This window comes from Lethenteron reissneri, chromosome 67, assembly GCF_015708825.2.
Source record: "Lethenteron reissneri isolate LAM-NWPU_2019-01 chromosome 67, ASM1570882v1, whole genome shotgun sequence".
In the NCBI taxonomy this organism is placed as follows: Eukaryota; Metazoa; Chordata; class Hyperoartia; order Petromyzontiformes; family Petromyzontidae; genus Lethenteron; species Lethenteron reissneri.
The window spans coordinates 949,113-1,053,756 of record NC_083845.1 but is presented as its reverse complement, the minus strand read 5'-3'; the positions used below and the strand labels follow the sequence as shown (position 1 = coordinate 1,053,756).

Genomic DNA, 104,644 nt, shown 5'->3' with positions numbered 1-104,644 from the left:
CAAACACGTCCTTGACCTCGACCACGATTACCCCGTCCCTCTGTTAGCCCCCCCCCCTTCCGATACTTTCCATTCATTGGCTACCACATTCTGATAAGCCCCTCCCCCCCTCCTCCCTGAACTGGTACTTAAGAGCCTACATCTTGAATCCCTCCCTCACTTGATGCAGCTAATCTGGCTGTGACGGTCCCACCTGATGACGGAGACTTGTGTTGCCTCCGAAACGTCGTTATTTTCATTTTTATTTCATTTTTTACCTACGTGACTTTACCGAAAGAACTAAGAGTATGAAGATGTTACTTTACCGGCATCTGCACAGTTGCTCAGGAACCACGGACGGAGGAGCCGGAAATGCAGAGGCAGCCACGCGGTGAGGAACCGGCACGACCAATATTTGTCCACGCTCTGCGGTCCGCGAAATATAATCTAAAAACTAAACTATTTTTTATTTTACCAGGTAAGGCCCACTCAGCTGTGTAGCTCTTTTTCAGAAGCGACCTGGCAATCATAAACGATAGCTCAATGAAGTGGCTTATCAGCATCACGTGGAAATATATTAGCAGCCAAAGACTCTAAACGCGTGACGTTGATTCTAAATGTGGAGGGAAAAACCGGAGGACCCGGAGAAACAGACATGCAAACACCAAATATAGAGCAGGCGTCAGGGTTGGAATCGAACCCACAGCATCCTGTATACCAGAGGAGGTAGTCAACATTTGCCAACACGTTGCCATATATGAAGGTGTTATCGACCAGTTAATGAGTGTTTACACGTGTGGGAGGAAAGCGGAGCACCCGGAGAAACCCCACGCGTGCGAGGGGGAAACACTCTATCCCCGTATAGACGGAACCTCCAATTAGCACGGTTAGCTACGTACTGTGCGAAAGAAGTTCAACATCTGGTACAGGTGACGTCCACATTTTTGCTCTACTGCCTTCTCCTGACAGAGCCAGGGGCACGGGCTCCTTCTCGACGCCCACCCAAGGGTAGAAGGGAGTTTTGCAACCCCATCTGTGGTGGTGATCCACCAGCCTCTCGCTGCTGTTGCTGCCTCCTCAGCACCGCTGGATCAGACAGCCACGCGCAGTGGCATAGCCACCACCACGCAGCTACTACGTCATTTCAGTGTTCTTCATTGGCCACCAGGGGCCACTGGCGGCCTTTCGTGCGGTCCCCCTTAACAATACACAATATATTATTGGTTCTTTCGGTAAAGTTACGTAGAAGGGAAATAATACAAATAAAATAAAGTTCTCACGACGTTTCGATTGCAACACAAGCAATCATCATCAGGTGTGAAAACCACAGCAAGCAAAAAACACAGCAAGGTTTTCACACCTGATGATGATTGCTTGTGTTGCAATCGAAGCGTCGTGATAATTTTGTTTTATTTTCATTATTTCCCTTCTACGTGACTTTACCGAAAAAAACAAGATTATGAATCCCTGCAGTCACGAAAGCTTTAAATCGAAATTTAATAAACAAGATGTAAAAACACCCCCCCCCCCCATCATCGTGCTGCTATCAAACCCCCAATGGTTTCAAATGGTGTGGTGGCCCTCACACTTCTTCTTTCGTATGGATTAATAACGGCAGATAAAAGATGCCATTAGAGTTGTAATCCACTTAATTGTCTGGTTCAGAAGCAGAGTGGATCTCTGTCCATTCCTCCTTTCAAGGAGTGTTTACGCTGGGATTGATGGTTTGTGATTCATGGCCGCACTCTCACAGGCCACCAAATCTTCGATGGCGTCATTTGAGCGTCCGGTAGCCGCATTGGCCACACGCCCCCCCCCCCCCCCCATGGCCTGGGTCGGTCGATGGTCGACTGCTGGCGGCGTGGGGAGGTTGAGACCGGAGGCGGGCTTGATGGGCAGGGTCCTGTATGAGAAACGTAGATTTTTTTTAACGTCGGCCGCAGTCCAGACTCTCGCTTCTATCTCTCGCGTTCACACTAATTGTGGCTTATCGGGCAAAAGTGGGTCCCCACCCTGAGAATGCTGCTGCTGCGTTGCCAGTGGTGCGAAAGAACAAATAAAAATCTCAGCGCATTCCTTAACATTTGCATGGCCTTAAAATTGTATGTGCAATAGGCGACGTTTCAGGCATTTGCCCGTCTTCATGGATTTGACACTCCTCTCCTCAACGACACTGGTGGTGGAACCATCGACCGCATGAGAACATCAGCAGCACGCCAATGCTGCAACTCGTCTCCTTCATGAACGCAAACGTAAAGGCAGTCACGGAAGTGCAATTGTAGCCACGCAGCCCACACTATGGACTGTAGAGTAAGACTCAACAATATACTCGTAGATATAGAGATATATAGACTTAGAGACACACAAACTCATAGAAACATTAAATACACAAGCCACAGACGTGCGATTGTAGCCATACAACCCACACTATGGACCACATAGCAAACCCAGAGACACATAAATATACACTCACATTCAAAAAGTACACAAGCCACAGTAATGCGATAGTGGCCATGCAAGCCACACTATGGAACGTAAAGTAACCCCATAGAGATAGACTTGTAGAGAATCAGAGATACATACACACCATCGGTAGTTAGAATCAATATCAGCTCCGCCATCATCACCGCCAGTCAACTCAGCTTATAAAGATTTAAAGTGCCTTATTCCAAGGCGCTTTACAATTTTTTTTATTGTACATAAGACGTTAGTGGTTGAGATAGAGTGGGGTTATTAGTGGTGTAGTTATGACAAAAGTGGTTGGGGTAGTGATAGGGGTGGGGGTAGTATTAGGGGCTGGGGTAGTGATAGGAGTTGGGGTAGTGATGGGGGCTGAGGTAGTGAGATAGGCGCAGTGATAGGGGTTGTGGTAGTGAAATTGGTGTAGTAATAGAGGTTGGGGTAGTGAGATAGGGGTTGGGTAGTGAGATAGGGGTTGGGTAGCGAGATAGGGGTTGGGTAGTGAGATGGAGTAGTGATAGGGGTTGGGGTAGTGAGATGGAAGTGATAGGGGTTGGGGTAGTGATCGGGTTTGGGGTAGTGATAGGGGTTGGGTAGTGATAGGGGTAGTGAGATGGAGTAGTGATCGGGTTTGGGGTAGTGATCGGGTTTGGGGTAGTGATAGGGGTTGGGGTAGTGATAGGGGTTGGGGTAGTAAGATAAGGGTAGTGATAGGGGTTGGGGTAGTGATAGGGGTTGGGGTAGTGAGATGTAGTGATAGGGGTTGGGGTAGTGAGATGGAAGTGATAGGGGTTGGGGTAGTGATCGGGTTTGGGGTAGTGATAGGGGTTGGGGTAGTGATAGGGGTTGGGGTAGTGATAGGGGTTGGGGTAGTGATAGGGGTTGGGGTAGTAAGATAAGGGTAGTGATAGGGGTTGGGTAGCGAGATAGGGGTTGGGTAGTGAGATGGAGTAGTGATAGGGGTTGGGGTAGTGAGATGGAAGTGATAGGGGTTGGGGTAGTGATCGGGTTTGGGGTAGTGATAGGGGTTGGGGTAGTGATAGGGGTTGGGGTAGTAAGATAAGGGTAGTGATAGGCGTTGGGGTAGTGATAGGGGTTGGGGTAGTGAGATGTAGTGATAGGGGTTGGGGTAGTGAGATGTAGTGATAGGGGTTGGGGTAGTGATAGGGGTTGGGTAGTAAGATAAGGGTAGTGATAGGGGTTGGGGTAGTGATAGGGGTTGGGGTAGTGATAGGGGTTGGGGTAGTAAGATAAGGGTAGTGATAGGGGTTGGGGTAGTGATAGGGGTTGGGGTAGTGAGATGTAGTGATAGGGGTTGGGGTAGTGAGATGGAAGTGATAGGGGTTGGGGTAGTGATCGGGTTTGGGGTAGTGATAGGGGTTGGGGTAGTGATAGGGGTTGGGGTAGTAAGATAAGGGTAGTGATAGGGGTTGGGGTAGTGATAGGGGCTGGGGTAGTGATAGGGGCTGGGGTAGTGATAGGGGCTGGGGTAGTGATAGGGGCTGGGCGAGACCTGGTCGTAGCTGGGGGACTATCAGTAGTCGCTGGATCGTGGGCTAGGGGAGAAGAGATGGAGGTTGTTTTAGGGGAGGAAGTGGAGATGATTGTTTGACGTGCTGTGGGAGTTTGCTTCACCTTTATTAATGATCACCGCTGATGATTCTGAAACAACTAAAACCACCGATGTAAATGCCCCAAACATCCCTCATGTAGCCGCGCCCTCCTGAAAACGCGTTTTGAGACTCGGGCGAGGCCTTCCCACGTAAGCCGATGATGCCACGGGTGAGGGATGCGTCCTCGCTAAATACGATACCACACGGGGACGGCGGGCAGCAGCAGTGCTGTACACGTTTATTTATAAAAAAACAAAACAAATGACACCCGCACCAAACGAAACAAAAACCGACTCGGTACGAACATTCACTTACAATTCACGGGGAGGAGACACGGGGAGGGAGACACAGAGGCACAGGAACGAGACACGGGGAGGCACAGGGAGGCACAGGGAGACACAGGGAGGAGACACAGCGAGACATGGGGAGGAGACACAGGGAGGCCAATTTTACTCGCCTCTCCCTTCTGTGTCGAGACTACGGTTCCAGTCACTCACTACCTACTCACTCTGTGTCGTGTCGGTGTTGTTGTCACTGTTGTCAGTCTGTATCTTCCCATCACTTGGCAAAGGCCTCCACCCCATCCTAAAGCCACCACCTGAGTACGGCCATTATCCGTGCATGGCCCAACCCCGGCCCACAAACTGTGCCGAGGAACCGAGTCTGAAGACACTGGCCTTGAAGGTGGTCTCCTGCAGCTCGGTCTCAATCGAGACTCTGATCTTCTGAACCCTCACGACCCATCTCAACAACTGGATGCCTCAGGGGGCTCCACCCCCTGCCCACAAATCCGTCGCGCGCAACCTGGCACCGTGCTCCCTGCACTGTGCCCAGATGTCTCCGCGTATCCATCTCCTGGGGTCTCCCCGCTTACCCCTATCTCTTTGTTTCTATGTCCCCATATTTCTGCATTTCCCTGCCCCCACATGCCTGTGTCCCCATGTCTCATCATCCCTGTGTCCCATAATTCCCTGTGTCCCCACATCTTTGTTTTGGCCATGTCTCATCTTCTCCGTGTCCCTGCATCTCCACATCTCTTTGTCCTCGCATGCCATTGTCCCCGTGTCTCATCGTCCCCACGTCCTCATCTCTCTTCGTTGCCACGTCCCTGTATCTCCGTGTCCCCTGCATCTCATCGCCCCCATGTCCCCATGTCTCTGTGTCCCCATGTCTCTGTGTCTCCGTGTCTCCACGTCCCCGTGTCTACTGCTTCTGCTGTGTGGCCTCCTTGCGCGCGGCATCCTGCAGGAGCTGCGTGTCCACCTCGTCTGCCGGGAGCTGCACGTAGCGGACGACCGAACCTCGGATAAAGCAGTTCTTCACCGAGAGCTACAGGGACAAGGGGGGGGGGGAGAGAGAGAGAACGATAGAGAGGGAGGGAAAGAGACAGAGGTGGGGAGAGAGGAAGGAAAAGAGAGACAGAGGAGGCAAGAGGGTGGGATTGAAATATGGTGATGAATTTTCCAGCAATAATAACTCGCTACATTTGAGAACCCAGTTTAATCTGTGCGAGTGTATGGGCCTCCATGCTAAACTATTTACATTTTTTTATTTTACCAGGTAAGGCCCACTGGAGCTATATAGCTATTAACTCTCTTGCCTGGTATAGAGGTCATGGGTTTGATCCCAACCCTGATGCCTGTTGTAAATTTGGAGTTTGCGTATCTCTCCGTGGTCGCGTGTATTTTTATCCGGGTCCTCAGGTTTTTCTCTCCACATTTAGAATCAACATCACAGGTAAGAGTATTTGGCTGCGATAAAGCCACTTCATAGAGCTGTCGTTTGTGGCCAGGTCGCTTATGAATAAAATAAAAAGCTAAACAGCAGAATAAATAAAAAGTAATGGGAGAGTGAAGGGTCACCACTCACCATGTGTGGGTACTTCTCGGGGTCAGTGACACTGATGTCGGTCAGCTTGATGTTCAGGTACTGCAGAGGGCGAGACCCACACAGGTCAGGTCAATGGTCACAGCACACACACAAGTTACGTCCAGCTAAATGTTCCTCATCGGGAATAAGTCCACAGAGTAGAACACTCCAGTGTGAACGGCCAACTCCTACCTCTCCCCTCACTCTACTCCCCTCTACGCACTCTCCTACTTCTCCCCTCTCATCTCACTCTACTCCCTTCCACACACTCTCCTACCTCTCCCCTCTCATATCACTCACCTAATCTCCTCCACTCACTCTACTGTCTCTCCCGTCTCATCTAACTCTACTAATCCCCTCCTAGTGCACAACACCTGGCAAGCCCTGGCGGTCACCCACCAATGTACTCGGCGGGTTCAATCCTGATTAGCGTCTGAGACCGAACGAGATTGGGCACATTGAGGGCGATTTGGTTGCACACAAACTCACCTGATCTACGGAGTGTAGCGTCCCACAGATACTGTGGGTGAACAGAGGACAGTGTTACACCACACACAGCATCACCACACACTACATACGCCCATCACCAACACACTACTTACATCACAACACATACTCATTGTGTTCTGTGGGCCTGTGTGTAAGCTATAGGTGATTAAGTCTGTGTGTGAATATATGGGTATCTATATGACCTTATGGATGTCTATAAAAGTCTACAGTTTTTTTACAAGAATATTAGTTTCTGTGTGGGTCATTAGTGACCGGACCGAGACTCAATTTGCTACACTTATGAACCGAGTTTAATCACAACTCACTCTGTGTATAAGCGCGCACATTTCTGTGTGTCTAATGGGTCTCTGTCTCTATGTGAGTCACTGGTGACCCAGCTGAGACCTTCAACTCGCTGCGCTTGAGAACCCAGTTTCACCAGTGGTTGGGTGGCTGATATCCGAATTCGAACCCAGGTCCTGGATGTTACCTGAGGTCATTCTTGAGCTCCACCACCACGTCTTTGCCCACCAGGGACTTGAAGAATGAGTAGAACAACTGTGAGACACACACACACATCATCATCAGCCGTGACCTATCTACTGCTGGATGAAAGCCTCCCCAAGCCATCTCTGTCTCTCACACACCACCTCGGGATGCCTAAATCGCTGAAGCACTCGAGCCAATTCCATCGCTCCATCTCCACAGTGGCCATCCCCTCGGTGCATTCCCTCCTTTGGCTGTGGCTCTATCGTTCGCGTGCCGGGGTGGCGAGATGTTAACTACCTCGCCTGGTATACAGGACGTTGCGGGTTCGATCATAACCCTGATGCCTGCTGCATATTTGGAGTTTGCGGTGTCTCTCTCCCCATGGTCGCGTTGACTTTTCTGCGGGTCCTCCATCTGTTTTTTCCCTCCACATTTGAAATCAACATGCGTTTAGTGTATTTGGCTGCTGCTATAAATTTCCACAGGCCACCTCGTTGGGTGATCATTTGTGGCCAGGTCTCTTCTGAAAAAGAGATACATAGCTCAGTGGGCCTTACCTGGTAACATAAAATAGTTTAGCTTTGGTCAAGTTTTACACATTGCACCAAGTACTCATTTTAGGCCGAGTCGACCGATTGAGGCGCAGGACTGGTGCAGATATTCTTCACTTGTGTTGGTGGCCGTGAGTGGGAATCGAACTGTTATCCAACAGGTTTAGAGTGCAGTGCGCTAACCGCTGTACAACTCCCCACAACCAGCAGCAAATAGCGCACACACACACGGCAGACAAGCCGAGGGAGCGTTTTTTCCGTAAAAACTTAACATTTGATAATTCCGGGTTTGATACAAAACACACTCGGCCGGTAGCAGAGGGCGCACAGACTATGGCGGAGCCAGAATTTTCAGGTATGGGGAGCAACCCCTCCAGCAATGAAAAATGATAGAGGAGTTGTTAGTAAGGACTTGTCCCTTGCTTTTTAATCGAGCCATCGATCGAGGGTCGAATTCAAACCGTGTGTGATCGGCATCACGCTCGCTGAAGGTGAATGAATGCCTTCAGGGAAGTCGTGTACTGTATACGCAACTGCGCACAATTCTGAGTCGCTTATAACTGCTTTGCCATTACTTATTGCCAATTATGGACTCAAGACTATTGTCCTATCATCTCATAGTCCCTGGGACGTAATAATATGATACACAGTGGCAGTGGGGGTCTCAAAATGCCGATTTATTACTAATAAACCCCAATGATCCGATCGAAATTAGGGATTTCTATCGGATCATTGGGGGGGGGGGGGCACGTGCCACCCCACCCCCACTGGCTCCGCCAGTGCACACAGATAATTAGTGTGGCAGTAGAGGGAAACAAAGGTGGCAGGGCAGGGGAGAATCCAAAGCGGTTGCACAGAGTATAAATAACTCCCTCCATCGTTGCGTCTGGCCGGGACGCATCCTGTTCAAGCCTCACTCACTTCTCAAGGGGGTAAGGTCTCTACGCTGCGCGTGTTCTCAAATCCGTGATTTTTTTTGTCAGTGTCGATATCGACACAGGAAGACTTAATACTGCACACAAACTTTCATTTAAATTTTACCAAGCAAGGCCCACTGAGATATACAGCTCTTTTTCAGAAGCGACCTGGCTACCACAAATAATACCTCGACGAAGCTAATTATCACATACACATTTATAGCAGCGAAATACGCGACCACAGGGAGAACACGCAAACTCCAAATATACAGCAGCAGCAGCAGGCGTCAGGGTCGGGATCGATCCCACGACCTCCTGCATACCAGGCGAGGGAGTTAACATCTCCTGGCCACCGTGATGATGATGAGAGAGAGACACGCAAACTCCAAATATACAGCAGCAGCAGCAGGCGTCAGGGTCGGGATCGATCCCACGACCTCCTGTAGACCAGGCGAGGTAGTTAACATCTCCTAGCCACCACGGTGCCACAAAAACTATCGGCATTCGCCACTAAGTGGCGGTGACGTCACCTCAGCACTTGTGCCAGGCTAGGTGCACGTGAGGCGTGGAAGCCCCTTGCTGCCGACAGGCGACGGGACAGGTGTTATGGGTTAACTGCAATAAAAAAATGATTCCTCGTGTAGCCTGAGCAGGCTGTCGGGGCAAGTGCTGTTAGCGAGCACCTATAAAGGCCGGCACGGCACACGAGGGGGTGGGTGGCGAGCACCACACCCGGCCGCCTTTGTCTCCCCAGTGGCGATGTTTACGCATCGCACAAGGTACTCATTTGAGGCCGAGTCGACCTAGGGGAGACCCATTTACTGGTTCATAAAACTGTCCCTGGCGTTGGCCGTGAGCGGGAATCGAACTCGGGTCGCCGGGTTCGTGGCCCAACGCGCCACAGCTCCCCACGTAACAGTCATTGGCTACTAAGCGGCGGTGAAGTCACCGCGGCGCTTGTGCCAGGCTAGGTGCACCTTACATACACACGTACAGTACGCACTGTAACACGGCTCGGTTCACTTGTGCGTACAGTGCGCGCAGCCTGGGCCTGTCCGCGTCTCTGTCGCAATTCAGCGAACCGCGTCCCACCACCGCACGCCTCCCCGCCTGTCTCTCTGCTCTGTCCCAGTGTCTCTCTGCTCTGTCCCAGTGTCTCTCTGCTCTGTCCCGGTGTCTCTCTGCTCTGTCCCGGTGTCTCTCTGCTCTGTCCCAGTGTCTCTCTGCTCTGTCCCAGTGTCTCTCTGCTCTGTCCCGGTGTCTCTCTGCTCTGTCCCGGTGTCTCTCTGCTCTGTCCCAGTGTCTCTCTGCTCTGTCCCAGTGTCTCTCTGCTCTGTCCCGGTGTCTCTCTGCTCTGTCCCGGTGTCTCTCACCATTGCTCCGTCGCCTCCTCGCTGGCCCGCTCTCTCCGCGCTCTCAAGTCTCGTTCGGGTTCTCGTGAGAACTGCCGCGAGACTTGGGCCCGCGGGATTTGCCAGATCGCCCCCCACCGCCACCTCCCCCCCACCCGACCCCCACCGCCACCTCCCCCCCACCCTACCCCCACCGCCGCCTCCCCCCCCCCCACCGCCAACCGCGCGCTGATTGGTCCGCTCCAGCCTCCAGGGCGGTTACGCTAAATTTGAATAATTTTGGCGGGAAAGTTGATTTAATATACTGTATAGACCAATATCATCCATAATTGAGTTTTTTTGGGTTAGATCGCGTAAAATATAAATGTGTCGTTGAAATCCGCCACCACCCGACACAACCAACTAGTAAGGTTTGTCACGTAAAGAGAACATGCCAAACCATAACATTCACAATCTGAATGTAAATCTAATTGTAAATACTCTTGGTTCTTTCGGTAAAGTCACGTAGGTAAAGAAAATAATAAATAAAATTTAATCACAACGTTTCGATTGCAACAAAAGCAATCATCATCAGGTGTGAACACCACAGCAAGAAAATGTTATTGCCACGTGACTTTACCGAAAGAACCAAGAGTATGGATCCTTGCAGTCACGAAAACTTCAAATCTAGTTGTAAATATTGTGGCTTTGCTCTCCAACACATCGGCGTGCTGCACGAGTAACGAATTGGCTTGACGAGACGTCGCTGGACTCACTGGTACAGGCAGTCCCCGACTTACGACGGAGATGCGTTACGACGACCCCATCGTAAGTCAAAAATGTCGTAAGTCGAAGATGGCCTAGCCTACCCAGGAGTCTTAAAGAATGGGGATAATTTAGCAAAACAGAGCAATTTACAGTACCGTACTGTATAAACTGTATATTGTACGTATTTATTAATTACAATACTGTATTGCACAGTAAAATGTGAAGTAAAAAAAAGGTTAATTCTTAGCCTACCTATATGAACTGCAATTTAATAGAAAGTTTTTTCAGGAAACAATCCTATCTGCTATAAAAACTTTTAACATGCATTGAACGTATCGTATCGTGGTAACCCTAAAATTAAATCGCTAAAGCTACGTATTATACATGCATTGCACGTAACGTATATTGTCTGTACTCACCAAGATTCTGTCCGCTAACACCGAGACAACTTAACTCTGTCGACCGCTGGTGAGAGTGAGAGGCATCATCACACAAGGCGGGAGATGCCTACAGTACATCCCGGCAGCGTCCCAATGTGCAGCATCGTACCTCGTACGCTGCTTCGTTTGCCTGCCGCGCGAAATTTTAAATATTTTACAATTTTGTCATATCGCTATCGTAAGATCGAAATATCGTAAGTCAGAACATCGTAACTCGGGGACTACCTGTATTTTAATTTTTTTTTACGTTGGTCTAGGAGATGGCGGTGTGCTTCCCATAGTGGAAGAGGAGGCTCAAAGTTATTTGTGGGTGACTCGATGCCTGCGGGCCCACGAGGGGATGAGCCAGCGGACTCGGGTGGTGGCTCGGATGGAGGGGAGCCCCGACTCCGTCGGCTGCGCCTCCTGCCCGGTTGACGGACAAGGAGCGCCGTCGCTGATGCCCCCCTCATCGCGGCAGCAGCAGATATCACCGGTGCCCCCGGGAGGTGGTGGCGGCGGTCCGTGGATGGGCCGGGCCCAGGAGAGAGATGGCGATTCCGCGACGGGGGTCGTTGCGGCCGACCCGGCCACATCGCGCAGAGTTGCAAGAGCGACCCGCTGCAAGCGACAAAGACGGCGTCCAACTCTCCATCAACTACCGCGGCACTTCAACACCAGGCGAATCGTGACACCTCAGACAGACGGCTAAAAAAATCACCTCATTCATCGAGGGACTCATCGTCACTCACCGCGTCCATCACCATGTCGCATGTACCATCTAAATCGACGAGCGTCGGGGGTAACGAGGTCGCGAAATCTCCTAAAGAAGGTCGGGACTCGCTTTTCAACCGGTGGCCCGAGTCGGGCAACCAGTGGAAGAAGCTGTCTTGGAGGGTTCTAGCGGCAGCCACGGGAACCTCTGTGGTCTTGGGTTCAGTGGGCGGAGTGGCGGTACGCTTATAATTTATTGATACTGGAGCGTCGGCTACTATTATTTCCAATTATATATTTGACTTGTTGCCGCCCAACACTCGCTGTTTAACGTCGATACGAACAGGTATGTGGCGGCAAACGGCGCTAAGGGGCCGTCCATAAATGACGTCACGCGATTTTGGACGATTTTTTAACCCCCCCCCACCCCTTTGTCACACGACGTCACAAAAAGTCAGACCCCCCCTCAAATATGACGTCACAAATCGCTTTAAACTATTGTCATTGTAGTGCGTATTTAATGTGGCGCTGCACTCTGATGTTGTAGGAGAAAACATTGATTAAAAAGTCTATTTCAATAAGTAGAACGTGTTGTCTATATTTATTTAAAGTTGCGCATTTTGATGTGACGTCACATTTCTCAACCCCCCCCCCCCTCGTCACACATCGTCACAAATGTCTGACCCCCCCCCGAGGTGCGTGACGTCATTTATGGACGGCCCCTAACATGGGAATTATGGGAAAAGTCGTTGCACAAGTGCAAATTGGGGAACTCGCCTTGACGGGACTCACTTTAGTTTCAACTATGCTAGCGGCCCCATGCGTGCTGGGAACCGACTTTTAAAACAATTGCCGTTGCGTATACTCACTGATTGATGCTGCATTGAAACGCCGTCCGCAACTCGCATTTTTTTTCTAAAACCAACAGAAAAATATTCCGAGACGGGCATGACAGTGCAGGCATTGGTGAGTGAATCTGTGAATATACCTCCAAGCGCGCAAATGTTAATACCATTGAGATACCGCAAATAAATAACTAATACGCGCACCGAGTGGTCGCTTTTGATTGCTCCATTGCATGCGACGACTCGCAGATTGATGTTAGCAGCAGCACAGACAGTCATAAGAGCGGACCAAAAGCCGTTCTTACAGATGTAGTGTAATAACGCTGGCTGCTGACGGAAAAGTGGTACTGACAGCAGAGGGCAGTATACACACGTCAGCAGAGGGAGTATATATGTACAGGGGTGAGGAGAACTAAAGAGAAGCTCAGGAAGGGGTCCATCTGGAAGCCCGGGAACCTGCTAGTAGGTTCCAGAAAGGGGGTGTGGCGAGGGCGGAGCGAGGCCACGCCAGGAGGATAAAAGGGGGCCTGGGGCGAGAGCTCGGGGCTGTTGCTGGAAGTGGATCCCCCTCGCTGCGTCGCTGTTCGTCACCTTCGTCGCTGCCGTCTTGACCACCCTTAGACGTCGCTGGCTAGACAGCCTGCCAACTGTACTAGCTAGATACTGCCGTCAAAAGACACGGATGTGTGACTAGTGTGTAAGCACGTAGGGTGTCTGTACTTCCCTGACGTGTGGAATAAAGAAGGTGCCTTAACGAACCCTGTCTCCGAAGTGAGTCACTCCACGTATTGAATGTCGGGGAGCAACCGATTGCGGTGCAAGCAGGGACCGTATTATTGCACGCAGGACTTGTAATTATGGAGACGGTGGACCCAACATAAACTGTAATAGCAGGAGTCGCTGTCGATGTTTCGTCAGCCGAGGAGAGTTGGATAAATACATTGTGGAGTGAGAATGCTGAACTGTCCGAAGAGCAAAGCGGCCAAGATAACTGCTCCTGCAATTCTCCAATTTATTCAGCAGGGGGCAGTATGACACAGGGCGATATAAGCCTTGCTGAATATCACATCGACACACGAGATTCTCCCCCTATTCGGAAAAATTAATATCGTATGAGCCCCGTCGGAAAATCACACGTACAGTTGATTGGTAGATGAGATGTTAGCGGCGAACATGATTTCTCCATTTACCTTCCCTTGTGGAGCTACTGTGGTCCTTGTGAAAAAGCCAGATGGCAGTTTGAGATTTTGTGTTGATTTCCGCCGCCTAAATAAGGTCACGTTGGCTGATGCATATCCGCTCCCGCACATTGACGACTCATTAGACGCATTGTCAGGGGCAAAACATTTTTGTACGACGGACTTTGGCAACTCCCCTTGGACAGCGCCTCGAGGGCCTAAACGGCATTTCGTACACCTCAGGGGTTGTATGAGTTTAATTGCCTTCCGATGGGCTTACAATTTGCCCCGGCCACATTCCAAAGGCTTATGGAACTGGGGCTACAGTGGGAGTCATGGCTCATATACTTGGATGGAGTCATCGTGTTCGGTTGCTCGTCTGATGAACAGCCGCAACGGTTGCGCATGGTGCTGCCTAGGGTACGCTCAGCCAACTTAAAATTAAAACCGTCCAAATGTCATTTGATGCAAACGTCGGTGCAATATTTGAGGCATGTGGTAAGCGTGTCGGGTGTTGCTACTGATCCCGAGAAAACTGCGTGTGTGCAAAATTGTCCAACCCCTAATTCAGTGAGTAATGTACACAGTTTTGTCGGGTTCACGTCATGTTATCGGCGATTTTTTTCCGAATTTCGCCACAATCACGAAGCCCCTGCATATGTTAAATAAGAGCCAAACATTTCATTGGGGGATGGAGGAAGAAACAGCCTTTGTCAGGCTGCGCGATCGGCTCACGGATACTCCGCCCTTAGCATACCCAGACTTCCCCCTGCCCTTCATCTTCGACGCCAGTGATCTCGGCATAGGAGCTGTTCTGTCAGCTGAAGGACAGGGTTGAAGTCGTACTCGCTTACGGTAGTCGCGTTCTATCACTGGCGGACTCGCAGAGAATTGCTGGCGGTTGTGTACTTTGTCCAACTATACAGACCCCATAACAATAGGGTTTACTCTTTCTGGCAAAAAAGCAGGTGTCAAGATGTTAAAACACCAAACGAATCCTTATTCAAGGGATCATGTCTTCATTAATCACACGTACTTGTGGTGAACATGCAAACAAAAAACATGCTCTTTTTATTTACCATAAAGGGTAAAACCTATTGCTATATTTTAATACTGACAATAAATGTCGCGTATTGTAGCTGCTCACCCCGAGCTACAAATGCCCTGATAGTGGCACTATCTTTGTGCTGTTCGCCTTTTGGCGTTCTCTGGTCTAACACTTTGAGACTAGGCCCTAAATAAAGTTGTCCCTGGTGTGGACCAATCAGTTTCAACGACAATGCATCATATTACAAGTACGTGTGGTTAATGCAGACAGGATTCCTTGAATACGATTTCTGTTTGGTGTTTTAACATATTGACACCTGTTTTTTTGCTAGAAAGGGTAAAACCTATTGTTATAATTTAATACTGTCAAGAAAGGTTCATATCACTGCCCATAGACTCAACACTGCAGATAGATTCAACACCACCACGACTGAAAACCGCCCATAGGCTCAAAACTGCCCATAGACAATACTGCCGATCAACACTGACAACAGTCAACACTGCCCATAGTCTCAATGCTGCCCATAGACTCAAAATCGCCCATAGTCAACAGCGCCCATAGATTAAATACCATGGATAGACGCAACGCTGCCCTTAGAATCAACACTGCACATTTACTCTACACCGACCATAGAGTCAACACCGCACATTGACTCAAAACACTACCCATAGACGAGCACTGCCATGAAAATCAACACTGGGGTGCCATGGTGGAGAGATGTTAACTACCTCGCCTGGTATACAGGACGTGGTTTCGATCCCGACCCTGACGCCTGGATATTTGGAGTTTGCATCTTCTCCCTGTGATGGCGTGGATTTCCTCCAAGTCCTCTGATTTTTATCTCTAAGTTTAGAATCAACATCACACGTTTTGATTATTTGGCCGCCATAAATTTACACATGATGATAAGCCACTTAGTTGAGTTATCATTTGTGGTTACGTCGCTTCGGAAAAGGAGCTGCATAGCTCAATGGGCCTAACCTGGTAAAAAACAATTATATGGAGTTTAGCTGACAGTTTACTGCATATAGACTAAACGCTGCCCATTGACTCAACGCTGCCCTTAGACTCAACACTGCACATAGACTAAGCACTGCCCATAGACTCAGCACTACCCATAGACTCAGCACTGCCCATAGACTCAACACTGCCTATAGACTCAGCACTGCCCATGGACTCAACACTGCCCATAGACTCAGCACTGCCCATAGACTCAACACTGCACCATAAACTCCGCACTGCCCATAAACTAAAAACTGCCCATAGACTCAGCACTGCCCATAGACTCAACACTGCCCATAGACTCAGCTCTGCCCATAGACTCAACAAAACCCATTGACTCAACACTGTCCATAGACTCAACACTGCCCATTAACTGACACTGCCCATAGACTCAACACTACCCATAGACTCAGCACTGCCCATAGACTCAGCACTGCCCATAAACTCAACACTGCCCATATACTCAACACTACCCATAGACTCAACGCTGCCCATAGACTCAACACTACCCATAGACTCAGCACTGCCCATAGACTCAACACTGCCCATAGACTCAACACTATCCATAGACTCAGCACTGCCCATAGACTCAACACTGCCCATAGACTCAACACTACCCATAGACTCAACGCTGCCCATAGACTCAACACTACCCATAGACTCAACACTACCCATAGACTCAACACTGCCCATAGACTCAACACTACCCATAGACTCAACACTGCCCATAGACTCAACACTACCCATAGACTCAACACTGCCCATAGACTCAACACTGCCCATAGACTCAACACTGCCCATAGACTCAACACTGCCCATAGACTCAGCACTGTCCCCGTGCATTGAACAGTTCCTCTCGTACCGTCCCATTCTTAGAGCCTCACTTCTTCTCGATCGCCCGTTCCCTCTTCCCTCCCCTCGCACCATCAACTCATTCCAGGCCCTCATCCCACACCTCTTCGTAACCCCCTAAGTGCCCCTCTGTCACGGTCATTCGCACCTAACCTTCTGTACGCTCCATCTAAATCATTCTGTCGCACTGTCACCACTTCATTGTTTAAACGATGTCAAGCGTCTTGAGTCAAGGCGCTCCACATCGCATAAGGGGCCGTCCATAAATGACGTCACGCGATTTTGGATGATTTTTGACCCCCCTTCCTCCATTGTCACACGGCGTCACAAACAGTCAGACCCCCCCTCAAATATGACGTCACAAAGCTCTGCCCCCCCCCCCCCAAATAAAACATGCTTCAAATCGCTTTAAACTATTGCCATTTTAGTGCGTATTTAATGTGGCGCTGTACTCTGATGTTGTAGGATAAAACATTTATTAAAGTCTATTTAATTAAGTAGACCGTGTTGTCTATATTTATTTAAAGTTGCGCATTTTTACGTGACGTTACATTTCTGAAATCTCCCCCCCTCGTCACACATCGTCACAAATGTCTGACCCCCCCCCCTAGGTGCGTGACGTCATTTATGGATGGCCCCTAAGATTGTCTCAGCAGCCAAAGTCGCGCTTGCTTGCCACACCCGTGTTGATTCTCGTTTCTGACATATTTGTGCAAATGTTGAAATGCCTTTATCCATGTTTCTGCCTGTTTGTTTTTTCACTCTCTTCCTCTTTTTTTGCGTTTGCTTTTGTCGCCCAGGTCTTCATTGAAGGGAACTGTTTACTCTCTTCAACTCTGAGTTACCTTTGCCACTCGTGCAATATAACAAGTACAAAAAATAACGCCTTCTGCGCTGAAATAGCCAAAGTGAACGGTTGGTGATATATCAGCCAAGGGAAGGAAGAAAAAATACAGCGAGCCACCCCGCCCCAGGGCGCCACGGTGCCGAGGAGATGTTGACTACCTCGCATGGTATACAGGAGGTCGTGGGTTCGATCCCGACCCTGACGCCACACGACTCAGTGGGACCCTACCTGGTCAAATAAAAAAAAACACTTTTGTTTAAGCAAAACTAATCGGGCCCTCTAAACACGTGCGTGCGTGCGTGTGAGTGTGTGGTTGGAGGCCAACACCAGTGACGATTATCTGAACCGGTCCTGCCCCCCCCCCTAAGTCGATTCAGTCTTGATTGAGTACCTGGTGCCGTGTGTAATTATATGCCACTAGGGAGACAAAATCTGTAGTTCTGGCCACACACCCCCTTCACGAGCCCTGCCGGCCTTCATAGGCGCTCGCTAACATCACTTGCCTCAAGTGTCTGTTAATGCTATACAGGGAATCTCTGTCTTTGTAACAGCAATTGCTCCTACTGTCTGTCACTGATATATGCGGGATGTTTGTTGTGTTAGTGTTGTATAGAGCGGGGAGCACAGGTGGTGCATCTGCTGACCATCTCGGGCAGTCAACCCACGGCACCTGATGAGTACATCATCATGCACCGTTCCAGCCTTCATAGGTGCTCGCAAACAGAACATGCCCCAGGAGTCTGTTGAAGGCTATATGGGGGATCTCTGTCTTATGTTTGGTGGAGTGCGAGGCTATGGAGACTCCCGCACACAAACACCTTCGAATAGTCAGTGGCAGAGGTGATGGCACGGTTCAGAGATCAAGAGACAACGCCCTCTTCTTCTTTCGTACGACTGAACCCAAGGTCACTGAGCGCTTGGGTTCAATTTCGAGCTTTTCCAAGGGCACGTGTTTCTGTTTCAGAGCCGTCAAAGCCTACACGGAGCTATTTCTCTGCGGTTGTTGTTGTTGTCGTTTGTGTGTTCGTCAATGAAAACCTCCAAAGATTTCGTAAACATAAAAATTCCATTGTCCGTCCTGCCTATTGCTCCACCACGGGCAATGTGGGGGACCACCTTAGCCCTGTACACACCTTTTAACTAAACACAGGTATAATACCTCTCTAGGAGTGAATAATGACTACACATGCTCACCCCCGCCGCACCTCACCACTCGATATGTAATGAGGAAGCAATCACGTTAGATGTACAATGTCACATTCCGGGGAAACAAAGAGTGTTTGATTTTGGTGACAAGGTTAAAATTCTTGCATTATTCAACCTCCCTGACCCCGACCGCCCGTGCCTCGGCCACCTTTAGGAAAGTCAAGAAAAGCTGAATGCAGTGTTGATGATGGTGGTGAGGATGGTGAGTCTGTTGGTATAAATATTGGGGCAGAGGACTGAGTTTAGCAGCGAGGCAGGCGAAGGGTCTCTGTCTGTCCGAAGGAAAAGAGATCTACTCCACACGCCGCGTGTGACAACACAAGGTCGGTATTGCACGCATCACAACACACATACACACGTGACCATCTATGATCCTCATGGCAGTACCCCGGGATACCAAATAATAAAAAATGGCAGAGGCAATTAAATGTTTTATTTCTGGGACACTATTGTTTTCAGGGGTGTTACTTATCTCCGCGACTGGGGTACCAATCAATCCGACATCACTGCTACACTCCGCGATGTTGAAACGCAGCGAGGACGATGATTGCGCCGAAACCCTGAACGATCGTACGCACCGTAGCGGTGCATCGTGTACAGCTCGTCGAGATGAGTCGATTGCCGCATCGGCGACCATCAGCAGACTAAACATCACTGCATCACGGACTATGGTTCCCCGGAGTACTGCCGTAAGGTTCATATATAGTTATATATGAACTAGGACAAAGATCCCCTGTATAGCTTGAACAGAATGTTGGGGCAAGTGCTGTTAGCGAGTAGCACCTATGAAGGCAAACACACCACACGAGGGGGTGGGTGGTCAGCACCATGCCCGGCCGCCTTTATCTCTCCACTTCTGATGTTGTTTCCGCACTGCACCAGGTACTTATTTTAAGTCGACCTAGGGGAGGCCCCAGGACCGGTTCAGATAATTATCACCGGTGTTGGCCGTGAGTGGGAATCAAACTCGGGTCTCAGATGCAGAAAAGCTGGTCTCATACCTTCATCTCATCTCCTTCACATCATATTACACCCGTGTTGGCCTCCCTCCACTGGCTTCCAGTTTCACGTAGAATACAGTTTAAAATCCTATTGTTAACTTTCAAAGCAGTGAACCATCTTGCCCCAGCCTACATCACTGACATGCTGCACCCATATGTCCCCTCAAGGTCCCCATGATCTGGGGATGCAGATCTTCTCTGCATTCCCAGGTCGAGGTTTCGGTGTATATGGGTGGCTGAGCTTTTTCCCGTGTAGCCCCCAGGCTATGGAACGCTCTTCCACAAAATATCAGGATCTCTGAATCTGGATATTTAAAAAATGCACCTTAAAACCTATTCATGCGCTTCCGCTTATTAAATGTGTAGTTCTTTAAGTAAATCATTTTAAAAATGTATTCATAATATTATTTTTATGCTGAGTGTCTGCTGCTGCTGTGGCCTGTATAGCGCTTTGAGATCTTTGATGAAAGCGCGATATAAATGTAAGTTTAACACGTGTGAGGCTTTCGCGACCAATAGTATTCATAATCAACGTTTTTGAGTTTAGATCGCGTTATTTATAAATGTGTCGTAACCTTCCACCACCCGACACGGCCAATCAGTAAAAAAGTGTCACGTTCACAAAAGACAAAGAGTTCACTGCTTTAGCCCACTGGTGTGTTGAAGCCACAACATTTACAATTTGAGTAGCACGACGTTTCGCTGGTAATTGCATCCAGCATCATCGGGCAATTCGCCAGAATGGTGAGGCTCTGCTGTGTCTCCCGTTCTTATATAAATGTAATTGTTGGCGTTATTGGGAGAGGCACAACGATTTCCGGACATGGGATTTTATCTTTGATTTTGGGGGGAAATTGTTCATTTCTGACATACGGAAAATTGGGGTTACGGATCGTTATGGGGAACCTAACCCTTCCGTAACCCGGGGACTGTCTGTATATACATACCCATGTATACATACGGCAGTCCTCGACTTAAGAACAGGTTCCGTTCCCGATAGCCGTTCGTAAGTCGAGCGGTTGGTAAGTTGGAACACAATAATGTACGACTGCATTTAAATGCACATAGGTCAGTGTTATGAGCTGTGTTACGGTTCACAGGGGGTGGACATAGCATGAAATCACTTGGGGAACTCAGATGTGCCGAGCGTAGTGAGGTAAAAATATTTTTTTATTTTATAAATATTGACACCAGGGGTCGAGTGACCCCAAACATATATTTATAGGACAGCGAGAGGAGCCATGTTCTCGAAGGGATTCCTTTGTTATTGCCTTAAAAAAAACACACGCGCACGCATTCATAATAACACTCGGGATGTACACTGTTGGGGCGCCATGGTGGAGAGATGTTAACTACCTCGCCTGGTATGCAGGAGCTCGTGGGTTCGACCCTGACGCCTGCTGCTGTATATGTAGAGTTTGCAAGTCTCTCTCCCTGTTGCCGCGTGGATTTTCTCCGGGTCCTCTGTTTCCCCCCCCTCACATTTAGAAACACGAGTTTATAGTATTTGGCTGTTCGAAATGTCCAAGTGACAATCCACTTCGTTGAGCTATTATTTGTGATAGCCAGGTCGCATCTGAAAAATAACTATTTATAGCTCAGTGAGCCTTAATAAATCGGGTCCTGTATTTTTTTGTCACTACCTAAGTCTTATTTGTAGACTAATCTATGACGAGGCAGCGAGGAAAACCCCACTCTTAATCTCATATACACGTAACTTTTATAGTAAAAAGTTTAAATACAGAACATCGGAACTGAGCTGGTAGCTACACTTTAGGCTGGTCTTGCATCTCAAAATTTCCGAAGGGAAAAAAACTTTGTTAAATACATATATATGTTACATATATTTTAAAGTAAAATATGCTAGATAATTAAACGGCACAAAATACCAAAAATGCTTTTTTTAATCGTTAAAGCGTTAATACGGCCTATAAAGAAAGAAAGTTCCTATCACTATTAAGTCATTGATTTCGACAGCAATTGAATCAAACACATTTTTTGTAACACACAGCATCAAAACGGGGAGTTCACTGTGTCCGGCTTCCGTTCTTGAGACCCGTTCGTAAGTCGCACGGTCCATAAGTTGGAACGCTGCAATGGACTGCTGCATTTAAATGCACGTGCAGTCAAGGGTTATATAATGTGTTACAGTTCAACGAAAAAGGGAAGCACTGCCAAACTCATAAATAATAATAAATATTGTACATTGGCATGTAATCATGAAATAAATGTTGTAGAGTAAATAAAAAAGTAACATGAATAGAAAAAAATAAATCAGTTTTAATTTCACTTACCTTGAGTCCCGATGCTGGCTTGCTTGTCGGAAGGGGCACGCAATGAGTCAACACACACGGGGCACGCGCGGACGCACACAAGACAAAGATGCACACAAAGACACGCACACAAAGGCACACATGCACACACACTCAAAGATCCCCCATGTAGCTACCATAGACTGTAGGGGCAAGTGCTGTTAGCGAGCAGCGCCTATGAAGGCCGGCACGGCACAAACGGGGGTGGGTGGCCAGCACCACGCCCGACCGCCTTTGTCTCCCCAGTGGCGATGTTTACACACCGCAACAGGTCCTCATTTGAGGCTGATTCGACCTAGGGGAGGCACAGGTACTGGTTCAGATAATCGTCACTGGGTGTTGGCCGTGAGCGAGAATCAAACTCGGGTAGCCAAGTTCGTAGTGCAGTGTGCTGACCGCTACACTGCCGCTCACTCCCCCGCAGCCATATTTGAATCTAGATTTGAAGTTTTCGTGACTGCAGGAATCCTACTCTTTGGTTCTTTCGGTAAAGTCACGTAGGTATAAGAAATAAATAAATTAAATCACGACGTTTCGGGCGCAACACAACCACAGAAAGAAACAATTTATTTATACCTACGTGACTTTACCGAAAGAACCAAAGAGTAGGATTCCTGCAGTCACGAAAACTTCAAATCTAGATTCATATATGCACACGCACATACATATACACACGCACATACACACACGCACATACACACTCACATACACACGCACATACACATACACACACGTACATACACACTCACATACACACACGCACATACACACTCACATACACACTCGCACATACACACTCACATACACACACGCACATACACACTCACATACACACTCACATACACACGCACATACACACTCACATACACATTCACATACACACTTGCACATACACACTCGCACCTACACACGCACATACACACTCACACACTCGCACATACACTCACATACACAACAACCGCCATTTGCCACTAAGTGGCTGTGACGTCACCACGACGCTTGTGCCAGGCCAAGTGCACCTTGAGGCCACGTGAAGTGTCGAACGCCCGCTGGCAGGAGGTCACGGGGCAGACCCAGGTGCCACGGGTCGACTGACCGAGATGACCGAGATGACTGGCTGATGCACCACCTGTGCCCCCTACTGAACCAACTTGCTGTGCTTTAGCCACCCGGTGCTCCGCTCGTTGTTGTGAGCGTCGCTCCTCCGCCCTCCGTTATTGTTGGAGGGCGACTGCCTCCAACTGCCCAGTAGCGTCCTTCACGAGCCTCCTCCACAGAGGCCGATCTTGACACTGCTGGTACCAGTCATCGGCATGTCCACTCAGCTCCATGTCCTCCTGTACCACATCACTCCATCTCCTCTCTACCCCCTGCCGCGCCCGTTTAGCCCCCTCGATCCGGCCGAACAAAAGCTGTTTAGGCATGCGGTGGCTGGGCATGCGGGCTACATGACCCAGTCAACGCAGCCTTGCCTGCCGGAGGAGCTCACCGATGGGACTTTGCCCAGATCTTTCAAGGATTTGTGAGCTCCTCACACAATCCAGCCTGGTTAAACCCAGGATGGATCGTAGGCAGGCCAGCCTAAATGTTTTCAACCGGCGAAGATGCTCCATTAGGGGGGTCCACGTTTCGCAAGCGTAGAGAAGGGAAGGAATGACCGTGGCCGAGAAGACCTGAAGCTTCGTGCGGAGTGACAGACCAAGTAGCTTCCACACAGCGTTACGCAACCGATGAAAAGATATTGCCGCTCGACTGATTCGGAGTGAGACCTCTGCTGTTAAACTGGAGCCGGTCATAAGCACACTGCCCAGGTATGGGAAACTCTCCACTCTCTCCACAACTGCCCCATCACCGATTGGGAGTTGTGGGGGTGGAGTGTCCGATGGTACAAAATACCCAGGCAGGTGCTTAGTTTTGGTGGGGCTGATGGTAAGGCCCCACCTCTTAGTGGCACGCTCCAGTCTCAGCAGCAGCGTCTCCAACTCCTCTTCTGAATGAGCAGCTATTACCAAATCATCGGCATACATAACGTGGTTGACCAATAGGGAGCCATCCCTTTATCGCACCCGGGCGTCGATCAGCCTACCATTATATCTGTACCAAACGGAAATTCCCCCGGTACAGCTATTGAAGGCTTCACGAACTACACGGTCAAAATAGATGTTAAACTAGCTGTACTACCCGGCTTCGCCCGGGACTTGTATCCACCACGACCGGCCGCCTTTGTCTCCCCAGTGGCGATGTTAATACGCCACACCAGTGACTCGTTTTGAGGCAGAGTCCCTCCCTCACCACTCTCCCTCCCTCACCACTCTCCCTCCCTCACCACTCTCCATCCCTCACCACTCACGCCCGGCCGCCTTTGTCTCCCCAGTGGCGATGTTAATACGCCACACCAGTTAATCGTTTGAGGCTGAGTCGACCTAGGGGAGGTTCAAATAATCGTCACCGGTGGTGGCCGTGAGCGGGAATGGAACTTGGTTTGCCGGGTTGGTAGCGCAGCGTAGCGTTAAGCACTACACCCACCGCTCCTCACACACCACACACGCACAGACACACACACAGACACACATACAGACACACGCAGACACACACAGACAGACACACACACACAGACACACAGACAGCACGCTAACCACTACACTACCGCTCCCCACACACCACACACGCACACACACAGACACACACACAGACACACACACACAGACACACACAGACACAGACAGCACGCTAACCACTACACTACCGTTCCCCCTACACAACACACGCGCGCGCGTCCATAGGTACACATACACGCGCTTGCTGCAGACACACACGACTGTCAGGGTGCGTACGCCAGTAAACGACTTAAATAATAAAGCGGAAATGCTGCGCGAGGAACGCCTTAGAGCTGCAACACATTTGTGTAATGCGAGCGTAAACACACAAACACATACACACACATACACACACATACATAAACAGAGACATACACATACACACAAACACACACATACATACACACAAACACATACACAATACACACACACATACATGCAGACACACAGACAGACACATAACACACATACATACACACACATACATACACAGAAAAACATACACACACATAGATACAAACACACATACATACACACAAACACATACACACACGTACATACACACATACATACAGACACGCAGACATACACATAAACACATAAAAAAACCGACATACATACACACACATAAACACACAAACACATACACACACATACATACACACATACATAGAGACACACAGACATACACATAAACACATACACACATAGACATGACCCGGCTTCGCCCGGGACTTGGATCCACCACGCCCGGCCGCCTTTGTCTCCCCAGTGGCGATGTGAAAACGCCACACCAGTTACTCGTTTTGAGGCTGAGTCCCTCCCTCGCCACTCTCCCTCCCTCGCCACTCTCCCTCCCTCACGACTCTGTAGAGGACGTGAAACTTTTATGAATTTACCTTAGATTCGCGTGGTGGGTGTCGAGGCCTAGCACCGTGCAGAGCCTCCCGCCTCGCCTGATTTTCCCACCCGGCTGACGCTGGGTACGGGTGCCGGTCCCCCCCCCCCCCCCTCCCTAGCGCTCGAACAATACCGAGTAATGGCTATTATTTAATTAATTACGGAGCCTATGAAAGTGGCGAAGGCGTGGCTAGCCGTTGGCAGGGGCAACCGCCGTCCAATGAAACTGCAGCCCTTGGCGAAGGCGTCGCTAGCCGTTGCCAGGTCCAATGAAAGCGGCGAAGGCGTCGCTAGCCGTTGGCAGGGGCAACCGGCGTCCAATGAAAGAGCGTATGGTCCGGAGACACACAGACACACAGACAGACAGATAGACAGACAGATTCGCGATTTTATATATATAGATAATGTGGGAGCCAGAGGACATCCCTGCCGCACCCCATACACACGCACATACACACACATACACACTCATATACACACTCACATACACACACTGGCACATACACACGCACATACACACTGGCACATACACACGCACATACACACTGGCACATACACACGCACATACACACGCGCATACACACTGGCACATACACACGCACATACACTCACATACACACACACATACACACTCACATACACACTCGCAAATACATTCACACGCACATACATACATACACACTCGCATACACTCGCACGCACACACGCACATACACACACGCACATACACACGTACATACACACACGCACATACACACTCACATACACACACGAACATACACACTCACATACACACACACATACACACTCACATACACACACGCATACACACGCACATACACACACACATACACACTCACATACACACACGCATACACACGCACATTTTACTTCGCGTGGGTCGTGCACGTCGCTGGAAGGGGTTGATGGTCGACGGTCCAGGATAATGATGCAGTGGCAGCCGAGGATCGGAACGCATCCTGGAGGACATCCTCCTTGGGGACCGTGGAGATGGAGCGTTGACAGCAGTTCCCTGTGCCGGTGGCGAGGGGCGCCACGGTGGCTAGGAGATGTTGACTACCTCGCCTGGTGTGCAGGAGGTCGTGGGTTCGATCGCGACCCTGACGCCTGCTTCTGCTGCTGTATATTTTGAGTTTGCTTGTCTCTTGGTTGTCCACCCCTCGTTTGTTGTCCACCCCGCGCCCCTGCAGGAGTCCACCATGAGGCTGTGTCTGGCTCTGGCCGCACTTTTCCTGGCCCTGGGCACGACGAGTGGCTCCCACTTCCGCGGGGGAACCATCTCCTGGATTCATGGAGACGGCAATCAGGTGCGTGAGTGTGTGAGTGTCTGTGCGTGAGTGTGTGTGAGTGTGCGTAAGTGTGTGAGTGTCTGTGCGTGAGTGTGTGAGTGTGTGTGTGTGAGTGTGTGGGTGAGTGTGTGAGTGTGTGAGTGTCTGTGCGTGAGTGTGTGCGAGTGCAGTGTGAGTGTGTGTAAGTTAGTGTGTGTGAGTGTGTGTGCGTGAGTGTAGCCTCTCCCCTCATGGCGTCTGTGACCACCACAGTGGCTAAACGGGGGCTCTGGACGGGTGCCAGGGGCTGGTAACCCCTCCACCTTCAATTAATTACCACGAAACTACGAATTAAACATAAATATGTAACTGATAAGCTTGTGCCGGAGGCCCCGGGGGGACAGGCGTCTATGACGTCTCCTGGCCAAACCCCAATTGGCGGAACCAGGTGACTGAATCCTTACCCTCGGGGCTCCTCCAGAAACAACAAAAAACCACTACATGTGGCCACGTGGAATGTTCGAACGCTCACTGTGGAGGAGAGGCTGCCACTCCTTTGTCAGGAGCTGGACCAGTACCGCCTGGATCTTTGTGGCATTCAGGAGGTCCGGTAGGGGGCACAGGTGGTGCATCAGCCAGTCATCTTGGCCATCTCAGTCAGTCGACCCGTGGCACCTGGGTCTGCCCCGTGACCTCCTGCCAGCGGGCGTTCGACACTTTACGTGGCCTCAAAGTGCACATGGCCTGGCACAAGCGTCGTGGTGATGTCACCGCCACTTAGTGGCGAATGGCGGTTGTTGTTGTGTGTTCGTGAGTGTGTGTGAGAGTGAGTGTATTGGGGAGCGGTGGTGCAACGGTTAGCGCTACGCTGCACTACAAACCCGGCGACCCAAGTTCGATTCCAGCTCATGGCCACCAACGCCAGTGAAAATTATTTGAACCGGTCCTGGGCATCCCCTAGGTAGACTCAGCCTCAAATTAGTACCTGCTGCGTTGTGTAAACATCGCCACTCGGGAGACAAAGGCAGCCAGGCGTGGTGGTGGCCACCCACCCCCGCGTGTGTCGTGCCGCCTTCATAGGTGCTGCTCGCTAACAGCACTCGCCCCAACAGTCTTTTAAAGCGATAGGGGGGATCTTTGTTTGTCACTGAGGGGAGCGGTAGTGCAGCGGTTAGCGCGCTGCGGTACGAACCCGGCGACCCGAGTTTGATTCTCCTTCCCGGCCGCCTACACCGGTGACGATTATCTGAACCGTTCCCGGGCCTCCCCTAGGTCGACTCAGCCTTAACTGAGTACCTGGTGTGGAGTCCGGGAAACGTCGCCACTGGAGGAGACAAAGGCGGCTGGGCGTGGTGCTGGCCACCCACCCCCTCCTGTGCCGTTCTAGCCTTCATAGGTGCTCGCTAACAGCACTTGTCCCCTACAGTCTGTTAAAGCTTTGCTGGGGCATCTTTGTATTTGTCTGTGGTGAGACAAAGGAGGCCACTCCACCCCCTTTTGCACCGGCCCTTTCCCCAACAACCTAAAGGTGCTACAACAGGGGATATCTTATCTTCTTGGTTCTTTCGGTAAAGTCACGTAGAAGGGAAGTAATAAAATAATAAAAATAAAACATAATAAAACAATTCTCACGACGTTTCGGCCACAACGCAAGCAGCCGTCCTCAGGTGAAAACCAGGTCCGTCGAGGCGACAGAGTCTGAATGAAACAGCACACGAGCTTGGAGCATATATATAAGCTGGGCGCATTGACAAAGGAATTTGCATATCAAAAGGAATTTAGCATATTTATGGGAAATGCAGGAATGTGATTAGTACTGCATATGCATGTGCATTATGCAGGAATAACAGCATCAAAGGGAGCTGTAGTTACTGCTGCTGCAGCAGTTGCTGCTGCTGCTGCAGTTTCTGCTGCTGCTGCAGTTGCTGCTGCTGCTGCACTTGCTGCTGCTGCTGCACTTGCTGCTGCTGCTGCAGTTGCTGCCTTATCCATTTTAATATAACACTATGTATTATTCTACCCACCCTAATGTGTATCATACTGCTATATGTTTACTGTACAATTACGACACCATACATTACTCTGCACACTGCACCATGCCAGTGAGTGGAACGTGGTCTGAAAGTCACCGTAAACGTGAACACAATCAGTTAAGATCCGAAATGGTTTATTACGTCCTTCCAATGATTGCTAAGCCAGAATCCATCTTCTCGGTTGAAATTGTCTCTGTGTTTGTATATGTGGATCGCCTCATGAACGAAATTTAGGGGATATCTTAGTCTGTGTTTGGTGCAGTGTATGGCTACGGAGACTCACACAAACTTCTGCAATAGAGGTCGACCGAAATTCGGTTTCGGTTTCGGCGCCGAAAGTTGGCAAATGGCAACTTTCGGCATACTTTCGGTTTCGGCCGAAAGTCGATTTTTAACTTTCGGTCTGGTTTCGGTTTCGGGCGAAACTGATATTGACTTTCGGTCGTCAACCGAAGATCTATTTTTGGAGTATAACGCTAGTGCTACGTCTCTAACTGCCTATCGGGCTAGGCAATCCTATGAGATAGGCTACAAACACACACACGTCAGAAGCAGCTTGGGAGCGAGGTTACAGCCGCAACGATGGTCTGCTAATGTCAACAGACGGCAGCCTGCATCTGGATCCGTGGGTGGAGTCTCTTTGACGGGACGACAACAAAGTGCTTCTGTTGTCTGTGTAATGTTCTTGAAGGAGACGGAGACTTCTTAGAGGCCACACGCTTTTATTCACCAATACTTACTACACTTAACACAAGGGGTATACGGTCCCCTTACCCGTTATCCTGAGGAGGTACAGCCTCCGACCCTGCACAGCTCACACTCACACTTCGCTCCTATTCTAAGGAGCTACAGACTCCGGACTTGCCGGCTATCTAATCTCCCCCGCTAGCCTAGCATCCTCCGGCTGGGACCTAGGGGAGGCACACTGACCCGCCGCTGGCCCGGCGGGTCCCCGACCTCTGGTCGCTCGAGACCTTCGCCGTCACAAGGGCGGGAAGGCTGGTAGCCAGGGCCCTATCCAGGACCTATGTCCCCTGACCACTGGTGACTCTGAGCCCCAGCCCTGACAAGGGCTGGAAGGCTTGGTCCAGGGTCCTAGCTGTCTTCGGCCGACTTGGGTCTTCGTGTAGCAGAACTGGCCAAGAGCTCTCAGCCCTCCGATTGGTCCTTCCCAATCTGGCGTTTGGATCCTACCTCACCCCATTTGTCCCTAACTGTTTGATTGAGCGGGAAAACCTTGTTTACTAATTGCTCTCTCACAGCTTACGAACAGCGAGTAGTTATCACTACTACATCTGTTCCCAGCCGCCTGCTCGCCTTGGCTTTATGTGTTGCGTTCGCTTCAGTCTACACGCGTGTTGATACCGAGATTCGAAGTCTGACAATATTGATATTCAGTTAGTTAATAGTTCCGTAGCGAATTAGTGATAACGAAATTACGGATCTGAGTGAAGTAGAAAATTAAAGTTAATAAACGGAGTAGTTAATCACCGTGAAGAATGTTGAAACACGTGGTGTGGGATTACTTCACTAAAGTCGATTCTGATCAAAGCAAGACGCAGCAGCAACCTGCTGGGCGAGAATGCGGACAAACTGTTGTTTCTTAACTACAACATTCGTTTGTTTGGATATAATTACTAAGTAAGTAACACCTAAACATTTTATATTTAGCGACTCTTACTGCAGGTTCTGAATGATTAGTTCTAGATACATTTTTAATTAAAGTAGCATTGCATCATGACATATTTCATACATTTTGTGTTCGGTAACTTCGTTTATATATCTTTCTGTTTCGGTTTCGGTCGAAAGTGTAGTTAAACTTTCGGGTTCGGCTTCGGTTTCGGCCGAAAGTCAATATTTTACTTTCGATCTGGTTTCAATTTCAGCCGAAACCAGAAATTCTGTTTCGATCGGGCCTCTAATCTGCAAGCCATAAACGGTAGAGGTGACCGCATGGTTATGAGATCAAAGACTCTGAGCCAGAACCATTCATGTTAAGGCCCCATAAAATATCCAAGCACCTTCCTGGGTATTTAATACGAGCAATGGGGCACTTGTAGAGACCTGGATTTCGCATATCTGGGCAGTGTACTCATGGTAAGCTCGGGTTTGGCAGCAGAGGTTTAACTTCGAATCAATGAAGTGGCATTATATCTGGGGCGCCATGGTGACTAGGAGATGTTAACTACCTCACCTGATATACAGGAGGTCGTGTGTTCGATGCCGACCCTGACGCCTGCTGGGTCCTCGGGTTTTTTCCCTCCACATTTAGAAACACGCGTTTAAAGTATTTGGCTACTATATATTTCCACGTGATGATGATAAGCCACTTCGTTGAGCTAGAATTTGTGGACAGGTCGCTTCTGAAAAAGAGCTACATAGCTCAGTGGGCCTTACCTGGTAAAATAATAATAGTTTAGTTGATTTTTTTCGTGAGTAACGCTGTATGGAAGCTTCCTGGCTTTGTCGCTCCGTGCGATTCCTGCATTTCTGCACCACGAGCCTACCCATGACCCAATCCGATTAATTGAGACTAACAACCCCAACTGGAACCCGCACATTGTATTTCAATGATATCCCTGTTTGTTTGGATTCTATGCAATTCTAGCAGTGTTGTAGCACTTATTGACCCAACCACCTTGATGTAAATTTATAGATGTCGCTCTACATTTGCATCGGCCATGCGAAGTAGCAAGTACATCTCTAATTGAATGTAAAGACCTCTGGTCCAAAATATGAATTCTGCTCAACATTGAACCACACATGGAAAACATTACTTACTCTGCTAAAAGCAGATACTTCGTACGTCGCTACTATTTAACCGGTGAATGTGTAGTGGGTTCCCACGGAGACGTAGTTTATTGAAATATCGTAACAAGGCTCTTTATCCCCGCTACCTGGGGAGGTATGACCTCTGGGCTGTCGTGCCCTATCACTGGGGCTACGGGCTCCGAGTCCTCCGACTAAGAGTGGCCTAGGGGAGGCTATGCTGACCCGACCCAGCCAAGGTGCGGGTCTCGACCACTGGTCCGTGCTCGGCCCCGGCCCTTACAAGGACGTCGGTTCCCGGGGGTGCCAGGGTCCGAGCCTAGCTGGTCTTCATTCTTCGTCTTCAGAGCACTCCTCGAGCCGTCCTGAGGTCCGTCTTTTATACACCCCTCGAGGACTCTACGCCCCTGGCACCGCCCCCTTTCTGGAACCTTCCAGGGGGCTCTGGAATAACCCCCCAACCCCTCACCTGGGGTCGAGGGGGGAACTCGGCCTCTCAACGGTCCGGCTCTCTCTCTATATCAGGGTGGTACCCCCTATAGACCCGTGCCCGCAACTACATGTTTGTATACAGAGGGCGGCGTATGCCATGTTGTTCCGACGCTACAATGCATCTGTTTTAATTTTTTTTTACCTTTTACACCCCTCTCCTCAAGATGATATAAACGTACTTTACAAATAAATAATTATCTGTAAAACCGTTCGGAACATATTCTCCATTGGCCATTTTCTTCCTCTTCCCTCCCCTAGCCCCTCCACTCCCTCCCGTCCCTTTCCTGTAGCTCTTTCCTGACCCCCCCGCCCCCCACGTGCCTCTCTGGTTATGGAGACTCATTATTCATCGGCCCTCGCACTGCCCCTTGGCAACAAAATCACTCGGTTCTTGTAATCGTCTTTAAACTGTGTACAGCGCCTTGAACGAAGGCGCTCTAGAAACACGTGAAGCTGGACTCGGCCTTCTCGATCATACTTGGGACTGTAAATCGCTTCGATTGACGTCGTTTCGATATTCGTCGTCGCACCTTTCAGGAACGCACCCCCAGCGTAAACCGGGGTATCACTCCATATGTAGTTATTTCAGAATAGAGGTTGCCACTCAGCAACCCCTACATCTACACAAAGCAATAGATGTACACGTCACACGCTGACTCTCCGCAGGTGAAGTTCAGCTACATGCTGGCTTGGCGCCGCTCGTTCATGACCCCCTGCACGGACGACGACATCGTGGCTGGGACGTACTTCTCCACGGGCGACCCGTGGCAATGCACCCAGGGCTGCAGCGAAAGCCGCACCATGAACATCGCGTGCATCGAGCAGAATACCAACTCGGACTGGATGGTGGGCAAGGGGAGCTTCAACTTCACAGTCCCAGCCACGCAGCAGAGCATCATCAGGTGAGAGACACGTTGCTGATGATGATGATGATAACGATGTCCATGGTGACGATGATAACAATGGTCATGACGTTGAGAGACACGTGGCTGATGATGATGACGATGTCCATGGCGACGATGATAACAATGGTTGTGACGTGGAGAGACACGTGGCTGATGATGATGACGATGTCCATGGTGACGATGATAACAATGGTTGTGACGTGGAGAGACGTGGGGGTGCCCTGATGTGTGAGGGTTGGGTCCCACGGGGGTTCTTTGCAAACCCCTCGTAAAGTAGTCCAGCCCACCTGAGCTCCCAGCACACAGCCATTCCACATCACAGTCAACCCTTACGAAATACACTTGAATAATCAACACAACTAAACACAACGCAAAAACAATCACATGATCCAAACCACTGGCGTCGCCTGAAAGTCCTCCAACCGCACAATGGAGTTGTGACTCGGGAAATTCTCCTTGGCCTCAGACCCCTGGGCTCTGATGCAGTGAAGACACAAGCCTGTCACCGGTTGCCCCAGGGTGAATGTCTGTACTCTGAGGCACTGTAGACGTTGAACGTCCATGGAAACCCTGTTACTAATACACATCATGTATCAAACAATCTGCCTGTAACTCTAGAACCTTGTTACTAATACACTTGCTGTATCAAACAATCTGCCTGTAACTCTAGAACCCTGTTACTAATACACATCATGTATCAAACAATCTGCCTGTAACTCTATAACCTGTTATTAATACACATCATGTATCAAACAATGTGCCTGTAACTCTAGAACCTTGTTACTAATACACATCATGTATCAAACAATCTTCCTGTAACTCTAGAACCCTGTTACTAATACACATCATGTATCAAACAATCTGCCTGTAACTCTAGAACCTTGTTACTAATACACTTGCTGTATCAAACAATCTGCCTGTAACTCTAGAACCCTGTTACTAATATACTTGCTGTATCAAACAATCTGCCTGTAACTCTAGAACCCTGTTACTAATACACATCATGTATCAAACAATCTGCCTGCAACTCTAGAACCTTGTTACTAATACACATCATGTATCAAACAATCTGCCTGTAACTCTATAACCTGTTACTAATACACATCATGTATCAAACAATCTGCCTTTAGCTCTATAACCTGTTACTAATACACATCATGTATCAAATAATCTGCCTGTAACTCTAGAACCTTGTTACTAATACACATCATGTATCAAACAATCTGCCTGTAACTCTGGAACCCTCTTGCTAATACACTTTCTGTATCAAACAATCCCCCTGCAAAATCCGAGCTGTGAAGTCACACCCTGGCTGCATCAAACATTGCATGGGAACCATGTGACACCCCCATCTGTGAGACCTTTTAGCCAGTTTCCAAAATGATGAAAAATAATAATAGGTTTTACTATTTCTGGCAACAAAGCAGGTGTCAAGATGTTCAAATACCAAATAGATGCCTTTTACAAGGCATTAATACATCACAAGGACATGCAATTAATGCAAACTTGATGCCTTGTAAAAGGTATCTTTTTTTTATTGGCAGAAAGAGTTAAAGCTATTGTTTTGTTGTTGTCACCGGTTACAAAGTTTGTAGGCAAATTGTTTTAAATAGTAAGTGTATTCGTAACAGGGTTCCCTGTTAATAACGTTTCTCCTGGACTCGCTCTGCCTGAAAGACTCCAGAATAACCCGTGGATAACGTTATCCTGGATTCTCTCACTCTGCCTGAAAACTGTTCTCCTATAACGCGGTAGTAGTTGCGTTCCTTAAGAACGCCACGTTATGGTGAAATCGCGTTATAATATATAATCTAGGGGTAAATCACAGTCCGCGACAACGCGTGACATGTGTACGCAGGCTGAACAAAGACTGAGGCGTGTGGGTAGCATCTAGAAGCATCCAGCAGCATCCCGCCTTGTGTGACGATGCTACGCCGAGGCAGTCGTACAACCGCTTATTCCTACTCGCGCGACGTAGTTCTATTCACTCGATCGCGTTATATACAATTCCCATCTGCGTTATAAAACGTTTCCTAATACATTCATCGCTTTATATCTAATTCGCGTTATGAAAACACGCAGAGTTACAAGAGAGCAAACTGGGAAAAAATAGAATCACACACGTGAATCAGTGCTCTACCTTTAGAATATTCATGGGAATCACTTTCCACAATGCACAGCGCCGAACCGCGGGGAGGGGGGGCAGAATTCAGAGGTGGGTGCGGAGATGAGCGGCTCGCAAAAGGGCCTCTAGAGGCTGCCCCAATGAAGGCCGCCTTCCTGAGTTGGCAGCTCGCGGCTTCAAATGAAGGATGGCACGATGCCCCAAGTGACAATTAACGATGCCAGTGAGGATGATTGTGATGTTGATGACAATAGTGTTACCATATTGATGGCAATGACTTTGATGATGATTATGACAACTCATGATGGTAATAACTGCAATGATGACTATCATGTGGATGCCATTGATGGTGATGATGACGATGGGTTTGCTAACATCAGCGATTATGACAATGATAATGGCCCCTGAGTCGTATGCGAAACTGGTAGAGTTGAATCTAGATTTGAAGTTTTCGTGACTGCAGGGATCCATACTCTTTGGTTCTTTAGGTAAAGTCACGTAGGTATAAAATACAATAAATTAAATCACGACGTTTCGGGCGCAACACAAGCGTCCGTCATCAGGTGCGACAACCACAGCAAGAAACAATTGCTGAAGTGGGCAAAAGCGGCTGCTACAACAAGCGGCCATATAGGCAAGAGACGGTGGGGGGAGGAGGCAGGGAGGGTGGGGGTGTGGGGTAGGGGGAGTGGAGGCTACAAGTAAGATTCAAGCACCCCTCCCCACCCCGGCATTTTCTGTCGTGCTTGAGTCTTACTTGTAGCCTCCACTCCCCATACCCCACACCCCCACCCTCCCTGTCTCTCCTCCCTGGCTCCTCCCTCCTTCTCTTGCCGAAATGGCTTCTTGTTGCAGCAGCCCCCTTTGCCCACTTCAGCAATTGTTTCTTGCTGTGGTTGTCCCACCTGATGACGGACGCTTGTGTTGCGACCGAAACGTCGTGATTTAATTTATTTGATACCTACGTGACTTTACTGAAAGAACCAAAGAGTATGGTGAAGTTGAAGTCACGCCGCAAGCCCTTTTGGACCCATGAACTGAACCTTAAACGATGCGAATTCAACCCCCGATGAAGCTTAGAGAGCAGAATGGAGCTCAAAAGAACTCGCAAACAAACACCGAGTTGTGAAAGACCCAACGTAGAAGATCCCTGGGGTTTGATCTTCCACGAAGCTCATGGTACACCCTAAATCGCATACACTGCACACACCCCGGCAGATGCGGATACCTGATGCGCACATCGAAAATGAAAAACACTCCAGTAGGAGCGTGCGACTGTGGTCATCCAGAACAGACCCTACAACGTATGACAAAGCAATGCTTCGATCCATAAATACAAAGGATACATTACAGCGATACACAACTCCGCTGCTCCTGATGTGGTTATCTGGGCTTGACCCATCTGAATGTGAAAGTGCGGTTGTTGCTCTGCATCTGCATCAGCAACCGTACGACAAGAAGAAGGTGGCAATGATAACAAACACCACAATGCTGATGATATTGGTTGTTGTGGCACACGTGTCTGACCATAGCTTCGCAAGTTGTTGCTGGGTGCCCGTGACCATCGCCACTTCTCAGGGCACCTACGACCCTGCAAGCAACCCGGTGTGGTCCATGATCACCGTACTCAACCCGGGCACCCGGAGCGACACCGGCAGCCCCAACATCTCCCCCATGACCACCTCCAAGCCGCTCATCAAGTACGCAGCAGGGCCAAGCGATTAGAAGACTTGTGGCAAGTTTATGTAGTGACAGGTTTCTACAGGATGGCCCAAAAGTCAGGATACATAGGGTTATTATATAGGGTGGCCCAAAAGTTACATTAGGTTATTTGATTTATTTTAACAAATGTTAAAGTTGGCTTCCATTAACAGTAATGCACGATGCGTGATGTCTCTTTTGAAATGAATTTAGGACTTTAAAAACAACGACTACAGGGCATAATCTTTGAGCATTCAACTTCAATTATGTTTTGTTGTCTCGATTTCATTTGGGGTTCTCGGTCAAGTTTTTTAAACAAAGGATTGGAAGTGATCCCACAGAATGAAGAAAAACAGATATTAGCAATTATAGTAGATTAATATATTAACTTAAAGGATAAACACAAAAAAAATAATGTCAGTGTTGAAAAAAACAAACCATGTGTCCTTAAAGAGGTTTGTGGTTCAAGTGTGGTGGCCACCGCTGATTAATGCTGCACATGTATTGATCATGAAGGACGCCACAGTGGCTAGGAGATGTTAACTACCTCGCCTGGTATACAGGAGGTCGTGGGTTCGATCCCAAACCTGACGCCTGCTCTATGTTTGGCCTTTGCATGTTCTCCCTGGAGACGCATGGATTTTTCTCCAGGTCCTCCAGTTTTCCCCTCCACATTTAGAATCACGCGTTTAGACTATTTGGCTGCTATAAATTTCCGCATAAGCCACTTCGTTGAGCTTTCATTTGTGATAGCCAGGTCGCTTCTGCAAAAATAACTACATCGCGCTCAGTGGGCCTTCCCTGGTAAAATAAAAAAGTAAATATGCACTATTTGCTTCACAGTAGACGTTATGTATCTCGTGACTTCATTTTAAAAATAGTAGACCGTGTGTGATGTCACGGTCCAAATCTATCAGGTGGAGAAAAAATAAATACTCAAGATTGCTTAATTTGGGATAATACATTAAATCAATACCCTCACCCCGCCCCCGGGAGGTCTTTTGTGACTATCATAGAACAGGAAAATTTTTCAAACTATATTTGAAACTTTCGTGACTGCAGGAATCCATACGTAGGTGACCGAAAGAACCATAGAACAGGAACATATTTCCCCCAACTTCTAGCAAACTGCCCACTTGCAGGCCCATTCTGCGTACACCTTGTGCCCCACAGAGACAGCCGCCAGTGTGCCGATTCCCTTGACGCGAGATGTTGATATGAGGCGACGTGAGCTGCCGAAGCGTGCGAGCGCCCCGCAAAATTCAACATCGGCGGGTGTGACGGACGTCCCGCAGGCTCAAAGTGGGCTGCACCACGGTGTGGAGCATCCCTGTGCTGGACTCAGACAAGGATGTGGTGAAGTGTCGCTACGCCAACAAGGACAGCCTCGACGAGTGCGGGAGCATCTGTGGAGTCGCGCCCTTCGGAACTCTGGACGGGGTGCGTCCTGTCGCATCCATTACCCCTTTTCCCACTGGCACAATCCGAGCCGTGCCGGCCCGGGTACTCTCACGGTACAGGTGATATTTCCACTTATTACTACTGAGCCAGGCTGTGACCCAAATGCTATTTAATGGTTTCACAAGACATCGATCTGAATGCAGCCTGGGGCAGGGCTGCAGACGCATTTGTTACAGGTGACGTCATGTCAATACACCGACACACAGAATCACCTCGCAATCTTCTGTACGTGCTTCTCGTCTCATTCATGTGGAAAACCGGTACATGTGGCAGGTAACCGGATGGATGAGACTTCAGAGCACTGAACTCAGATCCCCGGATTCAAATTCCGGTTTCAGTCATGCATGATTGAAATGGGTTCTCAAGTATAGCAAGCTGATGGTCTCTGCACGGTCACCGGTAACCTACGGGTTTCATAGACTGCATAGAGACCCATTGACACACAGTGGCCTATAGACGCATATAGGCGGAGTTGAGTTTAATCCAGGTTCACAAGTGTAGCAAGTTGATGGTTCCAGACAAGTCACCAAAGATTGCAAAACATAACCCCGTAATATTGACTACACAGTCTTGATGTATAGCAGCAGAATGCACAATCACCCAGCGTTCGCGTTATAACGCAGAACGTGCACCGTCATGAGCGGTAGACGACGAACTACTTTGAGCTGCACGGCTGAGCGGTACAGCGATACAGTACGAGGAGTGAAACAGTAACGCAGTGGTGACATACCATCTCACTGCTGTGTGTGTGTGTGCTACATCACATCTCACTGCTGTGTGTGTGTACATCACATCTCACTGCTGTGTGTGTGTACATCACATCACACTGTGTGTGTGTGTGCTACATCACATCTCGCCAAACTTTATCAGGACATTATTTATGGGTGGGAAATTGTTTTCGCGGAACGCGTTTTTCGCTCAACGCAGAACCTTTCAACAATGCATTTACAGTGAGGGAAAAAAGTATTTGATCCCCTGCTGATTTTGTACGTTTGCCCACTGACAAAGAAATGATCAGTCTATAATTTTAATGGTAGGTTTATTTGAACAGTGAGAGACAGAATAACAAAAAAAAATCCAGAAAAACGCATTTCAAAAATGTTATAAATTGATTTGCATTTTTATGAGGGAAATAAGTATTTGACCCCTCTGCAAAACATGACTTAATACTTGGTGGCAAAACCCTTGTTGGCAATCACAGAGGTCAGACGTTTCTTGTAGTTGGCCACCAGGTTTGCACACATCTCAGGAGGGATTTTGTCCCACTCCTCCTTGCAGATCTTCTCCAAGTCATTAAGGTTTCGAGGCTGACGTTTGGCAACTCGAAACTTCAGCTCCCTCCACAGATTTTCTATGGGATTAAGGTCTGGAGACTGGCTAGGCCACTTCAGGACCTTAATGTGCTTCTTCTAGAGCCACTCCTTTGTTGCGTTGGCCGTGTGTTTTGGGTCATTGTCATGCTGGAATACCCATCCACGACCCATTTTCAATTCCCTGGCTGAGGGAAGGAGGTTCTCACCCAAGATTTGACGGTACATGGCCCCGTCCATCGTCCCTTTGATGCGGTGAAGTTGCCCTGTCCCCTTAGCAGAAAAACACCCCAAAGCATAATGTTTCCATCTCCATGTTTGACGGTGGGGATGGTGTTCTTGGGGTCATAGGCAGCATTCCTCCTCCTCCAAACACGGCGAGTTGAGTTGATGCCAAAGAGCTCCATTTTGGTCTCATCTGACCACAACACTTTCACCCAGTTGTCCTCTGAATCATTCAGATGTTAATTGGCAAACTTCAGATGGGCATGCATATGTGCTTTCTTGAGCAGGGGGACCTTGCGGGCGCTGCAGGATTTCAGTCCTTCACGGCGTAGTGTGTTACCAACTGTTTTCTTGGTGACTATGGTCCCAGCTGCCTTGAGATCATTGACAAGATCCTCCCGTGTAGTTCTGGGCTGATTCCTCACCGTTCTCATGATCATTGCATCTCCACGAGGTGAGATCTTGCATGGAGCCCAGGCCGAGGGAGATTGACAGTTCTTTTGTGTTTGTTCCATTTGCGAATAATCGCACCAACTGTTGTCACCTTCTGACGCAGCTGCTTGGCGATGGTCTTGTAGCCCATTCCAGCCTTGTGTAGGTCTACAATCTTGTCCCTGACATGCTTGGAGAGCTCTTTGGTCTTGGCCAAGGTGGCGAGTTTGGAATCTGATTGATTTCTTCTGTGAACAGGTGTCTTTTATACAGGTAACAGGCTGAGATTAGGAGCACTCCCTTTAAGAGTGTGCTCTTAATCTCAGTTCGTTACCTGTATAAAAGACACCTGGGAGCCAGAAATCTTTCTGATTGAGAGGGGGTGAAATACTTATTTCCCTCATTAAAATGCAAATCAATTTATAACATTTTTGACATGCGTTTTTCTGGATTTTGTTGTTGTTATTCTGTCTCTCACTGTTCAAATAAACCTACCATTAAAATTATAGACTGATCATTTCTTTGTCAGTGGGCAAACGTACAAAATCAGCAGGGGATCAAATACTTTTTTCCCTTACTGTACTACTACTACTACCGCGTTAAACGAGGACTTGCTATACCCATGTCTACACTACAGAGTATCCCAGAGTCCAGGGAACATACATTTAGAAGTGTAGCATGAGAGCAGTTGACTTGAGCTAGACAGTCGCAAGCTCATTTAGTGCCTTGTAGGTTAATATCAGAATGTTAAATTTGAACAAAGAAGGGCATAGGGGGGGGGGGGGGGGGGACGGTCGATGGTGTGTTGGAGGAGTTGCAACGACGTAAGTAAAGCTGCCTGGAATAGGGAACAGCTGTCACTGGACTGGAAAAAGATAATCATCAATCCACCAAATAAGCGTGATTCGGAGATGTGGGAACACGACGGGCACGAGGGGAAGGTAGCCAGAACTGGCGCCAATATTTGTCCAATTTTGAGAAGTCTGACCGACCGCATGCATCGGCGAACGCACGCACGCACGTGCGTCGCTTTGTGGTGCAGGACGCGTGCACCGTCACGTTCTCGGTGCCCACCAACGCCTCGGGCCTCTGGGCCCTGGCGCTGATGATCGAGGACTTCCCACGCAGCAGCATCACCATGGACTCCACCTCGTACTCCCCCAGCAGCCCGCTCTCCAGCATCCCGCTGCAGGTCATTTTCGAGAGTGAGTCGCGCACACCCGTCAGGCGCGTCGTGATGTCACGAAGGAGCCGTCCATAAATGACGTCACGCGATTTTGGACGATTTTTGACCCCGCCCCCCATCGTCACACGGCGTCACAAACAGTCAGACCCCCCCTCGAATATGACGCCCAAAAAAAACACATGCTTCAAATCGCTTTAAACTATTGTCATTGTAGTGCGTATTTAATGTGGCGCTGCACTCTGATGTTGTAGGAGAAAACATTTATTAAAGAGTCTATTTAATTAAGTAGAACGTGTTGTCTATATTTATTTAAAGTTGCGCATTTTGATGTGACGTCACATTTCTCACCCCCCCCCCCCCTCGTCACACATCGTCACAATTGTCTGATCCCCCCCCCTAGGTGCGTGACGTCATTTATGGACGGTCCCTAAGTGATGTGCTCCGTAATTTTCAGATTAAATAAAAAAAAAATTATTTAACAAGCCTGAAATCGGGGCTAGATGTGAAATTTAGAATGATCCGATATTTTGTGGTTTGGGATCAAAGCATGACGTCACAAGATATGACATCACATTTCACGTAAAAAAATTCCACCAATTGTGGCATCGGGTAACGTCACTACTTTTAGCAGCACTAAACATCTCGTGTTTCTTATTTTTCGGCTTTCATATGACATTGTTATGTGATGTAAGGCAGTTCAAAATGCTGAGCCTTTTAAGTGCGCTGTACATAAAAAGATTATTGGGTGTTTTGGAAACGCGTTTTGATGCTAAGTTGATGTGTGCTGCTACCCATGTGCAGTCTTCTTTTCAGTTGTGCTCCTTAATTTCGTTGGTGCTTCAGCACTTGTGTTATACTTGTGTAAACAATAGTTGATGATTCCTGTAATTCTGCCCAAGCTGACAACAAGCTCTGAAGAGGGGATGTACTTCTCCTATGAATGGGACTGAATGAGTGGCCGATAGTCTTGTTAGGCTGTGCCCTCCACCACTCAAGTCGCTTTTCAAGACAAAAATATACTAATCTTATCACCCGGGTTCGTCTTCATTTTACCAAACCAATCTAAATTCCAGAAAAAACAAGCAAAATTAATTGCAAGAGAGTTCATACATTTCGCATCATCATCATCTTTATAATCCTCCGTCTTTACTTTTTGGTTCTTTCGGTAAAGTCACGTAGGTAGAAAAAAAATTATAGATCACGACGTTTCGATCGCAACACAAGCAGCCGTCTTCAGGTGAAGACGGTGACTTTCCCGAAAGAACCAAATAATATGGATTCCTGCAGTCATGAAAGCTTCAAATCAGTCCTCTGTCTTGTGCCAACATGCTCAAGTGGTGCCACATCTTTCTGGCAGCAATCTCTTATGTGGTCGTCAAGCCAACACACTTTTAATTCTCTTGGTGTTGTCCAACATGTGGTGTTCAAATAATGGCAGTTTCCTTCTCATCACCGTCTACATCGTCTGGACTTCTTCTTATGTGCAGCCTTTGTCTTCTACGTTGGTCACTCTTTGGGTCCAGTTTAGATACCATATCCTCCTGTAGCAATTCATTTCGAGTGCAAATATCTAAATTGTATTTATTCTAGATTTGAAGCTTTCGTGACTGGAAGGATTCATACTCTTAGTTCTTTCGGTAAAGTCACGTAGGTAAAAATGAAATTAAAATTAATAAAAATAAAACAATAAAAATCACGACGTTTCGGAGGCAACACAAGCTTCCGTCTTCAGGTGAAACCGTCACAGCAAAATATCTGTACCTTATATAGTGGTTAAGGTGGGAGGAGCCAGGAAGGGCAGCGGGGGAGTAATCGTGATGATGGGTACAAACTTAGTAATCATTGGAAAGATGTTATCAACCATGCAAAAAAGATGTAATTACACATTTTTGGACCATCTTATCTGACAGGCACTATTTTACTTCACCGAGTGCTAACATCCCTAACGTGTAACAGTACTCTTTATTGTCAGCCAACACTGGTATAAACATGGGCATTTCCGCTCCTTTTCTATTATGTACTTCCACAGTTACTTGCGCAACACGTCCCTGGCCACGAGTCCATTCATCCCACAGTGACTTGCGCACAAACAGCATAACAAAGAGCGGCTTAATCTTATCTAATTCATTTACCCACCCAGCAGTATAACAAAAGCAGTAATTGACCACTTCACAACTCTTCCTCCCCCACTGCCCTTCCTGGCTCCTCCCCCCTTAACCACTATATAAGGTACAGATAGTTTGCTGTGACGGTTTCACCTGAAGACGGAAGCTTGTGTTGCCTCCGAAACGTCGTGATTTTTATTGTTTTATTTTTATTAATTTTAATTTCATTTTTACCTACGTGACTTTACCGAAAGAACTAAGAGTATGAATCTAAATTGTAGTCTTGGTTCTTTCGGTAAAGTCACGTAGAGGGGAAATAATAAAATATTAAAAATAAAACCTAATATAATAAAATTCTCACGACGTTTCGGCCACAACGCAAGCAGCCGTCCTCAGGTGAAGAAACAGAGCTGTCGGATTATTATTTTATTATTTCCCTTCTACGTGACTTTACCGAAAGAACCAAGAATATGAATCCCTGCAGTCACGAAAGCTTTAAATCGAAATCTAAATTGTATTTTGATTGTTATTGTGATCTAACATCAAATTGGGATTTTTTGCACAGTTTAGTACGCAGCATAAACAAACGGTGCTTTTCTGAAATATTTTATTGTTTTTGTAGGGGATGTTTCAATTTGCGTACAGTCAATTTTAAATGTATCTTGCAATTGTATTGTTTGTTGCGGTTGCACCCGAATCAAGAGCCAAATGGCTCACAGGGTTATTCCAAATAAATGAAATGAAAACTGAAACTTTAAATGTCCAAGTCTCGCAGGCATACAAAGCTGCACTGAACATGCATGTTCTTAAGATGTTCAGTTTGGTATTCTAGCTGATTTGTTTGCTTCTCCAGATGTTATTGAATCCTGCCATGACTCCTTTTGCCTTTGAGATCTTTGCTCTGATGTTTTTCGTGCAGTCATCGTTCTATGTTAGTAGACTTCCCAAGTATACAAATTCCTTTAAATTCACAATCATGCTGCTTTCTATTCTAACTCTTTTTTCTCAATGTCCTCCCTTCCGAGTACCATTGTCCACATTAATCCTCAGCCCTGCATCCTTTCCTGACTTATTCAGCGTACAAACTCTTTCCTGCAGTGCTATGAAGCTTTCTTCCATCAGATCTACGTCGTCCACAAATCTCAGGTTGTTTATTGTTTATCCTTGCACAAATATCCCTGTGCCTTTGTCTTGAATGGCATCCATCCCTCTTTCCAAGTATGTGATGAAGTTGTTTGGTGATAGTGGATCTCCCGATCTCATTTCTATTGTTGTTGGGAACCATTCTCCTGTTTCCTGTCCAAACTTGTACTGCTGACTTTGACCTTTCACCTATATCCTGCAGAATCTGCGTCAGTCTTTTCCCTACTCCGTATGATCCTAATGTTTCCCACGTTATGTTGCTGTTAGGAATTTTGATTCATTTGCTTTCTGATGGCGTCGTAGCTGCTGCTCGATTGGAGACGCAGACCTTGTTGATCTGGGCGACGTACGAGCTGGTGTCCTTCTTTAATATGAATGTACATTTCTAAAAGCTCATAAAAGCTCGTAAAAGTTTCCGATGTCAAAGGTCACGGGTCGTTTAGCGTGATGTCCAATGTTTTGCTCTACGTGCTGGAAGCTTCTTCAGCACGTGGAAAAAAGAAAGAAAAAAAACATCGGACATCACGGGTAACCAGAAAAACCAGGCCAGGGAGCCGCAAAGCACTGAATCACCATGAACACCTTCGCACGTCTGTGTTTTGTGGTCGTCTTGTTTTTCTCTGCCAGTCGAGACTGGAAGTTCTTGCTCGGGTCCATTTTTCACGGGAGTGACGCCTCTGAACGGAAAAGCGTTCCAAGCTACGCAGGGCGTCCTATTTAAGCTGGAGGTCGACATTTCCCTGCCCAGCGACGCGGCAGCAGGGTGAGTGGGGCTTAAGTCACTGAGTCTGTCCCGTACCGGTAACGTGGAAGATCAGTCCCAAAGCCTCTTGCGTCCTGCATGTTTCACAATTGTTTGGCTGGAACATCCAGGAGCCAAGCTTTGGGACAAAACCTCTACTAGCCGTCTAGACCAGGGACCCGTTGTCAGGCCTGATCCTTGCAATGTCCTATGAGGGCAAGCAAGGGGCCATCTTCCGTTGGAGTTTTTGCACGTGACACATTAACAAAACAGAACTAGAGACGGTTCAATCTTGATTTGAAGCTTTCGTGACTGCAGGAATCCAGACCCTCCTCTTCTACGTGGAGGGTTTTCACACAACTGTTAGATCTTTTAACAGACTGCGAGACAAGAAGGTTCACCTTATCGAGTCACTCACCTTTATATTTTAGGACTTGTTTTAGTAGCCTGTCTCTCTCTCACCTGAAGACGGTTGCTTGTGTGGCGATTGGAACGTCGTGATCTATTATTATGTTTCTACCAACGTGACTTTACCGAAAGAACCAAAGAGTATGGCTTCCTGCAGTCACGAAAGCTTCAAATCAAGATTATATAATAGGCAAACATTTACATATGCAAAATAAGAAAAATATTGAAAGGTTAAACGGCTTTTTAAACTGTAAGAAACTTTCCACAAAAAGGGAAAATTTTTAATCACAGCTAAAACAATTAAATATAAGGACTCTTCTACTTACAAACATTCGACTTACAACTTTGATAAATACGAACAAACCTGCCCATATATCCACTTCCCTATTTGGACCGAGAGTCGTAAGTTGAACCGCCACGCAATAGATGGCGGTGGCGGCATCTACACGAAGAACCAGTCGCATCTACATCCACAGGAGATTATACAACTTTTAAATCAATTTCCAGTGTTTAGTGTACATGCCGTATACCATGTTTGGAATAGACAGCAGCAAAGTTGAGCTTTTGAACAAATCGACTTACGAACAAACCTCTGGAACCTAACTCGTTCGTAAGTAGGGGAGTCTCTGTACAAACACGATAAATTAACTGTAATAAATAAGAAGCAAAATTCAAGGTAAAAGATTTTGCATTTTGACCATAAAGCTACTCGCACAGAGAGGCATGCCAGCATCCTCTCCCACGCGTGATGAGCCAGAAAACATCGTTCCAGAAAACATCCCCTTTGACCTCGACCTCATGACCTCGACCTGCTGCTGTTGCTGTGTGTCTCTGCACAGCGTGACGATCGTGCGCCTGGGAACCATCGCGCCCATCGGGGTGCAGAAGGGTGCCGTCAAGGCTGATGCCGGAGACCCGAAGCTCTTCCACACGGCGCTGAGCTGGACCCCTGGCCGGGCGGACGTGCAGAGCCACCAGATCTGCTTCTACGCGTCCGACAGCAACGCGTCAGTAGCCATTCCAGGCCAATAGCGAGTCCGGTAGCATAAGTGGCACTGTCGAAAGGAGCAACGAGATGAGAGTGAATTACTTGCAAGTGCATCGACCAATGGTGCGCACTTGTCTGCTTCACACGTGGGACGTTGCAGACCCCGTGGCATTGTGCGACAAAAAGAGGGCCAAGAGCGCCGACCTCGTGGCCCCAAGATGATGACTTGCTCGCAAATCTCTTTGGTTGGGAGGACAAAAAAACCACGCAGGAAGGAACATCACACCCCTGCTCGCAGGCTAATGTCCCACTGATAAGAGAGGCGCTGTGTACACCTCACGCTACCACTTGGGGGACCCCTTGGGTTATATTGCAGCCGGTTGTTAGGATAGACGAGATGAGATGCGATGCAAATCGCAACAGATCTGTGTTTAGTATAAGATTGGAGCTGTTTGCTGTTCGGGTTATGATTCCTTCCCCATTGGTCCTTGCACAGCAAGTCCTCGTTTAGCGCGCTGGATGTGTTCCTAAAGAGTCGTGCTGCGTTAAAGCGAAAAACGCGTTCGGCGAAAACTACTTCTATGCGCACGCCGTGAGACGGCAGGACAAATAACGGAGTGTATGTCGCCGCTCAAGAAAGTAGTTCGTGATTGACAACTCGTAAACCGCGTTATAACGGTGTGCGCGTTCCGCGTTGTAACGCGTTAGCTCACCCGCGCGTTAGTTCACCCGCACGTTAGCTCACCCGCGCGTTAGCTCACCCGCGTGTTAGCTCACCCGCGCGTTAGCTCACCCGCACGTTAGCTCACCCGCGCGTTAGCTCACCCGCACGTTAGCTCACCCGCGCGTTAGCTCACCCGCACGTTAGCTCACCCGCGCGTTAGCTCACCCGCACGTTAGCTCACCCGCGCGTTAGCTCACCCGCACGTTAGCTCACCCGCACGTTAGCTCACCCTCACGTTAGCTCACACACACGTTAGCTCACACACATGTTAGCTCACCTGCACATTAGCTCACCCGCACGTTAGCTCACCCGCGCGTTAGCTCACCCACGCGCGTTTACTCACCCAATGTGTGCCGTGTGTGAGCAGCCAGGAGACGGAGCTGCGCTGCGTCAATGTCGTCGTCGAAGGTGAGCCAATCGCATCGCTCAACGCCCACACGCACGTTCATCCTCATCACAGCTGGGACCCGGAAATTAGTTTAACCAATCGATTGATCCACCAATGATCGATTACTCCACCAAGTGTGTGTTGTTGTCGTTTTTGTAACTCGCTGACCCGCCCCCTACTGGACATCTGTGAAGAGCTTCATAGCTCATCGGATTCCTGCAGGATAAAATATCGATTCTGATTCTGAACTCGACGGGTAAGGTAGAAAATCGCGGAAAGAGGCGTCACCTCTGTCGCCTTCAGATTGATTAACTCTCTGATTGGTCGAGCCATTGCTAGCATATAAATAGGGGGGTTTGGGAACAAGTCTCACTTCTGTTCTCACGTGTGCCGCTTGATGGGAGGTAATGGACGGGGCTTCATTGACTTCATTGGAGTCACGCTTGGCATTGTTGTTGTTGTTTAGGGGATTTCCTGCCCTCAGGTGACTACGTGTGTCAACGATGCACTGCCAAAAAAAGCAGTCGTCCAGGTCTCTCGAACCCTGAACAATTGCAGAAGTCGTCCTATTGTTGTTGTCGTTCTTGTATTTGCTCATAAGATGTAGTGGCTTAAAAACGATCACCACTCGTCGATGACTCTCTCTGCAGATTTATCCGATAGTACGGTGAGAGGACACTGCCATGTGTATGAAAGACTGATGTTACCTTACCCCTGCCCCAACAATAGAAAACTGGCATGTGGTAATTTGGCATTCGCGTCCAATATTATAAGATATTTTTTGGGTTGAATAGCGTAAATATAAATGTGTAGTTAAACCCGCCACCACCACTCGACACAGCCAATCACCTACTCACCCACCCACTCACCTACTCAGTGGTCCATTGGCGTGGAAGTCACCCACCCACTCGCTCACCTACTCACACACCCACTCATCTATTCATCCACCCACTCACCTACTCAGCGGTCCATGGGCCTAGAATTCACAACCGCTGCATAGTGTTTTAGACTATTTACAGACATTTAACCAGTTCAGCAGATAATGCAGGAGAGAACCGTCCAATACTGTGCATTAAGTTATTGGATTTTCACGTGAATAAAGGTGCTTACTTACTTGCCCCGGGCTGATAATGTGTAAATGAAAATTTCACTGCCTCAGGAGACATGTCCGAGTGTGTCGTGTGTCTTGCCGCGTCTCCACTCTAGGCACCGGCGGACCCATCGCGTTCTCCTACGACAGCATCACCACCAACGACTTCCCCATCGAGTGGACGATCACCTTCAGCGACGAGGTGAGGAAAGGTCCGACGATGTTGCTGAACGTTAAATCGTTTCTCACGAACATTGATCGACGCTACAACTGCACAGGTTTTCGCGGTTGTGCCACACAGTTCTCCGATATCTCAGGGTGTACCGCGTGTTTTTACAACGTTTCGAGCCGTGTGCCGAGAGCTTCTTTAGTTCCTGTTCAGTTCCTGAAGAAGCTCCCAGCACACGGAGCGAAACGTAAGATAACAGGAGACCGTTGCTATCCATGGGTCTCTGTGTATGTCTTTGGGGGTTTGTGTGATGAGTTTTTGGGTCTCTGTGTGATGAGTCTATGGGTGTCTAATTTTCTGACCAGTGCTGCATTCTCATTATACTTCATACAGACAGCTGACACTTGCAGTCCCCTTGTCTCGACTGCGGCATTAGAATGGGTGAAATGTAATTGTCCTTGATATCGGGTCAGTTCGCAACCAAATCACTTTCGGAATCACACAAATTAATCTAACAAAATTAAAATCGGATTGTGTAAAGCAACATTCACACAAGGCGTCACATCCGCTTTACTTAATATAACCCAACTCTGCTTCATCACCAACAGCTGCTTTGTCCACATCTGGGCGAGTAGTTGCGGAACAAGGAAAATGGACCAGCGTATAATTCAGGATCGTAACATGCAATCACAGTTGGCCAATGTGCAGCACGTGCTGATTAACCACGTCGCTAAAAAAATCGCAGTGCAGATCGATGTTTACAAGTCGAGTCCATCTCTACAGCTGCTCGTCAACGTTTGCACAGACGTCCACACATAAGTGATTCAGTTTCATGCACGCTACCAGGTTGGGCTCACTGAGCTATTTCGCTCTTTTTAAAATAGTATCCTTGCCACAAATGATATCTCAACGAAGTGGCTTATTACGTGGAAATGTATGGCAGCCAAATACTCGAAACGTGTGATGTTGGTTAGAAAAGTTAAGGAAAAAACCAGAGGACCCGGAGGAAAATCCACGCGACCACGGGGAGAAACATGCAAACTCCAAATATACAGACGTCGGGGTCGGGATCGAACCCACGACCTCCTGCATACCAGGCGAGGTAGTTAACATCTCTTAGCCACCGTCTAAGCGAGCGCCCTACATACACACCTTGCTCGCTCTGCCGCGCTCCCTACTCCACCCCCCGCAGATCGTCCTGCCCACCGTGTCGAGGTACTTCCGCTTCTGGGAGCTGCGCAGCGGCCGTGAGGTGTACCGCGTGGACGGCACCACGGTCACGCTGCTGCCCAACGGCACGGCGGTCCGCTTCACCACGCCGTCGTCCGTGTTCGGCGGCGGCGTCCCGCTCTACGTCACCGTGGACGAGGGCGCCGCCATGATGGTCGTCAACGGCTCCGTCGTCACCAAGAGCAACGCGCGCAGCCGCAAGGACTGGGTGTTCACGCTGCGCAAGAAGGTCTACGGTGAGCAGCATCAATCACTCGAGTGACGGCGCGGCACTGGCGTGGTGGTGAATCGGTCGATCGTTCGATCGATGAATAAAATGGCCGCGGATCACTTCGCAAGTAAACGTGACGTCACAATGATTGACTGGGCCAAGTTTCAGTCCCCTCCCATGGCTATCTCCCCTGTTCTTTTTCCGATCAGAGCCACAATTGCTGAAATAAGTTTGGAATTGATGGTAGGTGGGTTATAAACGTTCAGAAACGTTTTATTGTATGCCGTGCACCTTACCTGCGAGAATATATTTATCCTGGGGTCCAGCATAAGCATGTCTACTGAAATACAATAAAAAAATGTTCAAACATCAAATATACACCTTTTGCAAGGCATTAAGTCTGCATTAAGCACACACACAAACATGCAAACAAACATGCTATTGGTGTTTGAACATCTTAACAGCTGTTTTATTGCCATACAGAGTAAGGGCCTATTCTTATTTTTCATTATTCTTGATACTTGCAAAAAGGTCACCATAGATACAAAAACTAATATTGACCGGGATAGTCATAACCCTGCTACCCGAAGTAGAAACGGCATGGTATACTTGCCCTACCCTGGTTGAGAAAGTGAAAAAACCCACCATTTAAGAAGGGTGGACTGTTTCTTAATGTGGGTGATTCAGGCCATTAACATTTAAAGAGATGATGCTGGGGCGAGGGGGGGGGTGTCGCAGATATGGAAAGTGAGGGGGTACTCGGGTCCATCGCACCAGGCATTACTGCCGGGAACAGAGCTGGGCCAGAGGGAAGTATCCGAGCTCTCCCGATTGGGACACAACAGCTGTCGCGTGCGGGAAAAATGTGGAAAGAACACTTCACAAAACTTAGTAGGGGAACACGAAAATAGATGCCACTGCGCTCAAAACCGAGCCCAGACGTAGTCAACCATGGACTCCCGATGACACCAAAGTGCAGTGCTCAATGCCAGACCCTATTACCAAACGCGACCCGCAACAAGAGAAAGTATACCATTCAACACAACAAAACAACCACTTGCAACCAGAGTTTAACAGACAGGAGAGAGAAGGGGAGACGGCCTAGAGAGAGGAGAGGGAGAAGCCGAAGGGGGAAGAAGCCAAAGCGCCAGACCCGACCGAGACTGTGAGCGGGGGAGAGAGAGAGGCTGGAGGACTGAATGGATGCCTCCCATTACACGCCACCATCCGAAGACTGCACGATGCTGCAGTGTTGTGGCCCCGGGTTGTCTCGCGCCGCTGAAGGCCAAAAGGTCCTTGTCTTAAACACTCCAACTCAGGATCGGCCTCCAATCCCATTCACGCCTTGCAGAATCTGCTGCACTTCTTTAAACCCCATTGCTTCATCCACCGTCAGAAAATACAGCCTTCTTTCCCCAACTTGGATTCGTAGCTTTGCCGGGTAAAGTAACTGGGAGCATATCCCGGCTCTCCCCACCAAGTCCCTGTGCAAGGGCAGGGGACGATTCCTCTTCTTGGCATCCGCCGGAGTGATAAAAACACGGTTGGCCCTGCAGAAGGGTGCCCATGCCTATTGCGGCCCAAGTTGCCTTCAAAGCTTCAGAGGCGCCATGGCAGATCGCAAACAGGATCAGCAGGGGACGAGGTCTCACGTTATTTGACTCCATCAGGTCCCTCCCACCCGGCATTCCTGTACTATCCCCTCCGACTTCACAGGCTGTGTGTCAGGAGATTCCAAACTTCTTCGAGCTTTGGGCAGGTGCTGCTGAATGGAGGCGAGAGAGCACCTTGACTCCCTCGGGGAGGCCGTAGGCCAGAGGTCGCAACTGGGTACCCGATACCCGTACCCTACCCGATACCCGGCTACCCGTACCCGGCCGGGTACGGGTACCCATTTGCGACCTGGGGCGGCCGGTTACGGGTAGACCGTGAGTCACTGGTGAGTAACCGTTTTTCACTCATTTCCCAACGTCTTGTCTCTTTTCACAATTCAAGTTCCTAGAATCAACCCACCCGCACCTGCAATATGGCTTTATCCCAGAGGTCGCAATCAGGTACCCGATACCCGTACCCGTTTGCGACCCTGGTGCGGCTGGGTACGGGTACGGGTAAGGAATCAAAACCCGTTTGCGACCTCTGCCGTAGGCTTTAAGTTGGCACTCACGCCACTTCGCGTCCAGCCTTGTTGTTAAGCATCCTCAAGCTTCCATCAGCGTGGATTTGTGGGTCCTGCCCGTCTCACTCTGCTCCTCCAGTGTTTTTTTTTTATGGTTCATCACGGCGGCCTCCTGCCTCTCCACCCTCTCCCAGACCTCACTTAGCTTCTCGTTGAGAACCCAGAGAAGGGCTGTATTCTCCTCCGTCTTTTCCAGGAGGGCTTGTAGAAACTCCCGCGTTCCTCCACACCGGAGTCTCTGAGCCCACCTTGATCGGGGAGGCCGGTGGGGACGAAGCCTTGGATTACTTCCCCTGGGGACCTGTCCGCCATGAAGCACGAGGATACGGGGAGAAGTCCCCGTAACATAGTCACAGGATCAGGCTCGAGCTGCCCACAAAAGGCCCTAGGCCTCGAGGGGTCTGTGAATTGCCCTGGGAGGCTAAATAAAGGAAGGAAATCTAAAAATCTAGGGCCCTTTCTGGGCACCTGAAGCTAGGAAAAAAAGTAGAAAACTGACTATTAAACAAAGAAACAGGTGGTTTAGTGGACAAGGCTTTCTAAAGTAGGAGTTGTAGTGGCCCGTTCAGCGCTGCCCACTGAGCCATGAAGTCACCGGACATCCAGAATCAGAATCTTTATTTAGACTGGAGGAATGATATGAGCTACGAAGCTCATTTTCACAGATGTGCAGTAAGCTCACAATCGAGAGGTCGCCAGCTCACTTCGATCTCCTGGCATGGCAGTTGAAAACCCCCCACAATGTAATGTATATTATGTTGCACCTTCTTTCACGCCGTACGTAGCCAACCGTTCTAATTGGAGGTGCTCATATAAGCGGGTAAACCATAGTTAAAGGGTCTCAGCTCCCGACGAAGGATAGATAAGCCTGTGTTTGGCCCCTGTCCGAAACGTGCGGAACAACTTTTACCACCTTTTCTCACCTCTTGCAGTGCAGTTTTCATCCAACCACAGTTAGTCATTCAGCAGACCATGTGTGGCGAGGGTACAGTGTGGATAATTTTCACCTCCTCCAATACGTCTGGCCAGCATTGAAGAGTAGACCTAATTACCCTCAGGATGGGCTCCCCCATAGTGGAGGTCCCCTTTCTGCCAGTGGCGGTATGGGCAAGAAAATATCTGGGCTGCGCCTCCTTTACCTTTTCAACATCGCGGGTTTCGCTCCCCCCCCCCCCCACAGCCGAGTGCTACGCCGTCGGCGACCCCCACTACAGCTCGTTTGACGGGCGCCTCTTCGACTACATGGGCACCCGCACCTTCGTGTTGGCGTCCAACTGCCTGGGCTGGCAGCAGCAGCCGACAGCCTGGCGAGTGCTCGCCAGGAACGAGCACCGGGGCCGCGCGGACGTGGCGTGGACGCGCGAGGTGCACACCGAGATCTACGGCCACACCGTCTCCTTCCTGAAGAGCGGCGCCGTCCGGGTGAGTGTGCGAGAATGCGACAGAGTGAGCGGGAGGTGCGATCGCGGTGGGTCTGTGAGAAATGCGGACGCGCGCCCGCCCAGACCATAGCAGATGTGGATACCTGATGCACAAATGGAAAATTAAAAAACTGTCCAGTAGTGCGCGGCTGTGGTCATTCAGAACAGACCGTGCAACGTAATGAAGACGTAAGGACCGATGCACAGATACGACGGAGACATCACAGCGATACACTCTACTACTTCTAACTCGGTTATCTGGCTTGGTCACCTGAATGTGAAATTGTAGTTGTTGCTCTGCATCTACAGCAGCCATACGAAAGAAGGGAAAAAAAGTCTGTTCTGTCTGTATGGGGAGTGGTAGCGCAGCGCTGCGTTACAAACCTGGTAGAGACCCGAGTTCGATTGCCGCTCATGGCAACCACCAAGACCATTGACAGTGATTATCTGAACTGGTCCTGGGCTTCCCCTAGGTCGACTCAGCCTCAAATGAATTTCTGGATTGATATGTAAACATCGCCACTTGGGAGACAAAGGCAGCCAAGCAGGCGTGGTGCTGGCCACCCACCTCCTCGTGTGCCGCTGTAGCCTTCATCAGCGCTGCTACATGCCCCGACAGTCTGTTCAGGCTATAAAGGCGATCTTTATCTTTGTGCATCGCAGCTCGACGGGCAAGCCATCAACCTGCCGTACTACGAGCCCAGGGAGAGGTTCCGCATCACCAGCTCTGGGGGCTACGCACGCCTCACCACCGACGCCTTCTTCAGTGTCGAATACGATGGTGAGGAGGTTCGGACCACATATGTCTACTCCAGGGAGTTCTAACCTGGTGTGACTTGGCGTGGAGCTTTTGTTATTCCCACGGATGTTGACTAATTAAACCGCGTGACATACGGCTGGCAAAACGAAAAACACATCGGAAAGTGACTTTTCTACCGTTTCTACTTTCGGTGAAAAAACCGGGATCCGATTTACGACGATCCAATTCATGACCCACAGTGGGGTTCCGGCAAGGCGTTGTGATGTTGTTCGAGCGCGAACCGCCGATACTCCCCTCCTGACGTCGCGAGGTTCCCGTTTATGTCGGCGCTGCCAGTGTACAGGTGTAGTGGTGGTGTTGACGTGCGCCGACAGTGATGGATCACGGGGCGCGGGGTTGGGCACGCGATGTGGGCGTGGTATGAACGCGCACGCCGGTGGTGAGGCGCGCTGATACAATCGGGGAAAAGAGGATCGTAGCCAGCGCGCGCAGTGATTGGTCAATAAGATGGGTGCTCTCAGCGACGTCCGCAGGAGGGGTATAAAGGGAGACGCGCGAGAGCACTCGTGGTCAGTGTTAACCAGTTGAAGACCGAAGACGGAGTGGAGGAGGTAGTGGCCCGAGACCCCTAGTCCCGCTGTCCTTGTCGGGACCGGGGCCCTGTGTGGCTCGGAGCCGGGACTGGGGAACCCGTAGTCCGACGCCCGCGTGGGTCGGGACGGTGGTACCCAGAGCCGAGACGGACACCCCAGCCGGGTGTGTTCCGGAAGGCTACGGGGCGTAAGAGCCCGTGTCAGTATAGCTGAGTGGGTGTTAGTCACCCGAGTAGCTAGGTGGGTGTTAGTCACCCGTGTAGCTGAGTGGGTGTTAGTCACCCGAGTAGCTGAGTGGGTGTTAGTCACCCGAGTAGCTAAGTGGGTGTTAGTCACCCGTGTAGCTGAGTGGGTGTTAGTCACCCGAGTAGCTGAGTGGGTGTTAGTCACCCGAGTAGCTAAGTGGGTGTTAGTCACCCGTGGAGCTGAGTGGGTGTTAGTCACCCAAGCGGCTGGGTGAGTGTTAGTCACCCGTGTAACAGTTTGGTGTCAATAAAAAGAGTGTGCTACCCGTGAAGACGTCTCCCGCCGAGTTACTACTTTACACAGGAACTACTTTTGTGGGGTAGAGGAGTCACGCGTGGCGGGGCAAAGTGGCGCCGTCCCAGCATCGCTTGCGTCCCAGCTCAGTCTTCGTTCCATTGCGCCAGAGTTGTTCCACGCGCGAAACCAAGATTCAGACAACGTGAAATAAGTGTCGTGCTTTTGTGATGCAATTATTCTGAACAGTGCGTGGAAAATGGCCAGCAAGTGATATGGGTGGATCTGATAGGAAGTGTTATATTCTTAAAATGTATATTCTTTCATGACTTTTTATATTTCTTGCAATGTATTTGCATTTCTTTTATATTATGTTCCTGTATTTTTTCAACTCATGATAGTTTTTTTTTGTCTGGTAACAAAAAATGCCCGCAGGAACGTAACCTGCGACTTTACATTATTTCTTATGGGTAAAATAGGTTCACTTAACGTCGCTTCACTTAAAGTCACATTTTTCAGGAACGTGGCTAAACGACATTAAGTGAGGACTCCCTGTGCTGGGCTTGCCCACCGGTGCATTTAACAATTATCCAGCACAGGGCAGTGTGGAACGAGTTATTTTGTATTTGATGTGGGGGAGTAAAAATGGTTAACATGGAAAGATGTAGCGTGGTTGACTCCCAGAAATTCGGTAGCTTTAGATTCGCCTTTTTTTATTATGGTGGAGTTTCTGATTTTCATATGTATTTCCAAAATACAAAACCCCAGTCCAGCTATTACATTTTCGATGATCTGGAAAAAATGTCTTGGCTCATATTGACCAAAAAACACGACATAATTTACAAAGTTTGCCCATGAAATATGATGTCACTTCACGTTGGACGGCGACACTATTTTTTGCGTGAATATATTTTTCATCAGTAATGCAAATCTGAAGTTGCCCTTGAGAATCTTAAACCTGAAACGTATCCATAATTTCCCATACAGACACAGCAGGCTGTGATTGTAAGCTGTATGTTCCCCATGTCTCCCCCCCACCACAGGCCGGGACAGGGTGGTGGTGTCTCTGCTGAACCACGACGTGTACTGGAACGGCACGTGTGGCGTGTGCGGGTTGTGGAACGGTGACCGGAGCGACGACTTCACGATGCCCGATCACTCTCAGGCTCCCGACGCGGCCACCTTTGGCAACAGCTGGGAGGTTCCCGAGAAGAAGAATACGGAGAGGTGCCATGTGGAGACTTACAAAGACAGCGGTCCCCTTAACAGGCTGGATAGCATGAACGGGCCACGTGGCCGTAACGGGCTGCGTATCATTAACGGGCTGTTGGGGCAAGTGCTGTTAGCGAGTACCGAGGGGGTGAGTGGCCACTGCCATTGCCTGGCCGCCTTTGTCTCCACAGTGGCGACGTTTGCACATCTAGGGGAGGTCCAGGACTGGTTCAAATACTCGTCACTGGTATTATGGGACGTTTTTTTGCCAGTATCAAATAATGAAAAATGAGAATATGTTTATCCCTTTCTGGCAATAAAACCGGTGTTAAGATGTTCAAACACCAAATAGAAACCCTTTGCAAGGAATCAAGTCTGCAGTTATCACAATAACTTGTGGTGAACATGCAAAAAAAACATGCTCTCATAATGTATGCATTGTATTTGAAGTTGATAGACCTACATCAGAGACAGCCTAGGCAGTTGAAGTGGGACAACTTCTTAAGTTCAACTGCCTCTGTACTCCCAGCAGTTACGAATGAGGCGATCGACGAGTCGCGGTGTGGTGGGGCAAAGCGTGGGTGCTCCCCACTTTTTCGTGGTGGCGAGACGTTAACCACCTCGCCTGGTATGCGGGAGGTCGTGGGTTTGATCCCAACCCTCACGCCTGCATATTTGGAGTTTGCATATTCTCCCCGAGGTCGTGTGGATTTTTTTCGCTCCACATGAAGAATCAACATCATGCGTTTGCAGTATTTGGCCGCTATAAATGGCCACGCGATGATTAGGCACTTTGTTGAGCTGTCATTTATGATGGCCAGGTCACTTCTGAAAAAATCGATGTAGCTCAGTGGGCCTTACCTGGAAACATAAAATATAGTTTAGTTTTTCAAAGACGTTCTGGCTAGTTTCCAGGAGTTTGCCTAAAATAATAATAAACCAGAGGGGGCTCTCAATCTTTGCTCTCTCTCTTTCTTTCTCTGTTCCTCCTTGTGCTCAATCCACGCTGTCAGTCTTTCTGTCTTCTCGCTCCCTCCCTTCACTGGAACACTTCCCCCTCCACATTGAGCAGTCAGTCACCTTCCCTCACTAGTTTCCGCTCCTCACTCAAAATTCACTCTTATTGTTCCCGAGCTCACCCCACGAACCCCACTTAACCACCACCGTTAGTTCCCTCTTTGTATTCTCATTACATGGCTATCACTCATTCCGCATTCATTCAATCTATCATCATCATCATCATCATTTACTGTCATAATATTTTATTTCACGGAATTCACACATCACGGATTCACTTCCACTGCTTAGCTCTCATCTATTGTATTCATCTAATCTCCACCATCACATTCACATACACACGGATTATACTGTTCTTCATTCTCGGCAAAGAGCCATGGTTAAGGCGCTTTCGTGGGGGCCACTTCCACCACCAGTTGTGTAAACCAGCAAATGCAGGGCCTGCTCCTGTAGCCATTATATATATACTGTACAAGGACTCCACTACTGACGAATGACGTAGGTTCCAGAGGTCTGTTTGTAAGTCGATTTGTTCGTAAGTCCAACTTTACTCTTGTCGATTTCAAACATGTTGTACGGCATGCACACTAAACACGGGGAATGACTTAAAAAATGGTATCATCTCCTGTAGACATAGATGCCACTGGTTCTTTACATTCTGCAGACGTAGATGCCACCACCGTCATCTATTGTGCGGTGGTTGAACTTACGACTGTCGGTCCGATCAGGCAACTGGAACACACGGACAGGCTTGTTCGTTTCTCTGAAAGTTCGTAAGTCGAATGTTTGTAAGTAGAGGAGTCCCTGTATGTATTTTCTGGTACTGTTTGTCTCCGTGAACATTACCCCCCCCCCCCACCCAACAGTGGGAACAGCGACACGGGAGCCTCGTCTGGCGCTATCCTGGACGCCGGCAAGGTGGCGATCGCGTCCGGCCCACAGAACTGCGGGCAGCTTCGTGGCATGGCCGGCACGCTGGCCCCGTGCTTCACGTCCGTCGACGCCGCGCCGTACTTCGCCGACTGCGTCTTCGACATGGTGCTGTCTGGCATGGACGCGGCGGTGTTGTGCCGGTCGCTGGAGGGATACGCGGCGGCCTGCAACGCGGCCGGCTTCTCGTTCGCCAACCCGTGGAGGAACGGCACCGGCTGCGGTAACTTTTGCCGAGTAAAACGAACATTTAAACATTTTTAAGCAGATGGAGCCCCACTGAGCTGTGTAGCTCTTTTTTCGAAGGGACCTGGCCCCAAAGGACAGCTCAACGAAGAGGACGATCGTGTGGACATTTATAGCAGCGTACCTAAATGTGGAGGGAAAAACCAGAGGACCCAGGAAAAAATCCATGCAAACTCTAAATATACAGCAGGCGTTAGGGTCGGGATCGGGATCGAACCCACGACCTCCTGTATACCAGGCGAGGGAGATAACATCTCAACACCGTGGCGCCGAGTAGGGAGGGGGGAGCATTGCAATTCCAGTGTCGTCTGTCTAAACGTAGACTGGCATTTGGAACATGGTGCCGACCTTTGAACGTTGAGCTGCGCAAAAGTAACTGTCCCCTGGGCTTTGTATTGCGATGCACTAGCTGCTACACCGTTGCTATGCCCATTAAAAAAAACACGCCAGCGTATGAATGCACACGTCTATGTATAAAGACACAAAAGAAGAAAAAGATTCCCCATATAGCATTAACAGACTGTTGGGGAAAGTGCGGTTTGCGAGTGGCAGCGCCTATAAGGGCTGGCACGGTACAGGGGGTGGGTGGACAGCTACCACGCCCGGCCGCCTTTGTGGCGATCGTTTACTACACACCGCACTACGTACTCATCAGCCAACGGGAATCGAACTCGGGTTAGCGGGTTCGTAGCGCAGCGTGCTACCCACGTGTACTCTATAAAGATACAACTGCCGTTCACCACAAAGTGGCGGTGAAGTCACCACGGCGCTTGTGCCACGCTAGGTGCACTGCGAGGCCGACTCGGCCTCAAATGAGTACCAGGTGCGATGCGTAAACAACGTCGTCACTCAGGAGACAAAGGCGGACAGGCGTGGTGCTGGGCACCTAACCCCACTCGGGTGCCGTCAGGCGCCGTCGTTACTCGCTAATAGCACTCGCCCCAACAGAACATTGAGGCTAACCGGGTGGGGGGGCGTGGAATTTTCGTCTCTTTCATAGCGGCGAGCTGTGGTGCTGGCACGCGCTTCAGCTCGTGCGCTGTCGCGTGTCCGGCCACGTGCTACGACCCCGCGGCCCCGGCGGGGTGCGCGGACCCCTGCGTGGAGGGCTGCGAGTGCGCCGACAGCACCCAGCTGTGGGACGGCGATCGCTGCGTGCCGCCGGGCCAGTGCGGGTGCCGGGACGCGGACGGCCGCTACTACAAGGTGAGTGGGCGGCCGCCGCCGCTTCACTCACACAGCGGACTCCCACACTCCTCCCGCACTCAATGCCATTAGAGACCACGTGTTTGGGAGGCTCAACTGGGACACAGACGATCGATACGACCAGGGGAGTGACACCGCTGCTTCACCCCAAACTGCCACACTCCTCCAGGACTCACTCCTAAAAAGTGACCACGTTTCTGGGAGGCTCAATGGATACGCAGACGGCTGCTACTAGCAGGGGAGTGGTGATGCCCTCCCGCACTTAGTCAGGCAATCACGGACTCGCATGCACACACAATCAAGAACACTGCCAACAACAACAACAACTGCCATCTGCCACTGAGCGATGGTGACGTCACCCCAGCGCTTGTGCCGTGCCTGTTCAACCCCTTCTATGCAAAAACAACCCCCTACCTCCTCGTGGTGCCGGAAGGGCAACGTTATCGTGGGCAGTGCTGTGGGGGGAGGACCAATTCCGATTGGCCTTTCCCCTCATGGCGTTTGTGACCACCACAGCGGCGAAATGGGGGCTCTGGATGGGTGCGAAGGGCTGGTAACCCCTCCACCTTCAATTAATTACCACTAAACCATGACGGAACATTTTAATTAATAAGCTTGTGCTGGAGGCCCAGGGGGGACAGGCGTCTTTGACGTCTCCTGGCCAAACCGCATTTGGCGGAGCCAGGAGACCAAATCCTTATCCTCGGGGCTCCTCCAGAAACAACAAAAAGCCACTATGTGTGGCCATGTGGAATGTTCGAACGCTCATTGCGGAGGAGAGGCTGCCACTCCTCTGTCGGGAGTTGGACCGGTACCCGCTGGATTTCTGTGGTATTCAGAAGGTCCGGTGGACCGGCTCTGGCTCCTGCCACCATGGGGGGTGGACAGTCCTCTTCTCTAGTCAGGAGACTGCCAAACAACAGGGAGTGGCGGTGAGGTGTGGGAAGCTGTAAGACCCAGGCTACTTACGCCCCCACTGAAGACGAACATCCGTGGAGGGATGCAGGCAAGGCCGATGAGTCAGATGCCTTCTATGACCTCCTGTCACAAGTGCTGGCTGGCACCTGGTCTGGAGTGATGGGAAGGCATGGGCCTGATCAGCTGAATAATAATGGCAGGAGGCTGCTAGATTTTTGTGCAGCCGATAGGCTTGTAATTACCGACACACTATTCCGGCATCGGCGCATCCACACAACATCATGGATGCATGCCGGTTCCAAGCAAGAACATCTGCTGGACTACATAGTGACGGAACAGCGGATGCGGGCCCATGTCCTTGACACGAGGACCTACCATGGAGCTGATCTGCCCACTGACCATCGACTTGTCATCAGTAAGATGCGCCTGCTATTCTTCCACTCCGGTGGTGGGTGTACACCCAGGACCCCATTCAAACCCTTAGTTGCATGGTCTCAGCTAGCTGATGAAAGTTGCAAACGAGAATTGAATCATCGCTTGCGGCTGGGGTTGGCATCGTCCCCCACTCCTCCTGATGTCGAGGGGAAATGGGCGAGGTTTAGGACTGTGGCTCATGCAGCTGCAATGGCTGCTTTGGGTATATGGTCCAGATCTCCCCAGATACCCTGGCTGACAGAGGAGGTGTTCAAGCTGGTTGAGAAAAAGCGACAGGCCCACTCTCATCAGCTACAGCATCCCACGTCGGAGAATGAGTCGGAGGTTTGGAGAGCCGTGAGGAGCTGCAAGTATGGGTGGTGGTCGCGGGTTGCTGAGGAGATGGAGTCTGCCTTAATGGCCTGTGATCACAAATCGCTCTTTAATTCCATAAAAAAGTAACCTGCAGCACCACACCTATTACTATAATTAGGGAAAGAACGGTGAACCAATCTCCGACCCCCAGGAACAGGTTTACAGATATGCTGAGCATTTCTGTGAGGTCCTGGGAGAGGGGACATCCTTCAGCCTGGATAACAACGTGGGACAAAGTGGAGATGATCCTGCCGAGGCTGCAGTGCCTCAAATATTAGAAGAATTCACCCCCTGTGAGTGGCTGGCTGAGGTGTCATCTGTTGAGGAAATACTGAAGGCAATCCAGAGTCTGAGACTAGGAAAGGCACCGGGCAGAGATGATCTCCCAAGCGAAATTCTGAGTGAGGGTGGCGTTTGTGCACAGACTGCCCTACATGACATCATAACAACAGTCTGGACCACTGGACGGGTTTTGCAGGATTGGAAGGATGCCCTGGTGGTCCCCCTCTTTAAGAAGGGGGACCGCACAGACTGTAACAACTACAGGGGCATCTCACTCCTCAGTGTGCCGGGAAAGGTCCTGGCAAGGATTATTCAACATCGCCTTGCTAGGCACGCTGAGGAGAGGCTTGCGGAGCCCCAATGCGGTTTCAGGAAAGGGCGGTCCTACACAGATGCCATGTTTTTTGTCCGTCTGCTACAGCAGAGGTGTAGGGAATCCCAACAAGACCTACATCTCTGCTTTATTGACCTCGTCAAGGCCTATGATACCATCAGTAGGCCTGGGCTCTGGGTTGTTCTTGGGTTATTTTTCGGGCTTTCGGAGTCGCTGACCCTCTGCTCACGATCATTAAGGACCTTCATGATGGTGAGTGGGCCCGGGTAAAACTACGTGGTCGGGAGTCAGAGCCTTTCCATGTGTAATAACAGCCATAGAGGGTTCACGTGGGGATTGGCTTGCCGGTCCTGCTTTGTAGCCAATAAGGGTTGAGACAGGGAGCATGGCCTCTGCATGTTAGCAGGGGTGATTGGCCTGGCCATTCGGGGCCCCAGCTAATGGGGAGCCGGATCAGAGGCGTGGTCCCGGGATTGACAGGGAACCATCGAGAACGGTCAATGCTGTCTATGGAGGATTGGCTGGGGGGTACCACGTGACGAAGGGATTAAGAGAGAGAGAGAACGATCGAGAGCAGACTGGGGAACGACAAGAGCAAGAGTCACGCGCGTACGGGGGCTCTGGGTGCCACGTGCGCGGTGGGGACTTGGTGTGAAGTCTGCCCTCTCTCCGTTGTCTGCCAGCAACGGAGAGTGTGTGAGTAAAGTGTATTTGTGGAAGTGGAAATAAAAAGGACCGATTCCGAAGCCGTCTCAAGAAGGTTTATTACACCTGTACACCTTGGGGTGCGACAGGGATGTCCTCTGGCTCCCACATTATTTAACATCTATTTCGACCACGTAGTTTGTGAAGCCTTCAATAGCTGTAACGGAGGAATTTTCATCTGGTACAGGCACAATGGGAGGCTGATCTATGCTCGGGTGCAGTCAAGGGATGGCTCCCTATTGCTCAACCATGTTATGTATTCCGATGATCTGGTAATTGCTGCTTACTCAGAGGAGGAGTTTGAGGCGCTGCTGCTGAATCTGGAGCTTGCCAATAAAAGGTGGGGCCTTACCATCAGCCCCACCAAAACTAAGCACCTGCCTGGGTATTTTGTACCATCGGACACTCCACCCCCACAACTCCCAATTGGTGATAGGGCAGTTGTGGATAGAGTAGAGAGTTTCCCATACCTGGGCAGTGTGCTCATGACCGGCTCCGGTTAAACAGCAGAGGTCTTACTCCGAATCAGTCGAGCAGCATTATCTTTTCATCGGTTGCGTAACGCTGTGTGAAAGCTACCTGGTCTGTCACTCCGCACGAAGCTTCAGGTCTTCTCAGCCACAGTCATTCCCTCCCTTCTCTACGCTTGCGAAACATGGACCCCCCTAATGGAACATCTTCGCCGGTTAGAAACATTTAGGCTGGCCTGTCTATGATCCATCCTGGGTTTAATCAGACTGGTTTGTGTGAGGAGCTCACAAATCCTTGAAAGATCTGGACAAAGTCCCATCGGTGAGCTCCTCCGGCAGGCAAGGTTGCATTGGCTGGGTCATGTAGCCCGCATGCCCAACTACTGCATGCCCAAACAGCTTTTGTTCGTCCAGATCGAGGGGGCTAAATGGGCGTGTCACGGGCTAGAGAAGTGATGGAGTGATGTGGTATAGGAGGACGTGGAGCTGAGTGGACTTGCCGATGACTGGTACCAGCGTTGTCAAGATCCGCCTCTGTGGAGGAGGCTCATGAAGGACGCTACTGGGCAGTTCGAGGCAGTCACCCTCCAATAACAACGGAGGGCGGAGGAGCGACGCTCACAAGAATGAGCGGAGCGCTGGGTGGCTAAAGCACAGCAAGTTGGCACAGTAGGGGGCACAGGTGGTGTATCAGCCAGTCGTCTCAGTCAGTCGACCCGTGGCACCTGGTTCTGCCCCGTGACCTCCTGCCAGCGGGCGTTCGACACTTCACGTGGCCTCAAGGTGCACATAGCCTGGCACAAGCGTCGTGGTGACATCACCGCCACTTAGTGGCGAATGGCGGTTGTTGTTGTTATGCAAATATAAGATGAGAATTATTGGTTAGGGCTAGGAGTTAGAGTTGGGGTTAAGGTTATAGATTCATGATTAGGGGTTATGGGTTTACGGGGTCGGGTTTACAGGGGTTAGGTCATGGTTTTGGGTTATGGGTGAGGGATTACAATTTAGTTCAGGATTAGGTTTAAGGTAGGGTTAGAGTTAGGTTTTGTTTTGTGGACATGAGTTAGGATTGGGGTGTATGAAATACTGTTTAAGGTGAGGCTTAAGGACAGTCGTAACCTAAGGCCGCTCTTTTCGCCCCACCCACTCCGTTCTCCGCTGCCCTCTGCCGGCGTGCACCCCCCCCCCCCCCCACCTTGTGCAGCTAAACGAGGCGTTCTGGCGGCCCGGGTGTGCTGTGCAGTGCACGTGCGCTTCCCCTGGCAGCATCCAGTGCCAGCCGAGCTCCTGCCCCCTCACCTTCAACTTCTGTGGCACTGATAACGAGGGGGTGCACGGGTGTCACCGCAAGAGCCGTGAGTTCCCGCGTTTTTTTTCTTCAAGAAATGTTCTTCATTATCTCACGGTCCGTCATCGCCCGGCACCGAAATACTGATCTGGGCGTCGTGAGCCACAGGTGTGAACCTCAGTCAAATTCGGGGTTATGTTCCTGGAAAATGCCGCCTTGGGCAAAGACCACATACGACAAATATTATGTCTTATGGGAAACATAGGGTTGTGTTCCTGGGTCCGAAGTGATCACCCTTCTCCACTTTCAACACAAAACCGCTGTCTCCGTGACTCTACCCGCAGCGCGGCACTCACGCCCCAACGCTCGCCCCTGGCGCTGAATTGCCCGATGCTCGCCCCTGACACTGACACTTGAATGCTCATGATTCGCCATCTCGGCATCCGTCTGACTGATTAGGAAAAATAAGAATAGGTTTTACCCTTTCTGGTAACAAAACAGGAGGTGTTAAGATGTTCAGACAGCAAATAGAAACCTTTTGCAAGGAATCCAGTATCCATTAACCACACATACTGGTGGTGAACATGCAAATACACATGCTCTTATAACACATTCCTGCGGAGGGAGCTGGTAGGAACGTTGGGTTGCTCGGTCAATGGCCAGGGTCAACGTCGGCGTGGTGTATTCCGCAAATATGCCCGACTGTGAGGCCGGGCACAAGCCGGCGTGAGTAGGTTAAACGTTGAGTTTTATAAGGGCACCACGGGGTGACCAGCCCCTCCCCACCCAGCCCCACCCCTCCCACCCCCCACCCAGCCCCACCCACTCCACCCAGCCCCTCCCCACCCTCCCCACCCAGCCTCTCCCCACCCTCCCCTCCCCACCCAGCCCCACCCTCCCCACCCAGCCCCTCCCCACCCTCCCCTCCCCACCCAGCCCCTCCCTCCCCACCCAGCCCCTCCCTGCACGACAGACACAATAATCCCCTGTGGGCTGGTGTAACCAGGAGGTTCCTACCACTATAAATATGCACATTGTCTTTTAAACTGATTGGTCGACACCAGAGGCAGCAGCCTTCTTTATGGCCCAGTCTCACCAGCATCAGACCAGAGAACGCCAAAAGGCGAGACAATGCACGTATCAGAGCATTTAAACCTCGGGTTGAGCAGGTATATCATTGGACCTTTTGTGCCAGTATCAAAAGTATGAAAAATAAGAATAGGTTTTACCCTTTCTGGCAATAAAATAGCAGGTATTAAGATATTCAAACAGCAAATAGATACCTTTTCCAAGGAATCTGACTGATGTCCGACTGATGTCCCCAACTAGCGGACGGCTACATGCACGCGGCAATGTGTGAACAATTGCATTGTGCCGTTGAGTGCATTGTGTTACACCGTCACACGGAAAAAAGCATGCAAGAACATTCGCACGCGCAGAAAAACACATTTGCGGTACATAAATCGCTCTCGCTGTCGAATCGTTCCGACCTTGCGACGGTCACGGCACTACTTTTCGATGCAGAGATGAGAACCTGAGCATCGTCAAACCGCGTGGAACCAGAACATCACCCCCGGTGTTCCGAAGACAGACCGCATTTAGGCACACCGTGCATAGCCGAAAACACGCGTTCGATTAAACTGCATTGGGCGAGGTTTTCTTGTATATTGTAATGCTCCTACTTTATCAACCCGAACTGACCAGTGTGGCAAATTACGGTTGAACAACCCCCACAATCAACACAGCGTGGGGAGGCTCTCATCCGGTATGAGATTGACACAAGCGCTGTACATGTACAACCCATGGTTAGTGTACTGCATATTCCGCTACTTTAATGGTAAATATTGTGGCACAAAGCAGTGCATTATTTTTCGATTTAAAGCTTTCGTGGCTGCATGGATTCATATTCTTGGATCTTTCGGTAAAGCCACATAGAATGGAAATAATAAAATAATAACAATAAAACATAAAAACATTCTCATGACGTTTCGGCCACAACACAAGCAGCCGTCATCAGGTGAAGAAACAGAGCTGTCGGAAAGCGAGGGTCCTAATGAACACCGCTAAGCTTGGCAGCGTATTTTAAGCTTGGTGGGAGGAGCAGAGCGCCTTGACAAAGGAGTTTACATATCAACAGAGGAATTTAGCATATTGACGTTAAATAACTGCTTCTACCATACCACCATACAATAAACCGATGTGAAAAAACTTGGTATAAACTACATCAATATAATTAATGTACTCTCCAATAAGCTGAGCTATTAACATTAAGTATATGGGTATACACTATTTCTTTAACGTTTTTTTAATGTTATCGTTGTTGATGTTGTTAATGTTATTGTCATAGTTAATATCATCGCTGTTAATCGCATTGATGATGGTTGATATTTTTCTCGATGTGATTGTTGTGGTGGCTCAAGTGGAGTGCACCGCTTGGGGCGACCCACACTACATCACGTTCGACGGCCGCACCTTCGACTTCATGGGCACCTACACCTACGTCCTCACTCAGGTGCGCGAGCCTCGCCCCGTGACCTTTCCACTGCGGGATGAAGGCCTTCACTTGAGTGCCTGGAGAGGGAGCTCGCCATCCACAGCCTCACACTCAGCAGACGAAGTCTTATCAGGCTGGTAGATTCTCCTTGGTGAAGGTAGGTTACTCATCTTGTTTCGAGATTGACCACTGTAGTACAACGAGGCTCTGTACTCGGACCTCCCACACCCTTTGCTGAGTACGTTTCGCCAATTGCCCACCTCATTGAGAGCTTCAATATCAATTGCTGCAACCCGTGAACGACGATACCCAGCTCTCTTCAGCCACAGTTCCTGCTAGGCACATGTGGAACCTGGAACGTTGCACCTCTATTCTGGAGCACTCGTTCTGGTTCAACGATTTTCTTCTAAACTCATCTAAATCTGAAGTACTCTTACTGGACACCAGGAAACTATTCGATTCAACCACAAACAATGTTTGCGCATTTTTGTTAAAGAACGCATATGCGAAACTGAATCAGAATATTTATTTTCCTGGAGGAATCCGATGAGCTATAAAGCTCTTCTTCACAGATGCCCAGTCCGGGCACGGGGTAAGAACGTCACAAAAACAAATAGTACAACACACGATGGTAGTGCAGAGTACAAGAAAGGTAAACAAATCACACATACAAATACAATCCATCCTAAAAGGCAAAGCCCATTGAGATATTAACTTATTTTTCAAATGTGACCTGGCCACAAATGATAGCTCAACAAAGTGGCTTATCATTCGGACAGCAGCAAAATTATCAAAATAATACACTCATAAGGAAATGTGTTCCATAATTCATCAGTGACGTAATGTGAAGCAACGCAAAATGCGATTCCTCTACAGCCCTTCGACAATGACCAAAGCAACACATGCTGACTACAATTAAACCCGCCGTATGTGTATGTACACGCACGCACGCACGCTGCGCCGGCAGCTGTGCTCTGGAGGTGGCTGGAGCGTGCAGGTAAAGAACGAGTTCATCGCTGGCAGCTGGTCCATCGCCTACACCCGCGACGTCTTCATCGAACTCTACCACCACCGCGTGCACTTCGGCCTCGGCTGGAGGGTCTACGTGAGTCTGGGCCCCATCCCGACTGCTGGCCAGGCTAAAACAAAAAAATTCTCTGCTTAGCTTCCGAGTTGCGCGGAAAGGTGGCGTGCGGGGTGGGGCGCTCCCACTCGGGGACGCTGGCCAAGTCGCTCAGAATGAGCGAGGTGGCCAGGAGACAGCAGACTCGCAATGGATTCTTGAATCCATCTGTACGGCGTTTTTTATTGTTATCTCCTCGAATGCCCCCGTGGGTTTTGTCCGGGTGCCTTTCAGCTTCCACCCACGGCAAAGCCAAACTCTCATTCGTGGAATGGAGGGGTGCTGCCATGGCTTAATGGTTAGCACACTGGACTTGCAATCCAGCGGTCGCCGGTGGGGTTCGGGGTAAAGCTTCGGTACTTCCAGCTTTTGTTAGAGGTCTGGCTTGCATGGAAGTGTAGATCTAAATAGCCTCAATAGGGGCTCTCTAGAGCTTCCTGCAGTGGCTTACCTTACAGGCCTGCAACTTTTTTACTTACGTACAATGTGCCGACGATAATTAAAATTAAAATATGAAGCAAATAACTGTATGTAATGGCAGAGATTAGGGATTAATAAAGTACAACCATAACCACAATCATATCAACAGAAATCTATGCATTGATTTATATGAAGACAAGTCCAGGTATTGTGGCCAAGGTTTAGCAAATAGTTTTTTTTTACATAGCATAGCAATTATTTTTTTTATAGCAATATATTGGGGGGGACATTTTGAGCATATTTTCATAGTGGGGGGGATGTGTCCCACCCAATATATATTTTATTTACGGCCTTGCAAGTGACGAGTATGTTCATAAGCCCTGGGCATCCCTTAGTACGGGTGCTGACCTCGTGTGCCATGCCGGTCTTCGTAGGTGCTATTCGCTAACAGCACTTGCCCCAACAGTCTGCTAAGGCTAGATTACCATTGTTGCAACTGCCGTGCCAAAGAGAACTACCGCAACGTTCACAGTAGCAGTGGTAGCACTGACAAAACCTTGTTTTCCACAGCTGGACGGAGTAGCGATCAACGTGCCGTACTACTACTCCAACGGCAGCGCGGAGTTCTCCGTGATTCGCTCGGGGAACTTCATGCGCCTGTGGAGCGACTTCAAGCTGGAGGTTCTGTACGACGGGGGCAGCCACGTCGTGGCACGCCTCCCCACGTCCTTCAACAATGCGCTGTGCGGCCTCTGCTCCAACATGAACGGGAACCCCGGTGACGACTTCGTGATGAGGGACGGCACCCGCACCACGTCGGCCTCCGACTTCGGCAACAGTTGGAAGATAACGGAAGCCGGCTCTCCCGAGACGTGAGAGTGTGTGTGTGTGTGGGAGATGACATCCTGCCTTGACGAATGGACGGGGAGCGGTGGTGTAGTGGGTTAGTGCGCTGCGCTACGAACCCGGCGACCCGGGGTTTGATTCCCGCTCATGGCCAACACCAGTGACGATTATCTAAACCGTTCCTGGGCCTCCCCTAAGTCGGCTCAGCCTCAAATGAGTACCTTGTGCGGTGTGTAAGCATTGCCATTGGGGAGACAAAGGCGGTCGGGCGTGGTACTAGCCACCCCCTCGTGTACTGTTCCGGCCTTCATAGGTGCTTGCTAACAGTACTTGCCCCAACAGTCAGCTAAGGCTACACGGGGGATCTTTGTCTTGAGGAATGTTCCACACTTTATAGTGAATGGTGTCTAAACTAGTCCACTGGGCCACAGGGATCCTCCTCCACACCCAGAATTTAGTCATTCCACGTGGCCAGCCACAGCGATCTGTTGTTTCTGGAGGAACACTGATGGGGGGTGGGGGGTAAGGGAGTTCAGTCTACTTCATGACATCAGACAACAGTGAGTGGCTCTTCTTTTCTTCAAAAGAATGAAGGGGGGGCTGAGGGGAGGTGCAAGTCACAGGCTTATGTGGGCTCAATACCCTGTCAACAAAAGGTGGGTTAACGGTGGTGGTTATTTATGATCCCACTAAAGATGAACATCTGTGGAAAGGATGCAGGAAAGGATAACGAGTGGGATGTCTTTTACGTCCTTCCTGTCCGAGGAGCTGGCTAAAGTGCCCCTCCCCTCTGGGGTAGAGTCATCTTATTGACGCCAAGAGTTGGGCAGGAGGGATTGAAAAAGGCATGGGCGAGATTGGCTCAATGACAACGGTGTGAGGCTGCCAGGATTCCGTGCAGCCCATGGACACGTAATCCACCAGCACGACGTTTCGGCATCAGCGCATCCGCGCGACGTCACGGATGCACTCCGGCATCTGCTGCCTGCCCGCCAATTGTCTCCCCTGCGGTTTCTCTGTTCTCAACAAAAAAATAATTCTCACAGCGGCTCCGACGACGCAGGCGACGGCAAGGCCCCGGACCCGACCGACGTGGCCGCGGCGTTGGGTAACGACAGGTGCGGCATGCTGAATGACTCCACGGGCCCCTTCGCCGCCTGCGCCGGCGCCGTCGATCCACGGCCCTACGTGGATGGCTGCGTGTTCGATCTGGCGCTGCAGGCCCCCGCCGGCACCGCCCCGCTGTGCCGCGCCCTCTCCGCATACCACGCTGCCTGCGTCAAGGCCGGCGTCGCCCTGGGCGGCTGGAGGAACGAGACACTCTGCCGTGAGTCGCCCGGCATCGTATCGACCCTCCGGCATCGCACCCTGAAGCAGTCGGGGGCCAAGGGGCCCCCCTAGGTGGCAGCTGCCCCTATGTGGCATCAGGTGCACTCACAATACCGTTGTGGTGTATTTGTTACCACGCTGAATGGAAGGTCGACGGGATTCGATTTGATCTCCTGGCTTGGTAAGTGAAACTGTGGTGCAGGTTTCTGGAATCAGCAGCGCCAGTGGTATGAATGGGTACAGCACAGTCAATCGACTGGTCACGTGTAGGGAAAGTGTGCGAACTTCCGCTTCTTTTAAAAACATAATGCCATCATGAGAGTAGGCCAAAGTAACTTATAGAAGGCTTCCTAGAGCCCTTACAACAGCAGTGGTATGAGAAAGTAAACAAAAATGAAAACTTTATTTTTATTTTACCAGGTAAGGCCCACTGAGCTACATAGCTGTTTTTCAGAAGTGACCTGGTCACAAATGACAAAGTGGCTTATCACTTGGAAATCTGTTGCAGCCAAATACTCGAAGCACACATTTCTAAATGTAGACGGAAACACCGGAGGACCCAGAGAAAAATCCACGCAACCATGGGGAGAGAGACACACAAACTCCAAATATACAGCAGCAGGCATCAGGGTTGTTATCGAACCCACGACCTCCTGTATACCAGGCGAGGTATTTAACATCTCCTAGGAACCGTCGCACCCCAGTGTTGGTTCTATAGGCAGTGTTAGTCTATGTGCAGTGTTGAGTGTGTGGGCAGTTTTGAGTCTATGTGCAGTGTTGAGTCTATGGGCATTGTTGAGTCTATGGGCAGTGTTGAGTATATGGGCAGTGTTGAGTCTATGTGCAGTGTTGAGTCTATGGGCGGTGTTGAGTCTATGGGCAGTGTTGAGTCTATGGGTAGTGTTGAGTCTATGGGCAGTGTTGAGTCTATTGGCAGTGTTGAGTCTATTGGCAATAGACTCAACAATCTGGGAAATAGAGAAGAGGTGACGGTCAACATCCCGCCACCGCGGTGCCCAATTTCCGGCAGGGCTACATCTTGACTTTCACCTCCACCCACTCCTCTCCCTCTTCATCCGTGACCTCTCCACAGCCTCCCCAGTGTGCCCCGGCAGCGGCTCGTACTCGCACTGCGCCTCCCCGTGCCCCGCGACGTGCGCACGGGGTCCGGGCGAGGGTCAGTGCACGGGAGGCTGCGTGGAGGGCTGCGTCTGTGACGCGGGCTACCTGCTGGAGCACGACCGGTGTGTGCGCGCGGACCAGTGTGGCTGCATCAGCAACGGCAAGTACTACAAGGTGAGACGCGTGTTTGCGTGTGTGCGTTTGTGTGTGTGCCAAGGCCGTAATTATAATATATATTGAGGGGGACACATCCCCCCCAATATTAAAATATGCTCAAAATGTCCCCCCCAATACATTGCTATAAAATAGATTTCTGTTTATATAATTGTGGTTATGGTTGTACTTTATTAATCCCTAATCTCTGCGATTACATACAATGCAACAAGAAAAGGTAAAAAAGAAAAAACTGAGCAATGTAATACAATTACACTATTAGACATTATTGTAAAAAATAAATAAACGTCCATCCTATGTGTTAGTGAATTTTTAAATCTTTTAGGCAGGAAATGGCAAGAAATTATTTTCAAATTTAGATGCTTTTTTCTGGGGGGGGACCCCCAGACCCCCTGGAAGATTTAGTCCCCCCCAATGTTGACTCCATGGCTACGGCCTTGGTGTGTACATGCAGTAGATGGTACAGATATGTAATAAAGGACTCGTTCACTGTGTCTGTCTCCGTTGTCCTTTATTCGGGTTCTTTACAACTTGTCCCACACGGCCCTCGCTCAGAGCCTCTCCGCTTGGCAGCTCGATGCTGCCATCGCTCCCGTAGTCTCTCTCCACTCCGATGCAGCTCCGCTGCTGGTACCCCCGTGCAGGCCTCTGGCTGCCCTCACTGCAGCCCCACCGCTGCTCCCCGTTCCTCCGTGCTCGGTCACCGCTGGCCGACGGTGCCGAGTCTTACTGTGTGTGTGGCGAACTCGCCACTCTCCAACATCCGCCCTGCGTGGCCTCACTCTATCTCTATCTCCAACTCTCTCCCGTCTCTTCCGGTATCTCTCCCTTAAGACCTCATCTCTCTCTCTCACGTGACCTAACTCCTCCCCCCGTGACGTCATATCCACGAGGCCGTTTACGCCCGCATTACAGATACAATGGGAGGCTGATCGATGCCCGGGTGCGATCGAGGGATGGCTCCCTATTGGTCAATCATGTTATGTATGCCGATGATCTGGTGATTGCTGCTCACTCAGAGGAGGAGTTGAAGGCGCTGCTGCCGAACCTGGAGAGTGCTACTAAGAGGTGGCGTGTTACCGTCAGCCCCACCAAAACTAAGCACTTACCTGGGTATTTTATGCCACCAAACACTTCACCCCCTCAGCTCCCCACTGGTGATGGAGCAGTTGTGGAGAGAGTGGAGAGTTTCCCATACCTGTGAACAGTGTGCTTATGACCAGCTCCGGTTTGACAGCAGAGGTCTCACTCTGAGTCAGGCGGCAATATATTTTCATCGGCTTCGTAATGCTGTGTGGAAGCTACCTGGTCTATCGCTCCACATGAAGCTTCGAGTCTTCTCGGCCACAGTCATGCCCTCCCTTCTCTATGCTTGTGAAACGTGGACCCCTCTAATAGAACATATGTGCCAGTTAAAAAGATTCAGGATGGCCTGCCTACCATCCATCCTGGGTTTAATCAGGCTGGATTGTGTGAGGAGCTCACAAATTCTTGAAAGATCTTGACACATTCCCATCAGTGAGCTCCTCCGGCAGGCAAGCCTGCATTGGCTGGGTCATGTAGCCCAAGCAGCTTCTGTTTGGCCGCATAGAGGAGGCTAAACGGGCACGACACCGGCTGGAGAAGAGATGGACTGATGTGGTACGGGAGGATGTGGAGCATAGCGGACTTGCTGAAGACTGGTACCAGCGGTGTCAAGATTGGCCTTTATGGAGGAGGCTCGTGAAGGACTGCTACTGGGCAGTTGAAGCCAGTCGCCCTCGGACAACAACTGAGGGCAGAGGAGCGATGCTCACAACGAGCGGAGTGCCAGGCAGATAAATAGCAGCAAGTTGGCACAGTAGGGGGTACAGCTGGTGCATCTACCAATCCATGGCACCTGGGTCTGTCCCGTGACCTTTTGTCAGCGAGCCTTCAACACTTCACTTGCCCTCAAAGTGCACCTGGCCTGTCACAGGTGCTGTGGTGACGTCACCGTCACTTCGTGGCGAATTGCGGGTATTGATGTGTACGTGTGTGTGTGTAAATGTGTGTTTACGCGTGTGTGTACGTGTACATATGTGTGTGTTGTGGGGAGTGGTGGCGTAGCGGTTAGCACGCTGCGTTATGAACTTGGCGACCTGAGTTCAATTCCCGCTCATGGCCAACACCAGTGACGATTATCTGTTCAGGCTACATGGGAGGTTCTTTCTCTTTGTTTTTGTTGTTGACGTGCGAGAAACAAACCCAGAGGTTCCTGGAGGCTGGAAAAAGAGGGTGCAGTGGTGGCTAGGAGATGTTAACTACCTCGCCTGGTATACGGGAGGTCGTGGGTTCGATCCTGACCGTGACGCCTGCTGCTGCTGCTGTATATTTGGAGTTTGCGTGTCTCTCTCTATGTGGTCGCGTGGATTTTTCTCCGGGTCCTCTGGATTTTCCCTCCAAATTTTGAATCAACGTCACTATGCATTTAGAGAATTTGGCTGCTGCTATAAATGTCCATACGACGATGACCCATTTTCGCAGAGCTATCATTTGTGATGGCCAGGTCGCTTCTGAAAAAAACAGCTACATGGCTCAGTTTAGTTTAAGAATGCCACGTGAGGCCTCCTTGTTCATTATCTTATGGGAAATAAATAAATAAAGTGCCACTCTCATCCTACCTGAGGTTCGCGGCAAATATCCACCTTTCGGAGCAGCACGGCACAAAACACGCAAGGCACACGTGTGTCACGTGGGGTGCACGTGCAGCTCGGGATGTCTCCTTATTCTGGGTTATAAAATTCCTTAACACTCTCCTGTGACGCCGCGTGTAGTTTTCATAATGCGAATCGGATATAACGCGATGAATGTATTATAGGGAACGTGCTTTTATGAAACGCGGATGCCAATTGTATATAACGAGATCGAGCGAACGGTTGTACGACTGCCTCGGCGTAACATCGCCACGCAAGGCATTGGGATGCTGCTGGATGCTTCTAGATGCTACCCACGCACCTCAGCCTTTGTTCGGCGTGCGTACGCATCTCACGTGTTATCGTGTACTGTGCTTTACTCCCTATATATTATATATTAATGATTAAAACGAGATTTTTTCCCCGTAACGCGGTATTCTTCGAGAATGCAACTATCACCGCTGCGTTATAGGGGGAACACATACAGTGAGGGAAAAAAGTATTTGATCCCCTGCTGATTTTGTACGTTTGCCCACTGACAAAGAAATGATCAGCCTATAATTTTAATGGTAGGTTTATTTGAACAGTGAGAGACAGAATAACAACAACAAAATCCAGAAAAACGCATTTCAAAAATGTTATAAATTAATTAGCATTTTAATGAGGGAAATAAGTATTTCACCCCCTCTCAATCAGAAAGATTTCTGGCTCCCAGGTGTCTTTTATACAGGTAACGAACTGAGATTAAGAGCACACTCTTAAAGGGAGTGCTCCTAATCTCAGCCTGTTACCTGTATAAAAGACACCTGTTCACAGAAGAAATCAATCAGATTCCAAACTCGCCACCTTGGCCAAGACCAAAGAGCTCTCCAAGCATGTCAGGGACAAGATTGTAGACCTACACAAGGCTGGAATGGGCTACAAGACCATCGCCAAGCAGCTGCGTCAGAAGGTGACAACAGTTGGTGCGATTATTCGCAAATGGAACAAACACAAAAGAACTGTCAATCTCCCTCGGCCTGGGCTCCATGCAAGATCTCACCTCGTGGAGATGCAATGATCATGAGAACGGTGAGGAATCAGCCCAGAACTACACGGGAGGATCTTGTCAATGATCTCAAGGCAGCTGGGACCATAGTCACCAAGAAAACAGTTGGTAACACACTACGCCGTGAAGGACTGAAATCCTGCAGCGCCCGCAAGGTCCCCCTGCTCAAGAAAGCACATATGCATGCCCATCTGAAGTTTGCCAATTAACATCTGAATGATTCAGAGGACAACTGGGTGAAAGTGTTGTGGTCAGATGAGACCAAAATGGAGCTCTTTGGCATCAACTCAACTCGCCGTGTTTGGAGGAGGAGGAATGCTGCCTATGACCCCAAGAACACCATCCCCACCGTCAAACATGGAGATGGAAACATTATGCTTTGGGGTGTTTTTCTGCTAAGGGGACAGGGCAACTTCACCGCATCAAAGGGACGATGGACGGGGCCATGTACCGTCAAATCTTGGGTGAGAACCTCCTTCCCTCAGCCAGGGAATTGAAAATGGGTCGTGGATGGGTATTCCAGCATGACAATGACCCAAAACACACGGCCAACGCAACAAAGGAGTGGCTCTAGAAGAAGAACATTAAGGTCCTGAAGTGGCCTAGCCAGTCTCCAGACCTTAATCCCATAGAAAATCTGTGGAGGGAGCTGAAGTTTCGAGTTGCCAAACGTCAGCCTCGAAACCTTAATGACTTGGAGAAGATCTGCAAGGAGGAGTGGGACAAAATCCCTCCTGAGATGTGTGCAAACCTGGTGGCCAACTACAAGAAACGTCTGACCTCTGTGATTGCCAACAAGGGTTTTGCCACCAAGTATTAAGTCATGTTTTGCAGAGGGGTCAAATACTTATTTCCCTCATAAAAATGCAAATCAATTTATAACATTTTTGAAATGCGTTTTTCTGGATTTTTTTTTGTTATTCTGTCTCTCACTGTTCAAATAAACCTACCATTAAAATTATAGACTGATCATTTCTTTGTCAGTGGGCAAACGTACAAAATCAGCAGGGGATCAAATACTTTTTTCCCTCACTGTAGTTTATTGTATTGATGATGCACCTTCCGTGCAGCACATCTCGAGTTGGCCTACAGCAGTCTCGCCAAGGTGGACTCCCAGTCGCAGGCTGTCCCACAAGGTGGTTATGGGTAATGTTGATGACGATGACATTGATGAGGATGATGAAGCAAATGTAAACGATTATGTTAAATTGATGATGACTCGAATGCTGATTATACTCTGGATGATGATGTTGTTGATTCTGTGTGTATGTGTGCGTGTGTTTGCGCGTGTGTGTATGCATGTGTGCGCCTGTTTGCGCGCGTCTGTATGTGTGCTTGTGTGCGCGCGCGTGTGTGCGGTGTGTGAGCGTGTGTGTGCGTGTGCATGCGTGTGTATGTGTGTGCGTGTGTATGTGTGCGTGTGCATGCGTGTGCGTGCGTCTGTGTGTGTGTGCATGCGTGTGTGTGTGTGCGCCAGCTGGGAGATGAGTTCATCTCGGATGACTGCAGGAGCCGGTGCGTGTGCGAGGCCGGCGAACTGGAATGCGACGCCTTCTCCTGCCCTGCCCTCCACACGTGCGGACTCACGGACGACGGCAAGATCGGCTGCAATGCCCTGGAGGGTGAGGTCATCGTCGTCACCATCATCATCGTCAACATCCTCACTAATATCTCCAACGTTACAATCAATACAAACATCATCATCATTACAACCATTCTGCACGTGGGCATGAGTCTGGAAGGAGGGGGAATGTGTTGCTCTGTGGCTTTCCACAATTATTTTTTTATTTCATCTGCCTTCTTCCTCCCCTGTGTGTAACCACCCTCCCCCACTCCCCCCATGCCCCCTTCCACCACCCCCCCACCCATGCCCCCTTCCACCACCGCCCACCCCCGGACCTCCAGGTCACTGCCAGGCGTCCGGCGACCCCCACTACGTGACGTTCGACGGGGCCTACTTCGACTTCATGGGCACGTGCGCGTACACGCTGGCCGCCCCGTCCGCGCGTTACGCCGGCTCGCGGCTCAGCGGCGCGTGGCACGTGCTGGTGGAGAACGAGGCGATGGGCGCTAGAGCTGACGTGTCGTACACGCGCGCCGTCGAGGTGCGGCTCGGCAACCACACCAGGGTTAGACTCTTGCCTGGGGGCGTCGTCCAGGTAAGGGTTTTTGGCTTGGCAATTTGTTTTCATAAATAAAGCACACACAGACAATTTCAACGAACCGAGTCGACAACAAATTCCAGACACGGACGTGCTTGTTTTGATTGCGTGCTATTCATGTTGAACTGATTTCGCACCGCCGTACGTAGTCACCCGTGCTCATCGGAGGTGCGTGGTAACTGAAGCATATTCAAAGTGAAAAATAAATGTTATTGATGCCACCAATCGAGCTGTGGATGTGGTTGGTTGCCAAGGGAATAGACCAGAGGAAAGCCACTCATACGCAGTGTTGCCATCGGCCATCCTTGAGGTTCTTCTGCCACCCTAAGACGTGGGAAAGCAGTGGCATCCCAACCGAGCACCTTGATGAAGAGCCGATTAATGGAACAGCCCTGGTTTCTCTCTGCTGCCCCGGAAAAAGTGGGGATCGCTCTCAACCAGTGTCCCCACAACATCACGTGAAAGATATTTCCTCCGTAAATAAAACTATCGAGGACCCCACCAAATTGTGATTCTGGTGAGGTGTCAAACCACAAGGCGTGTGTGTCACTGATCACTGCCCCGATATAACCACGCTGTGCTACTTGCCCCCCCGGATTACCATGGAATGGCTCACAACGTTAAATGCATACTGGTAGCCCGTTGCCTTTTTGTGTACAAACGCCATGTGAAAGAAGGAGTAATGAACAGATTACCTACGCTCCCACTAGCCTTGTGGCGGCGGACTGTATGTGCCAACTTTCCAGAACGCTCTTTCAGAAGACAGCTTTCCGCAGATATGAATTACCCGCCAGAGGACAGCAGGACCACCACCAGCTGTTTAAAATAAATTTCCAGACATTTTAAAGTTGTGTGTTCAAAAACACCTCATTAAAGACGATTCTCTTGAGCACCGTATTCCCTTGATCGTAAAACACGACGAACAATTTTTAAAAATTACCCCAAAGTTTGGCGTGCGGCTTACGTTCTCGAGTTTCTTAAAATGCAGAGAATATGATAAACATGAAGCGATTATAACGACGAATCACCGTCGCCGCCCGACAGCTGAACGGCGAGACGGTGAGCATGCCGGCGCTGCTGCCCGGCGCCACGGTAGTGCAGCTGGGGAGCCTGGCGGTGCTGTCGGCGCCGGCGGCCGGCCTCACCGTCAAGTTCGACGGCGTCGCCCACGTGGACGTGGGGCTCAAGGCCGACTTCGCGGGCGCCGTCGAGGGGCTGTGCGGGAACTACGACGGGGACGCCGGCAACGACTTCACGGGGCCCGGCGGCGAGCGTCACCGCACGCCGCACACGTTCGGCAACGCCTGGCAGAGCGAGGCGTCCGCCAGTAAAGCGACGTGAGCGCTCGCACCAAGGCCGTAGCCATGGAGTCAACCTTGGGGGGGGACCAAATCTTCCAGGGGGTCTGGGGGTCCACCCCCCTAAAAAAAATCTCTAATTTGAAAACGAATTTCTTGCCTAAAATGTAAAAAAATTTCACTAACACATAGGATGGACTTTTATTTATTTTTTACAATAATGTCTAATAGTGTATTGTATTACATTGCTCTTTTTTTCCTTCTTTTTTTACCTTTTCTCGTTTCATTTTATGTAATGGCAGAGATTAGGTATTAATAAAGTACAACCACAATCATATAAACAGACATCTATTTTATAGCAATATATTGGGGGTGACATTTTGAACATATTTGAATATTGGGTGGGGGGGGATGTCCCCCCCTCAATATATATTATAATTACGGCCTTGGCTCGCACGCACAAAGACAGAGATCCCCCGCGTATAGCGTGTAACAAATTGTTGGGGCTGTTTGCGAGTAGGCACCTATGAAGGCCGGCACGGCACGGCACGTGAGGGGGCGGGTGGCCAGTACCACCCCCGGTGTGCGATGTGTACGACACACCGCACCAGGTACTCATTTGAGGCAGAGTCGACCTAGGGGAAGCCCAGGACCGGTTCAGATAATCGCCACTGATGTTGGCCGTGAGCAGGAATTCAACTCGTCGGGTTCGTAGTGCAGTGTGCTGACCGCTACACTACCACTCCCCATGCACACGCATGCACATGGACACACTTTACAGACGGCTCTCTCATTTACGGATTAGTCTGACAATCGGGCCTAGATATGAAACTGTTTGGATTGTCCTGAAACGAAAACTATTGTTTCAGATTAATCCAAAGATGCAACGTTCATTTCATTCCGTCGCAGGGTAGCGATGTCACCTCCATGATGTCACGGGTAGTGACGTCACAGTCATGACGTCACACCAATGCCATTCCCGCTAAAAGTGGTATGTAACGTGGCTGACGTGATTTTGTTGGCACAAATTACACGTCACGTTATCAAGCAATCTAAGATCCGAAATTGTGCTTGAAAATTCGATTGAAAAAAAATATCAAACGCATTCATAACGCATGCGGATGTCGCGTCCCCACGGGCACGGGGAGAACAAACTGGACCCTGTTCTAGCCACTGGGTCATTTGGGCCCCGGCCAAGATTATTCCAACCAAGGGGGTTGTCTCCTTTGTGGCGGGCGTTGTGGCTCACTTTGCCAAGAGCAGCCGTTGCACTATTCCGCCAGGCCACGCTACGATAACAATGTTAATGTCACAAGGCCTCAGATCCCCCCACTCCCACCTTCGACCCCCAACCCCAACCAAAGCATCTCTCTCTCTCTCTACAATGATTGCAGCTGTGAGCCAGACTACGGCCACACGGTGATGCCCGGCGACGCGGAAAAGGCGTCGGCCGAGGTGCTGTGCGACCTCTTGCGCAGCGAGCGGTCGCCCTTCGCCCCGTGCTTCGCAGCGGTGCCGCCCCAGCCGTACTTCGCCAACTGCGCGTTCGACCTGGCCCTCTCGACGGGGACGGCGCTGCGCTGCTCGCACCTGCAGGGATACTTCGCCACGTGCCTGGCGCGCGGGGTGCTGCTCGCGGAGTGGAGGGCGGCCGCCAACTGCCGTGAGCTACATTTTCCTGTCTCACCGTCGTTGTCACCACCACCACGACCAACGTCGGCACCGCTGCCACTATCCGCAACCATTACCGGCGTCATCAATTGGCACTGGCGTGGCCGAACGGTAGTGCAATTTGTCACTTGTGGCAGAGGTTCGTGGGTAGAGCCCAGTGGCAGTGTTGGTTCAGAGTAATTGGCTGCTGCTATGCATTTCCACGTGATGATATGCCACTTCGTTGAGCTATCGTTAGTGGCCAGGTCGTTTCTGAAAAAGAAGAGCGATATAGCTCCGTGTGCCTTACCTGGTAAAATACAAATAAAACATTTTTTCAATAGTTGAAATACTGATAGGTATTAAAGATCCCGTGACGTTTTTCGGAAAGAAATAGGCCATGTATGCAGGCGTCACAGTCAAAACTTCCTCGTTTGATAAATTACTCTAAAATCACCCAATTTGGAGAAAACCTAGAGAGCAACATCACCCCGTGTTAGCAGACTTATGCCCATTTTGTGGCCTGCGCAGAGTTCTCCTTGCACTGCACAGGAGCAGCTGGCACCTTGGACCCCCCTTGGCTAGACTGCAGCGGATGCCTCGAGATGCATGGGAGGGAGTGGGATACAAATTGAGGTGATCATCATGATCGTGTTCGATGCAAGAAAGAGTGGGTCTTGCAGGCCACTCATTATTCACTATCGGCTCTTCCATTGCGGCAGATACTGGCCAAGCCTGGTGTGAGTGTAACCTTGGTGAAAGGGTTATCTCCATTAGCTCACAATCTGTGTGTGTGAATGCGAACACGCTGCTAGTGTGGCTAAATGACAGTACCTACTGTGTATTTGTGTGTGTGGGGAGCGATGGAGTAGCAGTTTGCGTGCTGCGCTGTGTACCCCGCGACCCGAGTTCGATTCCTACTCAAGGCCAATACCAGTACAGATTATCTGAACCGGTCCTGGGCCTACCCCTAGGTGTGCTCAGCCTCAAATGAGTACCTGGTACGGTGTGTAAACTTCACCACTGGGGAGACAAAGGCGATTGGGCGTGGGACCGACCACCCACCCCCTCGTGTACCGCGCCGGCTTTCAAAGGCGCTCGCTAGCAGCACTTGCCCAGACAGCCTGTGGGAAAAAGCAACACGGGTTATCTTTGGTGTTCACCGCACTGGCGTGTATTTGTGTGCCACAGCGCTGACGTGCCCGGCTCGCAGCGCGTACAGCGCGTGCGCCCCACCCTGCCCGCCCTCGTGCGGGCTGCCCGCGGCCGCGTGCCCGCGGGGCCGCGTCTGCGCCGAGGGCTGCGTGTGCGACGCCGGCTTCTTCCTGCAGGGCGGCACGTGCGTGGCGGCGGCGGACTGCGGTTGCACGCACGACGGCGTCTACAGAGATGTGAGCTCGACACGATCACGCTGAGATTAACAATGAACCTATTGCTCACCCTATCGCTCACCCTACGTTCATCGCAAGCACGGTCCCAACACCGACACTGCATGCATGACGGAGTCTACAGAGACGTGAGCTCCACACGGTCACACTGAGATTAACACTCGCCCTATCACGTATCAATACTGGAACATAAATACGATTCTACCACTGATACTGCATCGCAAATGGGAGACTGCAAATGGACGCAGGAAAGTCAAACGACACTAACGAGATATCTGGGACACTTTTTCCAGCATCAAGATTTTTAATGATAAAACAAAAGATTTGACCAATTTTGGCATGAATACACATGCAAAAACGAGACACCTTTTAACTATTACAAGGCATCAAATCTTTACGTCTTGTTATAGGTATATGTGGTTAATGCAGTATGTGTGGTTAATGCAGATTTGATGCCATTTGTGTATTAGGTATCTGCATCATGGCAGATGCGGATACCTGATGCACAAATGGAAAATTAAAAGCTCTCCAGTAGTAGTGTGCGACTGTGGTCATCCAGAACAGACCGTACAACGCCTAACGACGCAATGACACAAAGACGCACATGCAACACGGGTGCTGTTTTTCAAGATGGCCACCATATTTTCCGCTCATGTACATTTAGACACGGAAATTGATTTGAGTGATCTTCGTGTCTGAATACTATACTGAATCACATCTATGTTACACTTAAACTAAATCCGCGATAAGTAAATTACTCCAGTGTACTTTTGATGTCTATTAGACTTGTGTATATGTTATTATCAGTCCTGCATCAGTCATCTAGACCAAATTATTAGAAAATTACAGATACATTCACTGGGTATAGTAAATCTATTTTCCTAACTTCATCAAATGAGGTTCTTCGGTGTGGCACAAGTAGAAATGTGCACCTACAGTTTTATTAGTTTTCTCTCAATAGTGGAAGTTGGTATTTTTTTTACAAGGTCCCTATTTGCTCTAGGTTTCAACGACACGTGTATGTACACGGTCGTAATCAATATTTGATTCTGGTCAGTGAGTGGCTGCCCCGGCTCTTGAGTGGCCTTGTTTGCATAATTGCACATGAGCTGCGTAGATAATGGAGGTCTGCTATAGGCCTGCTCAGCGTGACATTGTTCCATTTTACAGGTAAGGGACCTACGTTTGTGAAAGATAATTCCAAAAAGGTTAATAACCTTCAACATCCCAATGCCTTTTGCAATACTACGCCGAGGCAGCCATACCACCCCTTATTCCTACTCGCACATCGTAGTTACATTCACTCGATTGCGTTATACTATATATCCAATTTGTATCCGCGTTATAAAATAATGCGTTCCCTAATACATTAATCGCGTTATATGCGATTCGCGTTATGAAAACCACACGTAGCAGGAGAACTGACTATGTCATTACTTGATTGTGTGGTTCCGTCTGTGCGTGTCGTGTGGATTCCCAGGTGGGGCAGTCGTGGTATAGCCACGACTGCTCGCGTCGCTACAGGTGCCGCTCCCAGGGGGTGGTCGCGGAGGAGGCAGGCGGATGCCACGGGGGAGAGGCGTGCTTCCTCAAGGAGGGCCGCTTGGGCTGCCACCCAGGTACGCCCTATCCCACCCCCCAATCCCACTCTCTTGCCAGGACCACCCACACAGGGACGCCTTCACTCATAACCCCTTTCTCGACTGGCGCATCCAAGCTGAGCTAACGCCGGGGCCACTCAGGGTGTGGGTGTTTTTTTCTCCTGCAGGCACAATCAAGCCACGTCAGGGCGTGGTGCTGCCTATGAGGTGCCAGGTGTTTTTTTTCCACTGCAGAAGCTGAGCCATACTGCCAATGTCACAAGCCATGAACGAGTCACGACGCGTGTAGACGATGCGGCGATGTGTTGCGCTCCTCGCAGTGTGCCGACTGACGTCCCCTCTTCCTCCTTCTCTTCCCCCGTAGCGGAGGTGGCGTTGTCGTGCGAGGGAGAGCGCATGTCGGCGCGCATCCCGCGCGTGCTGGTGCTCAACTACACGGCGAGCGACACGCGGCTCAATGACCCCACGCCGCCCGGCTGCTCCCTCGTCGACGACGGAGACTTCATCACCTTCGACATCGGAATAGCCGACTGCGGCGCCGTCTGCCAGGTGACGGAAGATCACATTCAGCACGTCCATTGATTGACCGATCGTCGATGGATCCACAAATTGACTGACTGACCAACGATTATTTTTTAATCGACAAATAGACAGACTGGCTGACAAACGTGTGGACCAACTGACGAGATGGAGTAATGAAATGAGCTCTTGTGCAGTTGCTACCTGGATTGTTGCATCGCGAGGACTGCGATGCCTTGAGGAGACCTTTATCTAAAAGTGGATAAATCATGGCTAACATTGGTGATGTGTCTTTATCTCTCCCGCACCGTGCCCCTTCTTATTTCTGCTTTGCCCTGTGATCCTTCAGGAAGTGGACAAGTCAATGATTTTTTCACAAACGGTGATGCTCAAGGCAAACAACAGAAGCCAAGTGATCACGCGCAACTTCAATGACATCCAGGTTCTCATCAAGTACGTGCGTTTGTTTGCGTAATATTTGCTAGCTAACAGCACTTGACCAAGCTGCCTCTGTAAGTTACACGGGAGATATTTGTCTTTGTGTGTGGGCGTTAGTCTGTTTGGGCGTTACCTCCGCGGTGGTGCCAGATGGTATTGCTGTGGTGGATGCAATCAATGCCCCTCATGAGGCTTGTAGCCATCACAGCGGCCAATGGGGACTCTGGACTAGTGCGAGAGGCATGTGCCAGATCAGCTCAATAACAATAGTAGGAGGCAGCTAGACTTCTGTGCAGTCCATGGGCTTGTAATTACCAACACTGCTGTTCCAGCATCGGCACATCCACACAACATCATGGTTGCACTCCAGGTCCAAACAAGAACATCTGCTGGACTATATAGAGATGGAACAGTGGATGCGGGCCCATGTCCTTGGCACCAGGACCTCCTGAAGAGATGATCTGCCCACTGACCACCGGTTTGTCATCTGTAAGATGTGCCTGCTATTCTTCCACCCCGGTGGTGGGTGTCCATCTAGGACCCCATTCAAACCCACAATGGCCTGGTTTCAGCGAGCTGATGAAAGTTATAAGTGAGAATTCCATCATCGCCTGCAGCTGGGTTGGCATCGCCCCTACTCCTCCTGATGCCGAGGGGAAATGGGCAACGTTTAGGACTGTGGCTCATTCAGCTGCAATGGCTGCTTTGGGTACGTAGTCCAAACCTACCTAGTGACCCTGGCTGATGGAGCACGCGTTACAACTGGCTGAGAAAAGCGACAAGCCCACTCCCACCATTTACAGCATCCTACGTCGTAGAATGAGGAGGCTTACTGTAGCCTTCGCTCGGAGGTTCGGAGAGCGGTGCGGTGCTCTAAGGATGGGTGGTGGTCATGGGTTGCAAAGGAGATGGAATCTGTCTTCTTAGTTCTTTCGGTAAAGTCACGTAGAAGGGAAGTAATAAAATAAAAATAAAACATAATAAAATAAAATAATTCTCACGACGTTTCGGCTACAACGCAAGCAGCCGTCTTCAGGTGAAGAATGAGACAATGCCAAGCTAGGAGCTTATATATAAGCTGCGTTGGAGGTGGAGGAAAGAGCGCCTTAACAAAAGAATGTGCATGTGAAGAGGAATTTAGCATATTCATGGAAAATGCGTAGGAGGTGGGCGGGGGGGTTTCAAAGTCATATTATGCCCATGCATTATGCAGGATCAACAGCACCAAGGGGGGGGTGCAGGGATTAGCAGTAACAAAGGAAAGGAATGTTAATGATATGTAGCTGCAGTTACTCAACCACCACGTCGAAAACTAAAGTATAAACTACATAAAAAACTAAAGTATAAATAGCATAGCACCATCAGTATACTTACTATACTCTACACTAAGCTGAGTTACTAACAGCAAGTAATACATTACAATTCTACGTCGTAAAAATTATATAATATGCTTCCATCTAAACTTTATTCTATTGCATCACACGAGCATATACCGTACTATATACTGCCAACATTAAATTATATACTGTATTGCTGTAAACCAACCTATATCTTATACATTTAATATAACACTATGTATTATTCTACCCACCCTAATGTGTGTCGAAATGGTTTATTACGTCCTTCCAATGATTGCTAAGCCAGAATCCATCTTCTCGGTTAAAATTGTCTCTGTGTTTGTATATGTGGATCGCCTCATGAACGAATCTCTCATGATAGCCAGATGGCTTGCAGAGAACCTCTGTCTTGGAGAAGTCAATATCATGTGAGCCCACTGAGTTGTAACAGTGATCTGCCACGGCTGAGGTGTTTGTCCTACCGTGTTTCAGGTCAGCTTTATGTTCACGGATGCGGTCCGAGACATGTCGTTTGGTTTCCCCAATGTAACTGCTACCACAGAGGCAACTTAGTTTGTAGACGCCAGGGTACTGTATGTCTGGAACCACATCTTTTACAGACGGTACCAGATCACGGATTTTATGTACTGTGTTGAATCGGACCTGGATCTTGTGTTTAATCAGGATTTTGGAGATCTTTTTTGTGACCCCAGCAATGTAGGGTAAGGTGATGGTCTTGAAAGGCTCCTCAACAGGATCCTTCTTGATGGTTGGAGTGATGGCTTTGCGGATTGTGTAGTCGGAGTAACCATTAACCTTAAGAGCTTGGCGTACGTGTTTGAGTTCACTGGCAATGTGTTCATGGTCGGAGATGCATTGGGCTCTATGATATAGAGTCTTGATGAGGGAATTCTTCTGGGATGGATGGTGGTGGGAATCCGGTTTTAGATAAGCATCCGTATGGGTGGCTTTCCTGTAGACAGAGTGGCTCATTGAACCATCAGGTCTCCTTTTGATTAGGACATCCAAAAAGGGTAGCTTGCCATCTTTTTCGACTTCCATGGTGAATCTGATGGCTGGGTGTATGGAGTTGATGTGGTCGAGAAATTGGTCTAGAGCAGCACGGCCATGTGGCCAGATGACAAAAGTGTCGTCTACGTACCTCTTCCATAAGGTCGGGCGTAGAGTGGCAGTATGGATGGCGTCCGTCTCAAATTTCTCCATGAAGATGTTGGCTACAACCGGAGATAGGGGGGAGCCCATTGGGGTGCCCTCAGTTTGCTTGTAGAAAGTTTCATTCCAGGTGAAGTATGTATTGGTTAAGCAGTGTCTCACCAGGGGGGGTACCCCAGCATTCAGTCCATGATGAACCAAGTCTTCAATGATTGCGATGGTATCAGGTACAGGAACCTTGGTGAATAAGGAAACCACATCAAAACTGACAAGCAGGTCGTCTGGGGACAGGGCAATCCCCTTGATTGTCGATACCAGGTCAGTAGAGTTTAGTACCGCAGAGGTGGTGTTTCCAGTGAAAGGCCGTAGGATTTCAGACAAAAAACGAGCTAATTCCATCAAAAAAGTAACTTGCAGGGCCACACCTATCACCATCATTAAGATAAAGAACAGTGATCCAATCTCCGACCCCCAGGAACAGGCTTGCAGGTTTACTGACCATTTCTGTGAGGTATTGGGGGGGGGGGGGGGAAATCCCTCAGCCCAGAAAACATCATGGGGCAAAGTGGGGATGACCCTGCTGAGGCTGCTGTGCCTCAAATATTGGAAGAAGTAGTTACCCCCTGTGAGAGGCTGGCTGAAGTACAGAAGGCGATCCAGAGTAAGGCTAGGCAAAGCACCGGGCAGAGATAATTTCCCAAGCGAACTGCTGAGGGAGGGTGGCGTTTGTGTGCAGAATGCCCTATGTACATAACAACAGTCTGGACCACTGCACAGGTTCTGAATGATTGAAAGGATGCCTTGGTGGTCCCCATCTTTAAGAAGGGGAACCACACAGACTGTAATGACTACAAGGGCATCTCCCTCCTCAGTGTGCCGGGAAAGGTCCTGGAAATGATTATTCAGGTCTTCTCAAGCATAGCCATGCCCTCCCTTCTCTATGCTTGCAAAATATGGACCCCTTCAAATGTGAGGAGCTCACAAATCCGTGAAAGATCTGGACACAGTTTAATCGGTGAGCTCCTCCCGCAGACAAGGCTGCGTTGGCTGGGTCATGTTGCCCGCATACCCAGCCACCGCATGCCCAAACAGCTTTTGTTCGGCCAGATAGAGGAGGCTAAAAAGGCGCGGCACAAGCTATAGAAGAGATGGAAATGTGGTATGAGAGGATATGGAGCTGACTGGTACCAGAGGTGTCAAGATTGGCCTTTGTTGAGGAGGCTAGTGAAGGACGCTACTGGGCAGTTGGAGGCAGACGCTCTCCGGCAACAACGGAGGACAGAGAAGCGACGCTCACAACAACGAGTGGAGCGCCGAGTGGCTAAAACACAGCAAGTTGGCACAGTAGGAGGCACAGGTGGTGAATCTGCCAGTCATCTCAGTCAGTCAACCCATGGCACCTGGGTCTGTCCCATTACCTCCTGCCAAGAGGCGTTTGACACTTCTTCACGTGGCCTTAAAGTGCACATAGCGTGTCACAAGCGCTGTGGTGACATCAATGCCACTTTGTTGCGAATGGCGGTTGTAGTTGTGTGCATGTGTACACTGTACACTATTTGCTTTTAATTCCTTGTCTCGTTATTGTTCTCCATATTTACGGATGAAAATATCTAAGTTGTGTTGAAAAGTGTTATTTTAGTAGGATTTGGATCATAAAATATGTTCTTAGGACCACATCTTGGGTTGAGTAATGGAACCTTATAGGAAAATATATTTCAATATACATTACAATTTTTCACTGTAAGTTCAGGTTTTCAGCCCAAACATATATCGAGGTAGGCCCATACAGCCAAGAAGCAAAACTAAACCGTACAATAAAAACGTGCAACAATTACCTTATGGGAAATGAATATCGTGGTAACCACTATATATCGTGAACATTGTTATTGTACCATGAACAATTATATCTCGGCAACCCTCACCACACCTCCGATTAGCACGGTTGGCTACGTACGGTGCGAAAAAAATGCAACATTCATACACCGCACCTACTACCTCTACCCCTTCCCTCAGATGTGTGTATGACAAGCGCAAGGGTCTGGCCGTCAGCTTCACTCCGGACACGAACAGCATCTTCATCAAAGAGGAGGGGCTCGGAGAGTTCGTCTTCACCATCGACATCTTCACGACGGATGCGTTCGCGCTCGCCTACAGGCAGGGCTCTTCACCGCTCATTCTGAAACCTCCCCGCTGGTAGACCCCGAGTAGAGGTGGCACTTGACGAGTGGTAGCCACAGTCACGACGAGGGAGATGTACAGGATGTGGCATGCCGGCTGCGGAATTATCTTGACCGAATCATTGACCCGGACAGGTAAAGGTGCAGCCCTGCACTTGCTTGCTCGTGTCACTGCTGGCAGAACGGCCTCCACTTAGGGGGAGCACTCGAGAGCCCCCCGGAAGGATATTTGTTTGACCAACTTTTAAATGCTGGCTTGACATCTGGGAATAGGTGGGGGTACCCACACTGTGCCCAACACATGAGATCTGCCCATCGATTAACTTGGGTGCACCCATTATTACTGCAAGTCCAGGACACTTATCGTGACACCATAGACGGAGCCGGCTGACGTGAACCCCCGTGTCTGTAGGAAGAACGACTTCCCGGTGCACTACTACGAGAGCCAGGAGATTTATCTGCAACTCGCCGTCAACTCCACCCTGAGCATCGCCCTCTTTGCCGAGAATTGCTACGCGACCCCCAGCGGTGACCCCCGCGACCCCATCCGATACGACCTCCTGAAGGACGGGTGAGTGAGAGGGGGCCATGGTTTGGCGTTCCGCAAGCGGGAGAGTCCGGGATGCTCATCCGGGAGACGTGATGGTGAGATAGTGATGTGGGGGAAGGACAACAAACTAAACACAAAAAAGCAATTCTAAATAAATTAGTTTTAAATCTAGATGATTTAAAGTGCATAGCTCCAGTGGCTTGCTAATATCGGCAGGAAGAGCATTTCAGACGACCGCAGCAGCACATCTAAAAGTGTGCAATGCAGTGACGGTCTTTGTTCGATGGTTAGTCAAAAGCTGCTCCGAGCATGATGGTGGTTTATGCTCCTTGACTAAATCAGCAAGGTATTGTGGTTCATTTGTGGCAAGTACGTTGTGTGTAATGAGTGCAACTTTAAAATGTATTGTTCACCAACCAAAAGACAATGCAGCTTAGCGAGCATTGGACAGACATGGTCGGACCTTTCAGTACCCGTCACGAGATGTGCCTAAGATGTTGTACACGCCTCAGCTTGGCAATGTTTTTGCCAGACGTCCCATAGAGTAGCGAGTTGCAATACCGAGCCTTGTCGATACAATGCTACACACCACCGTGTTGGCTGTATCACGACTCAATAGTGGTTGAATGTATCGTAGAGCTCTGATTTGGAAATTGCAGGACCTGACTAGATTTTGCACGTGGTGATCAAACCACATATTCGAGGCTCTCCATATCAGTGCGGTGTACAATTGTGTATCATCAGCATGAAGACGCATCTATGCGCAGGAGCACTCAAGTGGCTCTGCACCCGACTTTGATCAATGTAGTCGGTGTGAGCTTACCTGTGATGAATCACACGGAAAATGATTGTGCTCTCTCATACGTGTTGCTGTAATTACTGTGGAGAGCCAGGTGCATTATTATAAGCGAAGGCGATGATGATCAGAGATAGGGTCCCCAAGCCTCACATGCACAGCAGGCCATGCCCAGCAGTGCGTACTGAGGGACTGAGCCGAGGTGTTGTGTGACATGGAGGATGATACAGCGGTGTGTCTGGTCATTTTTGCAGGCACGCAAATGCTCCTCGGAAGAGCACTTTGAAATAGAGCATCGCCTTTTCGCAAACCTCTGATGCTCATCGGTTGTGGAGTCGCCCACTTCTCAGGAGGATAGAACACAACACAGAATATCTACCTTCTCGTCTACGAACTTAATTATTTTATTCTCTATTTATCCGACCTATCCCCTGGTTAGGATTCATGGGAGGATAGGGACAGGGCGGGCCGGCTACAACTTAGCAACTCACTGCATGAAATCCTGGTGATGATGCTGATGGTGATGATGCTGATGGTACTGACGCTGCCGATTTCTGTCTCCCAACAGCTGCCCCATCGACCCCACGTGGAGGAGCTACAGGAACTTCCTGAAGAAGAATCAGTTCAGCTTCACGGTGTTCAACTTCATCGGCAACTTCCACCAGGTCTGCCCGCCCAGACACGGCCATTATGAGCCACCTGAGTGAGAATGAGGCATCTGAAAGGCACCATAGTGTCGCCTGCCCATCCTGTCTCTCTCGCTCTCTCTCCTGCCGTAATTGTAACGAGATAACAGGCCAGCTGATGAAACGCATTCGCGTTGGGTTGTCATCACTGTGAGCCAATCAGATGTGAAAACCAGAGGAGGGGGTGGGGGGTCAATATAGTCATATACATTACAATGGGTCTCTATTATTAGTTGGGTTATTCACAGTAAATCAACATACATAATGTATGTACATTAGTTAATGCATTAGCTCTGTCCAGCAGCGTATATATGTATGTACATTCTTGGCTCCACGGTGGCGAGATGTTAACTACCTCGCCTGGTATGCAGGAGGTCGTGGGTTTGGTCCCGACCCTGACACCTGCTGTATATTTAGAGTTTGCATGTTCTCTCCTTATTTTGTAGATTTTTCTCCGGTTTTCCCTCCACATTTAGAATTAACATGTGTTGACAGTATTTAGCTGTGATAGATTTCGACACGATGAGCCACTCCGTTGAGCTATCATTTGTGATGGCCAGGTCGCTTCTGATAAAAGAGCTACACAGCTCAATGGGCTTTACCTGGTAAAAAAGAAAGATTAGTTTAAAGTATGTACATTACCAACCTTTGGGCCCAAATATCGTTTGTGTTTTCATCTCTTCCCGCCCTGTGTTAACCCACCCCCGCCCCGCTGGGCCGGCAGGTGTTTGTCCACTGCGACGTGATCGTGTGCAAGGTGGGCGAGCCCAACACCCGCTGCAAGCAGGGCTGCCTGCGCACCGGGGGGGGCTCTGCCAGGCGCAGGAGGAGCGCGTTGGAGGACACGGTGCAGTCGGAGGTTCACACCGTCTCACGGGGCCCGCTGGTCTACGGGGAACCGGCGGAGCGATCGCCTGGAGGTACCCACCACCCCCCCCACAGATAGACAACAATACAACAGAACCAACGTTATACCGCCGCCGCCGCCAAACCATTGGGCAACCTCTGTTGACTTGCCGGACGGTGGTAGCTCGTTTTACCAGCTGTACACATGGATTGTGTCATGTTATCCCATCATGTGTTGGGTTCCAGGAAGTATTAAATTAGCTATAATAACGGTGGCGTTCATAAGCTCCCGATCAGACAAAAAGGGGTTGGATAACGACTGCTGGGGCGAGTGCGATTCAGTCGACCGGCCTGGAATGCTGAGGCGAGACATTTTGGCACTGGTTTGTGTTTCCCCAAGTTTTGGGCGACTGTTTGATCAGGGAAAGTCCCCAATAGTAACAGAGCTCGAAACTAAAGTTGTGCGCAAATTGGCTCGTTTTAACGAGGATTAGTGTGTTACGGACGGGCAGTGAGACAAATGGACAGAGCTTTAAACTGCATATCTATTAAAATGTCGAGTTGACATTGGAAGTGATGAGTGGCTTAGATTCGCGCAGTCAAACCGTGAGGACGATGTCGTGATGCCGTGCCGCCTCCTCTTCTCCCACCATCGTCTCGCCCTTGACCCCAACCCCGCAGTGAACTTGACCCAGCTGCTGACCCCGCTGGCCGTGGTGTTTGCGGCTCTCTTCGTGGGCGGATCCTTGATTTACCACCGCAGGCAGCAAGGACACAGCGGCGGGTACAGCCGCCTGCCGCTGGAAGTCTCCGGGTGAACGGGGAAAGGAGTGGAGGAGACACGGGGAGAGAGAGGAGACATGGGCAGAGAGGGAGACGGGATGGATGGGAGATGGTGAACGTTAGTCTATGTTTCAAGATCATTTAATATACGTGTCAATGTAAGTCGAGGGGACGTAACTTTATTGGTTCAACATTCAGTACGTGGCCATGAACATGTATCAATATGTTAAATTCATAAGTTATAAAATAATCCACTTTTATTCAACGGTTTTACTTAACTTTGTCCTGTGTCGTGGTCAAATCTTGTAATCTACATTTCGTCCACTTCCCGTTGGCCAATCAATCCCTAATTGTGCACACGTACTCAGATCCGGTGACAATGCATGCCTGTATAAAAATAGCATCAAATAATCAATTACTTGGCTCCTTGAAAGCAATTCACTTTTTGTATGGACGACTTATTAATTATATATATTTGTGGTGGTCAAAAAGCCACGGTCCCTAAACTCTGGAATCGCCTCGCCCAAGAAGCAGGCACCAAGCGTTGACGTGGGAGCAGCCGCAGCATCATTCACGTACTTCTCGACGGCGAGTTAAACGAAGTTGTGAAAAAAAAGTGATTAAACTTCATTCCTCTGTATGCCGTGGTAAAATCTTGTAATAAAAATGTCGTCCAGTTCCCCTTGTCCACTCGACTCATTAAACTTCATTCCTCTGTCGGCGTCAAATCTTGTTATCAAAATGTCGTCCACTTCCCGTTGTCCAATTGAGTTATTTACATTTTAGTGCACTTTTAAATAAAACCGTTGTTAAATTTTTTAAGGAGTTTATTTTCCAATAATGCATAATAGATAGTGTTTTGCTACATTGGCCGGGCCATCCGACCGATGGATCAGGGACACTTGAATCTACGATGGTGGCTGCACAGGGGTGATTTTGAGCTGTTGTGATGCCTCTGCTGTAATCATGATTGTGGTGTTCCCATTGCACATGATTTACGTGTTATCCTCAATGTACCTTATTTCGTGTGGTGGCGGTGTTCTATTTAAGCAGGCGCTGTATTCTTTAGAGTTTGAGATTTATTTTAATCTGGTCGGTGTGTGACCCCAGCAGCCTGGGCACCGGGCGCCATGGTGGCGAGATCGTAGCGAGCTCGCCTGTCATGCAAGAGGTCGTGGTTTTGATCCCGATCTCTCTACTCGTGGTCGCATGGATTTTTTCCTGGGTCCTCCAGTTTTTCCCTCGACATTTAGAAACATGCGTATTTGGCTGCTATAAATTTCCGCGTGATAAACCACTTCATTTGTGAGAGGTATAAGCTGAGTGGGCCTTACCTGGTAAAATACAAAGTTTTTTTTTTACTTGTGCAGTTATAGATATTGATTAGGCTGAGACTTGCCCTGACCCCGATTCTATCGGGAATTACACAAGAGAAATCACGGAAGTTACAAAAGAGCTTTGGGGTGGTTGAGGCCACCTTTTAAGGCCACCATTACTCACGTCATCGCACAAAGACAAAGATCCCCCGTATAAACATAGACTGCTGGGGCAAGTGCTGTGATCGAGTAGCACCTACGAAGGTCGGTATGGTTCACGAAGGGGTGGGGTGGCCAGCACCACACATGCAAGCAGACGTTCCCACACAAAATAGCACACTCGAACAATTATGTGCATGCACTCTCACACACTCATGTAAATGTATGCAAAATCAAACTCACATTACTGTACTTGACTAAAAAACATTAATAACAAATATCCAACTTACCTCGCCACAGAACTGCTGAACGAATGGAGCGATGATAGTGGCCATGTTGCATAGGGACTTCACGGCAGCCATATTACAAGAGGATTTTATTCCTGGCAGTTGATTGGCTGGTGCAGCAGAAGTGATCCCTAGCTACCACTGATGTGTGCCACGCATTATAATCTCGCCTCCAACGTGCACAAACACTGCCTGGAGGATATTCCCCTTTTTTCTGATTTGTATAACTAGACGTGGGTCACATGTTCGGGGTATCTCTTACTTTATGGAGCCTCATAATCAGGGGAATACAGCAATTATTTTTTCTGCATTAAGTTCTGATTGTATATTACTGCACTAAGATGTTTTTGAGGTGGGAAATTGTATTGTTTTTAATACACATGAACATTATTTGAAGGGTAAAATTGGTCACATTTTGTTTATTCCCACCGCTCTCCAAATGAATCATGATTGTGCTATTGAAATCATTAAATGAAGAATAATAATTACACTTAGCTCAAGGCACTTTAGATCAATGACATTGCGAGGGGTGGGGGGGGGCTAAGTTCAAAATAAAAAAATAGATGCTTTTGTGAAGCGGATTTTCAAGGGAAATGTATCTTATCGTAATTTATTCAAGGCGCTTCACATGGAAGAACAGTACACCGTGTGTGTGAATGTAATGATAGCGATGAGGTAAATACAACTGTTGAGAGGGAAGAAATGGGGGCGAATCTGTGATAACGCGTGAATTTGATGAAAGCGAAACTGATGACAGGAAATGATGAATGAATGGATTGAATGAATGCGGAATGAGTGATAGCCATGGCATGAGAATATGAAGAGGGAGCAGTGACGGTGGCGGTTATGAGTGGGAGATTAAAGGTGGAGCGGCATCGTTGAGCGCTGTACACGATTGCCACTACTTGCAGCCTGCAGTAACGGCCTCGAGTCAACAGGGAGCAGAAGGGAGTCTATGGATCTTGGGAAGACCATAGAGTCTGGGAGGTCTTGCCGCCGATGGTTTTAGAGAGGGACGTTTGCTTGGTTCGATTAGGGAAGTCGAACTCGTGATGGTGCTGTTGGTTTTTGTCGTTAGGCTTTTAGTGGGATCGTTTTTAATTTTGGAGTAACTCCCATCATTAAGTAGGTCTCTAAAACCATCGGCGGCAAGACCTCCCAGACTCTATGGTCTTCCCAAGATCCATAAAGAAGGCACCCCGCTACGACCCATCGTGTCGACGATAAACTCCCCCTACTTACAAACTGGCCCGGTTTCTATCAGATACTCTGCTCCCCTTCACAGGCAAGACCTCTTCGGCAGTACTCAACTCAACCCAATTAGTCTCTATGGTCAAGGACATGGTACTATCTCCTGATGACATCCTCGTCAGTTTGATGTATCTCTGTTTACCAAAGTCCCAGTACCGGACACCCTAACAATAATTGAGGACTTAGTCCAACATGGATTGAATTCTGATGTACCTGCGCTGGTTAGGCATTGCCTCACCAATACCTATTTTACCTGGAATGGTACCTTCTACAAACAGATCGAGGGTACCCCTATGGGCTCCCCCTTGTCACCAGTGATAGCCAACATGTTCATGGAAAAGTTTGAATCAGACGCCATCCAGACATCCACCCTGCGTCCTTCCCTGTGGAAGAGGTATGTGGATGACACTTTCGTCATCTGGCCACATGGCCTCCCAGCATTGAACCACTTCTTGGACCACATCAATTCCAGACACCCATCCATCAGATTCACCATGGAAGTGGAGAAAGATGGTAAACTACCATTCTTGGATATTCTGTTTGAGAGGAGACCTGACGGATCCTTGGGACATTCTGTGTATAGGAAAGCCACCCACACAGATTCCTACTTGAAACCGGATTCCCACCACCACCCATCTCAAAAGAATTCTCTCATCAAAACGCTATACCACAGAGCCCATGGCATTTCTGACCAACACCACCTGGCCGGTGAATTAAGACATGTACATCGGGCCCTCAGGATGAACGGATACTCTGACCACACCATCCGCCAAGCTGTTTCTCCCACCATACAGAAACAGCCACATGAAACTCCGATCAAAACTATCACGTTACCATACATAGCAGGCGTGACCAAAAAGATCTCCAAAATTCTAAACAAACATAAGATCCAAGTCCGATTCAATACAGTGCATAAAATCCGTGATCTGATTCCATCTGTGAAGGATGTCGTTCCTGACTTACAGTATCCTGGAGTCTACAAACTGAGTTGCAGTTGTGGTGATTGCTACATTGGAGAAACGAAACGTCATGTTTCTGATCGTGTCCGCGAGCACAAGGCAGATCTGAAACACGGCAGAACTGATTCTTCGGCTGTTGCCGATCATTGCTACAACTCTGTGGGCTCTCATGAAATTGTCTTTTCGGAGACCAAGGTGCTCTGCTTACCTCCTGGCTACCATCAAAGGTTTGTACACGAAGCCATACAAATATACAAACACAGACATAATTTCAACCATGATGAGGGTTACAAACTGAGTAATCATTGGAAAGATGTGATTAACCATGCAAAAAAAGATGTAACTACACTTATTTGGACCATCTTATTTGACAGACAACTATTACAGGTTATTGATAGAAAGCCAGTTTGTTGTTTTACCAGTTTTAGTTTTTACAGTACTTTCTTTTTTTTCACACTTTTGTTATGTATGCTAGGTGTTAGTTACAAACCGCACCTCTCCATAACAAAGGCTCAGCCCTTTGTTATGCAGTCTATTCTTAGTCTTAAGCTTCACCTTACCATATTAATAAAAAGTGTGCCGTTCCTGGCCCTTCCCCCCTCAACCATTATATATACGGGGTGGTATTTCTTGTGATCTCTCATTTACTTGATACAGCTGTCGTGGCTGTGACGGTTCCACCTGAAGACGGAGGCTTGTGTTGCTTCCGAAACGTCGTTATTTTTTTATTTTATTTTTATTTTACTTTTATTAATTTACATTTTTTACCTACGTGACTTTACCGAAAAAACCTAAGAATATGAATCCTTGCAGTCACGAAAGCTTCAAATCTACTATACACTACACTACTATACACTACTATACACTACACTATACACTACACATTGGGCTCTATGGAGGCCCGTCGTTAAGCGATTAGTCGTTAAGAGGGTTGGTCGTTAAGAGGGGTTCGACTGTGTTGCAGGGTGGTGGTGGTTGCACACGCCAGTAATACAGCACTGGAAGTGAGGGCCAGTGGATCTAACAAATGTTACGACATCTCCCGTAGACATTGAAAGGACCAATACCTTGCCGGGGGATGGCAGTACTCCAAGTGGATTAATCTCCATCTTGAGCCAGGATGCTGATGTTGGTACTTCTGCCATCCCATCCCATCTATATATATATAAAAGGGAAGTTTGTGATTATGTGTGTCTGTTCAAAATGTTTAGCATACTTCCCGACATGCAACAAACTTGAAATTTGGCATATGGGTAGCTTCCAGACTGTACACAATGCAAAAAGTATAAAAATAGACTTTTGTATTTGGGGGGGGGGGGGGGGGGCAATAATGCATATATTTTGCACGGCAAGTGAGTGGTGACGTCACATCTGTCATGTCACCCGCATGCGGCAGCGTCACGCAGTGTGCCTGCTGACGTCATGCCCCCCCCCCCCCCCACCCTCCGCGTAGGCCGTGTATTAATCCAAGAAAAGAATCCAAGTCTCGGGCAAAGCCGGGTAGTAAAGCTAGTTTAATACTAAATTATTCTCTGAAGGCATTGCTGATATGAACGCTCCAATGCCTTGCAGGTGTTTCTGATAAGTTGTCCAGCTTCAAACAGCCTGGTGGACAAGAGGTTTGGTCTGGGTCCTGCTGCTGTCACGATCATCAAAATCAGATTGTGGCACGTTTCATCCGATGGCCAAAATCATCTCTGAGGTTACAATGTAATATCATCTCTGTCAGCTACTTTGGAAAGATGGCTCCCCAGATAGGGCACATGGCTACACTGTGGTGTGCGATGGGACACTGGGGCGACTAGTGCCAGCAAATGCGGAGTCACCTGAATCCGCCTGTCTGGGCACCGACTCTTCCACGGCTGTGATCCGTGTCGACTCTCCCGACGAGGTCCCAGAGATCGTCGAATCGCCTTCTTCTAAGGACCCCTGAGGCCAAGGCTCTGTTCCTGCAGGGGGTGATCGCATTTTGTCCGTGCAGCTCCCAAGTTTCGGAACGCGTTGTGCCTTTGCTAATAAGACAATCGGAGTTATTAGGGATGTTTAAACTCTTTGGTTCTTTCGGTAAAGTCACGTAGTTAGAAATAAAATCAAACAAATCACGTTTTGATCGCAACACAAGCGGTCGTCCTTCGCCTGATGACGACCGCTTGTGTTGCAATCGAAACGTCGTGGTTTATTTTATTTGTAACTACGTGACTTTACCAAAAGAACCAACGAGTATGGATTCCTGCAGTCACGAAAGCTTCAAATCAAGATAGAGCTGTTTAAGTCCTGTCTTGTGGATAAGTGGATCGATGGGGGGCGGGGTGTGGGTGAGTGATTGGGCTGTTGTGGCTGTACAGCTCCGACTCTGTGGAACAACGCGTTGTGCCTTTCATAATAAGACAATCGGAGTCGTTAGATCAATTTAAGTTCTCTCTTGAAAACTCACTGGCCTGTCCCCCCCGCCTCGTCCTGGCCCTGTGGCCTGCAGGTGCTGTTCACTACTCGTTGTTCACGCACGGGGGCGCACTGGGAGCGAAGGATGAAATTCGCCTCTAGACAATTGTACACGATTAGAATTGTTACACTCATCTATCACACACGTCGATAATCGTGCTGTTTGTTGCTGGCTGCTGCCTTTCCGTGGCCTCTGCTCAGACCACAGCACACAGGCACACCCATTCACACAGACGCCGGAGAAGCGGTCAATTCACGAGCCATTTATAGCCAGCAATTAAATAACGAGTACCACAACAGTAGCAGCGGTGATAATGTTGGTAATCGTTGTTGGTGGTAATGGTTGTTGATGCTGGTGTTGGTGGGAATGGATGTTGATGGCGGTGTTGGTGGTAATTGTGTGATGGTTGTTAATGATGGTGTTAGTGGTTGTTGATCGTGGTGGTATTGGTGGTGATGGTAAGCCTGTGAACATTAGGTGACCTAAACCATCACTTGACCGGCGATAATGGTTCATCACAAACAAAACCTCAACACATTTCATGTCGATCGCAGTCCGTGGCCTTCAAAGGTTAATGACCCTTCTTCATCGCACATTTTACGTGCCATGAAAAGGGGCCATTGCCCAAAACGTCGCCTATATTGTTGACCTTTTCGGGCCACTGTGCTTTTGTTGTTCTTGACACTGAACGTGTCGAGTCATTGTTTTGTCTGTGCAGCACCAGATGCCAAATCTCAACGGAGGTGGTGCGTGGTAGAGGCCTCCACGCGCCGCGACTCCACCATGACCCCTGATGCCAATGCCCAGCTGGAGTTTGTTTTGCCACCCAGCCCCAGGTCCTCGTTCTGGTGATGTAGTATGTGGGTTTATTTTGTCCAAGGATAACCACCCAGCAAACCGAACACGAACATTACGACTAACGCGAACCAACCAATCACTAGCCCTAACCCTCACCAACCACTAGCCCCAACCCTCAATAGCCCTAACCATCACTCGCCCGAGCCCTCACTTGCCAACCAGCCACTAACCCTCATCAGCCAACCAACCACTAGCCCTAACCCTCACTCGCCCGAGCCCTCACTTGCCAACCAGCCACGAGCGCCAACCTTCAACCACTATCCCTAGCCCTCACTAGCTATCCAACCACTCGCCCTCACTAGCTATCCAACCACTAGCCCTCACTAGCTATCCAACCACTCGCCCTCACTAGCTATCCAACCACTCGCCCTCACTAGCTATCCAACCACTAGCCCTCACTAGCTATCCAACCACTCGCCCTCACTAGCTATCCAACCACGAGCTCGAACCTTCACCAGCCAACCAGCCGTAACGAGTCAACCCGGCTTGACGAAGTGGCTGGTGAACACGGGCGACCTGTTAGATCCCAGCTGTGACGACATCCGTGATCCGTGATGAGTGATAAATATATAGACCTGTCACGTGCCTCCCGTAAGACGACTTAGCCTCAAGTGAGTACCTGACATGGCGTGTAAACATCAGCATTGGGGAAACGAAGGCGGCTGGCCGTGGTTGCCAGTCCCACCACCATCCTTGTGCGCAGTGACGGCTTTAATAGGTGCTCGCAAATAGCAATTGCTCCAACGGTGCGTGTATTCTACAGAGGGGATCTGTGTGTGTGCAGCATGAGAGTGGGTGCTGGCCACCCTTGTGTACCGTGCCGGCCTTCATAGGTGATACTCGCCAACAGCACCCTTGCCCCCTATAGTTAAGGCTATATAGCCGATCTTTGCCTTACGTGTGTACGTGTGCTACGTATGCGCGCGTGTGTGCATATTTGTACATACAGTGCACAACAAACAAAAACGACCGGTGTGTAAACAAATCTCTCTCGATTGTAAAAGCGACGGCAAGACACGGACCACTGCCTCCCCACAGCCGCGCATCTCCCCCGCCTCGAGGAGCGTCCATCCGGCACGCGCCGGGCGGCTCCCCGGCTCCCCGGCTCCTCGCGGGGCACCGCACGGGGCCCTCTCGCGCCCAACCACCGAGTCCACTCGGCTGTGACGCAACCCGCAGGTCTCTGGCAAAGGCGCAACCCTGCAATGTCCTGCTCACGGCCACTGCTGCCGGGTCTTCACTGGAGAGAGCTCAGGAGCGCCCCCACCGGGAGGTATATTTTAGCCTACTCTTCCACGCTGGCCAGATCTCTTGGGACGAAGCGGGGGGGGGGGGGGGGGGGGAGTGCCGCCCGCGCGTTACTCCCATCGCACACGGCCTGGAGAGCCACCGGTGTGAAACCCGTCCACACCGCTGGGTGCGTAGAGGCGGGGGCGATGGATTTGAGAAACTCGCAGGGCCACCGTTTCAACTGCCGCGTGTCGGCACGGACAAACAAATGCGGCGTGCGGCCCCAGTTTCGTGAAGCGGTGGTGTCGACCTCGTGTGGCGGTAGGGCTGCGTGAAACGAAGCGGCGGGTCTGGCCCCACGGCCTATACAGGTTCCTCACCCCGGATTTAGATCTACGAGAACTCGTCCGCGTCCGACCCTCCCAAGGCTCGCGGCCAAACGCGCAACGGCCGACTCCGCGCAAACGTAACAGCTTCTTCCTACTTGGGGTGCGAAGGCTCGCAGGCACCCCCTGACACATTCCTAAACCGGGGGGGGGGGGGGGGGGAGAGATTGGGGGGGGGGGGTGCAGTTTTGCATCACCCTCGGTCACGGAGAGCTCCAGAACCTCTCTCGGCGTTCATGTCGGGCAGCGGTGGGGAACCTTGTTTTTGCCAAGGGCCATTTGAATATTTATATCATTCGCGGGCCATACAAAATTATCAACTAAAAAATTAGCCTGTTATATTTGATCAAATATTTAATTAACTCACCCCTAATGTGACGGCTGGAACTGCTTCTCTTTGGTGAGGCGAGCGATGTTAGCTGGTATTGATGATGTTGCTACTCGCAACTGCTTTTCCAGGTTTGCTCCCAGATTTATTGAATTTCGAGTCCCGCCTGCGGTTACCTTGGCAGGGCCACACCAAATGATTTCGCGGGCCTTATACGGCCCGCGGGCCGGACGTTCCCCACCCCTGATGTAGGGAGTGTTGTTGTTTTTGCCGTAGCCCCGTCCCGTAGACGACTACCTCCGTGCGCAGGCTTCACGGAGCCACCCTCCCTCTGCGACGGCTCGAGCAGCGGGTGGCGCAGCGACTCGCTTCAAGGTCACAAACGGCAACCTGGGCCTCTGGGTGACCTCGATAAACCCGTTTATATGCGCACACGGATCCACGTGTCACGCGTCTGGCCTTTCTCGGCGCGACGACAAGAGACCCCAAGCCGCGTCTTCGCTGCGGCTGTCCACCTCGTCCCGTCCGGTCTGTGGCAGGCAGTCAGCCTAGCGGCCCGGATGGTGGTCGAGCTTGTAGTGATGATAGTTGGGGTATCTGTGGTGGCCATGACGACGGTGGTCATGATGATTGTAGTCATCATGATGGTAGTGATGGCTGGGGTAGTTGTGGTGGTGGCAGTGATGATGGTGGTATTGGTAATGATCATGATAGTCGTGATGATGGTGGTAGTGACAATTGTCGCAATGATGGTGGTAGTGATTGTGGTGGTGGTAGAAATTATGAGTGACGGCGGTGGTGATGGTCGTGAAGACATTGGTGGTAGCGCTGGTAGCAGTGATGGTCAGATGGTGGTGGTCGTGATGGTGGTGGTAAGTGACGATGATTGATGATGGTGTTGGGAGCGACAATGACTGATGATGGGATTGTTGATGGTGTTGGTAGCGCAGTGGCCGTAGTCATCGTCACCGTCCGCTCACCGTCACGACTCCTCCAATTACAAACGCTCGGATCAATGGGGCCTTTGTTGCCACCCGTATCAAGCCGATAAAACATTAATATGCTTCATCCTTCCAGCAATAACACAGGCGTTAAGATGTTCAAACACCAAAAAGACATCCATAAGAGTTTTTTTTTAAACCTCTATTATGGATATTGGTCACGAAAGCCTACGTGTTAAACGGACCAAATAGACACCAATCGCAAGGCATCAAGTCTGCATTAACCACACATCACGCTTGTGGTAAAACATGCTCCGATGATAATCATGTATGCATTGTCCTTGACACCAGACAGCCTCCTCTATGGTCCTGTCTCACCACCAGTGTTTGACCAGAGAACACCACTAAAAGGCGACCAACACAAAAGTCACCGCAAATGTCACAGCATTAATAGTTCGGGTGGCACATTTGGGACCCTTTTTGTCGGTATCAAGAGGAACGGGCGGCACGGTGGCTAGGAGATGTTAACTAC

At 49.6% G+C, this 104,644-nt stretch overlaps 2 protein-coding genes across 2 annotated transcripts; one reads left to right on the top strand and one right to left on the bottom strand.

Annotated features, from left to right (window-relative positions):
• Window positions 1-4,262: 4,262 nt before the first annotated feature.
• LOC133360031 (U6 snRNA-associated Sm-like protein LSm2) lies at window positions 4,263-9,865 on the bottom strand. The gene is made up of 5 exons (XM_061578600.1): window positions 9,741-9,865; window positions 6,901-6,968; window positions 6,411-6,441; window positions 5,922-5,981; window positions 4,263-5,381 (listed from the first exon to the last, which is right to left on the bottom strand). The coding sequence occupies exons 1-5, from the start codon at window positions 9,741-9,743 to the stop codon at window positions 5,256-5,258; spliced, it is 288 nt and encodes a 95-aa protein (XP_061434584.1). The 5' UTR covers window positions 9,744-9,865; the 3' UTR covers window positions 4,263-5,255.
• An 8,774-nt stretch (window positions 9,866-18,639) lies between these two features.
• LOC133360063 (IgGFc-binding protein-like) lies at window positions 18,640-94,633 on the top strand. The gene is made up of 35 exons (XM_061578648.1): window positions 18,640-18,900; window positions 26,599-26,715; window positions 32,637-32,872; window positions 36,533-36,700; window positions 37,997-38,141; window positions 41,172-41,334; window positions 45,191-45,326; window positions 46,553-46,720; window positions 47,793-47,833; window positions 49,020-49,105; window positions 50,265-50,538; window positions 53,870-54,111; window positions 54,774-54,891; window positions 56,987-57,170; window positions 59,039-59,325; window positions 60,349-60,554; window positions 65,257-65,407; window positions 67,761-67,852; window positions 68,802-68,939; window positions 69,948-70,249; window positions 71,270-71,550; window positions 72,646-72,848; window positions 78,028-78,172; window positions 78,456-78,709; window positions 79,757-80,049; window positions 81,405-81,673; window positions 82,852-83,051; window positions 84,529-84,667; window positions 85,014-85,198; window positions 85,518-85,621; window positions 90,130-90,270; window positions 90,706-90,864; window positions 92,208-92,304; window positions 93,050-93,245; window positions 93,853-94,633. The coding sequence occupies exons 2-35, from the start codon at window positions 26,608-26,610 to the stop codon at window positions 93,987-93,989; spliced, it is 6,048 nt and encodes a 2,015-aa protein (XP_061434632.1). The 5' UTR covers window positions 18,640-18,900; window positions 26,599-26,607; the 3' UTR covers window positions 93,990-94,633.
• Window positions 94,634-104,644: the final 10,011 nt, after the last annotated feature.

Excerpts from the sequence above, each read along its gene's own strand:
- LOC133360031 (XM_061578600.1), bottom strand. Across the intron at positions 5,982-6,410 it reads CGCTACACTCCGTAGATCAG|TACCTGAACATCAAGCTGAC; the intron begins GTGAGTTTGTGT and ends CGCCCTCTGCAG. Across the intron at positions 5,382-5,921 it reads CCGAGAAGTACCCACACATG|CTCTCGGTGAAGAACTGCTT; the intron begins GTGAGTGGTGAC and ends TTGTCCCTGTAG.
- LOC133360063 (XM_061578648.1), top strand. The coding sequence starts at position 26,608 with ATGAGGCTGTGTCTGGCTCTGGCCGCACTTTTCCTGGCCCTGGGCACG. Across the intron at positions 57,171-59,038 it reads GAGAAGAAGAATACGGAGAG|TGGGAACAGCGACACGGGAG; the intron begins GTGCCATGTGGA and ends CCCACCCAACAG. Across the intron at positions 67,853-68,801 it reads ACACCTACGTCCTCACTCAG|CTGTGCTCTGGAGGTGGCTG; the intron begins GTGCGCGAGCCT and ends CTGCGCCGGCAG.